At 39.7% G+C, this 144179-nt stretch overlaps 4 protein-coding genes and 3 non-coding genes across 9 annotated transcripts; 5 read left to right on the top strand and 2 right to left on the bottom strand.

The window, feature by feature from the left end:
- Positions 1–24527: 24527 nt before the first annotated feature.
- serpine3 (serpin peptidase inhibitor, clade E (nexin, plasminogen activator inhibitor type 1), member 3) lies at positions 24528–50762 on the top strand. Its single transcript, XM_061723068.1, has 9 exons — positions 24528–24637; positions 25796–26123; positions 38585–38796; positions 40864–41122; positions 47045–47243; positions 48168–48268; positions 48365–48451; positions 48542–48625; positions 50616–50762. The coding sequence occupies exons 2-9, from the start codon at positions 25859–25861 to the stop codon at positions 50666–50668; spliced, it is 1260 nt and encodes a 419-aa protein (XP_061579052.1). The 5' UTR covers positions 24528–24637; positions 25796–25858; the 3' UTR covers positions 50669–50762.
- On the bottom strand, positions 50679–91872 carry ints6 (integrator complex subunit 6). 3 transcript variants are annotated; one of them, XM_061723065.1, is made up of 18 exons: positions 91438–91872; positions 91281–91358; positions 88464–88613; positions 82163–82252; positions 78175–78358; positions 71499–71624; positions 71088–71239; positions 69103–69255; positions 64946–65078; positions 64553–64647; positions 64347–64457; positions 61718–61936; positions 60424–60550; positions 60194–60336; positions 59483–59669; positions 56418–56780; positions 53460–53553; positions 50679–52536 (listed from the first exon to the last, which is right to left on the bottom strand). In XM_061723065.1, the coding sequence occupies exons 1-18, from the start codon at positions 91546–91548 to the stop codon at positions 52443–52445; spliced, it is 2610 nt and encodes an 869-aa protein (XP_061579049.1). In that variant the 5' UTR covers positions 91549–91872; the 3' UTR covers positions 50679–52442. The 3 variants fall into 3 exon arrangements, 2 of the variants coding, with proteins under 2 accessions (XP_061579049.1, XP_061579051.1); XR_009782780.1 differs by having other exon boundaries at positions 52399–52536; positions 56473–56780; XM_061723067.1 differs by lacking the exons at positions 50679–52536; positions 53460–53553 and adding exons at positions 53572–55212; positions 55298–55371.
- A 4867-nt stretch (positions 91873–96739) lies between these two features.
- Positions 96740–121462, top strand: wdfy2 (WD repeat and FYVE domain containing 2). Its single transcript, XM_061723064.1, has 12 exons — positions 96740–97052; positions 101384–101451; positions 102889–102962; positions 105293–105347; positions 106927–107077; positions 110832–110944; positions 114148–114274; positions 116447–116552; positions 116682–116783; positions 118984–119114; positions 119195–119303; positions 120811–121462. Exons 1-12 carry the CDS (start codon positions 96871–96873, stop codon positions 120838–120840), a joined length of 1248 nt encoding a protein of 415 aa, XP_061579048.1. The 5' UTR covers positions 96740–96870; the 3' UTR covers positions 120841–121462.
- Positions 112762–112867, top strand: trnal-caa (transfer RNA leucine (anticodon CAA)). The gene is made up of 2 exons: positions 112762–112799; positions 112823–112867. It is a non-coding gene; the product is annotated as a tRNA-Leu (tRNA).
- A 4364-nt stretch (positions 121463–125826) lies between the features above and the next one.
- dhrs12 (dehydrogenase/reductase (SDR family) member 12) lies at positions 125827–136608 on the bottom strand. The gene is made up of 10 exons (XM_061724340.1): positions 136493–136608; positions 134529–134662; positions 132965–133047; positions 128990–129082; positions 128837–128918; positions 128575–128636; positions 128065–128169; positions 127890–127980; positions 126754–126891; positions 125827–126149 (listed from the first exon to the last, which is right to left on the bottom strand). The coding sequence occupies exons 1-10, from the start codon at positions 136546–136548 to the stop codon at positions 126037–126039; spliced, it is 957 nt and encodes a 318-aa protein (XP_061580324.1). The 5' UTR covers positions 136549–136608; the 3' UTR covers positions 125827–126036.
- A 417-nt stretch (positions 136609–137025) lies between these two features.
- trnal-caa (transfer RNA leucine (anticodon CAA)) lies at positions 137026–137134 on the top strand. Its single transcript has 2 exons — positions 137026–137063; positions 137089–137134. It is a non-coding gene; the product is annotated as a tRNA-Leu (tRNA).
- A 4420-nt stretch (positions 137135–141554) lies between these two features.
- Positions 141555–141660, top strand: trnal-caa (transfer RNA leucine (anticodon CAA)). The gene is made up of 2 exons: positions 141555–141592; positions 141616–141660. It is a non-coding gene; the product is annotated as a tRNA-Leu (tRNA).
- The last annotated feature ends 2519 nt before the right edge of the window (positions 141661–144179 follow it).

The raw sequence follows: 144179 nt of genomic DNA, 5'->3' as shown, positions 1-144179 counted from the left end.
GTTTAGCTCTTTACACTGACATCTGAGATCTGTTTAACAGTTATAATCAAATGATGTATTTGTTTTCAAATCTGAGCATGAGCTCAATCTGGATTTTTCACTCAGAAACAGATGGGCTGCTGAAATACTTTCTTTCTTTTTTTCCTTTTACTGCTCATAATTAGAATTAAATTGAGCTCCAGCTGCCTTTATAAATACCTCCAGTAGGATGATGACGGAGATCATGATAACGTCAAGCATTACACATCTAGACTGAAACATCTGCCAAGGTTGTTTTTATGATTAATGTTAATAAAGCATCTGTTGTTCATCTCTGTTGCAGCAAACTTGGTGAATCTCCAACAGTTCCAACAAGCCGAGCATCACTAACACATGAAGCCGGGGCTGAAGATGGTGTATTGTAATATTTGAATCTACAGTATTGTTTGGATGAAATGGACATAAAAGTGGCTTCACTTTGACTCTGAGCAGCGAGGCTTCAGATGTTCAGCAGTTTTACATGACAGCAGAGGGGGCTGTTGTCCAACCAGAGCAGACTGGGAACACATTTTATGTTTTAATGTCCATCCATCCATCCATCCATCTATCCATCCATCCATCCATCCATCCATCCATCCATCCATCCATCCATCCATCCATCCATCCATCCATCCATCCATCCATCCATCCATTATCTATACCCGCTGTATCCTGTGCAGGGTCACGGGGGTCTGCTGGAGCCTATCCCAGCTAATTTCCAGGTGAGAGGCGGGGGTTACACCCTGGACAGGTCACCAGTCCATCACAGGGCCACTGCTTTAATGTAATTCTTTCAAAATATTCACAAATAGATATTTAAGCTTCGACATCTGTGGTGTTTCTCTGTGTTTCCAGTTTCCTCTCCATATCCCAGGGTATCATTTCTCTCCACTTTCTTGTTCTTGTGCTTACTACTACTACTTCTACTACTACTGTCATTTAGCAGACGCTTTTATCCAAAGCGACTTACATATTGGAGAACAATACAAGCACAAATATAACATAGGAGGTGCAGCTGGATCAGAGCTGGTCAGTCTGCTGAGAGTCCAGTTGGTTCTGCCATGCTAGTGCTAGAATATATATATTTATATATTTTCTTTCTTTAAATAAGAAAGCTACGTCTAAGAAGTGACCATCTTGGCGTAAGTGCATGCATCTTACTAGATGCAGAAGTTCTCCTTAAAGAGCTGAGTCTTTATCTTGCTCTCAAAAGTAGGTCCAGACCTGCAGATGGGACAGAGTTTGGTAGGTCGTTCCACCATCGGGGAACTATGGAGGAGAAGAGTCTGATACTGATTTCACTGATTGCTTAAAGGGGACCTATTAATAAAAACAGTTTTTCTCTCTTTAACATATATAAAGTTGTCTCCCCTCAGCCTGCCAACTCAGAGAAGGAGGAAAGAAACCAAATTCTGCAGTGTCTGTACAGCCGCCCGGATGAGCCGTCCAGTGTGATGTGGATCTACGAGCCAATAAGATTCTGCTCCCGTCGTTACGGAACCAAAATGCAAACCACGCCCACAACTAAACACTGTGTAACTGCATGAGCGTCCGACTATCGTAGCACTGCGTGACATCGGACGCTCTCTGTCCATCTCCCTCCAGCAGCTGCCACTTTATTGAGGTTTTTGTAGTGAAATGAGGAGGAATCATAGAGATAACTTCTCATTTCAACTAACTGGATCAGCCGTTCCTCATCATGACTGTTTCCTACAGAACTTTCAACCGGCTTTCAAAGTGAGCGACAGGAAGAAAATAGAAGCAGGGCGTCCGACAAATGTTCAGCTCAAAACAGCGCCGCGTCGCTGCGTCCAGTTAGGACAGTCCAATAGAAAATAAAGCGATGGAATTGATTTTGTCGCTGACGCTCACTCGCGTCACATGCAGTTTGGACACGGTTATGACTCCGCCGGCCGGAGCTTCCGCCATTTTTTCGTATCGGTGTATCGTGTCATTCAGGCAGCCAATCAGCACAGAGCCTCATTATCATAGCCCCGCCCACTCAGAATCCTGCATAGATAATGAGGTTAGAGAATGGGAAGATAAAGACATGGCTCAGAGGCTGAATTTCTAATTTATTTAGCAAAAACAATCAAAAGCTTGTTTTTAAGACATTCAAGGCCTGTTTAAAATAGGGATTAGATGCCACAATAGGTCCCCTTTAAATGAAGGAGCAGCATTTTCCCATGGTTCTCCACAGCCATCCCTCCCTGCGACGTGCTGCCTGCGTGGGACACGTCCCCTCAGGCCGCCCCTCTCCCGGCCACAGTTCCCGGCTCTAATCTGCCCCGGCGTACCTGGCAGATCGCTCTGGCGACGCCGGCGTTGTTGCTGCCTGGCCCGGCCCTGGTCTAATCCCTCCCCGCCTCGGCCTCCCCCTGCTCTCCGCCCTGAGGGGAAGTAGGGCATGAGAGGTGAAGCAGAATGAGTCAGGCAAACCCGGCTCATGCATCTCTGGGCCTGCTCGCTCACTCACGCCTGTACAACTGAACCTCTCACTCACTTAACACATAATACACAGTATATTACAACAAAAATTAAAAGCAAACCTAAAGAGGTAGCATATAAAAAAAAAAAAAAAAAAAGGAAAAACAGAAAATAAAGAAAAAATAAAAAGTCATTCCGTTTAACATTTAGATATAAATAAAAACAATACATAGTCATACATTTTATAACATCAACAAATTCAAACAATGTATAGTTATCATAGTTTGCACCAATAACCATTTTTAATAAATATTTATTTATTTATATTTTGTGTGTGTATATATATATATATATATATATATATATATATATATATATATATATATATATATATATATATATATATATATATATATATATATATATATATATATATATATATATATATATATATATATATATATATATACATATATATATATATATATATATATATATATATATATATATATATATATATATATATATACAGTATATATATATATACATACATATATATATACGTACACATACCCATATACTATCTACTTACCGGTATTATAAAACTTAGAGATTTCTATGCATTGTCCACACATGTCCTTGCTATCTTTCTTTCTTTCTTATGTTGTGTGCATTTTGTTGCACACAACACAACACGTAACAGTCTTTTTTTCCTACTAATGCCATTTTTCATTAGCGGTAGTTTGTTGGGCGGAGGAGGAGCTGGGGCGAGGAGCCTCAATGGAGAGCCTGGGAACGGAAGCTGCTGGTCAGGGATTAAGTTGCTGCTCATGTGGCGAAGGGCCGAGGCGTCGCAGAGTCACACAGAAAATCATCAATGAGCAAATCTGCTTTCATGGGAAAAAAAAAGAAGAAAGAAAAGATGAATGTAAGCTCTGAGAAATGCATGTGTTACAAACCTGGCTCACAGTTTGTCTCCACAAACAATTTAAGGTACAAAAGGTGATTTATTTAACTAAACATACTCCAAATTAAGAAAGTAAAGTATGTTATAATGTTCTGAGTGGATGCAGTGTGTGTGTGTGTGTGTGTGTGTGTGTGTGTGTGTGTGTGTGTGTGTGTGTGTGTGTGTGTGTGTGTGTGTAGATGTGGGTAAAACAGAATAAACACAACAAAAGCAAATCCAAATTAAAGCTGCAAGCAGCAATGAACCCTCGCACGTGCAATTTTCACCAATAAAGGTCAAGGACTCAAAACCGAGTCCGATGACACCACCCACGAGTCTTTATGTCAAACCATTCAAAAGTTATGGCAGAAAATAGGATCTATCAAATATCGACCAATCAGAAGAAGGGGCGGGGCTAATTCATGCCAATGATGGTCAAGTAATCAAAACCGAGTCCGATGACACCACCCACGAGTCTTTATGTCAAACCATTCAAAAGTTATGGCGGAAAGTAGGAACTATCAAATATGGACCAATCAGGTGAAGGGGGAGCGCGTTTTTGGTGTCTAGCGTCGCCACGGTAATGCTTTTGAAAGAGAAAAGTAATGCGCGTCGTCGCAGGATGGAGACGCACATTTTGATGTATAACACACCTGGGTGCACGTTACGGTTCGGGCGAAGAAATGGCATAAATTGCGCCAAAATTACACGATTAATTCAAAATGGCCGATTTCCTGTTCGGTTTCGGCCATGGCTCCAAGAGACTTTTCTTTAAGTTGCAACATGATACAGGTGTGTACTGATTTTCATGCACGTCAAACCGTATTGTTCAATTCAATTCAATTCAATTTTATTTATATAGCATCTAATACAACAGATGTTGTCTCTAGACGCTTTCCAGAGATCCAGAACATGAACATAAACATAAACATAAACATAAACCCCCGAGCAATTATTACATAAACAATGGCAGGTAAAAACTCCCATAGTGGGAGAAAAACCTTAAGCCAAACAGTGGCAAGAAAAACTCCCCTTTAGGAGGGAAGAAACCTGGACCAGGACCTGGATCATAAGGGGGGACCCTCCTGCCGAAGGCCAGACTGGGGGAGTCAGGGACGTCAACAGCACACAGCAGGCAGGTGGAAGCAGCAACGGGATGACCAGAGGTGGGGGGGGGGGGGGGGGGGGGGCTTGAGGCAAGATTGGACGGCTGTGAAGACACACACAAATTAGTAAAGCTGTCACACGTGTAAATATGTTAGTCTGGTGTGACTGGGAAAAGGGAAAGGTACAAAAAAAAATGATTTTCTTTAATTAGCTGTATAAATTGGATGATTCCAGTATGTGTGGGTGTGTTTGGAGCTGTATTTGTGTAGGCTTGTACCTAATCCACAGCACAGTGCATGTTTAACGTGTCTATGGCCCGTGATTGGTGATTGTGCTGCCTTGAATTCACCATCTAAAAATAATTAAGCAGTGGATTGATCAATTTATTGATTGAAGAGATGGAAAACCAAGTCAAGGGTGAATCTCGTACATGTTTGCATCAAACGGTGGGTGAATGATGTTTCATAATCGTTTCTGAAGTTTCAAATACACTCAAGTTTTTTCACAATTAAAACCCAAGAAATGAATATTTTCACCAGAAATCTGAGTGGATCGGCAGAACTTAAGGAAAAATAAATAAATAAAATGTTTGTCATTTTCTCTTTAGACAAAAAAAAACATATAACTGATATTTATTCTTTTGATTAAAAAAAATGTATTCTTTTGATAAAAAAAATAAATGTAATATCTAATAAACTAACTGAGGTATTTCATAACGTACTGGGGACATTAAACAAAACAAAACACTGAAAGCATTGAATACCTGCAAACAACAATTCTAGACGACATTAAAACCAGCTAAATGTTTGGTTGTTCTCTCAGGAAAACAAAGCAGCTCGGAGCTGCACTGCAAAAACTCAAAATCTTAACAAGAATATTTGTCTTATTTCTAGTTAAACAAATCTCATTACACTTAAAACAAGACTCATCACTGGAAAAAACAACAATTTTCACCTGTTTCACATAGATTTTCACTTAAAATAAGTAGAAAAATCTGCCAGTGGAACAAGATTTTTTTCTTGTAAGAAGATAAATCTTGTCCCACTGGCAGATTTTTCTACTTATTTCAAGTGAAAATTTACTTGAAACAGGAGAAAATTGTCAAATAACAAGTTATTTTTCTGGTAATGACTCTTGCTTTAAGTGTAATGAGAGTTTTTGACTAAAAATGAGACATTTTAACTAGAAACAAAACAAATATTCTTGTTAAGATTTTGAGTTTTTGCAGAGCTGTCAGTCCCGTCTCCACAGATCTTCCTGGGACTAAGGCTCAACAATCCCAGGTCTGAACAATCCCAGGTCTGACATGGGAACATGGTTTTTAGAGCATCACTTTTTCCTGTCCAGTTGTTCTTGAGCCTGCCGTCCCTGCTGGAGGTAAACACCCCAACCTGCCAGGGTTTTCACCTGCCAGGACACGGCTCAGCGGTCCAGATCCTGCTCTCTACTACAGGCCCACGGGTCCAGGCCGGTCCTCTTTAGCCCCTTTTCTGCCACTGTCAGTGTTTGTTTGTTTGTTTGTTTGTTTTATTTAGGATCCCCATTAGCAACAGCGTTAGCTATTCTTCCTGGGTTCCGACATAAACACACAGCACACAAATTAACACTTAATACATAACAGAAATACATTATACATGACCAGGGGTCGACAAACCGCGGCTCTAGAGCCGCATGCGGCCCTTAAGCGCCGCCCTAGTGGCTCCTGGAGCTTTTTCAAAAATGTTTGACCTTTTTTTTTTCTCTTTTTTCTTTTTTCTTTTTTTTTCTTTTTTTTCTCTTTTTTTCTTCCTTTTTCCTTTCCAATCTCGACATTTCGACTTTTTTCACGAAATTTTGACTATTTCCTCGACATTTCGACTTTTTTCTCGAAATTTCGACTTTTTTCTCGAAGTGCATAATGAAAAAAAAAAATCTTCCCCCAGTTATAACTAATATAGTTTTATATATATATATATATATATATATATATATATATATATATATATATATATATATAGCATATAATATATGCAGCATGTGTTGCCTTCATTCTAAGGCTTATACAAGACTTTTCATTTTTTGCGGCTCCAGACATATTTGTTTTTTGTGTTTTTGGTCCAATATGGCTCTAAAACATTTTGGGTTGCCGACCCCTGTACATGACAAATAAAACAATAATAGACACAACTCCCTTAGTCACAACAACACAGAGGATAAAACTAAATCACCATCATTCTCAGACATAAATACATAGAAATGAAATCAAATAAAACACCTTCATAAACAACACCTGCCTGAAATGAACTTATCTTAGAATTCTTGACCACTTTTCACCTTTATTGTGAAAGGGTTTACACTACCTGTAATTCTATTCAAACTTCATTCTGTTCCTTCCAAATGTCAAATCATAATTCATTACATTTTAAAAGATATTGTTTCAACTGAATCTTAAACCAATCTTTGGTACCTACATGAGAAATATGAACTGGTATAGAGTTCCAGCCGACCATGGCTCTGTAAAAAACAGTTCTCTGTATCAAACCTGTTCTCACCCTCGGTATGAACCTCTTTTCTGATGTGATTCTTGTATTGTAACCATGGTGATAAAATGAGAGTATAATCTGTCATAAAGTTGTCTCGGAGATCGTGTCACCAGTTTATTCCTCAGAAAATGTAACAAAGTATAAGTGGACCTTTGTCTTCTAGATAACCAGCCTGGATTCTTCTGCTGCTGGATCATTAGATCTATAAGGACAATTAAGCACAGCGTGCAGATTTATTTTGTGCCACTTGTAATTTCTTCACATTCTTAATTGAAGTATTTGACCAAACTACAAAACAATAATCCAGTTGCGACAAAACCAAAGTATTCAAAGCCTGTCTCCTAACATCTAGAGATAAACATTTAGAAATTCTTCTCACTAGTGACACCAGCCTCTTCCCATTTTGCAAACTACAAGAGTTAAGAGTTCTTCTGTGGAATCTGATCAAAGGGACACCTTCTGCTGCTCAAGTCACCCGTGAGCCTCATGTGCACAATTTTTATGCTCCAAACACGTAAAACAAGACTTTCTTCGGGTTGAAACACGACAGAATGAGTAAAAAGGAAAAAAAAGGGATAAATTCACCATCAGAAGGATAGAGCGATCACGGTCTCTTCTTCTTCTCCTGTCATTGAGATGCACCTGACTTTGAAACTGCAAAGAAAACCCCGGCTTAAAACTGGGATCACAAAACCAAAGTGACTGGTTTGAGACTTCAAACAGATTTGAAATAGAATTGTTAAAGTAGCAGCTTTCTGTTGGTGAAAGGATCATTTAGGTGGTGCAGCTCGGCACCTGAGGAGGAGCCAAAAACTCAATCCCTGATTTTAGAGAACGTGATCAGAAAAACCCCTCAAGGCATCTTTCTGTCTTTACCAATGATTTACCAATGATACGTTCAAGGTTACAGCAAGGTAAGTTTATTTGTATAGCACAATTCAACACAATTAATTCAAAGTGCTTTACATCAACATTAAAAGATCAATAATAAAAAGTACAAGTTGTTAAAAAGTAAGGGCAGTAGAGTACAGCAGGTTCATATCATTCTTACAATGGCAAGAATTACGTTTCTATGCGGTCAAAAGACCGGGTCAAATACAGTATTACAAAAGTAATCTCTAACAATTCGTACGGTGAATTAAACCAATTTGACAATTCTATGCCACAATGCCTGTTTCCAGGTCTTATTTCACACAACTGAGGCGAATTATGTTTCTATACGGTCAAAACGTACAAAGACCGGGTCAATGCAGACAGGTTCTGTTTATTTTTATAGCTCCTGTTTATCTGTTTATCTTTATAAACACGGGTTGAAATAACTCAATGGGAAAATGTTTACAAGTTGTGTCACTTTAATGCTATCTTCATTGGATACTTTCATCTTCATTTTATGTTTGAGGGACATTTCAGTGGGTTTTTGTGAGCTCATTTTAGAACGCAGCAATTTCTTACATTATCATCTGCACAGACATGTGAAAAATCAATATGCTTAGTGATCAGGTCCTGCCAATCTGATGCCCCATTCGAGCTCTACTCCTCCGTACCAGGGCCGGTTGTATAAAATGATGACTACGGTGCATCTCAGATCAGAAGGGGTGCACATGCCTGGCACGTTATTCAACACTAAATTATGCATTTTCCCATAATTTCAAGCGGAATGATACTAGAAAACAAGAATATTTAAAGTGTATTTCAAATGCTTTATTGCAGCAATATTGCTGCAGAACAAAGAAAATGCTACATTTAGTCTGGGCTACCTCACCCATCAGACAATCTAGCAACAGATGTTTCTTACCCTGAAAATAAAACATAGAAATTCAAACTAATTTTATCTATACAGCTCAAAACCATCACTAAACATGGCAGTCATTTCAAGTGGAATGATACCAGTCAAACAATAATATTTAAAGTGTCTTTCAAGTGCTTTTTTGCAGCAATATCACTGCAGAACAAAGAAAATGCTACATTTAGTCTGGGCTACCTCACCCATCAGACAATCTAGCAACAGAAAATAAAACATAGAAAAATAAATAACAAAAATAAATATAACCATAAATATAAACTTGCTTGCGTCGTTGTGCTGGAACCACTTCCGAATATCATTACTTTGTGTTAACGGAGCAGCAGAGAGCATCGTCTTGCTGGTGCAGGAAACTGCTGGAAGCAGATGAGTGACGGACACTGGCTGATTTATGGTTCCGCGTTGCACCAACGTAGAGCTTACGGCGTAGGATACACGTCGCCGTGTACCCTATGCCGTAGGCAACGCCGTCGATTTAACGCGGAACCATAAATCAGCCTTAACTCGCGCGCACTTGTCAGTTTTCTTTTCGTCTTTTCAACTGAGCATGCAAACACATAAACTGAGGGTGCAATGCTGATGCACCCTCGTAGAACCGGGCCTGCTCCGTACAGAGCGACTCTGTGGAGTAATCTGACCTCCATCTTGACCTCTCGCCGCAGCGGCGTTCTCCTTTGCAGCGAGTCCAGGAGTTAGACGCAGGAAGAACAAATCATTATTTCTTCCTCAACACAGTGTTCCTCCGAAAAAAGGCCCCACAAAGATGAAAGCTGCCGTTTATGGCGGCGTCTTTCAAATAATTGTCTTTGGTCACTTACCGTGACTTCTCATCTCCTCCAACAAAGTCCTTCAAATTCCAAATTCCTGCCTTCGGAGTTGGAGCTTTGGGTTTTAAAGAATGTGGAAACTCTGTTTAATGAAGCCGAGCCACGGCTTCTCTAATTAGTCAAGTTCAGTAATGGCAGGAATCCGGCGTTAGACAAAGCAGCCAAATACCTGATGGCTACCAATCACGCTCTCTCCTTCATGGGAAAAATAGCCGCAATTTATTTTGCTGACTGCCACGGCCCCAATTAAGAAGGGCAGCTGAGGGGGAGATAGATTTTTAGGTGAAATAAAGGGCATACCTCTATCGGTTATTTGTAGTTCTTTTTTCCCCTTTTTTCATTAAGTTGTTGCTACAGTAATTCAGTCCAATCAAATGTTCTCTGTACCACAGAGCCAGTACTGTGAGGATGAACAATAATAATAATAATTAAAGGATCACCAGTCAGGCTCTTTCCCTAAAGTCAAATGATTAATTTGCTCTAACAGCAAGAAACAGGCCATTAGAAGAGCGGTTAAGAGCCCTGATAATAACACAGTTTGTGGCTTTACATCAGTGTTTGCAACTTACTATGAATGTGAAACGGTTTTTTAACTATTTGACTCGAACCTGAATTGAATTAGATGCATATTTTTGAATGCCATGAACACACGGAAAACAAATTATTATCCAGCAATTCACTTTAATACAAAATAACAAAATGAACTTTTCAATTCAATTCAATTTAATTTATATAGCGTCTAATACAACAGATGTTGTTTCTAGACGCTTTCCAGAGATCAAGAACATGAACATAAACATAAACATAAAGATAAACATAAACATAAACCACGAGCAATTATTATATAAACAATGGCAGGTAAAAACTCCCCTAGTGGGAGAAAAACCTTAAGCCAAACAGTGGCAAGAAAAACTCCCCTTTAGGAGGGAAGAAACCTTGAGCAGGACCAGGCTCATAAGGGGGGACCCTCCTGCCGAAGGCCAGACTGGGGGAGTCAGGGACGTCAGCAGCACAGCAGGCAGGTGGAAGCAGCAGCGGGATGACCGGGGATGGGGGGGGGGGGGGGGCGGGAACACAGGCCAGAACGCAGCTCCCGAGGCTCCAGCCTGCAAACATACACAAAAGAGAAAAAAGGGGGGCCGGCACAAGAAACTACAGGAACGATGGACAAAAATGATAGCTATGAGATAATTATAATAAATAATAACACTGAATAACTGAATAACATTGTATCTTTCTTAAACAGAAACCTGTCCTGCTTAACTTCAAATTGTATAAATTAATATTAAACCATAGAAAGAAAGCAGAACATCCATTCTGTAATAGTGTAATAACAAAAGTGCAAACAGAAAGTCTGTAGAAAACTTGTAAACATATTTGTGCCTCAAAGGCCATGACTGTAGCTACAGTTGTAGTAAAACAGAATAAAATAACTCATGAACTCAACAGCTCAATGCCATTTTCCATTGGCATTTTATGACTATTTTCTGACTCTCACAGTAAAACGGGACAAAGTGCGTCCCTTTTCAGCTCAATACGGGACGTACTTTAGTTTATAAATACGGGACGATTCCGTTTTTCAAGGGACGGTTGGCAACCCCAGACATGTAATTAACTTAGCTGAAGAGCACAGAACTACCACAGAACTGACAATCCTTTCTCAATGGTGGTACTGCTTTTGTCCTCGGAGATGCCTAAAGGCCTTCTCACTCTCCACCAATATGAGTTCAAACTGTACTGCACGTCTGTGATAGAGGGGTAAAGTGATCTGTAACACCAGGGGCTCTGGGACGTCTGTGCGTCGTCTACAAAACCCGACTGACAACTTTTGATAGATTGCTAATAACACAAGGTCCCGCCGCTCTGGTCTGAACATCAGTCAGAGTCAGTCTGAACAAAACCCACGGCTGCAAATCTGATGATAATCAAATCAGCAAGTACTCTCTGTTATGTTCCTGCTCAGTTACGATAATCATCACTTCAAAAATAACCATTAAAGAAACATAACTGGAACAGATCTCCAATGAATCTTCTGCCATTGATGTTCTATTATTTCATTAACATCGTCAGGTTTTGTTAATCCTGTACCAGGACCTGGATCTTAAGGGGGGTAGAAAAACCTGGACCAGGACCTGGATCATAAGGGGGGTAGAAACCTGGACCAGGACCTGGATCATAAGGGGGGTAGAAACCTGGACCAGGACCTGGATCATAAGGGGGGTAGAAACCTGGACCAGGACCTGGATCATAAGGGGGGGGACCTGGACCAGGACCTGGATCATAAGGGGGGTCCCTCCTGCCAAAGGCCAGACTGGGGGGTCAGGGACGTCAGCAGCACACAGCAGACATCCACACAGGCAGGTGGAAGCAGCAGTGGGACGCCCAGAGCTGTGGGGGGCGCGGGCATGTGGAAGCAGCAGCGAGATGACCAGAGGGGGGGGGGGGGGACCGCAGGCCAGCACGCAGCTCCTAAAGCTCCGTCCTGCAAACATGCACAAAAGAGAAAAAAGGGGGCCAGCACAAGAAACTACAGGAACGATGGACAACGATGATAGCTATGAGATATTTATAATAAATAAAAATGGAAATGGAGAAGAGAGAAAGGGAAGAGGAGAGGAGACGAAGGGTGAGAGGCACCGCCCAGTGGATCGATCAGCACTAACTAGTGATGCACCGAATATTCGGTAACCAAAATTGTTCGGCCGAAAATAGCAAAAAAACACTTTTGGTGTTTGGTGGAATAAGTGGGGGAAAAAACGAACAATTAATAATGGCGTGTGATGACGCAATCAAACAGCGAACAGCTGGACTGAGGGGCGTGCGGTGTTAAACGCAGCAAACATGTCAGCATGTCAGATAATTACTTGGATGTGGGGAAAAGCAGAGGACACAAGAAATGATCCAGGCTGAGTTGGATTTGGGAACCTGCTTGGTGATGGAGACGGTGACGGGACTCACAGCAGAGAAAAGGACCCGTACTACAGATGCCGTGGAGAACCCTCACTGTCTGATCCTCCAAGAAAATAACCATTTTTTACAATTACACAAGGCTTCAAATTGCGGAGATCAGCCCCGCGCGACCTGATTAACTGGATTTGAACGGGAGAAAATGAAAAAGGATTATGAGGAAAAACACAATAAGTACAGTAAGACAAATTGTGACTGGCCCGTATTTCACTGCACATTTATTTGATTTATGCAATGGTGAAAAAATAAATGAAAAACTGCGAAGAACCATTGTTCGGTATTATTCAGTATTCGGCCAAGTGTTTATTATTATATTCGGTTTCGGTTTCGGCCACAAATTTTCATTTCGGTGCATCACTAGCACTAACTTGTCATGTCAGTATGTCCGTAACCATTTCTAACCCGCTTGGATTAAACCTGCCGGGGTTAAAAGTGGGCTGTTTGGATACAGGGTAGGTTTGGGCAAATGGCTTTGGTCCCGTACGGTTTCAAATGAGAATCTCTTGTTGACCAAATCTATCGGGTCCATGAATGGGAAAAATGGAGGATATTGTGTGGGATGCCTGGTTTTAGTTACAAAGACCACAATATGGAACTCTAATCAGCAGGACCCCTCCCAAGAACTAGGGAGACCCAGTCAAAGGACATGTGGTAATGCAGCCAGAACCACCAGGGCACCGGGGACAAACCCCATTGGGACTCATAATTGCAGTCCACTTTAAGCTGTCCACGTATAAATGCTGGCTGGGTTAAAAACCTTCATTTCTATTATAAAGGTGAAATAGTTGTTAAGGAACTACAACTACAGTATGTATCTAATGGCACTTTTCCACTAGTACCTACTCAGCCTGACTCGACTCGTCTTGCCCTCGTTTCTTTTAGATACCCAGATGAGAAGTAGGAGGTTGGAGTGAAGCTGCTGTGACGTATTTTATTGTGTGATCTAAATGAAGAAGACAACAACACTAAAGATGTAGAACCTGGAGGAGATGATAGATGTGCTGCTGGGTCTGTGGCTTGTGTTCAATATCAAATTAAAAAATGAGAGTGACAGAAGCTTCAAGCGGCAACGCTTTTTTTTTTTAGTTTGTCTCGGCTGCTGAAAAGTCAGCTGGAGCCCTGAGCAGCTATGAAGTGACAGAGCTCCTGGTGGATCTGGTCGTTCCTTATCGCCGTCTAGATCCTTTTTTTATTCTCTCCTCAGCACCAGGTTTATGAACATCTGACCCTCAGAGTTGGATCATGAAACAGACTTTTGTGCTGCCATTGCCTGTTGAAGAAAATGAACAAGAATCCGTCAGAGTCTCTTTCTCTGATTTCCTCCTCCTGACTCAGACGTCTGACTCCAACCTCCCGACCAATCGGTGGCCTGTAGTGTGATGATGTCAGATACAGCCGACTCAGCAGCTTAGAACCTCAGCAGAATAGATACAGAAAAGTATCTACTCAGCACGTTAGACCCCTAGTGGAGAAGAACCAAACCGAGTGGAGGCGAGTCAGGCTGAGTAGGTTCTAGTGGAAAAGCACCATAAATGAAAAAAGTCTGTCCCCAAAGTACAACTACCAGAAGGACACATTATCCATACCAGCTACATGGTACTACACAAGATGTTAATGGTCATTGTTGTCCATCGTTCTTGTAGTTTGTTGTGCTGAGACATTTGTGTTCTCTTGATGGACAATCATTGGTCAAGCATGACATTTTTCCTCCACTGCTCCATCCACGACTAAACTCCAGCAAAGCTAACAATAGCGCCGGCATAACATGTGCTTCATTGTATTTTTGTTAGCTAAGTAATGGGTATCACTAAGGGGCAGTCCCAATCCCCCCCCGTCCTACTTTTCATCCCTACCCCTAAATTTTGCGCGTTCCCGTGAGGGTAGTGGTGTCCCAATTCCTCTTTGCATGTAGGGCTAGTGGGCATAACGAGGGGTAGGGGGTATCAATCTAACCCTTCACAGCGAGGGATTTCAGATGCTGACTAGCTGACCGAGGGCTGGAGTGTCAAGGTTTGACATTCCCCCCAGCCTTCAGTTTCTGTTTTGCCCCTCCTGTGTCCCATTTGCCCTGATTGTCTGCACCTGTGTCTCGTCATGTCTCGTTATCCCCTGTGTATATCTGGTCTTGTCATCTTTATGGAATAAATCCTTTTTGTTTTTGAGAACTCCTGCCTCCGGCCTCCCTCTCTCTCCTGCGTTTGGGTCCACACCTTACCCCCAGACCTGACACAGAGAAAATTTCCCAGAATGCTTTACGTCATCATTTGCAGACTGAATCAAACAAAAAAACATGGTGGACATTTCTAATTTTTTAGGGAATAAAATCAATATTTTGAGTTAGTTTCTGCATAAAAATGTGTTTTGATTAAATTTCTAGCGAAAAATATATATTTTACTTTCATAATATTCACTCAGTGAATGTACATAATCACTCGCTTGGTCGTTGTGTTGTATCTTCAAATCTCGCCAGAATGAAAGGCTGATTTATCCGCGTTACACCGACGCAGAGCCTACGCCGTAGGTTGCGCGGCGACGCGCACCGTACCCCGTACCCTACGCCGTAGGTCTGCGTCGATTTAACGCGGAACCATAAATCAGCTCCCGAGCCGGCGGCTCTTCTCATCCCCCAAAAACATCAGATCAAATTTCTTAACAGTCGTTATTTGGATAAACTGAGCCCAGGTTGGGGATCTTAACGGTTACTTTTACGCCTGAAAAAATATTAAAACTTAATAAAGTGGCATATTAACAGTGCTACAGCGGAAATTAAAACAGCTTTTATCTCTGGGCTTCCTGATATGGTGTGACGTATGTACAAACGTAACTACGCAGTCGCTTACGTACCCGAACGTAAACCACGCAGTGACGTAGCAAGTGGTGTCCCAATCCCTAGGGAACATTACAAGGGCCCTACGCCTGTGGCTTCATTTTTAGGGTGAAGTGGTATTGGATGAGGGCTAGTGGTAGAAAGTAGGGGGTGTATTGGTATTGGCCCTAAATCTGCAAAGTACCATTCAGCCGTGCAAGTGCCCTCATTCGGGTCCGTGCACGGCTCTGACTGTGTCTCCTGGTAATTGGGGTGCTGTTATTCATCAGGTGCTGACGCAGCAAGTGCCCATGAAAAAGTGAAACCACATTCCACTGAGTGACACCAGGAAGAAACTGTGACGTAGAGCTCTGAGCCGCTGAGCCGCTGAGCTAAATGTCTCTGGATCATCACAACAAAAGGCCCAGTGATTCATCTAACAGAACAAATGCCTCCATGTTAGTGGGGTATTTAGAAGATGGCACATCTTAAAAGGATCCTATCATTCTTATGTATTAGAAACATACTGCTGTAACGGTAAAGTGTTGATATTGATGTTGTATACATATATGTATCAATAAAGCTATGACCCATATGGATTTCACGGTAAAAACCTTTTTCCTAGTATGTTTTACACTTTGACTTTCTTTGCAGGAAGGAATCCTATTTTCCAGATAGCATCCATTAGAAATAGCAATGAATAGAACAGAGATATGTTTTTACTGTATGACCCACACATAAAAAAGGTTTTGGTCCCACTTCTACCTGTATAGTGGCTTCAATCCAATACGTTTGTACTTCATTTAAGAATATGCACACTTTAGGCAAGGCAAGGCAAGTTTATTTGTATAGCACAATTCAACACAAGGTAATTCAAAGTGCTTTACATCAATATTAAAAGCGGCAAGACACAATTAAAACATAAATAACAAATAAAATAAGAAAGAGGTAAAATAATAAAAAGCACCAGTTGTTAAAAGTAAGGGCAGTAGAGTACAGCAGGTACATCTCATTCTTAAAATGGCAAGAATTAAGTTTCTATACAGTCAAAACGTACAAAGACCGGGTCAAATACAGTATTACAAAAGTAATCTAGTATTTAAGTTAAGAGTACGCTTAAATAACAAATAAAATGAAATAAAATGATAAGAAAAGAGGTAAAATAATAAAAAGCACAAGTTGTTAAAAAGTAAGGGCAGTAGAGTACAGCAGGTAAGTATTTAACTAAAAAGTAATGTTTTAGGCCTGATTTAGGAGCTGACAGTTGGAGCAGACCTCAGGTCTACAGGAAGTTTGTTCCACCGGTGAGGAGCAGAATAACTGAACGCTGATCCGTCAGTGTGGATCTTGTCGTTCCACATTGTTGTTCTTCTTTTCCTCTTCTTTTTTAGTGGTCATCAAACAGCGAAAGTGGGGAACCACGGCTTCCCGGGAGGTGTGGAAGTGAGGTTTGCTACTGTACGTCAGTAGATGCAACGTCCTAACCCCTTCACTGCCGAAAAACAATGGCTGAAAGAGTTCTGCCCCAGTACAATTCCAGCCTCCTGGGTTTTACCCACAAACTATCTAAACAGAACAGAACAAATCCCCTGTGATGTCACCCATAGGTTTCCTTTTAAAGCCTCTTTCCCCCTCGTACTGCGTGGCACCGTGCTGCAAATGCGTGGAATGAGCCGTCTTGGAATCCAGCTTATTTCAGTCTCTGCAAGTTAGCTTTTTTAGCTTGAGCGGCTTAGCTTATAGTCAATTATGATGCTAATTAATACAACTGTACATTCAGGCCCACACGTAGCAAAAACGGTGGTGTTTTCATGCGTTTTGGCCGTTCGTTTACACGAAAACGAAGCTCAAAGTCACCAAAAACCATCATTTCTGACAACTCCGGCCAAAGTGGAGATTTGCAAAAACCCCATCTTCACGTTTGCTTGTAAACAGAGAGAAACAGAGATTTAGGCTTCAGAACGTCACATAATGCGACAGAAATGTCACTAGCGTCACCTCTGTTTACAATTTTTTTGGCCACCGTCAATATTTTCTTTTATTTTACCTGTTTTATATTCTAAAGTCACACTTAAAAGTAACTCTAGTTCATCTTAGAAGTAACTGGAAGTTACTTGTGTCATTTGTTGATGTTTTTTTCCAGGATTCTGATTGGCTAGCATGACTTTATCTTCTCGTTACACTGCCCCCTGTAGGTTTGGCTGCTCATAGCACCTTAACAGCGTATTTATGCGGGTTCGTGTATATGAAGAGATTTTTCAAAACGTAGAGGGGGAAATATCCGTTTTTGTAAATACCCGGCTATGTGTAAACGTGGGTTGTTCAAATAATGGTCCTTTGTGGTTCCGGACACACGTCGGTTTATGGCGTCCTCAGCTCTGAGGCTGAGAAGCTGGCGGGGTTAAGGCTGAATAATGGTTCTAAGTTAAACCTACGCCGTAGGGTACGCGGCTACGCAGGAGTCTCTCTGTAGCCTACGCCGTAGCCTGACGTGCACCTCCCAAAAAATGTAACTACGCGTCGAGGCGACGCAGACCGAGAGGGCTGTGATTGGTTTGCTTGGTAGCAACGCATTTCCGGTTCCGGTTCGTGAAGCAGTAGTGAACTTTCAGTGCTCTTTTCTTCGTGTGTGTGTGATTTTTGTTTTTGGGGTTGTTTTGTTTTTTTGCACAATAGTTGTCCTTATCTCTTTGATTCACTGTGACCGGAAAAAGCCGGAAGCTAAACAAAGTATCAACTAGCGCTCTGGGGGGGTATTGCACCGCAGAGAAATGGAGTGACGGAGAAGTCCGAAGGGTTCATGACGGCGTCACGGCAACGGCGTAGGCTCTGCATTGGTGTAACGCAGAACCTTAAAACATTTAGGTGTACCCTCGGAAACGAGTGATTAGCAGGGTCAACTCCACACGCAACCCTGCGTTGGTCAGTTTAAAAAAGACAGGAGACACGCTAGATCTGTGCGTTAAACACGGGATATCCGTGGGCGTGGGGGTCCCGCTCGAAGGGCCCGGCCCTGCCTGGGTGGGGGGTGGCTATCTGCGCTGGGGGGGCATTGCTGCCTTGGTCCTCCGTCGCTGGGCGGGGGCCGCGTGCCCCTGCATCTGTGGGGACTCCGTGACCTTTGGGGTGTCCGCTGGGGTGGCCCCGGGGGGGTGGGTGGGGCCGGGTCCGGGGATCGGGCTTCCCCTGGCCGGGGGGTGCGCGGGCGGGCGCGGCGGCGGGGTGGCACCATTCCCAGGTGTCTATGTCTTATGTTGTCAGTATGAATGGAGGAATGCTGGACCATTTCCCCCTCCGTCTGGGGGCTCTGGCGGCGCCGGGGGCGCCGTGGAGGTACGGTGGGGCCCTGGCCCAGCTCGGAGGGCCGGCCCCCGTCTACTGGATGGCCGGTGGGGGAACGTGGGAGTCTCACTTAATAAATACATTTAACAAGGACATTTAGTTCGGGAGGGGGGGTCGGTGTCAAATTGATACCTTGTCCTCCCCCTCCCTGTTTTTATGGCATTAATCACATGCACTCAACACCAGGGTCGGGAGGGGGGCCCACATCACCCGCGTTCCCTCGCCGGCCTGGGATAGGTGGGTCGTGATGCCCGGGCCTGGCGGGGCGCGCCGTGCAGCCTGGGGTGCCTTCTGGCGGTGCTGGATCCCCCCGGGGAGGGGGAAACGGTGTGTGATTGTGCGTCTGTGTCGGTGAGAATGCGGTATGGAAGGGTCCTGCCATGGAGGATTTGGGCCTCCATTGGCAGGACAACAAAATGTAATAATTTATTAATATTATGTTATACAAAGATGGTTATTAATATTATTATTACTATTACTATTATTATTTTTATTATTATTATTATTATTATTATTATTATTATTATTATTATTATTATTATTATTATTATTATTATTTTATATAGTATATCATATTATTATTAGTATAGGTATCGGATAGGTGAATGGATGAATGAATGGGATGCCTGGGTCTGGGGCCCTCCGTTGTCGGGCCCGCGAGGGTGTCGCCCTGTTGGGGGGTTCCCTCTCTCCGGGCCCGTCTCCGTTCCCCCCCGCGCCCTCCGCGGCGGGGTGCCCCTCTGGTCTCGGAGGGCCACTTTCGTGGGGGTGGGTGCTCCTGCCCGCGTCGGCGGCCGGGGCGGCTCTGTCTCTCAGGGCAGGCTGGCCCCCTGCCAGGTGGGGCTCATTGGCCTGGGTCGCGGTCCGCCGCCATGGGATCCCTGGCTGCTTCTTCCCGTGTCATGGGGGCCCCTGCCTCGCTGGCGGTGGGTTGCCTCCTTCCTACTTCTCCCCTCTGTGGTCTCCCGGGTGGCGGGGTTGCTCCCTCCCTCCCCCACTATAGATACACTTCAGGTGGAGCTTTGATAGGACTATTACACACACACACACACACACACACACACACACACACACACACACACACACACACACACACACACACACACACACACACACACACACACACACACACACACACTCACATACATACACATAGCCGCATAGACATATACACACTCACGCACACATATACATATTCATACATTCATGCATGCACACATACACACACATAGCCACACATATGCATACACACACAGACACATTTAGCCACACATACATATACACGGTCATACACACACACACACACACACACACACACACACACACACGCACACACACACACACACACACACACACACACACACACACACACACACACACACACACACACACACACACACACACACACACACTCACACATATATAGCCACTCAGTCACATACGTATACACACACATACACAGACATACACAGCCACACAAACATATACATACACACACTCACATACACACACACACATAGCCACAAAGACATGTACACACACGCACATACACACATGCATGATCATATACATACACGCACACACACACATAGACATACACACTGGCTTGTTCACCTGCACGCTTGCTCTGTAGTTTTGGGGTTAGTTAGCGGTAGCTTAGCTCAGACTGTGATCAGATCTCGAGATTTGGGTCGATTGCTGCTCGTGTTTTGGTTGGCTCTGTGTCGGTTTTGTCGGTTTTGTGTTTTGTTTGTGGTTTTTGTTGCAGATTTCCAGTGCTTGACGTGTGCCTCCGTGTGTTCCTGCTTCCTGGATTGGCAGTGGATGTCACCCACCCCCCCCCAAAAAAAATCACTGGGTTTGTATGTGTATATTTATGTATGTGTATGCATATGTATGCGTATATATATGTATATATATTAAACATAGTAATAATGCACATATATATGCCTTTGGTTTTTACCTGCATGGTATCAATCATTAATATGTGTGCAGACAAGGTAAAAAAAACACACAAAAAAACACGGGATATCCGACAATGGAAAGGGGCTTGTGTCTGCTGTCAATCAAGTTACAATCAGCTGCAAACCAAAGTTCCTTCAAGAGCAATGAAGCTTTTGTGACCTCACCCACAGGTTTTCTGACGAGCGGTTTTGAAGCCTTTTTCACTCCTACTACATTGCATCAAGATGCAAGAGGATGGGACTAACACACCTTGGAAGACAACTGAAACCCACCCCCCTTATGTCAATCACAGTTAGCTATGGCTTCTTGTGCCATTGGCAAATCCGTGCTAGAAGAGCACTGGAGCTGTCGGGGAACGTATGCAGTGGAATATCACACTTCAAATGTGGCATAACCAGAAATGACTGTGGTGTTAGGCTGCTGGGTTAGTACAAACTGCCATTTGCCTTTTTTAAAACTTCATAGAATGATAATGACTGATAAGGAAGTAATAATGGCTAGCTATTGGCTAAGCTTACTGCCATTCAGAAGTCTGCCCCCCATATTCATATCAATTCCCCAGGAGTAGTACGAGAAAAATGCAAAATACGTCTATTTCTTCTTTTTTTTGTCTGCATACATATTAATGGTTAATACTAAGTTGGTAAAAACCTAAAGCATATATATGCATTTTAATATATAATCAATTTAAAGGGGACCTATAATGAAAAACAGGTTTTTTCTCTTGCTTTAACATATATAAAGTGGTCTCCCCTCAGCCTGCCAACTCAGAGAAGGAGGAAAGCAACCAAATTCTGCAGTGTCTGTACAGCCGCCCGGATGATCCATCCAGTGTCTTAGAATAGAATAGAATAGAATAGAATAGAATGTCTTTATTGTCATTTGTACAGGTACAACAAAATTGGATGCAATCTTCTTTAAGGTGCATGGTTTAAGAAAATATATATATTAAAACACAACAACTATAAAAAATAAATAATCTCTAAAAGGACACAAACAGGAAGACAACATACAGTATTCACATTGGACAGGTATTGCACAATCTATGGCAGGTATTGCACGGTTCTATGGCAGGTATTGCATGATCCTATGGCAGGTATTGCTCGGTGCTATGGCAGGTATTGCACGATTCTATGGCAGGTATTGCTCGGTTCTATGGCAGGTATTACTCGGTTCTATGGCAGGTATTGCACGATTCTATGGCAGGTATTGCACGATTCTATGGCAGATATTGCTCGGTTCTATGGCAGGTATTGCACGATTCCATGGCAGGTATTGCACAATTCTATGGCAGGTATTGCACGGTTCTATGGCAGGTATTGCACGGTGCTATGGCAGGTATTGCACGATTCCATGGCAGGTATTGCATGATTCTATGGCAGGTATTGCACGGTTCTATGGCAGGTATTGCAGGATTCTATGGCAGGTATTGCAGGATTCTATGGCAGGTATTGCAGGATTCTATGGCAGGTATTGCTCGGTTCTATGGCAGGTATTGCAGGATTCTATGGCAGCTATTGCACGGTTCTATGGCAGCTATTGCACGGTTCTATGGCAGGTATTGCATGATTCTATGGCAGATATTGCTCGGTTCTATGGCAGGTATTGCACGGTTCTATGGCAGGTATTGCACGATTCTTTGGCAGGTATTGCACGGTTCTATGGCAGGTATTGCTCGGTTCGGTCAGTATTGCACATGGAAAAAGCTGATCCAGAATGGAGCAGCACGAGTGCTGACAGGAATCAGCAGGAGAGACCACGTCTCTCCAGTGTTAGGTCGCTTCATTGGCTACCTGTAAAATTCAGAATTCAATTTAAAATGTTATTATTTTTATAATCAAAACGGCTTAGCTCCGCAGTATTTACAAGATTTGATAGTGCCTTATGTTCCTGGCAGAGCTCTCCGCTCCCAGGGTGCAGGTTTACTCGTAGTTCCTAGAGTATCTAAATGTAGATTTGGAGGGCGGGCGTTCTGCTATCAGGCACCATTACTTTGGAACCAACTTCCAATCTGGGTTAAGGAGGCTGACACCACCTCCACCTTTAAAACTAAACTTAAAACCTTTCTGTTTAGTAAAGCCTATAGTTAGTGTTTAGTAAACCTCTAGCTGGTGTTGGTAAATCTCTAGGTAGTGTAAACTCTAGTGTGTTAGAGTCAGTAGTCATAGTTGCAGCTATATATATAGCTCAAATATAGCTTCGCGGTAGATATGCTGCTATAGGCTTATGCTGCAGGGGGGCACCGACATGATCCGCTGGGCGGTGCCTCTCACCCTTCTTCTCCTCTCCTTTTCCCTGCCTCTCTTCTCCATTACCATTTTTATTTATTAAAAATATCTCATAGCTATCATTTTTGTCCATCGTTCCTGTAGTTTCTTGTGCCGGCCCCCCTTTTTTCCCTTTTGTGCATGTTTGCAGGCCGGAGCCTCGGGAGCTACGTGCTGGCCTGTGTTCACGGCCCCCCCCCCCCCATCCCCGGTCATCCCGTTGCTGCTTCCACCTGCCTACGTGGATGTCTGCTGTTGCTGCTTCCGCCTGCCTGCACCCCCCCCCTCTGGTCATCCCGCTGCTGCTTCCACATGACTGCTGTGTGCTGCTGACGTCCCTGACTCCCCCAGTCTGGCCTTCGGCAGGAGGGTCCCCCCTTATGATCCAGGTCCTGCTCAAGGTTTCTTCCCTCCTAAAGGGGAGTTTTTCCTTGCCACTGTTTGGCTTAAGGTTTTTCTCCCACTATGGGAGTTTTTACCTGCCATTGTTTATATAATAATTGCTTGGGGGTTTATGTTTATGTTTATGTTTATGTTCATGTTCTGGATCTCTGGAAAGCGTCTAGAGACAACATCTGTTGTATTAGAGGCTATATAAATAGAATTGAAATTGAAATTGAAATTGAAATTGAAAAAGTCAGTTTGAGTATTTAGCAGTATTGAGTGTAGTTATGGCTCTGGCGTAGAAACTGTTCTTGAGTCTGTTTGTGCGTGATTTCAGTGTCATGTAATTTCTACGAGCCGTTCAGATCCTGCTCCCTTTCGTTACGTAACGACGGAGTGATTTACATAGGTTGGCCTCACGCCCACAACTAACTCCGCCAGCCGGAGCTTCCGCCATTTTTTCGTAGCGGTGTATCGCGTCATTCAGGCAGCCAATCAGCACAGAGCCTCATTATCATAGCCCCGCCCACTCAGAATCCTGCATAGATAATGAGGTTAGAGAATGGGAAGATAAAGACAGGGCTCAGAGGCTGAATTTCTAATTTATTTAGCAAAAACAATCAAAAGCTTGTTTTTAAGAGATTCAAGGCCTGTTTAAAATAGGGATTAGATGCCAAAATAGGTCCCCTTTAAGAGAGAAAGCCCAGAGAAAGGAAACAGGGGTATTTTGGAGCCAGAGTCTGGACAGTTGCTGGTTAGACTCCTGAGCAGTTGATTAATGCATAACCTTGTCCTTGTGACATCACAGCATGAACACTGAGATGTGATTCCTCGAAAAGCAGAAAGTAAAGTACCCCCCCCTAATGAGAAGTCCCCCCCCCTAATGAGTGCATATTCTCCTGGGAACATGCCCGCATGCATGTGAGCCGTGCACGGCCCTGGGGGTGGGGGGGATTTGCAGGCGGTGCCTGCCTCCCTCCGCCTGGTCCTCACAGCCCCAGGAGCAGGAGTCCGTGCAGGCTCAGTCCCGCACGGCTGGTACCGACGGCGCCGCCGGCGGCGCGCACACGCACACGCACACGCACACGCACGGCTGGCCCTTTAAACGCGCTCTGGGACTGATTCTGCAGAGACGCACGGAGCACTGACGCAGGACAGACCTGGACACACGGACACCCGGAGATCTGGAGATCTGGAGATCTGGAGACCCGGGGACTGCAGGACCGATCCAGACCCGGACTCTACCTCACCTGCACAGGTACCAGCTCTGGCTCTCAGACCTTCATGTCTTGATGTTTTGATGACTATTATTTCCAAGTGCTCAATTGCAGACGTGTATAATCCAGGTACCAAAAAGTAAAAATCCTGTCCAGCAGTTGTTCCAACTATCACTAAACCAGCTCCTCTGCAGGTGTGAAAACCCCTGTTCTAAATGTACAGGCTGATCCAGAAACACAGCAGAGTTTTTACTTTATGGCACCTGGATATACACCTCTGGAATATGCTTTAAAGTCGTTTTTTTTTTTTTTTTTACAAAATCAAAAATAGTTTTGAATCAATCTTAAATTAAGACCAATTTTGAAATGGGTTCAGTCTCAACGCACCATTAGTCAAATAATTGTCTTTACATTAAGCTGATATTTGCTCATTAAAACATATACCTGTGGATCAGTCAGTACATTTAAAACAGGTGTTTTCACTAACAACCATCTACCTGCAGAGGAGCTGGTTTAGTAACCGGTTCGAACAACTGATGGACAGGATTTTTACTTTATAACACCTGGATTATACACCTCTGCTCAATTGGTGCAGAAATATGTGCAGTGCATTGAAAAGTTCACTTGGAGCTTATAACATCAGTTTGAATATCATGCAAATAGTCAACTGCAATATAGTTTGCTTATCATTAATCTGAAATATTCACTCACAATGATTTTTGGTTGTCATTACATGTCTATGTCATGTTTGACTTTAATGGTGAAGTTTGTTTCACAAATGGGATTTTAATCAGTACACTCACAACTTACGTGGTTGTTTGTGTTCTGCTGCGAACTTTGCTGTTCTCTATTGTTTAAATTGTGTTTTTGTATTTTGATTGTTGTACAGCGACCTTGAGTGCCATGAAAGGCGCCTAACAAATTCAATGTATTATTATTATTATTATTATTATTATTATTATTATTATTATTATTATTGTTATTATTATTATTATTATTATTATTATTATTATTATTATTATTATTATTATTATTATTATTATATTTTGAGAATCATTCAACTGCTGCCAAATATGTACAAACTTACATGTATTTGCAAAATTGAACATGTTGTTTATAAATGTGATTTCAGACATGTCTGATTGAAAAGCAGATGCAGGCGTTGACCCCGCTGACCCCAGCTCTTCTGTTCTCCCCAGGCCTCGCAGGACTGCAGCGTGGTTCAGCGTGGTTCAGCGTGGGGACCGGTTCTCCTGCAGGACATGTGTCGCTGGCCCGTGGCCTCCCTCGTCCTCTGCTTCTGGCTGCTGGACCGCAGCCACTGCAACAGCAGCCTGCAGGACAGCATGAGAGCGCTGCACCGCAGCTTCGCCGTCAGCCTGTACCAGACGCTCACCGGGGTGGAGAACGACTCCAACCTCATCCTGTCCCCCGTCAGCGTGTCCTTCTCCCTGGCGCTGCTGCAGCTGGGGGCCCGGGGCAACACGCGCGCCCAGCTGGAGGGAGCGCTGGGCTACAACGTGCACGGTAAGATCCTGGTGCTCAGGTAGCATTAGTGGCTCCCCGGTGCCGTGAGAGCGCGGGCTGCAGAGCAGGGCCGTTGGTACCAGGTGGCGGGGAGCCGTGCTGCTGCTGCCGCTGCTGCAGAGCTCAGTGGTGTCTGGAGCCGTAATACCTGCCTCCACACCAGAGATAATCTCATTAACCACTCCTGTAGCCCGGCCCGGGGTCACGAGGTCACTGTGTTCATTACCAGCCCAAGCAGAGCTGGAGCTACTGTTTCTTTCACGTCAAAGAGATGAATTCACTTGTCAGTCAGGGATGAAAACTGAAGACTTTAGAACTTAACACAGGGGTCTTTAACCTTTTTTAGCCCAGGGATCCTTGGATGAGAGAAAAACAGAGCAGGGACCCCCGCTTGGAATTCTTATTTTTTCCCCCTTTTTTTTAATGTGTCAAGTTTTAAGCCTGGCTTATAATTCAATTCAATTCAATTCAATTCAATTCAATTCAATTCAATGTTATTTATATAGCGTCTAATACAACAAAAGTTGTCTCTAGACGCTTTCCAGAGACCCATACCCAGAACATGACCCCCGAGCAGTTATTACATAAACAATGGCAGGTAAAAACTCCCCTAGTGGGAGAAAAACCTTAAGCAAAATAGTGGCAAGAAAAACTCCCCTTTAGGAGGAAGAAACCTGGACCATAAGGCTCATAAGGGGGGACCCTCCTGCCGCGGGCCAGACTGGGGGTCAGGGACGGCAACAGCACAGCAGGCAGGTGGAAGCAACGGGATGACCGGGGGTGGGGACCGCAGGCCAGCACGCAGCTCCCGAAGCTCCGGCCCAATCATCAAGCCCCAGGTTAGGTTCAGGGTCGGGGAAAGGTTGAGGAGGGGCAGGGCCAGGGAGAGGATTCTTGACGGACAAACCTCTCCCCCGCCTGCCTGGGCTGTTACCCTGCCCCTCTCACTCCCACACTGCAGGTTCCGGTGTTGTGCATTCAGAGATGCTCTTCGCCACCAGCAGAGGATGCTGCACCATTTACAAAAGAGAAAAAAGAGAAGAAAAGGGGGGGCCAGCACAAGAAACTACAGGAGCGACTCTAACACACTGGAGTTTACACTACCTAGAGATTTACAAACACTAACTAGAGGTTTACTAACACTAACTAGAGGCTTTACTAAACAGAAAGGTTTTAAGTTTAGTTTTAAAGGTGGAGGTGGTGTCAGCCTCCTTAACCCAGATTGGAAGTTGGTTCCATAGTAATGGTGCCTGATAGCAGAACGCCCGCCCTCCAAATCTACATTTAGATACTTAGTGAGGGAAATTAAGTCAGGTTTTTAGGAGAATCGTTCACTTTGTGAGACAAGCACCAAATTTTGCATGAACATTGCCTAGTACCTACTTATGCAGAAAAGCCCGTTAGCCACCTGAAAATTCAAGATGGCGGCCGTTTTTCAAGATGGCTGTCTTATGAAAGCTAAAACAAGGTTGTCCGAGTAGAACTTGAATTGCTGAACATATTTTATCCATCCATCCATCCATCATCCGCCGCTTATCCGTTCCCGGGTCACGGGGGCAGCAGCCTCATCAGGGATGCCCAGACTTCCCTAACCCCAGACACTTCCTCCAGCTCTTCCGGGGGGAGTCCGAGGCGTTCCCAGGTCAGCCGAGAGACATAGTCTCTCCAGCGTGTCCTGGGTCTTCCCCGGGGTCTCCTCCCGGTGGGACATGCCTGGAACACCTCCCTAGGGAGGAGGGACATGCCTGGAACACCTCCCTAGGGAGGAGGGACATGCCTGGAACACCTCCCTAGGGAGGCGTCCAGGAGGCATCCGATACAGATGCTCAAGCCACCTCACCTGACTCCTCTCAATGTGAAGGAGCAGCGGCTCGACTCCGAGCTCCTCCCGGGTGACCGAACTCCTCACCCTATCTCTAAGGGAGCGTCCAGCCACTCTGCGGAGGAAACTCATCTCGCCCGCTTGTATCCGCGATCTTATCCTTTCGGTCACTACCCAAAGTTCATGACCATAGGTGAGGGTAGGTGCGTAGACTGACCGGTAAATCGAGAGCTTCGCCTTTCGACTCAGCTCCTTCTTCACCACGACAGTCAGGTACATCGACCGCATAACTGCGGACGCTGCGCCGATCCGTCTGTCAATCTCCCGCTCCGTCGTTCTCTCACTCGTGAACAAAACCCCCAAGATACTTGAACTCCTCCACTTGAGGCAGGACTTCTCCACCAGAAGGCACCCCACCCTTTCCCGGTGGAGAACCATGGCCTCGGTTTTGGAAGTGCTGATTCTCATCCCTGCCTTGTGGCACTCTGCCTCAAACCGCCCCAGCACATGCTGAAGGTCCCGGTCCGATGAAGCCAACAGGACAACATCATCCACAAAAAGCAGAGACGAAATCCTGTGGTTCCAAAACCGGATCCCCTCCGGCCCCTGGCTACGCCTAGAAATCCTGTCCATAAAAATTATGAACAGGACCGGTGACAAAGTGCAGCCCTGCCGGAGTCCAACATGCACCGGGAACAAGTCTGACTTACTGCCGGCAATGCGAACCAGACTCCTGCTCCGATCATACAGAACCCGGGCAGCCCTTAATAGAGGGCCCCGGACTCCATACTGACTGAGCCCCCCACAGAATGACACCAGGGACACAGTCAAATGCCTTCTCCAGATCCACAAAACACATGTAGACTGGTTGGGCAAATTCCCATGAACCCTCGAGCACCCTGCGGAGGGTATAGAGCTGGTCCAGTGTTCTGCGACTGGGGCGAAAACCGCATTGTTCCCCCTGAATCCGAGGTTCAAATATTGGCCTTATTCTTCTCTCCAGTACCCTGGTGTAGACTTTCCCGGGGAGGCTGAGAAGTGTGATCCCCCTGTAGTTGGAACACACTCTCCGGTCCCCCTTTTTAAAAAGAGGGACCATCACCCCGATTTGCCACTCCACCGGTACTGTCCCCTTCCTCCATGCAATGTCGCAGAGGCTTGTCAACCAAGACAGCCCTACGACATCCAGAGACTTGAGGTACCACTGAGGAGCTTACGAACCACCTCAGTGACCAAGTGGCAAAAAGGAATGTTGCGGAAGATGCAAGTGCTACCGTTTTGACCTCCAGTGCACACAGCCGTGTGCCTGCAATTGTAATGATTAGAAAAAATGTGTTACAGAAATGTGAGGAGGGGGGACTATAATTTGATGTCAAAACAATCAAAATCTAATTAGACCCTCCAGAAAAACGCGGGCAAAAATCCTTGATTCCGCGGACTAAAATCCTTGATTCCGCGGGCTAAAATCCTTGATTTTGCGGGCTAAAATCATTGATTATGCGATTAAATGTGCGGGTTTTTTATGTGCTTTTATGCGGTGAAATTGCGGAATATGCTGTAAGTTGCAGAATAGGGCGGAAAGTTGCAAAATATGCGAAATATGCAGGAAGTTGCGGAGTTGCAGCTCTCACCCCCGCGGGTGAGAGCTGCTGTTTGGGGGGTGGCGGTTTCTGCGAGCGGTGCGGAGGTCCCCGGGCGGGTCCCGCACGTCGCGACCGGGCGTCCCGATATGTCACTCACAACACTCCCCCCTTTTTCCAAACTTTATGCGAAAATGTCGGCGATGATGCGGTGAAATCAAGCGAGCCCCGCATAATTCGCATATTCAGCGCGGACATATGCAATATTAACCCCAGTAAAAGTGATTTTTCTGCACCAGACATTGAAATCCACGGAAGGTCTGTAAATCCACGGACAGCCGTGAAATCCGCGAAAAATTCCGCGATCACGGAATCGCGGATTCTAATTCTATCTAATTATATAATCACAATCCAGGTCAAAAACCATATAAACTGTCTTTTGCCTGCAGCCATTTTGGAAAATGGCAGCCATGTTGTTGTTTTATTTGCATTGCTAATGGGGGAGGGGGTCGGGGGTCCAAGCTTATAGTCTGATGTCAGAATAATCAAAATTGGATTTTCCAATCACATTCCAAGTCAAAAAACATATAAAAACGGCTTTTGTGGCAGCCATTTTGGAAAACGGCAGCCATATTGTTTTCTTTTGCGTGGCTAACGGGCTTTTTTGAAAAAGGAGACCTAGAACATACTTTGTGCAAAATTTGGCGCTTGTCTCACAAAGTGAACGATCGTTTCACTAATGTGCCTGGCTAACTCTAGGAACTACGAGTAAACCTGCACTCTGAGAACGGAGAGCTCTGCCAGGAACATAAGGCACTATCAGGTCTTGCAAATAATGCATAATAACTTTTGAATGTGTTTAATTCTGCTTATATCACCTTATTAACCAGTTCCTGACTGGGTTATTAGCTACATGTGTTTATGGTTGATGAAACTTTGTCCTCGTCAGACGTGGAAGGAGTAACGTTAGGCCGAGCTGCAACGTTACAATCTCCAGCTTTAGGCTTCGTTATTGTCACTAATTTATCCATCAGGTCTAACTAGCGTTAATTATGAGATAGCCACGTCAATTTCGCAATTAATTTTCTTTTTCTTAAACAGCTAGCTAGCTCGTTTTTCCGCTCTAAAGTTGACATTAGTCACATGACTCAAGTCATGGGAATCATTTATGTAGAGTTGTAGACGAAATAGTTATTGTCAAAAGTAGATTATTATCGCCTGTTAATGGAGTTTCCTCAATCATATATATATATATATATATATATATATATTTATATATATATATATATATATATATATATATATATATATATATATATATATATATATATATATATATATATATACATATACCCCTAGGGGTCGTGGACCCCCGGTTGAAGACCCCTGATTTAACAGGATAACAAAGTTTTTGAAAGAAGGGACTTTCCTGAACCCTGTATGACCTGTTGCTAAATATGCTTTTTACAACTGCACTTCTTTTTTTGGTTCTTGGAGACTTTTCAGCCGTCATTCAAAAGGCTTTCCCAGTTCTGCCTGACTGCTGGGAAGTTTCAAGGCTAGGAGCTGAAAACAGGCCCAGGTGCCTGCTGTTAAAGCTGTTTAGGATTGTGCTGGGAAGTCTCTATCGAGGGGCTGGAGATGATCAGATGAGCAGATCCCTGCGGTCTGCAGCCGGCACCAGACTCAGTGTGGACACAAATGCTCCAATTGACTCAAACAAGCATTTGTTTGTGGCGAGTGCTGCAGGGATCGACTGTTAAATCACTTAAGTTGCTACTGAAACTTGCCAGCAGCAGAGGAGGTTGAGTTTTATTGTATTTTTATGGATTGCACAATATATTTTATTAGTTTTTTAAGATGACGTAAATCATATTTAGTGTATTTTGTGTTTGATATTAATAGCATTGAGGATGCAGTCTCAGATTATAATTGTTTTTGGTTGCATGTGTTTGTATCACGGTTAAATTCATCTTGACTCTTGATCCTGATTCTTCATTATCAAACAACACAGAAAAAGTTTAAACTGAAGCCTTTTTTCCGACACAAACAGCATCTTACTAGTAACTAGGCCTGTGTTGAAAAAATAGATTTTCCGATTCTAAATCGATTCTCATATTAATTCCTAAAAATCGATTTGTATGTCTAAAGATCGATTTTTTTTCATCATTACATTACAACTTTTGGTATTTTTTTGTTTATGCCCAAAAAAGGAATGTTTTGTTGGACCCAAGAATAACTAATGCCATGTCTTTGCCTTTAAATACGGTATTTTCTGGACTATAAGCCGCTACTTCTTTCATAGGTTTTCAACCATGCAGCTTGTACAAAGGTTATTCTATTCTGAGGATTTTTCTTCCACCGCTCGGGGCGCTCTAACCGGAATTAGAATCAAAACTAAGACAAAATAAACGCAAAGAAGAATACGCTACTTCTTCTTTAGCAGATATGAGTAGGTAGAAGCAGATTTCAAACAGATAAATAGATAAATAAATAGCGGTTATTTTCTCTTGGTTCTGTCCCGTTTTTTTTTTTTTTTTTTTTTTTTTTTTTTTTGTTGATATTTTTATTAGGGGGTAAGGCACAGTTGAGCAGGAATAAACAAAAAAAAGATATACAGTCTACCTCCTTTTTTTTTTTTTTGGAATTAAGAACAGAACAAAAAATCCACACAAAACAATGACAAATACACGAAAATTATTATATTCTTATATACAAGTAATATTTAAGTATTTAAGCTAAACAGTATGAATTAAAAAAATAGATGAATAAAAAGGGGGAAAAAAAAAAAAAAAAAAAAAAAAAAAACCCAAAAACAAAAGAAAAGTAAATAAAAAGATAAATAAAAAGGAGGAAGAAAGAAAGGAAAGAGAGAAGAGAGGGAGGGGGGGGATCCGTCAATCAGGAGGCAGGGACTGGAGAGAGTGGAAGAATGTGAGAAAGGGAAGCCACTTATTATAAAATTTGTTGCAACTACCCTTCAGTGAATATTTAATCTTTTCCAGCTTCAGAAAAAACATGGTGTCGTTGAGCCACTGGGTACTAGAAGGAGCCTTAGTCGACTTCCAGTGGAGAAGAAGGTGGCGTCTTGCCAGTAAGGAAGTAAAAGCCAAAATGTCTTTTTGGTTTGAAGTAAACCGGCCATGGTCCTCTGGGAGCCCGAATATGGCAACATGGGGGGAGACTTTTATATTCACCGAGAGTATTTTTGACATGGTGTCAAAATAATTCGACCAAAAGCGAGAAAGTAGTGGGCAAGAGTAAAACATATGGGTTAAATTGCAGGACGAGGCATGACATTTGTCGCATTCGTCAGTGACACTGGGATAGATCTGTGAGAGTCGAGCTTTAGAAAAGTGGACTCTAAACAGTACTTTAAACTGTATAAGTGTAAGACGAGCGCAGGATGAACTTGTGTAAATTTTTTTAAGAGCAGCGTCCCACCAGTCATCCTCCAAATTTAGATCCAGTTCATCTTCCCAGGCAGCCCTAACTTTAATAACTGGAGAGAGATCGAAAGACAGAAGGTCATCGTAAACCTTAGAGATCAGTGATTTTTGAAGTGGATCATGGTTTAAAAGCACCTCCCACTGTAGAGTCGGCGGAGAGGATGGAAAAACTGGAAACAAAGCTTTAGCGCAGTGTCTAATCTGAAAGTATCGAAAGAGATGAGAAGGCGGGAGATTAAATTCACCTGAGAGATCTGCAAAGCTGCGAAAGATACCATCCTTGTAAAGATCTCCAAAACTTTTCAGGCCCTTATTATGCCATATGAGAAAGGTTGAATCTGTAAGCGGAGGTCGAAATAAATGATTGTTCAGTAATGGAGCTAAAGTAGATGCTGACTTAAATTTGAAGTGTTTCCTAAATTGATACCAAATTTTAAGTGTGGAGTGAACCACTTGATTATTTGTAAAGACAGAGAGGTTGGATGGAATAGATGAGGTAAGTAGAGCAGGTAAAGAGGATGAAATGCATGACTGTGCCTCCAATTTACACCATGGCATATTCACCGATTTGAACCAAAATGAAATTTTTTGAATATGTGCTGCCCAATAATACAGTTGGAAATTGGGAAGTGCCAGTCCGCCATTGAATTTACATCTCTGAAGTGTGGATTTGCGGATTCTAGGAGCCTTCCCACACCATAAGAAGTCAGAAATAGTTTGATCAATTATTTTAAAAAAGTGTTTTGGTAAGAAAAGTGGAAGACAATGGAACAGAAATAGAAATTTGGGCAAAATATTCATTTTAACTGCGTTAATTCTTCCAATTAATGAAAGAGGTAAGCTTTTCCATCTATGGAGGTCAGATTTAATTGTAGACATTAAAGGTGAGAGATTAGCAGAAAAAAGAGAGCTTAACGTTCTGGTTACGTTGATCCCAAGATACCTAAAGCCGGAAGGACTAATCTTAAAAGGGATATCTGACTGTACGAGCTGTGTTGCTGAGTCATTAATGGGATAGCATTCACTTTTAGATACGTTCACTTTATAGCCTGAGAAAGACCCGAATCTCTGGAAAGCAGATAAAATTGAAGGAATGGAGAGGACAGGATCCGAGACATATAACAGTAAGTCATCAGCGTAAAGTGACAGCTTATATTCTGTTCCCAATCGGGAGATCCCAGTAAAAGTGGGGGAGGACCTCAGAAAGATTGACAGGGGCTCTATAGCTAGTGCGAATAATAGTGGAGAGAGGGGACACCCCTGTCTGGTGCCACGGGCTAGAGTAAAAAAATTGGACTGAATGCCATTAGTGGAAACGCTTGCTTGTGGAGACGTGTAAAGGAGACGAATCAAAGAAATGAACCCATTCCCCAGCCCAAACTTCTTCAGTACAGTAAATAAATAGTCCCATTCAATCCTATCAAATGCCTTTTCAGCATCGACTGAGATTACGACTTCAGGTGTTGTGGTGATAGTTTTAGAGTGAATAATATTTAAAAGTGTCCGCACATTAAAGAATAACTGTCGCCCCTTAACAAATCCTGTCTGTTCATTTGAGACAATAGTTGGCACAATGTTCTCCAAGCGATAAGCCAAGGCTTTAGCAAGGATCTTAGCATCTACATTTATTAACGAAAGAGGTCTGTATGAGCCGCAGAGAGTTGGATCCTTATCTTTTTTTAAGAGGAGACTTATGGAGGCTTGCCTTAAAGTGGGAGGGAGAGTGCCATGTTCCAGTGATTCCTTATAAACAGCATGCAATAAAGGGGACAATTTATCCTGAAATTTCTTAAAAAATTCCACTGGAAATCCATCAGGGCCAGGAGCTTTGTTATTTTGCATACTTCTCACAGCGAGATTAATTTCTTCTACCGTTAATGGCGAGTCAAGATTTTTAGCAGCATCGGAGCCTATAACAGGAAAGTTGAGGCTATCTAAGAATGAATTCAATTCAGTGGAGCCAGATGGAGATTCAGACGTATATAAAGAGGAATAAAATGAGTGAAAGACAGAATTAATGGCGGTGGGATCCTGATGCAATGAGCCTGATGAATCTTTTATCTGAAGGATCATACGTGAGGCTGCCTGGCGACGTAGCTGATGAGCCATGAGCCGACTTGCCTTGTCTCCATGTTCATAATATACGGAGCGTGATCGTAAAAGAAGTCGCTCTGCGTCATTAGTGGTAAGGAGATCAAATTCAGTCTGTAAATCGACACGTTGCTTAAGAAAACTGGGAGAGGGGCAAGTAGCAAGTTGTTGGTCCAATTTTGTGATCTTAATAGAGAGTTCTTGTAATTTGGCTTTCCGGGACTTATTCAAGTGAGCAGAGAAGGAGATAATTTGTCCCCGCAAATATGCTTTTAATGATTCCCACAGCAGTGAAGATGAAATTGGTTCCATATCATTTTGATTTATAGAGATGTAATCATCAATTTTAGTTGTAATAAAATTGGTGAACTTATCATCTGAGAGAAGTAATGTATTGAACCTCCAAGATGTTGAGTAGCGTGGCTGTGAAGAGAACTGAATATCCAAAGAAAGAGGAGCGTGGTCGGAGATCACAATAGGATGATAATCAACAGACAGTACTTTGGGAATTAGTTTAGCATCAATAAAATAATAATCAATCCGAGAGAAAGATTGATGCATCTGAGAAAAGAAGGAATATTTTTTGGTACAAGGGTTATAAAATCTCCAAGGATCGGTGCAACCGTTCTTGGACACAAAATCTGAAAGAGACCTCGACATTGAAGAAGGAGTCAGATTTCGTGGGCTGGAGCGGTCTAGTTTGGGGTCAATTACGCAGTTCATATCCCCGCCAATTATAAGAAGACTGTCGTTCAATGAGGGGAGACATTCAAAAAGCTTGTTCATAAAGTGTGGGTTGTCAAAATTGGGGGCATATATATTAACTAATAATATGGGAATATGAAATAGCGTACCCGCCACAATTAAGTATCTGCCGTTTTTGTCTGAAATCACCTTAGATGCTGAAAACTGCATTGACTTACCAATTAATATAGCAACCCCCCTGGCCTTAGAGTTGAAATCAGAGTGAAACACCTCAGAAACCCAGGGACATTTAAGTCTGACCTGGTCTTTGGTGCGCATGTGGGTTTCCTGAAGGAACACTAAGTCAGCTTTAAGACGTCTCAGGTGAGCAAATATTCTCGATCTCTTAATTGGACTCCCCATGCCTTTAATATTCCAGCTCAACAACCTCACAGAAGTACCAGTATTAGTGGCCATATGTTAAATTCCTAAAGATAGAGATGTACCGAATGCGGATCCCCAAGGAAGGAAAGGAAAGAAAGGGATGGAGGGAGGAAAGAAAGAAAGAAAGAAAGAGGAAAGAAGAAGAAAAAAAAAAAAAGGGGGGAGAAAAAAAAAAAAAAAAAAAAAAAAAAAAAAAAAAAAAAAGGGGGAAAATTGAAAACAACAACAAACTTAACCTACTGAACCCCCCACCCCCCACCCCCCAACTGCACTTACAACGACCCCATCCCCAAACGATGGAGAACCCAGTGCAAACTCCAGAAGGAGTCAGATCCCTGAAAAGAACACTTACGGCTTTAAGCATAACTAACAAGATAATAACTAACAAGCTTCGTGTTGAGCTCCTGCAAGCCCAGCAACATTAACAGAGAGGTACAACCAATCACGACCAAGTTAAACTGAAAACCACATACCGTGTATATATGGGAGAGAAAAAAAAAAAAAGAAAAAAAAAAACCGACACTGATGAACTGAAAAAAGTTCAACTAGACTTTGAGCGACGTGATGAAAGCGCTGGCCTCCTCTGCCGACCTGAACTCCCTTTCTGCGCCGTTGTGGGTGATGCGGAGGCGGGCGGGGTACAGCAGACCGTATCGGATCCCCGGGATCTCGCGGAGCCGGCGGCGGACGTCATTAAAGGCGGCTCGGGCACGGGCCGTCTTCTGGGTGTGGTCGGGAAAGACAGAAAAAGTCAACTCTCCACACGTAATCCGTTGCTGAGCCCTGGCTCGGCGCAATATATCCACACAGTCTGTATGATAGTGCAGACGGGCGATGATGGGACGAGGGCGCTCTCCGGGCTTCGGCTTCGGCTGGAGGGTGCGGTGCGCCCGGTCCAGGAGAGGCTCCTTCTCCAGGCTGAAAGCCTCCTTGAGCAGAGAGGGAATATCCGTAACAGCAGAAGAGGTGGAAAAATCTTCAGGAATTCCCACGATCCGTATGTTATTGCGCCGGGATCTCGCCTCCAGATCCTCGCATTTACCATCCAGCCTCATCAGTTCAGCTGACAGATGCTCCACTTTAGCCTGTAAGGTTGTGATGTCATCGGTGCAGGATGAAAGAGATGTTTCCATTTCAACCACGGTGTTCTTCAGAGCGCGCACATCAGACTGGATGTTTGTAATGCTTTTTGATAATTCCGACTTCACCGCTTGCAGCTCAGTCTTGATGCTCGACAGGTTTTCATTTAAAGCAGTCTGAAGCTCCGATTTAAAAACAGCCGCCATCTCAACGCGGAGTGATGCGAGCAGCTCGGCCTTAAAGTCGTGTGAAGGAGCGGCCCCGGCGGCCTCGGCCAGGCTGGACGGGGGGTCACCACGAGGCGGGGATGCTGCGTGCGGAGAGGGCCGCGGGGGTGGTGCGGATGGTTTGAGTTTTGGAGGCATTTTGGTCGGCAAAAATACGGGGCCAAAGTAGAATAATGAAGGTCGGGAAAAATAAACCGAAGGAAGATGAAAAAGCTGTACCAAAAATAGATATTTTTAAAGGTTGTTGCAGGAGCTCAAAAAAACACGTCCTAGTCCATTAGTCGCTACACCGGAAGGTTCTGTCCCGTTTTAATCAGCAAAGTTGCTGCCGTGTTAAAAGACACTGTTAGGAAAGATCTATTTAGGAACAAACATGTACATCATTTACAGTTCAAAATCGTTCTGTACATGTAGTAAATATCTAATCTAACAACAGAAATATCTGCGGCTTGCATATCTTTTTTTTTAAATAGAGCAGGTGCGGCTTGTATATCTTGTATATTTTTATAATTAAAAAAAAATAGAGCGGATGCGGCTTATATGCAGGTGTGTCTTATAGTCCAGAAAATACAGTAGTATGTTTAAAGGTATGAAAATATTAAAGTTTTCAGTTATAATTGTATAAATTGTCTATATTAAATGCTAAAAACCAAATTCTCAAAAATTTTAAACCGAAAAACACTACAAAATGGAAAAAATTAAAATGGAATGTGGGAAAAAATAAAACAGATTTCATGCTTCCTCTGGCCCTGGATCTGTTTGGTAATTCTGCCCCATGATGTTTCTGAAAGCAGTTCTATCAGCATTCTGGGAGCTGATTGGTCCTTACAGCATCATTAGCTGCCAATACTTGCTGTTTAATCTCAATATAATACTAGTATTAATATGTTGCAGAACTACAGTCATATAATTCATGCAACAGCTCAAAAAAACTGTTTTAAAAACACCCAAATCAATATCGGATCGAATCGAATCAAATCTTGATAAACGATTCTGAATCTTAAGAATCGGCATCGGTTCTTGACATCTGAATGGATCCCCAGCCCTGCTAGTAACATCCCATTGTTGTGCATGTTTCCTGCAGACGCTCACGTGCGAGACTTCCTGCTGCGCTGGCAGGGGAACGTGAGCAGCAGCGGCCAGGGGACGTGGCTGCAGCAGACCTGCACCTTACTGGTCCAGTCCGGGGTCCAGCTCCTCACCGAGTTTACCCAGCATGCATCAGCGTGGGCCAACACCAGCGTGGTCCGAGCCAACTTCAGCCAACCCAGTCACGCTGGCAGCCGACCAGAGGGAGCAGCGCAGCGCCGCGGTAATCCAGACGGCTCCACTCACACTTATCCTTTCATTAATATTGAACACATCTGCACACTTGTCAACCTGCAGATAATGGGTAAACTCAAAATCTTAACAAGAATATTAGTCTTATTTCTAGTTAAAATGTCTAATTTTTAGTCAAAAACTCTCATTACACTTAAAACAAGAGTCATTACCAGAAAAATAACTTTATTATTTGGCAATTTTCCCCTGTTTCAAGTAAATTTTCACTTAAAATAAGTAGAAAAAATCTGCCAATGGAACAAGATTGTTTTGCTTGTAATGAGAAGATAAATCTTGTTCCATTGGCAGATTTTTTGACAAAAAAAAATGAGACATTTTAACTAGAAATTAAAGCTGCAAGCAGCGATGAACGGGCCCTCGCACTCAAAGTTTTCTAGGGGGCGCTGTTGAGCCATTAGGCCACGCCCATTAATGCAAACCATTTCATATCAAATTTTTCGCCAGGCCTGGCTTGGTGCAAAATTTGGTGACTTTTGGGGCACGTTTAGGGGGAAAAAAGGCCCTCATTTTGTCAGAAAAATAATACAAAAAATACGAAGAATTCCTACAGATACAAAAGGGCCTTCGCACTGTAAGTGCCTGGGCCCTAATAAGACAAATATTCTTGTTAAGATTTTGAGTTTTTGCAGTGTATTGGGCTTCTCAGCTTCAGCTTCAATTAAATTAAATTAAATTAAATTAAATTAAATTAAATTAAATTAAATTAAATTAAATTCAATTCAATTCAATTCAATTCAATTCAATTCAATTCAATTTTATTTGTATAGCGTCTAATACAGCAGATGTTGTCTCCAGAATCTTTCCAGAGACCCAGAACATAAACCCCCGAGCAATTATTACATAAACAATGTAAAAACTGCCCTAGTGGGAGAAAAGCCTTAAGCCAAACTTCAGCTTCAGGTTGTTTTTAGCCTTAAGGGCATTTACTGTGTGGTTTAGTCTGCAACAGGTAGATCTGCTGTGCAAACTCCAAGTGAGAGGATTTAGTGGAAAAGGATAAATCTCAACTTTGATCTTAAAGACGGGACAGGGACATGATGAGAACGGCTCTGTTCTGGCACTTAGTGGAACTACACGAGGACGTAGTTTCTTAAAATGCCTAACAAAGATCAACAGAGTCACATCTTTACAGAACACTTTATTTACATGGCCATTCACAGTGTAAAATAGAAACTTTATTCATGGAAATACTTACAAAAAGGCCATTTTGCACTTAACATTCTCTTTAAATAGTAACTCTAGGGTTATTTACAACTTTACAGTGTATTCAAAATACTCTTTTGGTAGCGACCTCTTCACAAACAAAAGACAAAGTTATGGCAGATTTTGGTCCCCGTCCAAGGAGGGAGGGAGTGGAAGAGGGCTGCCTTTAGAAATCACAAACCAACCTTTGACCTCGACAACTTAACGTGGCCTTATTTGTGTACATTTATGAACAATGAACCCTAAAAAAAAAAAAATCTTTTAAATTACATCAAATAAGAATTCTCAAATTCTGCGAGTGGGACAAGATTTATCTTCTTATTACAAGCAAAAAAATCTTGTTCCACTGGCAGATTTTTCTACTTATTTCAAGTGAAAATCTACTTGAAACAGGCGAAAATTGTTGTTTTTTCCAGTGATGAGTCTTGTTTTAAGTATAATGACATTTTTTTTACTAAAATGAGACATTTTAACTATAAATAAGACAAATATTCTTGTTAAGATTGTGAGTTTTTGCAGTGATCCATGTTACTTATCCTGTGAAGGACAGAGTCATATTGATAAGTTCAGAAAAGTGTTTTTTATTGTTGTGTTTTGATGTATTTGATGTAAGCCCAGTGGATATTTAAAGCTTACAGAAGGCTGCATTTAACTGCTGCTATGTCATTCCTGCAGTATTTCTGCAGCTGTTTTGGTCACTGCTATTATTTGTAATATATTATATTATTTGTAATCAACACAAATTATCTGTCCCATATGATAAAATCCACCATCCCCCCTGATTTGTTTTGTGTGTCCCCTTGTTGCCCCACAGAGGAGTGGGGGGCCGGCCCGTCGGGGGGCAGCAGCGGGGAGCCGTCCGGGTCGTCGGGGTCGGGGGAGGCCCAGGCGGAGGCCCAGGCGGAGGCTGGGTGGTGGGGCCACCGCCTGCAGGTGGCGCTGGTCAACACCGTGGCCTTCAGGGGCGTCTGGCAGAAGCAGTTCATGTCCAGCCACACCCAGAACCTGCCCTTCCTCCTGGCCGACGGGACTGCCGTCAAAGTTCCCATGATGTACCAGGTAGCAGAAGTCAGCTTTGGTGAGAATCCTTCAGTACAGTTTCACAAAGATTACACTCGTCATAGTTTAGTAAATGCTTACTGTGCTTATCACTGATATTTACGGAAGAGTATTAGGGCCATGCAGGAGAAAAATAAAAATAATATTTTAGAGGAGGAAGATTTTTTTTTCGTTATGCAAGAAATGATGAGAAAAAAGTCAAAATGTCAAGAATAAAGTTGGAATGTTAAGAAAAAAGGTGAAATTTAAACTTTATTTTTCAACATTAATCTTGACATTTCGACTTTTTTCTCGAAATTGTATTTCAACATTAATCTCGAACAAATTAGATTTTTTTCTCGACATTTCGACTTTTTCTTGAAGTGCACAATAAAAAAAAATCTCCTTTCAAATATTTTTTCTCCTGCATGGCCCTAATACTCTTCCGTAGATATTAGTATGTCTGTGGCTGCTGTTTAAATGTCTTAAACATTGCAAGAATTTACTAAAATCTTTTGGAAAATAACCCTACAATGACTGATCAAAGTATTTCCATCAAGATTTAGAAGTCCTGATTTTCAAAACTTATGTGAGGCATTTAACCAAGAAGGATAATGCTTAACTAATGTCTCCTTCATTGAGATTGTTAATGATGTTGTCCCTGTGATGGACCGGCACCCTGAGTCTGTGCAGAAACAGCTGGGACAGACTCCTTCCCTCAGGATCCTGAGTGGAAGCAAGCATGGAAGAAAATCGATGAAAAATCCCTTTTCCTACTTTACAAAGTGATTTTCAATATTTGAAAATCACTTTGTGGTTAGAAAGGATACTTTTCTTGACAAAGTCATTCATGAACGTCTTTCTGCTGCAGCTCCCGGCTTGTAGACTTTAACATCAACCGTTCATTTTTACATGAATCTTAGAAACAAAAACTGGCCATGTAATACCATGCTGCTTTCAATTCAATTCAATTCAATTAAATTTTATTTATATAGCGTCTATTACAACAGAAGTTGTCTCTAGGATCTTTCCAGAGACCAGAACATAAACCCCCGAACAATTATTACATAAACATAACATAAACAATGGCAGGTAAAAACTCCCCTAGTGGGAGAAAAACCTTAAGCCAATGAGTTTGATGAATGTAGAATCGTTGGCTCTGTTTTTCTAGTTATATCTCCTTTTTTTATACAAGCTTGTAAATGAACTTTTAAAGACTCTAAACCAGGGGTCTGCGACCCAAAATGTTGAAAGAGCCATGTTGGACCAAAAATGCAAAAAACAAATATGTCTGGAGCCGCAAAAAATGAAAAGTCTTGTATCAGCCTTAGAATGAAGGCAACACATGCTGCATGTTTCTATATTAGTTATAACTGGGGGAATATTTCTTTTTTCATTATGCACTTCGAGAAAAATGTCAAAAAGGCGAGAAAAAGTAGAAATGTCAAGATTAATGTCCCTCCACGCACGTAATGGGATTAATGTCCCTCCACGAACCACAGTCTCCCAAGCCAAGCAGAGTAGTTCCACAGCAGTGGATTAAGTGGCCCCCAGCAAGCAGACGGAGTGAGTGGCTGCAGTTTGACGAGGACGTGTCCAACATCAGTCGAGCCACAGCCAAAGGGGATGCTGACAGCAGACTCCTAGCAATGACCACCATCATTGTTAGTTATGGTTCCGAAAGATTTGGCCGGATGGAGAAGGGCAACACCAAGCCCACTGGCTACACCATGAACCCCAGAGCCGCCAAGATCCATCAGCTGCGACAGGAGCTCCGAACCCTCAAGAAGCAGTTCAAGAGCGCTGCTGAGGAGGAGAAGCAACCATTGGCAGAACTGCGCAACATCCTGCGGAAGAAACTGACAACCCTCCGCAGAGCAGAGTGGCACAGGAGGTGGGGAAGAGAGAGAGCGAGGAAGCGAGCGGCCTTCATTGCCAACCCCTTCCGGTTCACAAAACAACTGCTTGGGGACAAGCGCAGCGGCCGACTCGAGTGCTCAAGGGAGGAAGTGAATCGCTTCCTCGAAAACACCTTGAGCGACCCACTGAGGGAAGAAGATCTGGGACCCAACAAAGCTCTCATCAGCCCTGCCCTACCAACAGCAGAGTTCAAGCTGACGGAGCCTAGCCTAAAGGAAGTTGAAGAGGTTGTCAAGGCAGCCCGCTCAGCATCTTCCCCAGGCCCAAGTGGTGTACCCTACCTCGTCTACAAGCGCTGTCCAGAGCTCCTCCGGCACCTGTGGAAGACGTTGAAGGTAATCTGGCGAAGGGGGAAAGTGGCCGATCAGTGGAGGTGTGCAGAGGGGGTTTGGATTCCCAAGGAGGAGGACTCGAAAAACATCAACCAGTTTCGGACAATTTCACTATTGAGTGTGGAAGGGAAGGTGTTCTTCAGCATCATCTCCAGAAGACTGAATGAGTTTCTCCTCAGGAACAACTACATCGACACCTCAGGGCAGAAGGGTGGGATTCCTGGAGCTCCCGGCTGCTTAGAGCACACTGGTGTAGTTGCACAACTCATCAGAGAGGCCCGTGAGAACAGAGGCGACCTAGCTGTGTTGTGGTTGGACCTGACTAATGCCTACGGGTCCATCCCACACAAACTAGTTGAGATCACATTACACCTCCACCATGTTCCCAGCAAGATCAAAGACCTGATCCTGGATTATTACAACAATTTCAGGCTCAGGTTCACTTCAGGGTCAGCAACATCAGACTGGCACCGCCTTGGGAAAGGAATAATAACAGGGTGTACCATCTCTGTTACCCTTTTCGCACTGGTGATGAACATGTTGTTCAAGGCAGCTAAGGTGGAATGCAGAGGGCCCCTATCCAGATCAGGTGTTCGACAGCCGCCGATAAGGGCCTACATGGATGATCTTACCATCACAACTACATCAGTGCCAGGGAGCAGGTGGATCTTGCAAGGACTGGAGAGACTCATCACATGGGCTAGAATGAGTTTCAAGCCCTCCAAGTCAAGGTCCAAGGTACTGAAAAGGGGGAAGGTGATTGACAAGTTCCGGTTCTCAATCTCAGGAACTGCATTCCCAACCATCATGGAGCAACCAGTCAAGAGCTTGGGGAAACTCTTTGACTCTAGCCTAAGAGACTCCGCTGCCATCCAGAAGTCTGGCGAAGACCTTGGAACGTGGCTCACCAAGGTGACAAGTCCGGCCTGCCAGGTAGATTTAAAGCCTGGATCTACCAGCATTCCATCCTGCCAAGAGTCCTGTGGCCTCTCCTCGTCTATGCAGTCCCAGTATCAACTGTGGAATCCCTGGAAAGGAAGATCAGCAGCTTTCTCCGGAAGTGGCTAGGCCTTCCACGCAGCCTCAACAGCGCTGCCCTGTACGGGTCTAGTAACACCCTGCCGCTACCTTTCAGTGGGCTCACTGAGGAATTCAAGGTAGCACGCACCAGAGAAGCCCTACAGTACAGGGATTCCAGGGACTGCAAGGTAGCATCAGCTGGGATTGAAGTGAGGACGGGTAGGAAGTGGAGGGCGGAGAAGGCAGAGGTGGCAGAGTCTCGCCTAAGGCAGAAGGCACTGGTGGGGGTCTTGGCAACAGGAAGAGCAGGCTTGGGCTACTTCCCAAAGTCCCAAGTCAGCCAGGCCCGAGGCAAGGAGAGACACCATCTACTCCGGGAAGAGGTCCGAGCAGGTGTGGAGGAAGAGCGACTGAGCAGGGCGGTGGGACAGCAGCAGGGAGCAGGGAGCATGGACAAGGTGGGAGAGCACGTTACAGCGCAAAGTCACCTGGTCAAACATCATGCAGGCAGACTTCCATCGGGTTCGGTTCCTTGTGCAGGCAGTCTACGATGCTCTCCCAAGTCCACCAAACCTCCATGTGGGGGGAAACAGCGAGACACCTTCCTGCCCCATTTGCTCTGGAAGAGGCTCCCTAGAACACCTCCTCAGCCGCTGTCCAAGGGCCCTGGCCGATGGCCGCTATCGATGGCGCCACGATCAGGTGCTCAAAGCAGTTGCGGAGAGCATAGCCTCAGCTACCAGCACCAGCAAACAACACCGTGCTCCAAAGAAGGCAATCCCCTTTGTCAAAGCTGGAGAGAGACCGGTGAAAGGCCCACAGATAGCATCAGGACTCCTACACACAGCCCCTGATTGGCAGCTGCACGTCAATTCAATTCAATTCAATTCAATTCAATTCAATTTTATTTATATAGCGTCTAATACAACAGAGTTGTCTCTAGACGCTTTACAGAGACCCATACCCAGAACATGACCCCCGAGCAGTTATTACATAAACAATGGCAGGTAAAAACTCCCCTAGTGGGAGAAAAACCTTAAGCCAAACAGTGGCAAGGAAAAACTCCCCTTTAGGAGGGAAGAAACCTTGAGCAGGACCAGGCTCATAAGGGGGGACCCTCCTGCCGAGGGCCAGACTGGTGGGTCAGGGACGGCAACAGCACAGCAGGCAGGTGGAAGCAGCAACGGGATGACCAGGGGTGGGGACCGCAGGCCGGCACGCAGCTCCCGAAGCTCCGGCCCAATCAGCAAGTCCCAGGTTTGGGTGCAGGGTCGGGGAAAGACTTGTGCTCCGTAATGCAAGCTACAAGCCACCCACGACCACCTGCAGGACAAAAGAGAGAAAGGGGAGGAGAAGGGGGGGCCAGCAACGAGATGACCAGGGGTGGGGACCGCAGGCCAGCACGCAGCTCCCGAAGCTCCGGCCCAATCAGCAAGTCCCAGGTTGGGGTGCAGGGTCAGGGAAAGACTTGTGCTCCGTAATGCAAGCTACAAGCCACCCACGACCACCTGTAGGACAAAAGAGAGAAAAGGGAGGAGAAGGGGGGGGCCAGCAACGGGATGACCAGGGGTGGGGACCGCAGGCCAGCATGCAGCTCCCGAAGCTCCGGCCCAATCAGCAAGTCCCAGTTTGGGGTGCAGGGTCAGGGAAAGACTTGTGCTCCGTAATGCAAGCTACAAGCCACCCACGACCACCTGCAGGTTCCGGTGTCACGTCGACCTCTGGAAACAGCTGAGGTTCCCCCAGCACATTGCTACAACATCTCTCCGGCCAGACATGATCATCACCTCCGAGGCATCAAAACACCTGATCATGCTGGAGCTGACAGTGCCCTGGGAAGAGCGGATCGAGGAAGCCAACGAGAGGAAACGAGCCAAATACCAGGAGTTGGTGGAGGAGTGTAGGGGCAGGGGCTGGAGAACATTCTATGAGCCCATAGAAGTCGGCTGTCGAGGCTTCGCGGGACGCTCGCTCTGCAAAGCCCTAGGTCGCTTGGGCATTACAGGAGCAGCAAAGAAGAGGGCCATTAAATCTGCAAGTGAAGCTGCAGAGAAAGCCACAAGGTGGTTGTGGCTAAAGAGGGCAGATCCGTGGGTTGCTGCTGGGATGCAAGCCGGGAGCTGATCACCCCCGGCTGGGTCACCTAGGAGAGGGTGTCTGATGTTGCGAGACCCGAAACACCCGATGACCCTAGGATACATCACTGAAGATGCGTCCCAGTGGATCCAGGAGATGCTTCTTTGAAGTTGAAGTACAATCTTGAGAAAAAAGTTGAAATGTCCAGAAAAAAGTCGAAATGTCGAGATTGGAAAGGAAAAAGAAAAAAAGAGAAAAAAGGAAAAAAGAGAAAAAAAGAGAAAAAAGAAAAAAAGAAGAAGAAAAAAGGAAAAAAAACCAGAAACTCAAAATACAACGTTTTTCCATCCAAAAATGTAAGCGATGCATATATGAGCAGGCAGAACTGAAGAAAGCATTGTGAGTAACTCTTACAAGCCTTACCAAGTGCAGATAATTAAGTTAATGACCCTGATGAAGCCTCTATGGCTCAAAGTGTCATGCACTGCCACTGCAAATGCATAGGAGCATGTCCTGTATGTTCAAGGCAAAAAAGTGTCTTTTATGAATTTAAGCTGCTTTGTAGAAGTTACCAGCTTGAACAGAGTTGTTGACGGAGGTGTGGCCCCTGGCAGGTCAGTTCCGGACGGCCGGGGACCTGCGCTACACGGTGCTGGAGCTGCCGTACCTGGGCCGGGCCCTGAGCCTGCAGCTGGTGCTGCCCAGCGACAGGAAGGCCCGGCTGGCGGCGCTGGAGGCCCAGCTCTCTGCACGCCAGCTGGCGTCCTGGGACACCGGCCTGCGCAGGACCAAGATGGACATCTTCCTACCCAGGTGAGCGTCCCCTGCTGCTCCCACCGGTCTGTGTGGACGTCTGGTGGATGCTGCTGATATCCTGACCCCCCCCCCCCCCCCCAAACACACACACACACCTCCCACTCTGACCACCTCAGTGTCTGCTGTCTACATCTGCTTTTATAGTCATCCCTGTAGGCCAGGGGTCGGCAACCCAAAATGTTTTAGAGCCATATTGGACCAAAAACACAAAAAACAAATATGTCTGGAGCCGCAAACAATGAAAAGTCTTGTATCAGCCTTAGAATGAAGTCAAGCTGGGGAAGATTTTATTTTTCATTGTGCACTTCGAGAAAAAAGTCGAAATGTTGAGAAAAAAGTCAAAATTTTGAGAAAAAAGTCAAAATTTCGAGAAAAAAGTCGAATTGTCGAGATTAAAAAGGAAAGGAAAAAGAAAGAAAAAAACTGAAAAAAAGGAAATAAGGTCAAACATTTTTGAAAAAGCTCCAGGGAGCAACCAGGGCAACCCACAGCTCTAGAGCCGCGGGTTGCCGACCCCTGCTGTAGTGCACCAGTTAGCCATTGTGTCTGTGTCTCTCCATTCTCTGTTATTCATACTCGCTGTTCTCTCTTTTCCTGCTCTGTCCAGCTGGTCTTCAGCAGGAACCCCCCCCCCCCTTATGATCCAGGTCCTGGTCCAGGTTTCTTCCCTCTTAAAGGGGAGTTTTTACCTGCCATTGTTGTTTATGTAATAATTGCTCAGGGGTTTATGTTCTGGGTCTCTGGAAAGATCCTAGAGACAACTTCTGTTGTCATAGACGCTATATAAATAAAATTGAATTGAATTGAATTGAATCATGCACTTGGATTACAGATTTGGAACTTGGAAGATTGTTTTCTTTTCCAGTTTTGCTCAGAAAAGTTGGAGATGCAGCATAATTCTGTTATGTCTGGCATTTGCAGATTCAGAATGCAGAACAAGTTCAACCTGAGGTCAGTGCTTCCTGCGATGGGCATCAGCGACGCTTTCAACCCCACTGCAGCCGACTTCAACGGAATATCAGGTGAGTTAATCAGCTGTATGGCAGACAACACAGCAGCTTCCAGATCTACCATCTGTTGAGCATCTTCACTAACAGATGCTTTATTCCGTCTTGCAGTGGAGGAGGGTCTTTATGTGTCCGACGCCTTCCATGAAGTAAGAATAGAAGTGACAGAGGATGGGACAAAGGCCGGCGCTGCAACAGGTGAGCCAGGTCACGTGCAGTTTCCAAACGGTACTGAGTGAAATGCTTATGGTGGAGGATTGTTAAAAACTAACTATTTAATCCTTGCAGCTATGGTGCTGCTCAAACGATCCCGTGCTCCTGTTTTCAAGGCGGACCGGCCCTTCTTATTTCTCCTTCGACAGCTTGACACAGGTATTTATTCTACACCGTAAACACTTTGGTCCAGCAGAACATGTTTGATATGATTTTTGTAAATCTAGTTTAATCAATTTCAGAAAAGCATAAGTTGCATAATGTAATCTGTTACAGTAAACATTAGGATTTTACAGACTTCATTCAGTGTACTGGCAGAAACACCAGCGGGCAAATGTTTTAATGCTAGATTTGATCATAAATCTGCAGCAATTGCTTGTTATTGTAGATCCCATTAAGAAGTTACTTTAAAAATGCTTCAACAAATGCAATGAGAAGGATAGTTGTCAGTAGGGTTGCCAACTCCCTGAAAAATAAATAAGGGACACCTCATCAGCAGCCTTCAATGGTACTGAACTGGGCAAAAGAGCCTTTGTTTATTCTGCTCCTTCAGCCTGGAACATATTACAATATGACTGGAGGCTAACAGGGTTAATTTCTCTGAAAAAATTTAAAATCTAAATTGAAAATACTGGAGGCTGACTCCATTACATGTACCTGTTTTTTGTGATTTGCTTGCTTTTTTATGCTATTTTATTTGTTGGTGTTTTCCATCATTTCTAACTATGTGTTGTAATTTCTGCTGCCTATCTTGGCCAGGTCTCCCTGGGAAAAGAGGTTTTTAATCCCAATGGGATTTTACTGGTTAAATAAAGGTTAAATAAAAAATAAAAAATAAAAAATTCACCTTTCGTGGTGAATTTTTTTAGCCCCTTTTTTTTACGATTTTGTAACTATTTGACTCAAACCTGAATTGAATTAGATGCCTATTTTTGAATGCCATGAACACATGGAAAACTAAATTATCCAGCAAATCACTTTAATACAAAATAACAAAATGAACTGAATAAAATAAGTATATTTCTTAAACAGAAACCTGTCCTGCTTAACTTAAAATTGTATAAATTAATATAAAACAATAGAAAGAAAGCAGAACATCCATTCTGTAATAGTGCACATTTTTAGTGCAATAACAAAAGTGCAAACAGAAAGTCTGTAGAAAACTTGTAAACATATTTGTGTCTCAAAGGCCATGACTGTAGCTACAGTTGGAATAAAACAGAAAAATTATGAGCTCAGCAGCTCAATGCCATTTTACATTGGTATTTTCTGACTATTTTCTGACTCTCACAGTAATACGGGACAAAGTGCGTCCCTTTTCAGCTCAATACGGGACTTTAGTTTATAAATACGGGACGATTCAGTTTTTCAAGTGACGGTTGGCAGCACTAGTTGTCGGGAATTTAAACTGATGCAGAATGAACATCCCGAATCTCTCTATGCTGCATTTACAATGGTCCGATCTGGCGACCTCTGGTGGTCATGTGGGGAATAACTCAAATTAAACACATTTACTTACACAATCAGAATCATTTAAATGTTAGACGATTTACACACTGGATGACTCTGATTTATAAGGCTCTTCTTGGCTTGGTTTTTGATTATTTATGTTTATTTCTTCAGAGAACTAAAACCCATTATGCTTTAAAGTCGAATGACACTTTGCACCTGGCTGTTCCTCGTGTTCGGACTTGGGGGAAAAAGCTTTGTTTCTCTGCACCTTCTGCTCGGAATATCCTCCAATTTGAACTGAAAATGCCTGAACTTGTTTCACTTGAAGCCTTTCGCTCATTTCTAAAAAAACGACGAGAATCCTTTCTGCAGTGCCTGTGTTTTTAAACTACATGCGGCCGTGTTTTTAAATTAGTTTTTTTTTTTTTTTTTTTTACATATTACTGAAGTCACCACTATTGCACTTTATTTGCTAAACAGTTTGCACTCTCATTTTAATGTTTATTTCGTGATTGCTGTTATTTGTGTTTTATTTGTGGACGTGTGCTGCCTCCCTTGGCCAGGTCACCCTTGTGAAAGAGTTCTTGACCGCAATGGTTTTTTTTTATCTGGTTAAATAAAGGTGAAATAAATCATTTCAAGACTGCAGAAAAGCACTGATCTTTTTTTAATCTTGTATTTATATTCTCCATTTCAGGATCCATCTTATTTATGGGCCGAGTAATGAACCCTGCAGACCAGGCACCGTAAAGCTTCAACCCAACGCCACACCACGCTCTGTACTGTATGAGCTACTTTCACTACCGGTATTTATTTGTGGAGGCTCCACGACACTTCAGAAAGAGGGACATTATTTTTGTACATAAATGTAAATAAAATTTTACTATGTTTTTACACATTGGATTCTTTCTCTTCTATCAATGCCTCTTTTTTTTTTTTAATCCTCTTTCATCTTAATGCCGAAACAAAGATCAACAGAGTCACATCTTTACAGAACACTTTATTTACATGGCCATTCACAGTGTAAAATAGAAACTTTATTCATGGAAATACTTACAAAAAGGCCATTTTGCACTTAACATTCTCTTTAAATAGTAACTCTAGGGTTATTTACAACTTTACAGTGTATTCAAAATACTCTTTTGGTAGCGACCTCTTCACAAACAAAAGACAAAGTTATGGCAGATTTTGGTCCCCGTCCAAGGAGGGAGGGAGTGGAAGAGGGCTGCCTTTAGAAATCACAAACCAACCTTTGACCTCGACAACTTAACGTGGCCTTATTTGTGTACATTTGAGAACAATGAACCCTAAAAAAAAAAATCTTTTAAATTACATTAAATAAGAATTCTCAAATTTACACAAGTGCATTGAAGGTTGTGCGTTAAGAAGTTGTTTTGAGATTCCGGGCGTAGAAGGGGGTTGGGGTGGAGTGGTTTGGCAGCACCAGCTCCCTGGGACGAGCTGGAAATCCACAATCCCGCTTCACTTCAGCAGACGACGGCGCGCGTTTCCCATCAGCCACTTAAGGCTAAAATATAGTCCAAATGGGGAGGAGGCTCAAACGTTATTATTGCTGATATTGATGCATTTATATCAGTTCCTGAGCTTTTTGTCCCTGTAATTCATCATCCATCACTATTGATGCTGCATCATTCAAGGTGGTTTAACTTTGCATTGAGCTTACTGACTTTAGGATTACAGTGTTCAAATGGAAAGAAAACTGCAGATCCTTTTCCCCTCCCAAAGAGGGGGAACTCAAACTCTTTGTCTAATTCTTAAATTATTACTCAATAACATTAATTTCATTTGTAACAGGGTAGACGACAATTGACAAATTCAATGCTGGAGCCAAATCCTACCCGTTAATGATTGAGAGTATTGAAGAGCTCCTGTTACTGGACTGTCGGAAGTCAGTTTGAACAAAACGATTCTGACAACAGTTATATCCTCCCACAAATCAAAACACAAGAAACAGTAAGACTTTTCATGAAGGGGAAAGTGGATGAATGAAAAGGCTTGAGGGGAAACTCATCAGCATCTCCACCGGATCCTTTTGACCCTGAGTTCTCAGGAAACAAACACACATACCAAACCCTTCCTGCACTGCTGGTCACAAAACACTGCTCTTTAATGCTGCCTCTCATTGGAGGAGTAATGTCCAATTTGTTGGCAAAAAAAAAGAAAATTATTTGTCGTGGCAAATGTTCCAGAAAAGGATCTGAAAGCAGCTGTAACCAAACCTCCGAAAGGCATCTCGTTGCATAGGGAAACACTTAACACGCAGCAATAACTGCTCCATCAGTCATTCTTTAAGATACCGGCAAACTTCACTTGCATCGTCCCGGGTCCAAACTGCTTCACTTCCTAACAACCAGCACGGATGTGAATGACACGGAGAGAGAACTGAAGAGGTGATGGGGGGCTGGGGGCCGTCGTGGGTCAGGGAGGGGGGGGGGGGGGGGGTATCAGGAGGGGTCAGGGGGGGTAGGAACGGTGGCTGGGGCAGTTCAGAGTCTGGTTGGTCTCAGAGTGTGTCCACGTGGTTCATGTTGTTGGATCTGTTGTGGATTTCCTCCAGGAAGTTTTCCAGCTGCTCGATGAGAACGCGCTTCTTGAACCTTGGCAGAGAGGAAACGACAACAAAGCCAAGATTTAACACTAAAAACACTTTCTTTAATTACAAAATCTAAACATTTAGATGCATTTATACTAGGGCTCGATTCAAATGTCAAGAACCGATTCCGATTCTTAAGATTCAGAATAGATTATCAAGATTTGATTCGATTCAATTCCAATATTGATTTGGGTTAGTGTTATTAAAACTGTTTCTTGAGTTGTTGCATGAATTATGTGACTGTAGTTCTGCAACATATGAATACTAGTATTATATTGATATTCAACAGCAAGTATTGGCAACTAATGATGCTGTAAGGACCAATCACCTCCCAGAATGCTGATAGAACTGCAAATAGACCGAAAATGGAAAAAATTTAAAAGGTTTCTATTTCTGTTTTTAATTTTTGAGAATTTGGTTTCTAGCATTTATGCAAATGTAACCCCAAGACAGTATATCAAGTAATGAAATATAGACAATTTATGCAATTATAACTGAAAACATTAATGTTTTCATACCTTTAAACATATTTAAAGGCAAAAACATAGAACTAGTTATTCTCTTGTCCAACAAAACATTCCTTTTTTGGGCATAAACAAAAAAATACCAGAAGTTGTAATGTAATGATGAAAAAAAAAAAGAAAAAGATCTTTAGACATGAGAATCGATTTTTAGGAATTAATATGAGAATCGATTTAGAATGGGAAAATTGATTTTTTCAACACAGGCCTGATTTAGAGCATGTTTTTTTTAAATGTAATATGTAGTATGTAATAAATTAGATTGAACGTTCTCATCAAGACTGGGCAGAGACAGCTCAGCTGAGCAGAACCTGTTGGTTTAAGCGCCAGCAGCAGCTGGTTCTGTTTACAGCTTGCTGGAGAAGCAGCAGAGTAATCAGAGTACTGGGACATCACATCTTTGTACCTGGCGGCCTCTTTGATGATGTTCTGCAGGAAGATGAGCCGCGTGTCCAGCGTGCCCTGGATCTGCTTCAGGAGGTGGAAGATCTTGTCGTAGTCTGAGCAGGAAGAGCAGAGAACGAGATCAGTGGAGCAGCCAGGACACCCACGGTCCTTTCATTAACAACTACAGCTCAGCAGAAACATCCTGATTATTACTGAAAATAATCATCAACTTCAAACTGGAAAGTGGTTAAAACATTTCAGATCAACCTTAAAACATTCAATACTTCGGGATGTTTTCCTTCAATCATTTGATATTACTTGTTTATTGTTAGTAGGTCGGTTAACAGAAGCCCGGTTGATAATAATATGCAGTTGCAAGGTTTTATTGACACATTGCAAATTATTGGAGTATTTGAGGCATAGACAGTAAAGCTTGAACATTTGTGTAATATTTTATACCCATATATACGGCCCTTTTGAATCAATCTTGAGCAATAATAGATGTGGCAATTAAAACATTATCTGAGTTGAATTGTAGTATAATAAAAGTTAGGGCAGCCACTAACCATCTTGTCAATTAATATAACAATTTCTCTTTTATAAATTAATCCTATGATGAATTTTATCCACTTTTTGATACATATTTCTGTTCAATGCCAATAAATACATTTTATCATTCTCACAATTTCTTACTTTTGAAAGAAATCATTGGGTTTATTCAGAATAATCTCCATAAATCTTAAAGCAGCGCAACGTAACTTTCAGCTTTTCTGGGTTTGGCGGCATCTTTTGGACAAAAGCGGTAGTGCTGTTTCCCATGAGCACCAGCGCGTACTGCCGGAAAACTCCTGTCCCGTCGCGTGCATTTGTTTTGATAGTGAATGAAGACGGGACGCTTTTCTGTTTCACCAAGTGAACAGACGGAACGCAAAAAAAAAGATGTTAAACTGCTGGAAAGGAACTGGAATTTACGGGGATACCTTAAACAAGGAAGCCAGGGAGCGGTATATGGAGAAATAATGATTAACGGTCTGGATTCATATGAAATCACTACTGAAGAATGGAGCTCCTCGTCGGAGCGCCACTCTTTAGAAAGATTTACTGCCGCAGTTCTGCAGAACCACCGTCTCCGGCTACCTTGTTTAGGAGTGTTTGGCAGCTGCTTTGGTAAATGTTTGACTCGCCGTGTGTTTCAATAAATTTGTATAATAGTACAACATACAGTGCATGTTTTGTATTACTCTTACTTCTCTTTTCTTTTTTTTTGACTGCTATATTATGGTGAAGAGGCTCCGAGGCGTGAGCAATATTTTTGTTTTCCTCGTGTGATTATTTTTTTCCTCTGCAGCTACAAATAAGAGTTAATATTTTTTCCTCAACAAACTAGTTGTATCTGAAGATTGGGGTTAATCGCACCGCAGAGAGCTGGCCAGCAACTGCGTTTAGCTGGCGAAGTGGGGAATAAAACCCGTGTTTTGATCCGCCCCGGTCTGTGTGAGTGTTTGTGGTTTACTGTGTGGAACGTTATGGTTGTAGTTACAGCCGCGATCCAACCGAGCCGATTACTTTTTCACTCTTTTACTTTGTTATGTCAGATACTTGGTCTCCGTGGTTCTGCCTCCGAGCAGGAAAGCGGTGAAAAGTTAAACCATTAGGATCTTTTCCCCACGTCTGTTATGTGGAGCTGCTGCAGCCACAACTCAGCAACGGGTTACCAGCTTCTGCTGAGCTCTGCGCTCCACGCCCCGCCCATTTTCGTCTCGACTGCGAATCTGGGAAGGAGGGGGAAGTGACGTATGCCGTAAAGCAGTCAAAGCCGTAAAAATGTGTAGTTTTTTAGTGTGGAAGGGTTCCTACCATGCTCCTCAAAGTTACATAGTGCCAGTGAAGGCGATACAGACCCCTCAGACCATGACAGAGGTTCATTAAACCTGTTGGAAGTTGATGTACCATCACAATAATGATGATGAAATATTACATTAAGCTGGAAAAGTTACATAGTGCCGTTTTAAATAACTTATTCAAAGCCCAAAAGGTGCAAACACTGTTTAAGACATCACTTTGTGTAAAAGTCCTAACATAAATTCTGCCCAAAGTTGTGAGTCTGAATGGTTTTCCATCACAAGCGTTAATCACTGCACAATTCACGTTGAATATATAATTTTTTTAATCTTAACTGACCTTTTACCAGCACAAACAGGGATGTATATTTGCCAACTGTTATATTGACAAAAATTCTCAAAACTAGCAAAATAGTCAAAAATAAAGCTTCTTGGGGCGCTTTCTTTTTTTCTAGTTTTTCCAATTTTATTTTATTTCTTTTGGGGCAAATATTGTCTATTGCAGTTTCTTTTTTTTTTTTTTTAAACTTTATAATATATTATTGTAATATGTTACTATTTTATATATGTATGTATGTATGTATGTATGTATGTATGTATGTATGTATATATATATATATATATATATATATATATATATATATATATATATATATATATATATATATATATATATATATATATATATATATATATATATATATATATATATATATATATATATATTTGTGTTTGGGTGTTTTGTGGGGTTACAAAAAAAGAAAAGATATTTTATATTGTACTCTACTGTGAGCAATGCTGTACAGGATTTCTTTTTGAATAAACAAATCTTTTAAGAATACTTTTTATTTTTGATACTTAAAAAAGAGTGTAACCGTTATCATATCTGCAGGTGTGTTTGGGACCCATCTTGTTGCTTTTAGAAAGAAATGGACAAAACCAGAAAAGCCAAGTGAGAGCTTGCAACAGTATCATCCCCCTGCAACGGCGTGTAATAAATACAAAAGCCTCCTCTGAAGTGGTGAAGCTTCACCTGACTGAGCGTCAGATGTAGGAACCACGTGCATCAATCCCAACCCCTGCTTATAAACTGCTGTGTCTATTACTCCACCCCACGGTCATGTTTGAATACATACGTCTGCCGGGTTTTCTGATCTCCTTGGTGATGAGCGCTCGCAGCTCGTTGTTCACCTTTGTTGTCTCTGTGTGAATGTGTTTCTTCAGCGCTGTGGGAGACAGGAAGCGTGTTGCCGGGTCCTCCAGCAGGACCATGTGGGGCCCGTCCTCTCCGCCCAGCGGGGGTTCACCTGGCCGGGGCGTCCCGTTCTGCTCCTCCTCCCCCGGGTCGTCACCCGTGTGGTTCTCCTGGGGGTCGGCGGGCCCCGACGGGTCATCCACCTCCAGATCACAGCTGCTGTCTGAGCTGTAGTGGTTCAGGTCCAGGTCCAGGTGGTTGATGATCAGCTCCGGCTCTGCTGCGTCATCGTTCATGTCCATGTCTGCAGGGAGGAGGTGCAAGAAACATCAGCATTGGTTTGGTTGATGAGGGAAACTTTCATCCTGTTTAGATGGCTCAATCTTAGAACATCTTAGAATAATGGAAACTTTCACTTTTTCTCACTGGGGAACCTTCAAGGCTTCTACGCCTTCAGAGAAGGCCTAAAAAAAAAAGAAATAATAATAAATATAATAATAATGATAATAATAATAAAGTATTCAATAACTTTTTTTATTTATTTCTATCTAATTTAATGTAATATATTTAACAGATTTTCTCATCTATGTTCTAAAATTAAGTTTACTGTCAAGTTCATGTCCTGAAAACCTGTTATCCAATCAGAATGGTCTGTATCTATTAGGGGTGTAACAATATATTGTGCCACAAAATTTCGTGATACAAAAACGTCACAATACGTGTCGTGGAGGTAACAAAGTGTATCGCGATATTGGGTTATTAATATTAATCTATTGTGTTGACTAGTAACGTGCATCCGAAAAAAGTCAAATCATACATGAGAGAAACTATTCAGTTTGTGGCAAAATATTTGTACTTGTATGAAACTGAAGATGCTTAATGCAAACCTGACATTTACTTTTAGTTCAGTTTGTGGAAAATGGTTGGCCTGGCTTTCTCTTTAAAACTTAAACAGTTATAAAGCATTACAAACTGTAACAATAGGGCTAAATAGGGCTAAATGGTTAAATGGCATTTGCACTTCATTGCAACTTTAAAAAATAGTCTTTGTATTACCAGCTTTGTGCAACTTTTGAATAGAGATGCAGCGATCGATCTGCAACTGGTCGGTATTGGCCCGATAATGCCCCGGTTTTGATCATAGATCGGAAAATAATACTTCAAAGCGGACCGATCAGTTTACAACAGTTTACAACAACAAACCGCCACAGGAAAGCTTAAGCTAGTAAGCTACACTTACTCTTTGTAAGCCGAGTCCAAGTCGTCTCTAAAGGGTGAAATATTGCACATTGCCTCAGCCTGCAATAAAACAGTCAATTCATGATACTTTCGCATCTCCTAATTTTTATACCTAATAATACAATGTCAGTGTTTTGTACATGAGACAACACTTGACGGATTTCACGCTGTGATCGGTGATCGCCAACATCAGGATCGGCAGATACTGATTTTGGAGATCCGTTATCGGCCCTAAAAATCCTGATCGGTGCATCTCTACTTTTGAAATTGTATTGTAGATTGATGATGATGTGAATGTATTTGTCAATGTGTGAATGATTTCATAGCGCTGTCCGTGGTGACGACGTGACCCTCGGTGTTTGTTTCTGCAGTGTCACTCTAACATTCTGGGTGACCTAATTTTATATTTCCAGATTTCGGCTTTAGAGTATGTTTATTTAATTTCAACTATGGAGCCTAAATGGTCTCCAGTTTTGCGAAGTTAATGTTGAGAATGTTTCTTGTTGCGGAGAATGTTATTGACGTCTATTTGTTTACATTCTTGTCATCGTAAATTAAATGTGCACTTCTTAAACCTCACTTCATTGTACAGTTGCTTTTTTCCGCGGTGTTTTCTTGTCTCTGTGATGAGGTGAAGGCCCAGCAGTCGTGCTCACGGTTCACCACTGCTTTTTCTAGAGAAATTCGATTTGTGAAAAATGACACTGCCGGTTTTGAGAAAACACATTTAGTTGAGACTACGCTGACCTTATTAAGGATGCACCAGTACTGAGAGTAACACTGAACATTTAGGCCCAGTCCCAATCCCCCCCTAGTCCTACTTTTCAGTCCTACCCCTAAATTTTGTGCGTTCCCGTGAGGGTAGTGGTGTCCCAATTCCTCTTTGCATGTAGGGCTAGTGGACATAACGAGGGCTAGTGGACATAACGAGGGCTAGTGTGTATGAATCTAGCCCTTCACAGCGAGGGATTTCAGATACTGACTCACCGACCGAGGGCTAGAGAAAATTCCCAGAATGCTTTTCGTCATCATTTGCAGACTGAATCAAACAAAAAAACATGGCGGACATTTCTAATTTTTTGTGAATAAAATGTATATTTTGAGTTAGTTTCTGCATAAAAATCTGTTTTGATTACATTTCTAGTGAGAAATATATATTTTACTTTCATAATATTCACTCAGTGAATGTACATAACATAACGAGTCTTTTTAGATCTCGCCAGAATAAAGGCTGATTTACGGTTCTGCGTTACACCAACGCAGAGCCTACGCCGTAGGCTCTGCGTTGGTGTAACGCGGAACCATAAATCAGCTCCCGAGCCGGCGGCTCTTCTCATCTCCGAAAACGTCGGAGCAAATTTCTTACCAGGCGTTATTTGGATAAACTGAGCCCAGGTTGGGGATCTTAACGGTTACTTTTATGCCTGAAAAAATATTAAAACTTAATAAAGTGGCATATTAACAGCGCTACAGCTGAAATTAAAACAGCTTTTATCTCTGGGCTTCCTGATATGGTGTGACGTTTGTGCAAACGTAACTACACAGTCGCTTACGTACCCGAACGTAAACCACGCAGTGACATAGCAAGTGGTGTCCCAATCCCTAAAGAACATTACAAGGGCCCTACCCAAGTGGCTTCATTTTTAGGGTGAAGTGGTAGTGGGTGAGGGCTAGTGGTAGAAAGTAGGGTGAAGTGGCCCTTAGAAGCTAATTGCATTAAAAGAATATGTGTGATGAAGTTTGTCTGTATTCTTGACTCATTCCTACCTGTTGAGGGGCGTGGGCTGGCAGGGGGGGTTACGGGGGGAGTGTAGGCCCGGCCCAGCCGCAGCAGAGGGGACATGCAGCGCCGCCTCTTGGGGCCTCCCCCCTGCATGTTGCTGCTGTCTCCGGGTCTTTTTCCCTTGTTCTGGGGACCAGTCACAAACTCGTCCGCCTCGTCGATCATCATGCCCTGCAAGCACAGTCCAAAAGTTACAGTTATAGCTTCACAAGCAACACTTTTCACATGCGTGTCTCTGCGGAGGCTGGATCTAGGTTGGGGTTGACATTACACTGCAAAAACTCTAAATCTTAACAAGAATATTTGTCTTATTTCTAGTTAAAATGTCTCATTTTTAGTCAAAAAATCTCATTACACTTAAATCAAGACAGAAAAATAACTTATTTGACAATTTTCACCTTTTTCAAGTACCGTACATTTTCACTTGAAATAAGTAGAAAAATCTGCCAGTGGGACAAGATTTATCTTCATTATAAGCAAAAAAATCTTGTTCCACTTACAGATTTTTTTAAAAACTTCTTTTAAGTGAAAATCTACTTGAAACAGGTGAAAATTGTTGTTTTTTTCCAATGATGAGTGTTGTTTTAAGTGTAATGAGATTTTTTTTGGACTAAAAATGAGACATTTTAACTAGAAATAAGACAAATATTCTTGTTAAGATTTTGAGTTTTTGTAGTGTAGTCGGTGAGAATTACCTTCTTGTCCAGTTTGAAGGGGTTACCGAACGTGTGCAAACGCTTGGGCTGTTCAGGATCTGCGTCTCGGAGAGGCTGGGGAGCAGCTTTGAGGAAGTCTTGGTAGTTTCCCATCTGGGCGATTGGCACGCTGTGGAGCTGGTCTGGACGGGAGACATAGAGAGTCAGATTGATGCAGCACATGTTTTGCATCCACTGTTAGAAACCAAACGTGTTGGATAATGACGTACCGGAGTCCTGCCCTCGGAGAGTGCAGACGCTGGTGTTAAGCAGGTTCCTCCTCATCCGGCTGAGCTGGTCCAGCAGATGGCTGCGCGGGACGTCGTAGGGATTCCTAAAGGTCTGGGGTTTCAGGCCCTGGGGAGGAAAACCATTTTCTTCTGTCAATTATCAGCGCATTTTGCCAGTGGGGTATGGACACATAAACCTTTGTTTTTGTTTTTTTAAATAATAAAGCACTCAAAGATTCAACATTTTATACAGGAAATATCTCAGATTTTTCTTTTTTTTTTGACAAACCAGATGATTGAGTGCATTTACATGGGAAGTTTAATTCCTCTTTAATGCAGAATTAAAATTAAATCAGATTTAAAATGATTAATTCAGAATGACCATTTTCATTCGGAATTAGAAAACCAGATTTTTACAAATTTTACAAACGTGGTTTCCAATCGACAAATGTTTTTCTGAATGGAGATTAGTGGAAAATTACATTTAAAAACCAAGACTTTGTGTGTAATGGTAGAATACTGACATGGTCATTTTTAGACTTAATTCCGAAGTAAGTGGCTGGTTTATTCTGATTTCAAATCCAAATAAAATAATTCCGTGATCATGTGTACACTCATTCCTCTTTAAATTAATTCCGGTCTCTCTTTCTGCTCGTTCCCTCGCCCGTCTGTCTCCATGACGCTTATATTCCGCGCTGGGCTTGTTTTCCAAACAAACGCTGCACTCTCTGCATTGGTCGCGTTTGGATGCAAGTGAGACTCGACGTACTTTGATGGTAATTCATTTCAAATGGACATGCTCTAGTCTTGTCCAGCGAACCATCTGGGCATTTTTTGACTTTTTGAAAGTGAACTAGCGGTTCAAAATTCACTTTTCATTCTCCATCTTTTAGTTCACCAGACTTTCCCTCCAGCTACGGGTGCCGTCGACGGCCAGAACTTATAGAATGCGCTTTTTTTCCTTTCCATCCTGCGCGTTAATCGCGCGATAAAAAAATTGTCAGCATTAAGAGGACGTTAGTGTGTGTATGTTTATGTGTATGTGTATATATGTGTATATATATATATATATATATATATATATATATATATATATATATATATATATATATATATATATATATATATATATATATATATATATATATATATATATAAAAAATAAATATACGTGACATATTAAAAAAATATATCATATGTATTTTATATCAAAAATGCACATATATATGCTTTAGGTTCTTACCATCATGGTATTAACCATTAATGTATGTGCAGACTACGGGAACAGCCGTACCTTGTTGAGCAGGGCCAGGTGGAAGCCCTGGAACTCTTTGGGGTTGAGCTCCAGCGGCAGGACCGGCGTGTCTCCCGTGAGCGTCTGCAGCTGCTGGATGAAGTCCCGGCGCTGGGCCAGAGAGATTCCTCCTCCCCTCCAGCGGACTTTGATACCCGGCTCCGGGGGAGGAGGCTTCTTACCAATCGAGGCGATCAGACGGTCGTACTCGATTTTTGTCTGGCAAAAAGGGGAAATTAGCTGTTACAACTACATACAGACGAGACTGCAACACTAAACATTTAAGCTCCCCAGTCAGAATTAAAAGCAGTAATAATACTCAGAGAAAGGACTCCCAAATACTAGTACTAGACCTGTGAGTGGAGGTAACTGATCATTAATGAGCTAATCCCCCCGCCCCCACACAACACAAAAATCCAGCAAAAATAAAGAACTAAATATAATTTATAAAAAGAGTTTTCACCTCCTTTCCTTTTCCAAATAAATAAATAAATAAATAAATAAATAAATAAATAGGTCAAATGGAAATCCAGATAGAACATCAATGGAAAGAGGGGGATTGATTCTCAGGCAAAAAAGAAATGGAAATTCAAAATAAATAAATAAAAATGAACACGGGCGACAAAAAGGTGTGTAGAAAGTTGTTGAGTGGCGACCAGATGGAGAGTGTTGGGTGTGATAATCCATGGGGATGTGGTCAATGAGTACGGTTTCCATTCTGCTATTTCTTTCTTGTATTTCCAGCTCATGGATAGTTTTCTTGGCGATAGTTAGGGCTACAAGGATTCATTTATTGTTTGAATTTGTCAGATTTATTGTTGATGAGTAAGCAAAGGGATGGTTTGATTATATATATCCATGTTATCATTATATGTTGTATTTTCTAAAAGATCAATAAAAATAAAAAATAAAAATAAAAAGCAGAGGGATGGAGATAAGGGGATGTGACAGTGACTTCGTGAGCTCAGACCAGCAGCACCAAGCTGCGTGGATGGAAGTGGCTGGTTGTTTTCTGGTGCAGTTGGTACATATTTCAGATGAGAATCCCATTTTAAACATTTTCTGTCCTGTGTAGTGTGTCCTGTGAAGTATCTTGTATTGTATTAACTGTAGGTTTGCGTTTTTTGTCATGAGATACATGTTTTGACAGATTCGATTCCAGAAGTTGGCATCAGCAGTAATTGATAGGTTCTGTTTCCATTTTATTGTGTGTTTTTTCTGAATGTGAGGTCATTCTGTATATTTTGGAGAGAAGCTTTTTTGTTGATTTAATGTTAATTCAATCTGAGCATGATGAGGGGAAGATTCGGGTTACTGGTTTGTATTAGGGGTGCAACGGTTCAGGTAGCTCATGGTTCGGTTTCGGTTTTTGGGCCACGGTTTCGGTCCAGTTTCAGTTTGTGTTATGTACATAAAGAGAGCTTTTTTTCCAAAATTATCCGTTTATTTCTCTTTTCACTTTTCAAAATGTAAATTACTATAATTCTTTATAGTCGACAGTCTCTTAATCTTGACAACTCAGTACAGTAAGTACAGTATACTAAATACGTAAGGGATAATGCCCGACAAGGTGTACATTATCATAAACATATGGACGACGCGGGGGCGTGAACCGTCCGACGGGAAGCGGAGGACGTTTCCCTCCGTGAAAATATTGTAAATTATTATAATTATTACAATATTACAAAATATTGTAGCTTGATCCTGATATGGGAGAGTTACAAAGTGGGGAGATCAGCCTGAATTCTCTCGTCTCTCTGCCTGTCACTGGAATGCATGTGATGTCATGAAGGAGATGGTGGTGGCGGAGGGAGGGGGGGGCTCAACCCCGAGGTTTCTTCAGGTGTTTTAATTTAATTGTTGGGGGAGTTTGCCCGAGACGTTAGAGTTGGAGTCTGCCTTTGTTTATGACTGTAAAGCTGTTCGTTTCCTTCCTGTAAATAAACTGGCCCGATCAGAGCCGTCTCCGCCTGCTCAGTGTAACGTTTCCCTCACCAGGCAGAGACTCTGATCTTCCACTAGCCGGTCTCAAGCAATGATTACAGAAGCTGTAAAAGCTCTGTAACTATTTTCACTCCATCGTCGTCGTAACCAACAGCGAAACCGAAATGATGCCACACCAGAGATTTGAATGAAGCCGGTGCTTCTTCAAACTTTTTTCTCTCAACTCCCCCGGTTGTGCTCGCCATGACTCTGTTTTCCGTGTCTGTTGTGTGTGAGGGCGGAGTGGGCGGAGCTACAACACTGACTACGACTCGCGAGGAGCGCCTTTCTGCAGCGGCTGACAGGCACACAAAAACGCGGATTGTAAAGCATTAATGCAAAATTAATGGCAAAACCGAAGATCCGTGGCACACAAGGGCGTATTGAACCGTGGAGGGCGAACCGAACGGTTCAGTTTTATACAGAGAACCGTTGCATCCCTAGTTTGTATGTCAAATGAAGCTTGAATTGCTGATTGCAGATTGATGAAGTTGTAAGTATTCAAGAATTGATTACTCCTGATGCCAAACTTGTGGACCAGGTGAGTGAATGAGACTAGTGTGTTATTCTGAATGATGTGCTGGAAGTGGGTGATCCCTTTTTTTGACCATGTGTGTAGGTGAACTGGTTTCTCCCAGTAACGCACCTGCTGGCTGAGCTTCTTCAGGTAGGAGACCACGCTGTAGCTCAGACCGTACTCCATGTTGTCAGCCAGCAGGTTCGGTGCTCCCATGATCCTCAGAGCTTTTCTCAGGGACTGTACGGGGAAAACAAGACGTTATAGTTCGTTTATGAGCTCTGTCACTTAATGAAATAAAAAGATGGCTGAAGTTTTAGGCTGAGTCTACTGACCCCGATGTAATAGGGAGGCATCGTCTTCAGGTAGTTCTCAAAGGACTGCCGCCATTTGATGGTTGGCTTGAACTTGTGCACTTTGATCAAGTCGTCTGCAGCATTGTAAAGGTGACACGCATCAAAGGAACGTTCATCTGTGACATGTGCTTATCGAGCAAATGCTTGAAAACCTCCTGTGACTAAATGCTGTTATGCAAAAGCTAAATCATATTAAACCTGTTCCCTCTGACAGTGAATTAAATTACAGAAATGTTTATGTCTATGCTGATCCATTTAACTTTTATTTGCTAGAACTACACAACATGGGAAAAAAGAAAGCTGTAAAGAAGACTTGATTGTTACACTGCTATAAAAAGAAAGTGATGTTCCAGCAGGAGTGAGGGTTCTTACCCAGCAGTGGCAGCAGCACGGGGTAGTTGTAGGGCATTACAAACAGGTTCACGCAGTTCAACGCTGTGCTGGCCTTTAGGTAGCCAAAGGGCTGGCCCAGGTCACTGTACTTGGCACTGTTACTCACAAACACCTGGAAGAACAAAAGAAGAAAAAAAAAAAAATCAGTGACATTCAAACTCATCAAAATGAATTAAGCTGTTGAAGGTGTGTGTCCTGCATCACTACCACCTGCAGAAAGGACAGACATATACCCAAAAAATAGTCACTATTGCCATTAAAGTGTTCACCTTGATACATCAGACAACACTTTTTATATTAAAAACCAAATGGGAGCTGGAGTTGATTAGAATTGAAGATGGGGAGTGGGAAACGATGTGCATTGGATGTCATAAAGGTATAGTAGCAATATGTGGAAGGAGTTTGACTGGAAGATGAAGACTACGTTCTTCAAGACCCTCTGTGGTCTCTCTGTGAATTTGCAAATAACCCAGCGGTTAATATACTGCTGGAGACAATGTGGAGGGATTGGCCACCACCTAGGGCTGCACGATTAATCGTTAAAAAATCGCGATCTCGATTCATGCTTGAACGCGATCTCATTTCCAAATGACGACGATTTAAAAAAAAAATTTTTTTTTTTTTTTTTTTTAAAGATGGCTGCATAAAAAAAGGACTAGGCCTATGTTCTAGGTTGTTGTAGTCCTGTCATGGTCAACTATCATGTTGTCATGTTTGTTATATTTTGTTAATGATTGTGGATTACGTTTGGAGAAACATCTTCCTTTCTCATCACCTGACACATATTGCACATAAATATTGTTAAAATTGTTATTGTTAAAATTATTTAAAGACAAGAGAGATGTTTATTGTTTATATGTTCAATGTCAGCTGTTACAAATTTGATGCCAGTCTTTTATCAGGCACCATCATATTTTTTGTAACGTTTACCTTTTGTATCGGCAGCTTCTTAATAGCAGCAAAAGGAAATGGGGGGTTCATCCCAGCCAGAGGAATAATTTGTTACCTCAGAACTACAGGATCTGTTACAAGTCCTCTTTCTGAAAGGGTGTTCAACTCAGGGAGGAACAAATATTGTTCAAAATTGTTATTATTGTTTAAATTATTCAAAGGTTTGTGTAAAGAAGACAATAGATGTTTATTGTTATTATATTTTTGTTCAGCTGTTGCAAAGTTAAAGTAATAAGTGCAATACATTTAATATTGGAAAAAAATCGTGAGAGAATCGTGATCTCAATTCTAAGCAAAAAAATCGTGATTCTCATTTTGTCCAGAATCGTGCAGCCCTACCACCACCCACATATATTTTGGGATAATCAATGATATTGCCTTTTTGGAAGGGGTTAAAGAGTGAGATAGATAGTTATGGGAATTAATATACTATTCACCCCACGTCAGTGTCTTGATCTGACTCCTGAACGCATGTTCATACTTGCTACATACACTCTTGATGACTGCTAGGAGAATGGGGACAATAAAGTGGTTGAATACACAGTGGAAACAGAAGCTAAGGGAGGCGTATGGAATGGAGGCTTTAACTGCTCCATTACAATGAAGGTCTGATGTGTTTGAGAGGAGATGTTACCTATTGCAAGGTACCTCTCCCACTGAGGAGAATCCGGGGTTCACGGAATGTCTCAACTATCCATTTATTTATGTATTATTTTTCATTTATCAGTTTTATTCAAATTTTAGACCCCACTGGCCCCATTTTGTTACCGTCTTTAACACCTTCTACGTACGCTAAAAACTCCAGACACTAGGACAGTTTCTTCCCCCAAGCTGTTGCTCTGATGAACTCTCACAATAGTCTCAGAGAAACCAATCACGTGCAATAACAATAATAGCAGTAATTATAATAACTATCACATGCTGTAACAATGCACCTTCCGGCATTAATCATGTCTGCCTCATTCTGCGGCACCTTTCACTTTTAAAAAAAGAATTGTATATATGTTATTTTATTTAGAGCCATCATTTTTGTACCTCATACTGCTGCACCTTCAGTTCTTTAATTGTATATATGTCAATAAGTGCCACATTTGTTTATTTACTGTTTGCTATTTTTAAATCTGGGAACAGCGAGCGAAATAACCAGAGTCAAATTCCTTGTTGGACAATGTTCAAACCTGGCCAATAAAGATTATTCTGATTCATATATATTCTGTGATGTTGTCAAGGAATGTCTGTTTTTCTTCAATAAAAATAAAGTTATGGTAAGGTACGGTATGTGCCGGCTCGCCACGTGGGCTGGGAGTGGAGAAAAACGCACACAATGGAACCTCAAGCCCTGGTGCCGGTGGCCAGGCAACCAAAAAGCTTTCCAGGAAGTGCTTAGCTGATATCAACTAGTTTTTTCAGGTACAGACTTGAAGGTACGCTATCTTTTCACCAGCCAGCGAAAAGCTCTGCCTTTATTCGCTTTAACAAAGAAGAGGCGAGCTGCTACAGCAGCCCAGTGCTCAAAATGAACCCTTTACTATGAAAATAGAGAAATAAATCATATTTTTAGTTCTTCTAAATGTACCCGTCGTTGGAGATGTCTTTGCACAATAAAGTTTTCCTCTTTGTGTCACAGTGTGTCTTTAACCTCCTTTTGCAGGCTACAGCTCTGGAAATGGGACATCACTAAAGCGGGCTTCCTACTTTTATCTTTGCCATCTATCAGATCTTCTGCAGTTAAACCCGTCAGGGCATCAATACCGAGGTGAACATTTTTTGAACTTCAACAAAGGACACGGGGCAGCGCGTGCGTCCTAGCGCTGCTCTCATCTGGCCACAGCGCTGAGTTGTTCTGGAGCCGCACAACACAAAAGAAACGGAAAGAAAGGCCTTCAGGCATTCAGTTTAGCTGAGCTGACTCTGTGAGGACGGTGCCCCGGGCCCAGTATTCTCATGCATCTAATCCAAAAACCTGTTAATGCATCCATAAATTGTATGAACAACCCACCCCAAAAAGATGCACAATAAGTTAGAAAATGCAGGAAAAATAAAGAGAGACATCTTTTTGGTTTTTTGAACAACAGGCAAAAGTTGGGTAAGTTTTAATCAAAATCAAAGGGATTTCATCTTTGTTAACATTTATTTTAGTTATTATATTAACGTGCTTGTGAAACCAACGGGTATTAATAACACAGCTGCCCCGGGGCACATGTAGTTTACCACCACCAGGAATGAATGAGGGGGGGGATGAATAACATACGACCATTGTAAGCTTTGAGTGTCCAAGAAAAGTGCAAAATAAATCACATCCATCATCATTATTATTATTATTATTATTATTAGTGGAAATTCAGATATCAGCTGAACCACAAACAAGAAGGAGCAGTAACTTCCGCTGAGCTCCTTACCTCCTTGGTCAAAATGCAGATTTAATTTCCAATTACCATGAACAGAGGAGTGTAATAAAAGTTTTTACGTAGCATTTAACAACAGGGATGTTTTGAAGCTATGTGTCAGTTTAAAGTGATACGAACTTAAATATTATATAAAACATTTTAGAGGATCTAAATTATAATTCAGGGTTCATACACATTTTAACCAACAAATTTCCATGACTTTTCCATGACTTGGCAGCAAGTTTCCATGGCTATACATGACCTCTAAAACATCAATGTATGAATGAAATATAGGAATAAAACTATGTAAAAAGTCCCCACAGTGGAGATCTAATGACAATTATGGTTTTATACAAAATAAACATTTGTTTAAACTAACACTGATGTACTAGCACTATGTTGTAGTATATGTTGTATAGTAATCTAATTTAACTGTAATAACTGTAATAATAACCAATCTGCATGATGCGCAAGATGCTCGGCACGTCACACATGAGAACGCGCAAGACTTTTCTATACGAAATATATATTGATCAATTTTAAATCTACCTTATAGGCTGTTATTACTAAATGTTATCATTAAGTTAGAAAAATAAATTCCATGACTTTTCCAAAACTTTTGGGGTGAACTTATGTTTCCAAAACTTTTCCAGGCCTTGAAAATGACATTTTCAATGACTTTTCCAGGTTTTTTCAAAACATATGAACCCTGATAATTATGTAACTGCTGTGACATTTCTTAGCTTAGAAGTGCCTCCATTCCTGCTTCAGTGTGTTTGTGTGTTGTCTGGGCTGTACCTGCCAGCAGGTGTGCGGGGACTTCCTCTCCAGAATATACTGCGTGAGCGGCGACGGCTCCAGCTCGTACTTGTCGAAGGGAACCTTGTCTATCACCATGGGCTCAGCGTCCACGCAGGAGAACCGCACGTGGGGGTGGGCCGAGCGCGGGGGCTGGGGGTGGAGAGGATACACATTACAGCACATAAATAACACTGCACACCATCAACCTTCAACTCATTTAAGAAATTCATTCTTAAAAATCTTCCACACAATTTAACAAGAAGCGAAAAAAAATAAATAAATAAAAAAAACATTTGCTAAATCCTTTTTGTTTGCATTTACAGATTCTACGTCTGTTAGAAACAATCCCACCTTTAAATTTGAGTATAGTCTAGTGCAGCTGTTCCACTACCTGTCCAATCCAGATTTCTATTCCGCTTCCGATTTCTATATACTGCTATTTACCCTGATGAAGGTCTTCTGACTGAAAGCTTGGTTTATTAAAGATACTTGCATTGATCCAAGTGTGCAGATCCTCTTTTTTTACATAGTCTACACATGGTTTTCTGGCACCTTGGCATATTTTGGTCGTGAGTGCGGTGACTGGCTCCTGGTTTTATATACTGCTAAAGCAAATTTGACTATTTATGCGTTTTATTCTCCCCACAACTTTCCATTTTGCAACATTTATTACAGCAGTGATTGTTTACTTCCTGTCCAAGTAAACAAAGAAGAAGAGAAGAAGAGTTATGTTCCTTTCTATTTCCTTGTTGCAATTGCTTGAGGAAACATTAAGCCCCGTTTTATGAAATTGTGAACAGCTGTGAAATGCCACTGAGATGCAGCACAGAAGCCCACTACTTTTCCACCACATCTTTCCAGCTGTGTTGATACACAGCTACAGTTTGGGGAGGAATTTCCTTCTCTTGCTGTGTTGTCTCTCACAGACCTGCACCACCTACTGCAGAGCTGCATCTAATGCACCAACATGTGAAGCTGGAGAACTCTACTCAGATCTGGGTCTGTGACATCAAAGTACCCTGCAAATCTAAAAGAAAGCTCCTCCCATTACATATCTTTAGATTTAGTTGGCGCTAAAGTGACAAAGTTGGGGTTTTTAATAAAAAGTTAATTTAGACACTCAAAAATATGCTTTCAAGCTCAAAATAATACTAATATTTATAATTATTAATAATAATCATCATCATCATCAGGAAATATACAGGCCTGTGTTGAAAAGATCGATTTTCCGATTCTAAATCGATTCTCATATTAATTCCTAAAAATCGATTCATATGTCTAAAGATCGATTTTTTCTTTTCATCATTATATTACAACTTTCGGTATTTTTTTGTTTATGCCCAAAAAATAATGTTTTGTTGGACACAAGAATAACTGGTGCCATGTTTTTGCCTTTAAATATGTTTAAAAAGGTATGAAAACATTAAAGTTTTCAGTTATAATTGCATAAATTGTCTATATTTCTTTGCTTTATATACTGTCTTGGGGTTACATTTGCATAAAATGCTAAAAACCTAATTGTCATAAATGGGGAAATGAATGAAAACTGATTCCTCCCTGGATCTGTTTGGTAATTCTGCCCCACGATGTTTCTGAAAGCAGTTCTATCAGCATTCTGGGAGCTGATTGGTCCTTACAGCATCATTAGCTGCAATACTTGCTGTTTAATCTCAATATAATACTAGTATTAATATGTTGCAGAACTACAGTCATATAATTCATGCAACAGCTCAAAAAACAGTTTTAATAACACTAACCCAAATCAATATCGGAATTGAATCGGATCGAATCAAAGCGTGATAATCGATTCTGAATCTTAAGAATCGGAATCGAATCTTGACATTTGAACCGATCCCCAGCCCTAGAAATAGAATGGGACATAAATAGCTGCTTCTATTATTTGCAACTAGTCCAAATCATTCAGATTATTTTGTTAGTCCCATTATATAAAAATCACACCAATGTCCAGTGAAGTTTCCTACCAGCGTTGGGGAGTTCTGATCTGGCCAGAAGGCCTCGGGGATGGGCCAGTGACCAATAGGAACACCAGTTTTTGGGTTGGGCCGCACGTAGATCAGCTTGTGACAGCAATGCCAAGGCTGCAGCCCAGACTTCAGCGCCTCGGCCGGAGCATCTGTGCAGGAACATACAGAGAAGACGCAACAAAACCTTTTCATAAATGTGTTGTCGCAGTTAAATATGAAGGTGGGAGTTTTCCACAATGACAAGCGCCAGTGTTTTATGAGCCACAGTAAAGCAAAGCCCAGAGAGGATTCAGGAAAAATGAGTGGGAGTCTTGTCTTATCAAATAAACGCAGAGCAGCAGATGTCAAGGAGGTCTTCCCAGCAGTCGTAAATAAATTGGAGTGAAGCACAGCGGAAGTGTTTGTTACCTTCTAGTGGAGGAGGGTCAGGCCCCGTCTTCTCAAAGTTTATCACCACTCCACTTTGAATTTTCTGCACCAGAGACTCCAGACACTGATTCAACATGCGCTGGGAGAACACGCTGTAGGAACGCCCTGCAACACAAAGACACAAATAGAAATATGAAACAACTTCAGTTTAAGGTTGTTGATAAAAGTAGTATTTATGCAGTAGTTACTAGGGGTGTAACGATACACTAATCTCACGATACACAATATTGAGGTCACGATAACGATACGATATAATAGCAGTATTTTTTTAACAACCTTGAATGAGGAACATATGACTGGAAAAATTGTCTTTTATTTGAAAGACACAAAATACAAAACAATGCTGTGCGTTTGCCCTATTGTTACAGTTTGTAATGCTTTAAGTTGTGCTGTAATGCTGTTTTAAGTTTTAAAGAGAAAGCCAGGCCAACCATTTTCCACAAACTGAACTAAAAGTAAATGTCAGGTTTGCATTAAGCATCTTCAGTTTCATACAAGTACAAATATCTTGCCACAAACTGAATAGTTTCTCTCATGTATGATTTGACTTTTTTCTTTTCCAGAAATTTAACGACTAAAATTAAATAAATAAATAAAAGTAAATAAAAACATACAATTTTACATCATAAAAAAAGATTGATTCACGCTCACCTTATAAATGTAAGAGGAGATTTATTTTTGTTAAGGTTATTTTGGTAATTCAGGGTTGATTATTTTATAAATATATTCTTTATATTCTGATGTAAATCAGGGACTATAATGACACTAGTCAGTTTATCTGTAGTGATTAGTCTGTTTTAGATTGGGCGGAGTGATACGCCACAGTACGGCACTAGCTGCTGTGTTGATGTTCTAAAATCCTACACTGTTGAGGGACATTAAAGTACACTGGAACTCAGCAGGAGTTGTCCCCGTGTTTATCCTACTCACGACCAGAAAAAGGTTTAATTTAATAAGGTAAGGCTTAACTCTACACCAGCCTTACATAAGTAAAAGTTCAGAGCTCAAAACCCTGCAAGAGTCCCGTGATCTGGACCAAAACGGTACTAGTTTCTTCTGAGCAGAGGAAGATTTTGGTCCGCGGGTCGAGGCGCGGTCGGCATGCGTGGTCAGATGCGCGTTACTAGTCAACACAATAGATTAATATTAATAACACAATATCTCGGTACAGTTTGTCACCTCCACGACACGTATCGTGACGTTTTTGTATCGCAAAATTTCGTGGCACGATATATTGTTACACCCCTAGTAGTTACATGTGAATTCTTTAACCTGCATTTGTATTCTTAGTGTAGTGAAAACTTTCTTAGAACAGCTGCGGGCAGCAGAAAGAACACCACATTTTAACTGTACATCCATCTTCTGTTTGCCAAACATGCCGGCAAAAACTGCCCATTCAGATAACCATTAAACCTGCAGGATACTATCATTCATTTTGAGTTGCGTTTGTGCCCACCGGATTAATGCAAATCCAATATTTGCTTTCTTTTTAGCCCTATTTATCTCCTCCTGCAGATGCTGGAATCACACAGGAAATGAGCCGCAAACAATGGTAAGTGATGGACGACCAGAAGAGGTGCTTTTTAAAAGTATTATTTAGTTGATGAACATAGTGTTTAGTATCAGAAGTTATAAATATCTTTCAAATTAACTAAACTCAGTGATTAACACTGCAAGCATTGAAACTCTGGTTTTGAAAAACCTCATATCCTCACTTCTGTATCAAAAGTTGACATTCTCAGTTGAATAGTTTGTTGATTTATGTGAACAAGCGTTTTTAATGCAGCATTCTAGCAGTTACACGTAGAGTATGGTGTTTATGGGTAAATGTGTATTTTTGGAAATGAATTTGCAACGAAAGATTAAAAACAGACAATTTCATAATAATGGCCACGGTTACATGATGTTTTTTAAGTCGGAATTAATTATTCCGAATTAAATAACTATTTTCCTTCGAGTTTACATGGAAATATTAATTCTGAATTGAGGTTTACATGGAAAACACGTTTGATCGGCTTTCTCCAATTCCTCTACAGGTCTGGGGGTTGGGAAGGTTCTGATTGGATAGGGGGTGGCCCGGAAGTTAAACTACCGGAAGAAAAAGAAACTTTGCTACAACTTTGAAAAGCTCACAATTTTGATGTTTCCTGTTTCCATCTGTTCTTTTAATTATTTCTATTTATTAAATAAATGGTCTCTGCTCTTGACCAGCGTTTACTGCTGCTGCATCTTGAAACTTTGTTTGGAAAACCAGCCCAGCGTGGAATATAAGCGTCATGGAGACAGACGGGCGAGGGAACGAGCAGAAAGAAAGACCGGAATTAATTTAAAGAGGAATGAGTGTATACATGATCTGGAATTATTCTATTCAGATTTAAAATCGGAATAAACCAGCCACTTACTTCGGAATTAAGTTTAATTCGGAATGGACATTTTCGGAATTAGGTGTTTACATGGTAATCTTAAACTGTACGCCATAATCAGCAATATTAAAATAATAAAAGGCTTGCAATATTTCAGTTGATTTTTTTTTTTTTTTTTTTTTTTTTTTTTTTTTAAATTGGATTACAGAAAATAAAGAACTTTATCACAATATTCTAATTTTCTGAGACAGTCCTGTATGTAACACACTTGGGGGGAGTTTACTCATCAATTCCTTGCGCAGGTGACAATAGCACAGGTAAATAGTAGTCAGAAACCCTGGATCTGTTAAATCTGTTATTTGTCACAGCATCAATCACATGGAGAAAAAAACTGCCGTCTACCAGAGCTGCAACAGATTAATCTAATTTAGCTTTTCAAGCACAAAGTGCCTCTCACTTCACCTCTAGTGACCCCGATATGCACCCATTCACACCCCGTTTGAAAAGGCAGTGGCTTTGTGTCAGGACTGCCATCAGCAGTAATGTACTGTAGACCGTCAGTGACAATGGAGCGGTGCGGCGTTCTGTATTCAGCACCACGACTGCCACGCCGAGCTTGGGTGTGCTCTGCTCGGCTGTCTATGTGTGTGAGTGCCGGTGGCATGTTCTAATCTTAACGTGCCATCAGCATCGCTCCGGTGCCTTCTCCTTCCCAGCTGCCGGAGGCACGGAGCAACAGGAGGAAGGAGGGGAGGATGTCTATTTCTATGAATGCACGTTCTTCAAAAGTGACTGCAGAGCGGCGGGGGTTTTCAGCTCCTTCGACAGCAGAGGGGGATTATACATCAAAATCACTGGCCAGGAAGTCTCTTGACAGACCTTTAAAAGCAGGAGAAATACCATCCTGTTTCTGAGCCAGATGGCCAAAATCTTTCTAACCTTAATCAACAGTTACTGCTCGGTAATACTTTAACAAAGCCCTTAACCCTTTGACAACAGCCCCGGCAGAGTCACTCAGTGCTTAAAATACTGCAAGAGCAGTAGGTATTTTTACTTGCTTTAGGTCCCACAGGCAAAACCTGTAAACACAACACTGGTTGTTGAGACAACGCTTAATGCTATTCCTCACTGAAGAGGAAAACAGCTGCAGACACGAGGATTTTCTCCAGATTATTTTCCAAAAAACAGATTCATGACTGTTCCTTCCTGTCATCACCCAATATGATTACTGCATGTGCAAGCACATCCAAGCAGGTCAGAATAACAAAAAGGTAGAAATGCAAAAGTCACAATTTTTCAAAATATATGGCTGCAAAAATGTTCCTGCTCTTTCTGTGCCAGTTATTCCCGGCATAATCCAGACAAGAGTAAAATGTATTTAAAGGAAATGCGTGATAAACAACAGGGACACTACAGGACTGTCTCAGAAAATTAGAAAAATATTGTGATTTTCTGTAATGCAATTACAAAAAAGAAAAATGTCATACATTCTGGATTCATTACAAATCAACTGAAATATTGCAAGCCTTTTATTATTTTAATATTGCTGATCATGGTTTACAGCTTAATAAAACTCAAATATCCTATCTCAAAAAATTAGAATATTCTGGGAATCTTAAACTGTAAGCCATAATCAGCAATATTAAAATAATAAAAGGCTTGCAATATTTCAGTTGATTTGTAATGAATCCAGAATGTATGACATTTATGTTTTTTTAAAATTGCATTACAGAAAATAAAGAACTTTATCACAATATTGTAATTTTCTGAGACAGTCCTGTATATACGTCCATCTATGGTGAGGGGATGGGTGTACTGTCCCCACTCACCTCTGGCGGGGACTGGCGATGGATGGTGACATCCCCAACTCACACCAAGAGATGATTCATGTGATCTACTATGGAATGTGTTTAACAAACCGCTATTTTGATCCGATGTTATAAATACATGGAGCCTGTCCCAGCATGTTCCACCAGGCTCAGCTGCACAATTGAGGCTTGTTACTCTTTAGAGGAATATGTCTAATGTTGTCCCACGCAAGTAAAAATGGCATTCAGCAACAAACCCTTTTAGTATAAGATAAACACTTTTTAAGCAATATAAAACTGTATTTTTTTTTTTATACTGATGTTAAAATATCAGTTTGATTAATTTCGTCTCGCTCTTGCGGTCTCCCATCCTTACTATTAGCAAAACCAGCCAGTGTCGTCTCTGGCAAAAACTGAGTATGACTTTCCGACACGATGTAACAGCAACAACAAAGAGACTGAAAGCAGTAACGATGGAAGAGAAAACAAGAAAATGACTGAGCACAAGATCAAACAAGACCCATTGGTTTCTGAAAACCTCCACAAGTAAGCAAATACAGCTTTGGTCTGAGCCCCACCAAGATATACACAGAGAGACAATTACAGCCAATATACTGTTTAATATGTCGACTGCTGTGAAATAAGAACTGACTGTTGCATTTAGCCGGCGCTGGGTTAATACAAGCAGCTGGTTGCTTCGGTAAGCGTGGCCTCTGGCTGAGCCGACTGTCAATCAATCATTTTAGAAATACATTTATCACTTTACATCAACTCTACTGGTGTTGTACAAAAAAAAAAAAAAATTCACTCCCTGCAGAGTTTTCACTGGTGTGAAATTAAACCATTGAGATCAAAATGTTTTTTTGGACCGGGCTGTAAACATGTTTATTTCTGCTCCAAAGTTGGACATTTTAACACCAGAGTCAATGGAGACTGACTCACTTTTGCAGCCATCCCCCTAGTGGTCAGTTAAGGACCTGCAACACATCTTAGTTCAGAAAGAGCCTCAACCCAAAAGTTAGATGCTTAGCGCTTCTCTGAGACCAATATCTATGCACTTAATCTAAAAAGAAGGCAACTCAATCAGCACCCACAAATATATATAAAAAAAGAAGCTATGTCAAGTAGTGTTGTCCCGATCAATCGGGCCCGATCACAGCGTTTTCAAAACATTGGTATCGGCCAAAAACGTATCGGGACATACCTAGTTATTAATGTTTTTAATATATATTAAATCGTTTTACATATTGTTGCATTTAACGTCACTTCCGGTTTACATGTTTGAATTGTGAAATGTTCTATCTGTTCATGTTCATTAAGCTGCTGTTATTCATTTCATCCATTCAGAATGTTGCACTAAGCTTAATCCAAAAAGTATTTTAATTTTCTTGTGTTTGTGAGTTCGACTGGATGTCATTCAACTACCTCTTTTGAAGTTAAATTTATTTATTTTTGTTATTGCACTATTCTGCACTTTTTGTTTTAGTTTACAATTTCATTTCATTTTTTTTTACATTTTGTTGCACCAGTGCTGATAAGCTTTGGTGAAATATGTCCATGTTGTTCTCCAATGGACAATAAAAGAAACTTGGGATAATTTAGTTTTAGTTTTTTTTCATTGGCAAAATGCATCTGATCGGGAAAAAGTATCGGAAATGTATAGGAAGCCAAAAATAGTGATCGGATCGGGAAAAATCGGGATCGGCAGAAACTCAAACTCAAGTGATCGGGAGCTAAAAAATCCTGATTGGGACAACCCTAATGTCAAGCGCTTAAATAAAATAACTTTAGCCTATAACAAGGCTGCTTCTTGTGAAGATAAGTTGACCAGATAACATCAATTAATGCCAAAACTGTGAAATTGTTGCTCCATGTAGCAATTAAGAGGCCAAATAAGTCAGCAAGAAAAATCAGAAGTCTATTGTTTATTAAAACAGTGATGAACTGATTTATGACGGTGCCTCCATCAATCTGTAGATTTGAGGAACCACAAACTGAGTCATTTGTGAAGCATCAAAACCACAAAACTCCAGTCTTCTTAATGTGCTTTGGCATCATTCATTAAATCCTCTCATCAAGTTTAAGATCCTTTTTTTCTCCTCATTCCATTCCTACAGTGTATAAAGCAGGATGTTTATCTGCAGAAGACATTAAAGTGTCCCCAGGCTGAGAGGTTTGCTTCAGAGCAGATAAAAGTGTTTTTATGGTGGAGTGACATTCTAAGCCAGGGCTGGGCAACTCCAGGCCTCAATGTCCTGCATGTTTTAGATGTTTCCTGCTTCAACACACCCTGATGGAAATGACTGTGTCATTAACAGATGTGTGCAGATCTTGATTAAGCTGCTGATCCATTCATTTGAATCAGGTGAAACAGAGAAACATGCAGGACACCAGCCGTCGGGGACCGGAGCTGCCCATCCCTGTTAGGAGCAAAGCTGCAGAGATATTAATGCAGGAATGAAAACAGCGACTTGGTTCACCCACCTCCGGTGACCTCACACATGGGTGTGATGGGAGAGTCATCAGATGGGACGCCGCCGAGGGGTTCTGGCTCCACCGAAGCGTTGCCAGGGATACGCAGCACCAGCGCGAACAGACGCTGGTCCCAGCGGAACGGCTCCTTGGTCAGTTCGCTACCTGGCAGCGGCGTGGTCAAGGGCAGATGGAGCTGGACAGAGAAACAGGATTATTTTGAAAATTTGAGAGTACTTCCAAAGGACTGAGTTGATGTCTTTGTTTTTCGTTGTTTGTCTATCCCTAAGAATAGTAACAGCCTAATTACTAATACATTGGTATATAACTTCTGGGGGTGGTATATGACAACACTCCGACTCAAGTATTTACTAGTATAACTTGTGACTATTACTGGAATTGCTAATCATTAATCTAAGAACTAATTATTAATCTCTAGATAACCCATTTCGCTTTAATTTTATTTTCTTATTTAAGTTTACATTCATTGCACTACTACTACTACTTTTTTGTTATGTCACTATATATATTTTTTAAAAACTATTATAACTGTGGGGGGAGGGATGGGGTGAGGGAGAAAAAAAAAAGGTATGTTCATCTGTTTTGCTCTGTATTGTGGAAACAGTCTACCAATAAAAACATGTATAAAAAAAATGAAAAAGGAGAGAACCACATTCTTAAACTACAAGATTTTAAAATATTGAAATAATATAATCTGGTGTGTACTGTAAGCTCAAAGATGACTGTTTTTTAATGATCTGCAGATCTAAAGTGTGTAACTGAGAAATTAAATTCTATTTAAAGCATCAAACCTTGACAACAGCAAGCTTCACTTTGTTGCAACACTCTTAAATAAAGATCAGATTATCTGTGCATTTTACTTTCAGACTTTCCATGAGCTCAAATACATAAACAATGTTGCTCTTAGAGGAGCTGCCTTTCAAGTCAAACTTCCTTTTGCAAACTTGTGTGACATTCACAAGCCTGGAATCGCGGAAGCTTTAAGCAGGTGTGGCTGCAACAACTCTGAGTTTGAGCGGCACATTTTTTATGCTCGGGCTTAAAAAAACTAAACTGTTGAAGTCTTCGGTCCTCGGATAAAAATCATTCTCAAGACATCCTAACGTTTGGGGATTTTTTATCAATATACTCGATATATTTAATGATTCCTGCTTCTCAAACAATACTACATTTTGTTTTTCTATGCATCAAAGTTTAATTGAAGATTTAAAAAGAAAATATATTTCAATTCTATGTTCCAACATTTCAAGATCATTTTAAGAGAACTCATAAGTTCAAAACCCAAAGGGAATGATCATCCATACTTTGTTTATGACTTTCTGGCTATTTAAAGCCGAACTGAAAAATGACCCTCTGTATAATAACAATAAACTTCTCTGCCACAGATAACATTGACAAAGAAATGGTGCTACTGTAGTGCGAGTGTACACTAACTCAATTTATCATTCCCCATAAGAAAATTATCCTTTTATCGTTTATAGTAGATTAACAAACCTGCAAAAACCCTGGATTTGTAGACTGCAGTTTTGATGTCTAAAGCTTGACTTTTAACTGTTAGCTTGATTGGTCGCTACATATTCAGCTGCTTTGAGACCAAGTTCATTTTCAGAGTTGGCAGATTTCTGGTGTGTTCAGATTACATGACAAGCTGTTATAAGTGGGAGTCTTAAAGTCATTTCCCTGTTCACACTGTGTGAACAATCAAGTTCAACAGTGAGTTCGTTGCCCAACTGGTCCCTAACCCCATATTTTACCAACTAAACAGATGTGGAAAATGAGGCTCAAAATAAAGCTGTTTTTTTTAATGGTCCAAGGAAAAAAACATGTTGCAAACTGTTCCTGTTATGATTCGTTCAAAACACAAGCATAACAAGAAAGATAAGGAACACGGGTAGAGAAATGGATTAGTTCAGCAGGTAGGAGTGATTATTTTGACGGTCTTTCTATTTAAATGGTAGATGCCCGCTGTACTGCGTTATGGCTATTCTATATGTCCCCCCTGGCTTCACTAATATCCCCTTCACGGCTTAAAATCACTACTCTGAAAGAGCCCTAATAAATGTTTCTGACCTAAGGCCCAATTATGCTGGATGCAGAAGTTGGATACGAAGACAGACGGAGCGTTTCTATGGAGGACCAAAACTGACATCATTCAGAATAAAAGCAGAGATGTTTTTGTTTTGCTTTTCCTTTTACATGCATTGTTTCCTGACCAGTAATGGAGGAGCTGGACCAATAAGGGCTTTTATTTTTTACTTATGACTGCTTTGGTCCTCCGTAACTTTCGCCAGTCTCCTGTGCCGTTGATGCACATAATTTGGTCCGTTTGGGGGATGTGTAGCTTGACGCAGCAAACCGTGGGGCCAGTGTTAAGCAGTACAACTAACATGCGAGCAGCCAAAGGAACAAACCACAGAAGAGGAATTCGCCGGCCACATGCTGCAGTGTATTAAGGGCCAATCCCATTACACCCCCTACTTTCTACCACTACCCCTAAAAATCAAGCCACAAATTTTTAGGGCCCTTGTAATCTTCCCAGGGCCCAGTCCCAATATTCCCACTACCCCTACTTTTCAGCACTACCCCTAAATTTTGCGTGCTACGTCACTGCGTGGTTTACGTTGGGGTACGTAAGCGACTGCGTAGTTACGTTTGCACATACGTCACACCATATCAGGAAGCCCAGAGATAAAAGCTGTTTTAATTTCAGCTGTAGCGCTGTTTATATGACACTTTATTAAGTTTTAATATTTTTTCAGGCGTAAAAGTAACCGTTAAGATCCCCAACCTGGGCTCAGTTTATCCAAATAACGCCTGGTAAGAAATTTGCTCCGATGTTTTCAGAGATGAGAAGAGCCGCCGGCTCGGGAGCTGATTTATGGTTCCGCGTTACACCAACGCAGAGCTTACGCTGTAGAGTACGGCGTAGGGTACAGCGTAGTTTACGCAGCCATAGGCTCTGCGTTGGTGTAAAGCGGAACCATAAATCAGCCTTTATTCTGGCAAGATCTGAAGATACAACGCAACAACGAGCAAGCGAGTGATTATGTACATTCACTGTGTGAATATTATGAAAGTAAAATATATATTTCTCGCTAGAAATGTAATCAAAACGCATTTTTATGCAGAAACTAACTCAAAATATCGATTTTATTCACTAAAAATAAGAAATGTCCGCCATGTTTTTTTGTTTGATTCAGTCTGCAAATGATGACGTAAAGCATTCTGGGAAATGTTTCTGGCCCTCGGTCAGCGAGTCAGCATCTGAAATCCCTCGCTGTGAAGGGCTAGATTCATACACACTAGCCCTCGTTATGTCCACTGGCCCTACATGCAAAGAAGAATTGGGACACCACTACCCTCACGGGAACACGCAAAATTTAGGGGTAGGACTGAAAAGTAGGACTAGGGGGGGATTGGGACTGGCCCTTAATGGTCAAACTGACCACCGCCGTCTACTTTGCTGCCTCTTTTTATGTCTAAAAACGTGCACCATCATGATTTCCTCCACCGTCGCCATGTTTGCTGAAACTGCTTTCTTTTGTCTCGTTCTTCTTCTGGTGTTTTTGGGTGGTTGCAAACAACTTTGTATTGGTGCATAAGCGGATGTGAACTCTGAACTCGGCACTGCCCACTAGTGGAATAGCTGACTTACCGAGGAACGTGAATGACTCCTGGAAGTATGAACAACAGACCTGCCTATTTACTTGCGTATGGGAACATAAATGGGCCTTTAGGGCCCACACACAAACCCATATAGACCCAGCTTGGTTTTCACGATAAGCACCGCCCTACAGCTATATCTGCTTGATACTGTATTTGCTTTTAATTGAAATAGTTCACTTCTTAAAAAAGTACATAACATAACTAAATAAGGCATTGTAAGGGAGGGATTCTCTGCATGTATAAGACATGTATGACTTCGTTAATCCGGCTATTAATTTAAATACATTTTATCTGACTGGAAATGTGGGCTCACCTCATCTTGGACTCCGCTACTGCTGGTCAACTTGTTGCCGTCGGAGATTGCGATTATGATGGCAGGCTCGAGGAAAAAAGGGTTTCTTCCCTGCAAAGACAAAATAGATATTCATGATCAATTTCACAAGAATGCAGTGCCTGATGAAATGCTAAAAAAGAAAGTGAGTTATTGCAAAACTAAAAATGGGCTGATTATTAACAGCAATAGTGAAGGAATACGTATCTTTTAAAATCTGATTGAAAAATCATAGAATACAGTACAAAAAAACAAAACACAGGAGCAATTATTATTTAGTGTATACAGGACTGTCTCAGAAAATTAGAATATTGTGATTTTCTGTAATCCAATTAGGAAAACAAAAATGTCATACATTCTGGATTCATTACAAATCAACTGAAATATTGCAAGCCTTTTATTATTTTAATATTGCTGATCATGGCTTACAGCTTAAGAAAACTCAAATATCCTATCTCAAAAGATTTGAATATTCTGGGAATCTTACGGTAATCTTAAGCTGTAAAGTTTAAACCATAATCAGCAATATTAAAATAATAAAAGGCTTGCAATATTTCAGTTGATTTGTAATGAATCCAGAATGTATGACATTTTTTTTTTTTTTTTTAATAAATTGTATTACAGAAAATAAAGAACTTTATCACAATATTCAAATTTTCTGAGACAGTCCTATACGTATCTTTTAAAATCTGATTGAAAATCATAGAATACAGTACAAAAAAACAATACAACACAGGAACAAAATTATTATTATGTGTGTGTGTATGTATTTATAACACTTTGGCATTTGAGACAAACGTAGATGATGCATCTGAATACAGATAACATACTAAGGATCTATTTGAGTGGGTGTGAAACGGACTCTCAAAGGTCTAATAAAGAGAAACTTTGTCATAAGTACAATGGCGGGATCTTTGCCTCCGAGACCCATTTCATTTGTTAACGTCACCCACTTATTTTGACTCCATCCTCTGCGCTGGCATTAATGCATTACCTGAGGAGATATGAAAGCCCCTTCCTGCTAAACTCCAGAACATTTCATGACATTGGCACTCCACACTGGTATAATGAAAGTGGCGTAAGCTGCATTTATGGCTACGCATCAGCCTGGCGGGATCTCCACAGAGACCCCGGAGTGACTTGGTGAGTTAACTGCAAAAAATCTCAATGCACCCTGACAACTTGTGTCAGCAAACAGCAGCTCACCGGCGCTCACCGCAGAGTCACACGGACTTCATAAAGGCCATCCTGTTCCGACTGCGGCGCGAGTATTAATGGAAGTGGGCCCGCTCTGTTTGGACTCTACCTGCAGGCTGTGTTTCTGCTGAATGATGGATCTGTCCGGTAACACACACAGTCCAAAGTAAACAACAGCATACGACTGAAATCGCCTCAACTGTAGGTATCCATGACGACCTGGCTCTTATTTTCCCCCTCCGTCTCCAAAATCCTTTCATAAAAACAGCACTTTTCTGGCTTTCTGATGAGTTGGTGATCAGAGTTAACTCTCGAGATGAGCTATGATCTCAACCACGTCACGTCTGCTCTCTTATTGCCGTTATAAATATATGCGTTGGTCAGAGACTATATTAAAAACAGAACAGGAGCCCACATACTTTCTCTTGCTATTCATTTTCAAGTGAGAAAATGAAAAGCTTACTTTTGATGTCATTTCACAGATTAAACAAGTTGTCTGCTGACATCATCTTTTGCTTTAGGAAACTTTAAAGGATATATTTCATCATTTCAAAGAACAAGTGATTTACTAGTTAATGAACATCCATCCATCCATCCATTATCTATACCCGCTTTATCCTTTGCAGGGTCACGGGGGTCTGCTGGAGCCTATCCCAGCTATTTTCAGGTGAGAGGCAGGGGTAGTTAATGAACATGACTAATTAATTAGTAATAGCAATTGAAATGACACCTGATTGCGGTCTTGATCATGTGGGGCTTTGTCTATGACTCTGTTTCCATGCAGTCAATAACCCTTTTAAAACCCGAATATTGGCAATAACCCGGTTTTGCACGGCCATGTAAACACCAATAACCCCTTTGAATAACCCGAATTTACTCATATTCGGGTTTTTAAAAACCCGAATATGAGCCCTGGGTTACTCCTTTTAAAACCTGAATATTGAGTCATGTAAACGCCAAACGGAATATCCCCATCAAACGGAACAGGAATTAGTTTTCTGCACATGTTCTGTTCACAAGGAATCCTGGTCTTTTGAGTCCAGGAAGTTCTTATAAACACGGAGAAACACAAGACCAGGAGGAGACTAATCACTTCATAAATGTAATGAAGGATATGAACATTTCTGCATTTGTAGACGGTAGAAAGTACCGGGATAGAGAGAGTTACAAAAAGGTGAGAGAAAAGTTGCGCGAAGCAGAATTTGTTTTGAATTTGGATACAGGAAGAAGAAGCAGAAATGACAGTAATTGTGTCATGATGTTCTCCGTGCGTCGCTGGTTTGATCCAGATATCCCGAATGATTAATTACCATGTAAACGGAATATTCCCAATGTTTCAGTTACCGGAATATTAGCAATAACCCGAATTTTGACTGCATGTAAACGTAGTCATTGATTGAGACAGCAGGACATCTGAACTGCTACGATACTGCCATGGTGGAGATCCACAAAATCCACATTTATCACCCCCACTGAGTAACAGCTGGAAGCAAACCTGTATCCATATAATTCTATATTCTTCCTTTCCTCTGGCCTTTCATAGCAGTCTTATAAAAACTGACCAGGATCACCCACTGGCTCTTCCAGTCCCGGGGGAGTCATCTCAGACGCCTGGCAACCTGGAGGGCTCTTTGTTACAGAACAGTCACTCCAGGGTGATATTAACTCCCCCACATTCTTATTCCCCTGTCTTCTCCCTCTCTCTAGCTCTTTAGGACACATTTTACACCTAGAAGACTTGGGAACAAAAAAAATTAGGGAAAAAACAAATCCTAGCAGGCTTTTAAACTTATCAATTGAAAAAGATTTGGGATTGGAAAACAAAACTCTTCATACACAGAGCCAGTGCAGGTTCCTGTGTTCCTTCAAATTTAGATTTATAGTTGTTACAGGATATAAAGCTTCAAAAACAGTGTAGTCAGAGCGCTGATGCAACCTGTCCGTTTTGCCTGATCAGAAGAGAGTCTGAAAAGCTTGAGCTTGTAAACGCTGCTGAATCTGAAACAATCGACTTTTTTAACTTGTTTCATTTTGTTCAAGTTCAAAAGAGACGTCTCCAGCCAACGCAGGATTCTGTCTCCATTAGTTTGATGACTCTGGCTCCAAGTTAATGGCCAACTCTGTTGGTCTTTTTATTTAAAAAAAAAAAAAACAAAAAAAAAAAACACTTATTCTGGTTCAGATTGATCTGTCAAGTAAAAGTAGTGAACATTAACCAACAAGTAGGTTGTTAAATAATTTGCTGGTCCAGTTCAATAATTCTAAGAGTGTCAGCGGGTGCTGGCCAAAAGAAATAATCAGTGTGCAGCCACTGCAGTGACCAATGGCAACATTATTTCAATTAACTACAGTTTTAACTAATTAAAAGAATAGAAGTTTTTTTTTTAAATCATTTCCTGTAGAAAAGACTTGATTACAGTCTACACAATGAATACTCACTTTATTTCTGAAGGACATAACGGACACTAGTTACTAGTGATTACAATACGGGTTAAGGAGTTAAGGAACTTCTAATTGAATGATAATTATTGTCAGAGCGACCTGTCACTGGTCCACACTAACCCTGACCTTGCTCGGCTGTTTGTGTTCACTGGCATGTGTGTCAACATCAGACCAGACTGACGGCTTTGCAGGTATTTGACATTCAAACTCAGACGTGTCTGACATGCATTATGCATGAGTGCATTAAGCTAAGTGGTGGGAATCTGTCATTTATTATAAGAGGGAGATGGCTTGATATTAATCTTTTCCACTTACCTCTCAAAAAGGATAACAGAAGTCCAAATTCTGTATCAACACCAAGTGGGCGGATTTATCAGTTACTAAGAACTTGACTTATTGATCAACATTAATAACGGCCTCTCTGTTCCTCAAAACTGAACCTGAATTCCAACACCTGGGAGCAGATTTCTGCTGTTTTGCTAATAAGATCATATCAGATCAGAGGCTCTGGTCATTTTGTTCGACTCTGCATAGCAGAGGTGGGTAGTAACAAGTTACATTTACTCCATTACATTTATAGGAGTAGTTTTGAAGCACTATAGTTTTTACTTTTACTTGAGTAGATTTGTGAAGAAGAAACTGTTCCTCTTACTCCGCTACATTAGGCTACGTTGAGCTTGTTACTTTTCTTTTATCCCTTTTATCCACGTACGCGTCAATCTCATGACATCACTGGCTGATTCTTTGGTAAAAATGTTTGTTTTTGCATGTTTTGTCACATTTACACAGACTCAAAAACACACAGAGTTTCTATGAGTTCATGGGCTTGTTCTAGTTCTGCCTGGTTAAAAAAGAAAAGTACAAAGGCTTGAAATTTTGTGCTACTTGTGCTTAATTTATTTTTTTATTCTGTTATTTTATTTATTTTATTATTTAAGTACTTGAATTTACTTTAAGATTATTTTAATTTAAGCTATGTTTTTATTATTTTTTATTTATTTTATTGATTTAATTTGCCTGAAAATGATTATTTTGTACTTTTGTCTGTTTGAATGGTTGTGTTAAAAAAATAAATCAGACATTACTCAATGGTTACTCAGTACTTGAGTAGTTTTTTCACCAAGTACTTTTTTACTTTTACTCAAGTAATTATTTGGATGACTACTTTTTACTTCTACTTGAGTCACATTATTCTGAAGTAAGAGTACTTTTACTAGAGTACAATTTTTGGCTACTCTACCCGGCTCTGCATAGTAAACAGCGTGGTGAAACGAGACTTTACATCATGCGCATCAGTCATTAGTGAGAAGAGGAGCAGCAGTCTAAAACTGTAAACATAATCCCCCAATTTATTATTGTCCTCTCACGCTGCTTTCTTTACTTGGAGTGACTACAACTGAAGTTAAACGGGTGATGTCATTCGACAACACTTCCTGGAACCCGGCCTGTAACGCTGAATTACTTCCAGATTTTGTTGACTGGATATGTGGAATGTAATTAACATGAACGTATGCTGAAAGCTACGGACCAGGCCGGCTATGCCCCTTCTCTGACATTTGCTTCAAATTCAAAAGTGAAAACTTAACTGGGAAAACATCTCATTTCCCTTTTAATGGAGTCATCACAATAACATGTTTAAGGCCCTCTGGCTTATGAAATATATTTGGTTTGAACTACCAAAACAGTACTAAAATGTATTTTACCTAGTATAAAATCATTTAAAATTTGTTCAGACTTTTTTTAATGGAGCACTGATTCTTCTAAATAAGGAATTCCAAATAAATAAATATATATATATATATCCATGAGGATGGAGTAAAAGTTGAAAATACCTTTAAGATAATAAAATACGGTTAATTAATCTGAACATCCACATAATGTATATCGTAAAGTTGAAATAGCACTCTATCGACAACTTCAAACACTTAAAAATAATATTAAAAAATAAAGTCCATGTTGATGTGTTATCTAGATTTGTGGTGCTTTCACACCAGCTGTTTCCATGAGAATTCTCGCTCGTTTCTTCAGCAGGTCCGGTTAGTTTGGGGAGGGGTGAATGTGCGATTGAACTGGAAATCGCACCATGTGCAAGAAGCAGGTAATTGTGGAAAACAGAAACCTATGTTTTCCTGCATTACGCACTAGATGAGCGAGGTTTCTTGCTCACCGTTTCATCTTCTCCTTCAGTAATTCTTGATGCAGCACCAATTTTGAGAATTCAAAAGGTTTGGTTGTTTGGCAGTGAAGTGCGACCTTAGTTTTAGGTGCATTTCACTTGCTGTACATCTGGCCAACGGTAACCCCTTTCCCACCCCCAGCTCCAATCTCTATAGAATTAAATATTTTAGCACAAGTCTATCAGTAATTATAGAGCACAATCACCTGATCAATGGGGAAATCAATGCCAGTTTTGATCTGTAATCACCAAGTTGTTCCTCTTGTTCTTTGTGTTACTTTGTTCATGTTTGTGTCATATATGAGTGGAGATGTGTGGGTTCACAGTATACTGGTTTATACTGGTGGTTTATGCTTGTAAAACTGGGGAGAGGGTGAGGGGAATGACAGGTGGGTGAGTGGGAATTGTCAGTGCACGTAGCACTTTATACAACTCTGATTTCCTTTCTACCCCTTCAGTGCTACATACCTGTCCATAGTTGTCTATCCCAGTCACTAATCTATTGAGATTGAGTAAATCAAAAGCTGTCCTCAAGGACTGGCCAATAGATGTGAGTCCGGTTGCTTGGAGGTTCCTCAGCTCGGTCATGAAAGTGGCGTGGCTCTCTTTCCATCCAGCCTGCAGAGACAAAACAAAAACAGGTTTGGTTAATAAAATGCATGAAACTACATACCTACTGCAATACTATGAAGAATGGACAAATGGTTAAAAATAGAATAGAATATAGAATAAAATGGGTGGTTTCCTCCTCCTGCAGAGCAACAGTTTAAAGCCCTGCAGAGACCTTGATCCGTGTCTGACGGTCTTGTGCAACCGGCTGCTTCATCATTTACAAAGTCGCAAAGTGTGTCGTCAGAAAAGTGGTAATTTGCTCTAAACAAGTAAAGTAGGCTAATTTGTTGATGTTGATTGCACCTTTTGTAAGATTGAGTCTGAAACTCCCATACATTTGTTCTTTCACTGCTCACTCTCATCTGCGTTTTGGACTGATTTTGAGAATTTTATACATAGTAAAACTAACTTTTCGATAACAATTATGGCTAAAGATGTTATCACTCAGTTAGAATCTGACAATAAACCATTAAGTTACATAGTAAATCTTACTATTACTACTACTACTACTACTACTACTACTACCGCAATTGGTAAATTTCATATAGACAAAGCAAAATTCTCAAAATGACTCCCAAATTTTAATGCTTTCCTTGGAGATTTTAATTTATATATAGTCTCCCTTAAACTTATGTCAAACCAAAAGAGCGAACACACATATTATAGAGAACTTTTTTCTGTCTTGCTTGATTAATTTTATAGATATTTTTATTTTATTCATTTATACATATATATAATTTTATACACATTAGGCCCATTTTAAAATCCTTACACTGGCTACCTGTTAGTTTTCGTGTTGATTTTAAAGTTATTTTATTAGTTTATAAAGCGCAACATGGGCCAGGACCAGAGTATATTTCAGAGATGTTTTTATTCTATGAACCAGGAAGGAACTCAGATCCTCTGGCTCTTCCTTTTTAGCTGTTTCAGAGTAGAACTAAACTTGGTGATGCTGCTTTTAGCCACGATGCTCGAAAACTGTGGAACAGCCTGTACTTCAGTACTACAGTACTACAGCCTGCCGGAGGATCTGAGAGGAACTGCAAATGTGGACATTTTTAAACGTAGACAAAAACGCATCTCTTTGGTCTAGCTTTTATGTAGCATCAAATTTGATAGTTTTATTTTTTAAGAGGTATTTGTTTTATTTATTAATCTATTTCTTGTAATGTTTTTATTATTGTTATATTTTATTGTTGTGGACTGATTATTTTTTAGCCTTAATTCTTGAATTTATATCATTATTTCATTAACTATATTGTATGTCAGTGTGCATTGGTCTCCCAGTTTTTATTTTAGTCCAAATATTAAGCACTTTGTATTTCATGTACCTGGATGAAAGTTGCTATATAAATAAAATTTGATTGATTGATATATTGTATACTGTATTGCATAAGTTTTTTTGTGTATAAATGTTTGGCTGAACGCCTGTATGTTCTAAATCTCTAAAATGCTCAATAAAAAAAAAAAAACAAGTAGGCTAGTTATAGAGACCTTTTTTCTGTCTTGCTTGATTAAGCTAAATTAATTTTATAGATATTTTTATTATTATTTTATTCATTTATACATATATATATAATTTTATATTGTATACTGTATTGCAAGTTTTTGTGTATTGCATAAGTTTTTTGTGTATAAATGTTTGGCTGAATGCCTGTATGTTCTAAATCTCTAAAATGCTCAATAAAAAAAAAATAAAAAAAACCTGCTGTTACTCACCTGAAAAAAAAGAAAAAAGTAAAGTAGGCTACAGTGCCCCCCCACCCCCCTAATTTTGTAGTTTTTTTTTTTTTTTTTAAATTGTATTCATTTATACATATATATAATTTTATATTGTATACTGTATTGCAAGTTTTTGTGTATTGCATAAGTTGTTTTGTGTATAAATGTTTGGCTGAATGTCTGTTAAAAAAAAAATAAAAAATAAAAAATAAACCTGCTGTTACTCACCTGAAAAAGAGAAAAAAAAAACTAAAGTAAAGTAGCCCCCCCCTCTAATTTTATAGATATTTTTATTTTATTAATTTATACATATACATATAACTTTATATTGTATACTGTATTGCACACGTTTTTTGTGTATAAATGTTTGGCTCAATGTGTATGTTCTAAATCTCTAAAATGCTAAAAAAATAAAAATAAATAAATAAATAAAAAATAAACCTGATGTTACTCACCTGAAAAAAAAGAAAAAAGTAAAGTAGTCCCCCCCCCCCCCTCTAATTGTATTCATTTATACATATATAATTTTATATTGTATACTGTATTGCACAAGTTTTTGTGTATTGCACAAGTTTTTTGTGTATAAATGTTTGGCTGAATGTCTATGTTCTAAATCTCTAAAATGCTCAATTTAAAAAAAAAATAAATAAAATAAAAGATAACCCTGCTGCTCCTCACCTGAACCAACCCAGTAAAGTAGGCTACAGCCCCCCCACCACATATATCACCTCGCTGTATAAATAACTCCCAGAGTTCCTTGCTGCTCACATTGAAACAAAATGTCGGCCATGTTTTAAAAGGGGTACGAAAGCTCCTCCTGAAGATTTCCTCTACACAATTGATGTAGTGATCCCAACGTGGTGGAGATCGCGATGGGGACATGAGGACAAGTCAATCTGCGCAACACACAGCTGTGGACATGAGCCCTGAAGAAAGCACTAAAAACTCTACCTTTATCCCGAACGGAACGTCTTCAAAATTTACCAACATGTACCGGTCCCCGCGGCTCGCCGGGTCTCTCCCTCTGAGCTGTGGACAGAGGAGAGAAATGTTGACGCTTTCTGACAGTAACAGATGCAGATCTGAGCTCGCCCCGTGGTTACAGTACCTTCATAAAAGTCTCAACAGCGCCCTTTGCTATGTCCAGATAGGTAGTGCCCAGATGGGTGCGCTGGTTCATTGAAGCGGACGTGTCTATCAGGAAAAGTAAGACGGGCATTGTGATGGCAATGACACGTTCTGCATGGACTTGGTGTCAGTACAACCGGTCAAAACGCAAAAAAGAGGATTCTTTTGTTCTGCTGCCGCCTGTCTCACCTCCCAGATCCTAGCTAGCCGCTAACTGCCTGTCTCACACATTCTTTCAAAAAAAAAAGTGTCAGAATAGTGAGTGGAGAGGCCCATTCCGGGCGAACTAAGCTAAAAATCTTAAACCCTTGGGGGACGTTGTTGATTCACGAGGGGGTTTGGTAATTTTTACAATATTTTGCAAATCTTCCTAAGTTTCATAGTGATAAAGTTCCCCTCATAGTGAGTCGCTGCTTCTCCCGACACTGACTGCGCTCCGCTTCCTCCGCTGGTTTTGATGCGAGCCCCAAGCCTGGCCCCGCCCCCTCAGCGCGCTTCCCGCGTCACGTGAGCACAACGCCCGGTTCCCATTGGCCGGCGGATACCGCTCATTAACATATCCAAATAAGGGCCAAAGCCGAGCCTCTCGTGCGCATGCTCGAATTTGCCCGAGAGGCAGGAATGTGAGGAAAATATTCAGTACATACGGTTGTTGTCTGCTAACGAGCACGTATATCTGGCGATGTAGTCTTCGCCGCAGTTATTTGATATAATATTAGTAAAAGAATGCAACTGTGTTTTGCCCCATTGGCCCATTACGTAATGAACATTTACTTCATCCCGTGCACGGGCGTGGGCTGCTGTGACATGCATCCCTTCAAGACACTGGGATAGTGTCAGTCAAATTAAACCGTAAACTAGGATATATAGAAATAACACACTGGTATCAAGGCGTTTAATTTTAATATGAGGCCAAATAAAGAGATCCCTTTGTGCAAAACGAGCGAAAGTCGAAAGGAAAACATGTTTAGGCGGGTATAGTCACTAGAAGGGACTGATTTCAGCTCGAAGGGGCTTATGTTTTTCCTTTCTTTCATAGTCTCATAGTCTGTGAACAGTTATGTACAATATGTTGTGTCTGCTTAATCTACAGACGTCTGGCATATGGTCTTACACAAACATGATCTTTAGTAATACGAGATAATGTCTCTCAACTATTGCACTAGCCGGAGAAGGAATGAAGAAAACCGGGCACAACAATGTTCGACATCACCCTGGCTGTTTATGGTCCACTCTCGATGCCACATGACACCTAGATAGGCGTGCACGATTGAGCAATAGGATTTACATAATACAGCTCGTTGGGAAAACATCTTGACTTCCGCAGAGAGCCAGGACGGAGCGGTCCGGCTGCTGCTCCGCTCAGACACTGACGTCTGCTTCTCCTCCGCTGCTCCATGCGGCGGCAAGCACTCCCGCTTCCGGCCAGACTCACCCTCCTTTCACAATAAAAGAGCTGTTGTGTACGGAAGAGTGTTTACGGAAGAGTATCAGGGAGAAAAATAAAAATAATATTTTAGAGGAGGAAGATTTTTTTTTCATTATGCAAAAGTACAATTTCGAGAAAAAAGTCAAAATGTCGAGAATAATGTTGAAGTACAATTTTGAGAAAAAAACCGAAATGTATTTCAACTTTATTCTTGAAATTTCGACTTTATTCACGAAATTTCGACTTCATTCTTGAAATTGTATTTCAACATTAATCTCGACATTTTTACTTTTTTCCTCAACATTTCGACTTTTTTCTCGAGGTGCATTATAAAAAGATAAATTTTCCCCTCTCAAATATTTTATCTCCTGCATGGGCCTAATATACTCTTCCGTACGTATTGCATTCACTTGAGAAAAAAATCTGCTTCTGCTGGGTTTTTCTGAATTAACAAGATAATTTTCTCAGATTTCCGAGAAAAATATAAAAAAAAAAATATGCTCTGTTTTTCTGAATTAACGAGATAATTATCTGAGAATTACGAGAAAAGTTTTAATGAAAAAAAAAAAATAAATCTGCTCATAATTCAGAAAAACAGCAATTTTTTTTTCTCAAGTGAATGCAATACGCCTCCGTAGTTGTGCTTCGGGGAAATAAAAAACTCAAAACTGTGCTGTGACGTTATCTGGGAGGCTATTGCAGTAATAATGTTAGGGCCAAATTATTGAACTTGGAAAAAGGAGCTCAAGATAATTGAAAAAATGTACCCACATTCACACGCTCTTTGCTATTTCTTCTTAATGACTTCTTAAAAGTTTGCTGTCCATCCAAATAAAAGCTATATGTAAAACTTTATTGAACTTGACTGATATACTTAACTACCAAGTGTAACAAGCTATTGGATTTATTGTTAGAGATTTTAATAATTAAATTCACATTTATTTGTACAGCACTAATTCCAAACAAAGGTAATCTTTACACATAAAACAACTTCAATACAGTCCAATCAAGGACAATCAAATCCAGTTAAATTATATTCCAGTTTAGTTCTATACATAAGACATAATGCAGTCTGATAAAATTTAATCCAATTTGTTCCAAAAGAGTCATAATGATGTAAAAATGATGATGATTCAATGCAACAGCACCGAATCATCACTTCAATGAGATCCCCTGTGTCCATGTAGGCCATGTTTTTGATGGAGACTGTTTAAACACACACACACACACACACACACACACACACACACACACACACACACACACACACACACACACACACACACACACACACACACACACACACACACACACACACACACACACACACACACACTTTTATTCTGAAGTTCTGGGATGCTATGACCGGTCATAACTGCTCTGGCTCGCTCCAGGTTTTCTTTCTTTTTTTTGTGGAGTGCTATAAGAATTTGTTAGAATTATTTGTGTTTTTAGAATATACTACGTAGATGGGTTTATTGAGATTAACACAATGCCTGATACTGATGTAGCATCCTTGAACAATATGCACATAATTGACAATTTATCATTCAAAAACCCACTCGAGGCTCAAGGTTTTACCATGAAAAAAGAACTGTGGGAAGTGGAACCTTGCTTACTGTCTGCTGAGTTTGGAAATGTGTTCAGTTCGCTGTAATTACTAAATACAGGGTTAAGCACGACAAACTGTTTGGAAGATGGAGTCTGTGACAGTGATACAGCTCAAAGACTCGCTCACTAATACTTTTAAAGAGTTGCCAAAAGAATGATAAATCCACAAGCATCAGTTTAAATATTACATTTAATACATTTATTTATTTACTTAATATTTATTTACATTTTTTGCAATACAAAACAATCAATACAACATACATTCCAAACACTTAAATAAAAAGGAGCAGAAAGAATAAAATCTAATATCACTATAACTATCCATAAAATAATGCGGCGTCTCATTTTTATCATGTCTTCAGTTATACATTTAAATAAACTGATGATAAATTAACTGCAGTAAAGAAAGATGACCTGCAAGCCTTTCATATAAGCAAATTGGTACATTTAAAATAGGAGAAATACAAGATAGTTATCTATTTAGAAAAAGGAAGTACCCTGCTGGAGGATTTTAAATTACTTGGTAACCTGAAAACAGTTGTTGTAAATAGTTTAACATCAATTAATATCCGCTGATTGATGATATTTAGCCAGTAAGAGAATGACATTTACCAAGAGGGACACTGATTTGTCAATTGTATCTATGTAAAAAATAATATTAGCGATTTCTAATTTTGGAATATCATTCATTTTTAAAGATAGCCAATTTCTAATTTCATGCAAAAAAGTTTGTGAACTTCAAATTTAAATCTTTGTCTCAAAAATTCAGCGGTTGGATACATTTTATTGATCAATTTAAAATGAGTTTCCTTGACTTTGGGGGGAATGGGCCATTTGATATAGTTTGAGTGGGCTTTTTCCAGTGCAGACAAACTTAAAGACTGTGAAGTGTCAGAATAACCTCTGTGATAGTCATTAAATGATCTCGACTTAAAGACAGCACTTCAATAACCCATAATCCTCAATAACTAACACAGGAAATGCTGTCTCAATATCTCCATACATTAGAGCACTTTTAATCAAATTAATAAGTGGCATTAGCAGGGGATAAAAGCCATAGACATGTATCCGTATCCTCCCATGGAGCTGCTGTGATACGTCAACGTCGCCGCCATATTGGATGTGGCAAGACTGCGCTGTAAACTAATACAAGTAAATGGACTTATAAAGCGCCTTTCTACAAAGAAATGTACGTTTTACGTCTGATTTATTCATTCACACACGCACGAATATACTTGGGAAACAGTAGGCATCAAACATAATACATTACATTTTCTCAGATGGCAAAAATAAGAACTTTATTGATCCCACATACTGTAGGAGTAATTCATGTTATATCAGCTATAGAGAACAAGGTAGTGCCGAAAAACAATATACCCCCTCACAAAAATAAGAATGTTATTTGTTGTCTGACAAATGGTTCAAATGTTACTTGAAAATTTTAAAATATGTTTTGTTGATGAGAAAATATGTTTCTCTATTTTTCTTATTTTTGTGAGGGGGGATATATATTGTTTTTCGGCACTACCTTGTTCTCTATAGCTGATATAACATGAATTACTCCTATGTGGGATCAATAAAGTTCTTATTTTTGCCATCTGAGAAAATTAAATATATTATATTTGGTGATATAATACAACATTTGAACCATTATTCAGACAATAAAATAACTGAAAAAATCTGAAAAATGGTTCAAATATGATTTTGTTACTTGAACATTTTTAAAAATATTTATGTAAAATATGCTTTGTTGATGACAAAATTCTGAGAATTACTCCTATGTGGGATCAATAAAGTTCTTATTTTTGCCATCTGAGAAAATTAAATATATTATATTTGGTGCCTAACTGTTTCCCAAGTATATTAGTGCGTGTGTGAATGAATAAATGAGACGTAAAACGTAAATTTCTTTGTAGATAGGCGCTTTATGAAAATAAGTCCATTTACTTATATTAGTTTACAGCGCAGTCTTGCCACATCCAATATGGCGGCGACGTTGACGCAGCTCCATGGGGCGGATACGTTTAAAAGCTGTTTGAAAACGCGTGCTTTTATTTGTGTAAAAGTGGGCGGGGCGCCAATCGGATAACGCGTTTGACGTGGACGGGAGGAAAGCCTGATTTATGGTTCCGCGTTAAATCGACGGCGTAGCCTACGGCGTAGTATACGCGGTTACGCTGTAGGCTCTGCGTCGGTGCAACGCGGAAGCATAAATCAGCGTGTGTTTGCGCCGCTGTCAGCTGACCGCCCGGACCCCTGACCTGCACGTAGCAGCACAATGCGCCGCTTTCTTGTCGGCTGCTTGTAACCGGCGGCTCCAGCCCCGAGGCGGGGTATGTGTGTCGGACCGGGAGGGTTGTTGCAGTGCGACTCATGGCGGCCGAACCCCAGCCCCAGCCCAGCGGGCTCCAGCCCCGGCTCCAGCCCGGGCTCCAGCCGCAGCCGCAGGCTCGCAAGCCCGGGCTGCTCAGCTCCATCCAGCCCTTCCAGGAGGTCGTGAGCTCCGCGGTCATCATCCCCAGAGAGGACGGAGTCATCAGCCTGTCCGAGGACAGGTGAGAGCCCAAACTAACCTTTACTTGCAAATGTCTTCTCTTATGTAAGGGCTATTTGTGGGATCCTGAGTGACATCCAGCCAAGGGTCATTATTCATGATGAATGTACAGAAACAGCCGAGGTCAGCTGACAGTGCGGAAGGAAAAGAAATCCCTTCTCTTGTTTTACCCATGATGATTCTATTCTATTCTATTCTATTCTATTCAATTGTATTTATATAGTTGATTACATTACAATACAAACCATGTACAAAGCCAGCCAAACTTCTGCATCCACATGTCCAGAATCTGTTTAAAATGAGATACAACATGAGAGGAAATACAAATACAAATGTTCATAAATTGTGAATGAAAAGGGAGCAAAAAGAAGAAGAATCTTATCTAATCTGCCCCCTATTCCAAGAAATAAATTCACAAATAACATAAATTAAAAAAAAAAAGAAGGAAATAAAAAACTAAAATAAAATAACCACTGTCTATGGTATGTCAATCAAACTTAACTAACATTTCATTATATTTACTTAACATACAGGCTTTAATTGTTCTTTTGAATGTAATGTTTGATTTGGATTCTTTGTTTTCTTTATTCAGATTGTTCCATAAACTGATTCTTTTCACAGAAACACAACGTTTTACTATTCTTTATAAAGGAACTTTATTATTTGAAAAACCGAAGACCCGAACCCAATGTAAAAAATCACTGTGTATCTGTCAAAGTGGTGAACATCTGGAACAACTGTCCTATAAATATCAAATCATGTACACTATTCAGCCTTAAAAGACTTTTAAAAATGATGTAATTTGCCATTATGGTATGGAAAATTAAGTTATATTTTGGGTTTTGGGCAATGCACTACCTTTTATTTTTGCTATGATGGGTAATTTAAGTTTATTTTTGGGGTTTTTGAGCTATGCGCTATTTTTTATTTTTTGCTATAATGGGAAATTTAAGTTATTTTTGAGTTTTGAGCTCTGTCCCTTTCCTTATTTTGCTATGATAGGATATTTGAGTTTACTGATAATTAATTTCAAAGTCTTGAGCTTTGCTCTTTTGTATTTGCTGTAACCAATGTACGGTACCAGTAAAAGGGGTAGGTATATATAAACCTTGCTTCTACCTACACCCTTTTCAGTTACAAATGTACCGAAATAAATAAACATTAATTCATTCATATAGCGTCTATTAGAAGTTGTCTCCAGGAACTTTCCAGAGACCAGAACATAAACCCCCGAGCAATTATTACATAAACAATGGTAGGTAAAAACTCCCCTAGTGGGAGAAAAACCTTTGATTTATTTATTTGCACATTTTTGAAAGAAGAAGAGAAAAAAACACAATGGAATTTGATTAGAGAAAATTAAAAATAAATAAAAAAAAACTAAAATGACAACATAAAAGAAAATGTAGAGGTCAGAAACGTGAGAGGGCTTATGGAGTGGCCTCCCCCTCTATGATACCCTTAATCCAAACGTTATGTTTCCGGTTAACGGGGTATTTTAGAAAGATTATTACCATTCAAACAGCGATTTGCACACCGACCAGAAGGTCTGGGCTTGGATGTGTTTCCCCCTGCATGTGGGGGTTATGTTGTTATCAGAGGATTTGCATGAGGATCAGGAAAGTGTTCATCCAGCCTTCTGTTGTGTCATACACACATTTCTGCAGACTGGATTTCCTTCTCTTTGGAGTTGGATAATACCTACAACTGATGAAAAACATGATGTTGGGGCAGTGAACTTTCTAATTTAAGAGTTTGAAATCATATATACCTGATGACTCATTCCTGAAGGGACTCAAGGCAAGTTTATTTGTACAGCACAATTCAACACAAGGTAATTCAAAGTGCCTTACATCCACATTAAAAGCGGCAAGACACAATAACAAATAAAATGAAATAAAATGATAAGAAAAAGAGGTCAAATAATAAAAAGCACAAGTTGTTAAAAGTAAGGGCAGTAGAGTACAGCAGGTTCATCTCATTCTTACAATGGCAAGAATTACGTTTCTATAGATGATGGATGGATGATAGATGACCTGATGACCTGATAGGGTCAAAACGTACAAAGACCGGGTCAAATACAGTCAAATACAGTCAGAGGTTTATAATCCAGGTGCCATTAAGTAAAAATCCTGTCCAGCAGTTGTTCCAACCAAATACTAAACCAGCTCCTCTGCAGGGAGATGGTTGTTAGTGAAAACACCTGTTCTAAATGTACAGGCTGATGCAGAAACACAGCTTTTTCACTTAATGGCATCTGGATTAAACACCACTAGAAAACACAACCAATTCCCATGTTGCAAACAGCAGAAATTGCTGTAGCATTGTCTTCACATGCTTCTTCAGAGGGTTGGAACAACTGCTGGACAGGATTTTACTTTATGGCACCTGGATTATACACCTCTGAATACAGCATTACAGAAGTAATCTGTAACAATTCATAGGGTGAATTAAACCAATTTGACAATTCTACGCCACAATGCCTGTTTCCAGTTCTTATTTCACACAACTGAGGAGAATTACATTTCTATACGGTCACAACGTACAAAGACCGGGTCAAATACAGTATTACAAAAGTAATCTGTGCCGATTCGTCGATACGTCACAATGCCTGCATTCAGGGCAAATCATAAGTAATAAGGCTCAAAATGCTATCAGGATGTATTAAGTCTTGTAGTAAGCATCCAAAGAATATAAAAAAAGAATACTAGTCATCTTCTGAGTCCAGGTTGTGCTGTAACATTAGGACGCTCTGCAGATGGAATGGAAAAGGCCGTGATAAGGTGGAAGATGAACTGATGCACTGCAAAAACTCAAAATCTTAACAAGAATATTTGTCTTATTTCTAGTTAAAATGTCTAATCTTTGGTAAAAAAAAAATCTCATTACACCTAAAACAAGACTCATCACTGGAAAAAAAACAACAATTCTCACCTGTTTTCAAGTAGATTTTCACATAAAATAAGTAGAAAAATCTGCCAAGATTTTTTTGCTTGTAATAAGAAAATAAATCTTGTCCCACTGGCAGATTTTTCTACTTATTTAAAGTGAAAATTTACTTGAAACAGGTGAAAATTGTCAAATAATAAGTTATTTTTCTGGGAATTACTCTTGTTTTAAGTGTAATGAGATTCTGTGACTAAAAATGAGACATTTTAACTAGAAATAAGACAAATATTCATAGTAAGATTTTGAGTTTTTGCAGTGTGGTGGGATGTTGTCGGTGTGTTGGTTGCTGCAGATGTGGGCAGGTAAAGACCTAACAGGGGATGGTAAGCTCCAGATGTGGGTGGGTTTGAATGATGTGGTTTTACTACTTATTCCTTGGGGAGGAGTGGCAAACCCCCAATGAGCAACTTCCCAGATGGTTTTACTGCTAAAGCTGCTGTCGTGTGGTGCATCCTTGTGGCAGGATGTCCCATCAGGAGCAACCTGACTCCCCCAGACACCTGAGCTGCTGCTGACGGCTGCTGTTGTCTCCATGTGTGCATTAATCTGTGTTTCTGCCACCTCATTATTTCATGTGATCGTTAGCTGCTTACAGTGTTTTCAAAAGTGACTCACATCGTGACTGTAGATCTTCTTTCCTTTAGTCATAAATGTGTGGAATTGTAATCTAAATGGAACAGCAAAAACCATTGTTGAATTTATTTTACCTAGGACAGGGGTCCGCAACTCTCTTTACCGCCGCCCTAGTGGCTCCCGGGAGCTTTTTCAAAAATGTTTGACCTTTTTTTTTCTTCTTATTTTTTTCCTTTTTTCTCCTTTTTCTCTTCTCTTTTCCTTTTTTTCTCTTTCTTTCTCTTTTTATTTCTTCTTTTTTTTCTTTTTTTCCTTTTTCTTATCTTTTTCCTTTTTTTCTCTTTTTTCTTCCTTTCCTTTTTAATCTCATTTTTCAACTTTTTTCACAAAATTTTGACTTTTTTCTCGACATTTCGACTTTTTTCTCAACACATCGACTTTTTTCTCGACTTTTTTCTCAACACATCGACTTTTTTCTCGACATTTCGACTTTTTTTTCGACATTTCGACTTTTTTCTCAAGATTGTACTTCAAAATTAATCTTGACATTTCGACTTTTTTCTCGAAATTTCAACTTTTTTCTCGAAGTGCATCATGATAAAAAAATCTTCCCCCAGTTCTAACTAATATAGAAACATGCAGAATGTGTTTCCTTCATTCTAAGGCTGATACAAGACTTTTCATTTTTTGCGGCTCCAGACATATTTGTTTTTTGTGTTTTGGGTCCAATATGGCTCTAAAACATTTTGGGTTGCCGACCCCTGATATAGGATGTAACAAAAGCTAAACTCTTGTGCCTCCGCTCCACAGGACGATCCGGGTATGGATGAAGAGAGACAGCGGCCAGTACTGGCCCAGCGTCTACCACACAATGCCATGTGAGTGCTCCCACCTTTCTGTTTCAAGTGTATTTGCTATTTCTTTATTTATTTGTATAAAATGATTGCTCCTGACATGGGACTGACTGAGCTTGTGGAAGATGTAACAACCTGGTTTTTACAGTGCACGTCTGTGATGGTTGGTCTCAGCTTCAGTTTTACAACTGAAGGAAATTCCATGCTATGATCAGCACGATGTGCTGCTAAGAATAGCAGACGCAGACGCCCAACATCGGAGCTGACTGATACTGAAATCAGTACCCACAATGAAAACGGGGCACTTTTAATTCAATCCCTGATTGAAATGATGCAAAACTTGATAAAATGCAGGCAGAATACAATGATTGTAGATTGTCTGCTAATAACACGTCTCTGTGTCGCTTCTCAAACTTTTTATATTTGCTGTGATCTGTGGAAACTAACCATGAATCAGATTGTGCATTATTCTTAATTTTTCACTTCAAAACCACAGGCAGCGCAACGAGAAAATTGCAACAGCATACTTATTTTGAAGTGTGGAAACCTTAAAAAGCTTCTACACTTCTTACACATTTTGTGTTTAGTTGAGGAAACGCATTATTACCGCTCATAAATAGTTACATCAGATGTGTTTATTTTCCGTCAACAACATGGTGTGTACAGGACTGTCTCAGAAAATTAGAATATTGTGATAAAGCCCTTTATTTTCTGTAATGCAAAAATGTCATACATTCTGGATTCATTACAAATCAACTGAAATATTGCAAGCCTTTTATTATTTTAATATTGCTGATTATGGTTTACAGCTTAAGAAAACTCAAATATCCTATCTCAAAAAATTAGAATATTCTGGGAATCTTAATCTTAAACTGTAAGCCATAATCAGCAATATTGAAATAATAAAAGGCTTGCAATATTTCAGTTGATTTGTAATTAATCCAGAATGTATTACATTTTTTTTTTTTATTGCATTACAGAAAATAAAGAACTTTATCACAATATTCTAATTTTCTGAGACAGTCCTGTATGTGCGTGGGTGGGTGGAATTAAAATGTATTTTGTCACAATAAAAGAGGTATGGTCAAGTATTCCAGTTGGCATCAGCATAAAAAACTTAAAGCTGGTAAATTTTAATTTTTTTTTAATAACTTCTTTTGGGGAAATGTTATTTAACTTCAGCCTTTTCTGGAGTAATCTACTGCATCTTATGTTCTTGTTAGTGGATGGAGTTTGTTTACATGTAACATGTCTCAAACCACTGCAAAATACCAGCTGAACGTGTTAAAAAACCAACAAAATCAGCTGATTTGACCATTTACTTTATTGACCATCTCCATAGTTACAAAGTCCGACTTTGGTACCATGTTTTATGTTGTTTGTACGTTCACTACTGTATGTGTGTGTGTGAGTATTACTACATCGAGTGACGGGGTGTTGACTGTATTCTTGTGTCCGCAGCGTCGTGTTCCTGCATGTCCTTTAACCCCGAGACCAGGAGACTGTCCCTGGGGCTGGACACTGGAAGTATCTGTGTACGTCTGGACGCCCTCTGGCTTTTCTTTCCTTCCTAAACCCAGACCTCATTCAGCTCACAATTGATTTCCTGGTTTTGGCCGTAATTCCTTGAATAAATACAAGTTTTAGTCGAAAGAACTGTATTTTTTTGTAAGTTCACTGCAAAAACTCAAAATCTTACCAAGAATATTTGTCTTATTTCTAGTTAAAATGTCTCATTTTTAGTCAAACAACAAGAGTCATTACCAGAAAAATAACTTATTTGACTATTTTCACCTGTTTCTAGTAAATTTTCTAGAAAAATCTGCCAGAAGATTTATCTTCTTATTACAAGCAAAAAAATCTTGTTCCCCTGGCAGATTTTTTCTACTTATTTTAAGTGAAAATCTACTTGAAACAGGTGAAAATTGTCAAATAACAAGTTATTTTACTGGTAATGACACTTCTTTTAAGTCTAATGAGATTTGTTTGACTAAAAATGAGACATTTTAACTAGAAATAAGACAAATATTCTTGTTAAGATTTTGAGTTTTTGCAGTGTTGATGGGAAGATTGGGTATTATATTTGACATAGATATTGAAGCTAAGTGGTCATGCTGTATTTTCTGGACTATAAGCTGCTACTTTTTTCATAGGTTTTCAACCGTGCAGCTTATACAAAGGGTTTTATTCTGTGGATTTTTCTTCCACCTCTCGGGGCGCTCTAACCGGAATTAGAATCAAAACTAAGGCAAAATAAATGCAAAGAACAATACACTACTTCTTCTTTAGCAGATAGAAGTAGGTAGAAGCAGATTTCAAATAGATAAATAAATACCGGTTATTTTCTCTTGGTTCTGTCCCGTTTTAATCAGCAAAGTGGCTGCCGTGTTAAAAGACACTGTTAGGAAAGATCTATTTAGGTACAAACATGTACATCATTTACAGTTCAAAATCCTTCTGTACATGTAGTAAATATCTAATCTAACAGAAATATCTGCGGCTTGCATATCTTTTTTTTTTTTTTTTTTAAATAGAGCGGATGCGGCTTGTATGCAGGTGCGGTTTATAGTCCAGAAAATACGGTACTTTAATGAAAATGTTGGACCATTCTCTGAGCTGGAGTTAATATTTTCTCTCCTCAAGGCTGCAGCGCTCTTGACTGCTCAGTGTAAAGTTTGCCATAAAAGTCACATTCTCGTGTCACACAGACAATGATTCAGAAATGTGTCGATGATCTTTTGACCTTTCTTCTCTCTGACTAAATACACCCTGGCAACTCTTGCAGTTCAGTAAAGTTACCTAATGAATGAATCTGCACGTTTTTCCACAGCATGTCATGGTACAACTCTAAGTTCAAAGTAATTAGGAGGATAGGTATATGTTTTTACCAGAAATACAATTTAAGTGAGCCTCACAGGCAGAAATGACATTTGCCAGTTAAATAGTTGAACATTTAGTGACACATCAGAGTTGCTGCAAATCAATTGCAATTTGAGTTAAGTTAAAGGATTTTGAAGCTCAGTGTCTGCCTTCTCTTTTTTCTTTTTAATATTGTTTAATGTAATGAGTTTTTTTTCTTTCTCGCTTAGAATTTTGAATTTAGTGTGGACATTTTTGCATTTCTAGTAGTTGTATATTACCAAGACTTTCAGAAATGCAGCTAGGATTGGAAACATAGCAAAGATTTGCAGTAAAGTAAATTTCAATTGTGTTTTCATATTATAAGCCGGCGCTCTTTGAATTTTTATCCCAGCGTTACCAGTGGAACAAGTTATTCTGGAGCGCTGCACTAATGCCTCCCTCAGTTACAACATGAGACAACATTGAGAAAATAGACCTCACTGCGAAACCTCTTTGACCTTAAAATTGCATATTTTCTTTCCCCATCTACTGTAGACCAGCAAAACAATCACATCTTGGTTAGATTGTGGTTCCACAGTAGCATAATGTACGCTGCATTTTAGATCATAATCTGAGAAAAACCTAAAAACCAATGGTTCTCACAAGTATTTTAGTCAGAGTGCTGATACCAGAGAAAAAAGACTTATTATTTTTGTTTACTGGCTTATGAATATGGCAGGCAAGTTGTTTTCTTTTTGTCATTTTGAAGTCATGTTTCAGTGAAAATACATTTCAAATCGAAGGCTTGTACTGCAGATATTTAAGAAGGAAACAAAAATCCAACATCTGTCATTGTTTGGAAAAAAAAAAGAAGAAGAAAATCATAGTTTCCTTTTCAGAGAAGGCTGATCGAGTTGAAAACCTCCAAAGTCTAATTTAAACACAGCAGCGTATTCCACATTTTATGGACATATTTGGTCATTCTTTCTCGTGCGAACATTTATCTGCATTTCCTGTCTTTTAGGAGTTCATCCTTTCGGAGGACTACAACAAGATGAGCCCGGCCCTCACTTACCAGGGTGAGACAGGAAGTGCAGTTGCATCTGTGCGTCAGAAACACCCTGTTACACATTTCTGGAAGTGAAACAAATAAGTCCTGAAGAAGTATCAAATAAAAAAGGCCCAGTTTTGCAATATGAAACAAACTGTTTCATCCACTTTTCTCTTTTGCCTGAAGGATCTTTAAACCTCAAGGCTGGGCTTTGTGGCGTTACAATCAGTGTGTTGTATATTTCCAGCTAAGCAGTTTCAGGGCTCTGATAAAGTCAGCTTGGCTCTGTTTACGTCAGGCCGTGAAAGCTGCAGCCAGATCGATGTTTACTCTCTGGCTGGGTTCACCATCCTTTTTTTTTCTGTGGAGTAATGCATAAATAAAAGGGCCAGAGAACCACTGACTGATCTCTGCAGACTGCATACTGAATGTTCTGCCTGCTTTTTTTCTTTTTTAGTTAATTGAGTTTGCGTGACAATTTTTAGGGACATTGATTCTTAAAGAGTCCATATTATGGATACAGTCCTGCAGAAATCAGACTTTCCTGGTTGCTATTGCAACCAGACGAGAACATTTGACATTTCCATCACTGACATGCACTATATCGTCTTTGCACGAGTGTTTAATTGACCAAACCTTCCCTGCAAACGTTGCATTCGTGTTGTGATTTCTGAGCGGGAACGATGAGGTACACTGTGGGTACAAGCCATTATATTATTCAAATGAGTTAAACAGGCACAGTAAAATTTAACGACCTGGTGTCTGGAACAAGGAAATATTTTTGAGATCCATTTCCTGGGACAGTGATTCTACGGAAGATTATTAGGCCCATGCAGGAGAAAAAATATTTGAGAGGGGAAGATTTTTTTTATTGTGCACTTCGAGAAAAAAGTCGAAATGTCAAGAATAATGTTGAAATACAATTTCGAGAATAAAGTCGAAATTTCGCCTTTTTTCTCAACATTTCAACTTTATTCACGAAATTTTGACTTTTTTCTCGACATTTCGACTTTTTACTCGACATTTTGACTTATTTCTCGACATTTTGACTTTTTTCTCGACATTTTGACTTTTTTCTCGACATTTTGGCTTATTTCTCGACATTTTGACTTTTTTCTCGACATTTCGACTTTTTTCTTGAAATTGTACTTCAACATTAATCTCCACATTTAGACTTTTTTCTCGAGATTTCGACTTTTTTTTTTCGACATTTCAACTTTTTTCTCGACATTTTGTCTTTTTTCTCGAAGTGCATAATGAAAAAAAAAATCTTCCTCCTCTAAAATATTATTTTTACTTTTCTCCTGCCTGGCCCTAATTCTCTTCCGTAGTGATCCACCTCTGGTTCATATCAATATTCTCTGCTGGGTTCCTGGTTTCTCCAGCTTTAAACCTGTTGTTTCCCTTGGGCTCCTCTTGCCCAAACTGTGGGGATCTCTGGGAAATGTAGTGTGTGCGTTGGGGGCGGTTTAGAACCGTGGCAGCAGAGGGGCTGGACCTCTGATGAGCTCACAGTGGTTGATACGTTTCACCTGCATGCTTCCTGCACTGTGATTAAAGTGGAAATGAAAGTGGTTCTAATGTGCTTTATCTGTGTGTATGTGCAGCCCACCAGGGCAAGGTGACGGTGGTGCTGTTCGTGTTGGAGATGGAGTGGATTCTGAGCACCGGCCAGGATAAGAACTTCACCTGGCACTGTTCGGAGAGCGGCCAGCAGCTGGGGACGTACCGCACCGCGGCCTGGGTGTCTGGGCTGCAGTATCCTTCACTTCTGCTCTGTTTCTTATTCCTTTACAGGTGTTTTAAGGAGCGGAGTGTTAGTGTGTAACAAGTGACATGCCATATTTACAGAACAGTATTAGGGCCAGGCAGGAGAAAAATAAAAATAATATTTTAGAGGAGGAAGACTTTTTTTTTTCATTATGCATTTCGAGAAAAAGTCGAAATGTCGAGATTAATGTTGAAATACAATTTCAAGAATAAAGTCAAAATTTAGTGAATAAAGTTGAAATGTTGAAGAAAAAAGGCGAAATTTCGATTTTATTCACGAAATTACGACTTTATTCTTGAAATTGTATTTCAACATTAATCTAGACCAGGGGTCGGCAACCCAAAATGTTGAAAGAGCCATATTGGACCAAAAACACAAAAAACAAATATGTCTAGAACCGCAAAAAATGAAAACTCTTGTATTAGAATGAAGGCAAATGGCGAAAGGCTAAATGTCGAGAAAAAAGGCAAAATGTTGAGAAAAAAAAGTCAAAATTCCTAGAAAAAAGTCGAAATGTTGAGAAAAAAGTCGAAATATCGAGATAAAAGTCGAAATGTCGAGATTAAAAAGGAAAGGAAAAGGAATAAAAAGAAGAAAAAAGAGAAAGAAAGAGGAAGAAAAAAAGGAAAAAAAAGGTCAAACATTCTTGAAAAAGCTCCAGGAGCCACTAGGGCGGCGCTAAAGATCTGCATGCGGCTCTAGAGCCGCGGGTTGCCGACCCCCGGTCTAGACATTTCGACTTTTTTCTCGAAATTGTATTTAAAAAATTATCTCGTCATTTCGACTTTTTTCTTGAAGTGCACAATTAAAAAAAAAAAATCTTCCCCTCTCAAATATGTTTTCTCTTGCATGGCCCTGATACTCTTCCGTACATTTTTGCTATGGATTTGGGGCAAAAAAAAAAAAAAAATCTTTTCTTTTTCTTGCAAGAAGAGCAAGCAACTCCAGAGTGGGCAGCTGAGATTAGCTTTCAGTGAGTTTGTTCTAATGAGGACTAACAATAGACATCCGTCATGCTGTTGTCAAGGAAACGGATTGAGTAGGCCTGTAATGGGCAGATGAAAGGCTGAGAGTGCTCAGCGCTGACACTGATCCATACCAATGAGCTGCCGTGAGGTCATCACAGTGATGGTATCCTGCTGGCCTGCACAGGGGGAGAACATGGCCCGCACGGCCCTGAGATCCCTGCAAAAACACACTCCAGTCACTGCCACTTCTTCTGTTTTGTTCTGTCACTGTAGATGAGATTAAAAGGCTAGGGTCACTCTGTACTGATACTATTTCACGAGCCGCCGCATTAGATAATAATTGACGTGGTAAGTGGGTAAAAAGCCTTTACTGTGTGAATGTTAAACTGAGGCTAAACGTGTTTTGGATGGTTCGATTGATGCTCATTTTAGAGAGTTTCAAACAGCTACTGCAGTTCCACCCTGCAAAAACTCAAAATCTTACCAGGAATATTTGTCTTATTTCTAGTTAAAATGTCTAATTTTTAGTCAAAAAAATCTCATTACATTTAAAACAAGAGTCATTACCAGAAAAAAAACTTATTTGACAATTTTCACCTGTTTCAAGTAAATTTTCACTTGAAATAAGTAGAAAAATCTGCCAGTGGAACAAGATTTATCTTCTTATGACAAGCAAAAAAATCTTGTTCCAATGGCAGATTTTTTTTACTTATTTTAAGTGAAAATCTACTTGAAACAGGTGAGAATTGTTGTTTTTTTCCAGTGATGAGTCTTGTTTTAAGTGTAATGAGATTTTTATGACTAAAAATGAGACATTTTTACTAGAAATAAGACAAATATTCTTAAGATTTTGAGTTTTTGCAGTGCAATAAAAGCGGTTTGAATCCTGTATGTTTAAAGTCTTTTGTCAAATAATTTCAGTCATTTGAATCGAGACAGCTACAGTGGAAATAATCAAACACATTTGGAAATGAAAGACTAGTGAGGTCTCAAGTTATCCACAATGTCTAAAGTTGTTAAAAATGTGGCTGTTTAGATGAATAAGATTATATTTGGAGCTCACGCCGTCAGGCCTGACACCTAAAGAAACCTTGGGTACACTATGCAGCTCTCAGGGTTCACTGCAAAAACTCATAATCTTAACAAGAATATTTGTCTTATTTCTAGTTAAAATGTCTCATTTTTAGCCAAAGAAAATGTCATTACACTTAAAACAAGACTCGTAACTGGAAAAAACTACAATTTTCACTTGTTTCAAGAAGATTTTCACTTAAAATAAGTAGAAAAATTTGATTTTTTTGCTTGTAATGAGAAGATAAATCTTGTTCCACTGGCAGATTTTTCTACTTATTTCAAGTGAAAATCTACTTGAAACAGGTGAAAATTGTCAAATAACACGTTATTTTACTGGTAATGACTCTTGTTTTAAGTGTAATGAGATTTTTTTTCTAAAAATGAGACATTTTAACTAGAAATAAGACAAATATTCTTGGTAAGATTTTGAGTTTTTGCAGTGTTGTTGTTATTGTGGATTTGGTTGGATATGAAGTGCTGTCTAGTGTTTTGAAAAGAAAAGAAAAAACTCTTTTTACTCAGTATGTAGTTAACATCAGTGTTTGATGATCATTTGATTGGTTTATAGCAGGACTGGGACACGCTCACCTTGATCTTTAAATGTCTTGTTTCGTCAGTCACCTCACCTACGCTCAATAACTGCAGCAGTATACATCCTTTCCCCTGACAGAGAGAGTTACACCTCTGTCGGGCTTTAGAGGGAAGATTTGGACCAGATAGAATATAAATGCCACTGTTTCCTCTGTGCTGACATGTTATAATTATTCTAGGGGTGTAGTGACACATCCAGGTCAGACGAGAGGGCTAACTACAGTCAATGAAACACACAACAATGTCATTCCACATCTTGTTTAAATGCCACGTGATCATTTATACATGATCCAATTAATTTAGTGTGGGGTTTTCCTACTTTATTAATAATATACTGCAGGGGTCTTTAACCTTTTTTAGCCTAGGGACCTTGGATGAGAGAAAAACAGAGCAGGGACCCCCGCTTGTAATTCTTATTTTTTCCCCTTTTTTTTAATGTGTCAAGTTTTAAGCCTGGCTTACAATAACTTTTGAATGTGTTTTATTCTGCTTATATCATCTTATTAACCAATTCCTGACTGGGTTATTAGCTACATGTGTTAATGGTGATGAAACTTTGGCCTCGTCAGACGTGGAAGGAGTAACGTTAGGCCGAGCTGGAACGTTACAATCTCCAGCTTTAGGAGTCGCTATTGTCACTAATTTATCCATCAGGTCTAACTAGCGTTAAATAGGAAATAGCCAAGTTAATTTTGCAACAAATTTTCTTTTCTTAAACAGCTAGCTAGCTCGTTTTTCCGCTCTAAAGTTGACATTAGTCACATGACTCACGTCATGGGAATCATTTATGTAGAGTTGTAGACTAAATAGTTATTGTCAAAAGTAGATTATTATCGCCTGTTAATGGAGTTTTCTCAATCATATATATATATATATATATATATATATATATTTATTTTTTATTTTTTTTCCTCTCAAATTATTTAGGCTAAAATTGCCTTTATTTCTTTTTAAGTTGGAGGACCCTGCAGTACCACTGCGACCCCTAGGGGGGGCTGCGGACCCCTGGTTGAAGACCCCTGATCTACTGTGTACAAACCTGGCTAACTGCATCAGTTGTCCACCTGTAGGACAGGAGTTGTTCTACCTTGACCTTAACCCTCCCCAGGTTTGACGTGGAGACGCGGCACGCGTTCGTGGGGGACCAGTCTGGGCAGGTGACCATCCTGAAGCTGGAGCAGGACAGCTGCAGCCTGGTCACCACCTTCAAGGGACACACCGGTAACTCAAACACATGTCCCAGCACTAATATGTCCCAGCTCAACATAGTTTGCTTGCTGATTGACGGTGTTGAATGTACGGCTGGGGATTGATTCAAATGTCAAGAATTGATTCGATTCAGATTCTTACACTGCAAAATCTCAAAATCTTAACAAGAATATTTGTCTTATTCCTAGTTAAAATTTTAAAACAACAATTTTCACCTGTTTCAAGTAGATTTTCACTTAAAATAAGTAGAAAAATCTGCCAGTGGAACAAGATTGTTTTGCTTGTAATGAGAAGTTAAATCTTGTTCCACTGGCAGATTTTTCTACTTATTGAAAATTGTCAAATAAGTTATTTTTCTGGTAATGACTCTTGTTTTAAGTGTAATGAGATTTTCTGACTAAAAATGAGACATTTTAACTAGAAATAAGACAAATATTCTTGGTAAGATTTTGAGTTTTTGCCGTGTAAGATTCAGAATCGATTATCAAGATTTGATTCGATTCTGTTATTGATTTGGGTTAGTATTATTAAAACTGTTTTTTCAGCTGTTGCCTGAATTATATGACTGTAGTTCTGCAACATATTACTACTAGTATTATATTGAGATTAAACAGCAAGTATTGCAGCTAATGATGCTGTAAGGACCAATCAGCTCCCAGAATGCTGATAGAACTGCTTTCAGAAACATCGTGGGTCAGAATTACCAAACAGATCCAGGGCAGCAAATCGGTTTTATTTTTTCCCACATTCCAATTTAATATTTTCTATTTTTGGCCTATTTCATTTTTAAATTTTTGAGAATTAGATTTTTAGCATTTTATGCAATGACCCCCATGACAGTATATAAAGTAATGAAATATAGACAATTTATGCAATTATAACTGAAAACTTTAATGTTTTCATACCTTTTAAACATATTTAAAGGCAAAAACATGGCAGTAGTTATTCTTGTGTCCAACAAAACATTCCTTTTTTTTGGGCATAAACAAAGAAAAAATATCAAAAGTTGTAATGTAATGATGAAAAAAAATCTATCTTTAGACATACGAATGGATTTTTAGGAATTAATATGAGAATCGATTTAGAATCGGAAAATTGTTTTTTTTTCAACACAGGCCTAGTTGAATGCAGCCTCTGTGTTTCAACATTATTTAAACATTTGGCATCAATTTTGTAGAACACCAAAGTTGAGAAGGAAAAAAAAAACCCTGAAATAATGAATTACTCTGATTGACTTCTACTGTAGGAACCTTTTCAATACTTTTTTCAAAGGGTACTAAGTGATTTGTATGTGTATAATGTTTTCAGATTAAATTAGTTTTTATTGATTATAAGAAAAGCAGTAAAATGAGAGACAGAAAATCCCCAACAGGAAGGCTGCAGTTCCTACTCTAAATGAAAGTGATCTAATGAGCACGAGTACATGATCGCCCCCCGGCGTCCCACATCTAGATGAATGGGTTTGGACAGCATGAGCAACACATCAGAACTTATTTCAAAGAGCAGTCGTCCTTAAAGCTCTCAGGACATTTAGATCCCTTTTTCTTGGCGTGCCTGGCCTGCAATTCCATATGTGTGAGCAGTACTCCAGTTGTAAAAAGAATCAGGGGGGATGGTGGATTTGATCATATGGTGACAGATAATTTGTGCTGATTACAAATAGCTGAACCTCCACCACAACACTGCAGATAAGAGCAAAACTAATATCTCAAGAATATTCTTTTCCAAAACACTCTGTCAGGCGCTTTAATATCAAATATAAAAACTAAGACTCGACACGGTCTATGACAGTGATTAAATAACGTCCCCGCGGTTGTGATGGCGCAGTTGTCAGGATGGCCGAGCGGTCTAAGGCGCCAGACTCAAGGTTCAATCCTTCCTGTACGGGCATTCTGGTCTCCCATGGAGGCGTGGGTTCGAATCCCACTTCTGACAATACTTTTGCAAAGCCTTCCCACGGCTCGACCATTTATTTTCACTCTAGACCAGAGGTTTTCAACTGGTTTTGTCCCGGGAACCACCGTTATAAGTTATAACCAGTACTCGAGTTGTAAAAAGAAATCGGGGGATGGTGGATTTGATCATATGGGGACAGATAATTTGTGCTGATTACAGATAATATAATATATTACAAATAATAGCAGTGACCAAAACACCTGCAGAAATACTGCAGGAATGACATAGCAGCAGTTAAATGCAGCCTTCTGTAAGCTTTAAATATCCACTGGGCTTACATCAAATACATCAAAACACAACAATAAAAAACACTTTTCTGAACTTATCAATATAACTCTGTCCTTCACAGGATAAGTAACATGGATCACTGCAAAAACTCAAAATCTTAACAAGAATATTTGTCCTATTTCTAGTTAAAATGTCTCATTTTAGTAAACACTTGGAAAAAACAACAATTTTTTCGCCTGTTTCAAGTAAACAGGTGAAATACTTGAAATAAGTAGAAAAATCTGCCAGTGGAACAAGATTTTCTTGCTTGTAATGAGAAGATAAATCTTGGCAGATTTTTCTTACTTATTTCAAGTGAAAATTTACTTGAAACAGGTGAAAATTGTACTAATAAAAAACACTTTTCTGAACTTATCAATATGACTCTGTCCTTCACAGGATAAGTAACATGGATCACTGCAAAAACTCAAAATCTTAACAAGAATATTTGTCCTTTTTCTAGTTAAAATGTCTCATTTTAGTAAAAAAAATCTCATTACACTTAAAACAAGACTTATCACTGGAAAAAACAACAATTTTCACCTGTTTCAAGTAGATTTTCACTTGAAATAAGTAGAAAAATCTGCCAGTGGAACAAGATTTTTTTGCTTGTAATAACAAGATAAATCTTGTCCCACTGGCAGATTTTTCTACTTATTTCAAGTGAAAATGTACTTGAAACAAGTTTCTCGAGTTATTTTTCTGGTGATGACTCTAAATGTTGAAATATCAGTAAAACCACATTCATTGATGAAATTACATAAGGGATGGAAAGGGGGGATGGCAGTTTTACTGGGGGGATGATTTGGACCATTTTTATTTCAGGGGGGGATGATTTGGACCGTTTTTTTTTCAGGGGGGGATGATTTGGACCGTTTTTATTTCAGGGGGGGTGCCATCCCCCCTCATCCCCCCTCAACTCCAGTACTGTGTGTGAGCAGCGTTGCTTTGCGTCGGCATGTTTCATTCACATATTGGTTTTTCTCCTCCAGGTAATGTGACAGCGCTGTGCTGGGACCCGGTCCAGAGGGTGCTGTTCTCCGGCAGCTCGGACCACTCCATCATCATGTGGGACATCGGAGGACGCAAAGGCACTGCCATCGAACTGCAAGGACACAAGTAAAACTCCCACGCTGTCAGCCAAACTGACAATAATCTGTGATTGTACCCTGTAACCGGGGGTCGATTTAGCTTGATGGATTTCAGCGGAGTTGAATGAAGCTGAATGAAAACCTAAGTTACCTGAGAGATTTGTAGCATAACCATCCATATTCTGTCTAGTGCAGGGATGAGCAACCCGCGGCTTTAGAGCCGCATGTGGCTCTTTAGCGCCACCCTAGTGGCTCCTGGAGCTTTTTCAAAAAATTTTGACCTTTTTTTTTCCCCCTTTTTTCATCTTTTTTTTCATTTTTTCTATTCTTTTCCTCTCTTTTTTCTCTGTTTTTCTCTTTTTTTCCTTTTTTTCTTTTTTTCTTCCTTTTTCCTTTCCAATCTCGACATTTCGACTTTTTTCACGAAATTTTTGATTATTTCCTCTACATTTCGACTTTTTTCTCAACATTTCCACTTTTTTCTCGAGATTTTGACTTTTTTCTCAACATTTCCACTTTTTTCTCTCGATAATTTCGACTTTTTTCTCAAGATTGTACTTCAACATTAATCTTGACATTTCAATTTTTTTCTTGAAATTTCGACTTTTTTCTCGACATTGCGACTTTTTTCTCGAAGTGCATAATGAAAAAAAAAATCTTCCCCCAGTTATAACTAATATAGAAACATGCAGCAGGTGTTGCCTTCATTCTAAGGCTGATACAAGACTTTTCATTTTTTGCGGCTCCAGACATATTTGTTTTTTGTGTTTTTGGTCCAATACGACTCTTTCAACATTTTGGGTTGCCGACCCCTGGTCTAATACAAGCCATTTTCTAAAAGATGTTCTGAGAATGTATAAAACACAAAATAGAGGGTTTGCATTGACGTCACATCCCCACTGGTCCAGCCCCCTTACTCACACTGAGTGGTAAAAACAGCTGTAACTAGTGGAGAAGACGGGATAACAGCTGATTATCAGCTTAAATTAAAGTCAGTTGGACTTGACAGTGACCCATACAGTTACCCCAAGAACCAGTGGTCCATGGACATTAATATTTGGTACAGTTACCAAGAACCAGTGGTCCATGGACATTAATATTTGGTACAGTTACCAAGAACCAGTGGTCCATGGACATTAATATTTGGTACAGTTACCAAGAACCAGTGGTCCATGGACATTAATATTTGGTACAGTTACCAAGAACCAGTGGTCCATGGACATTAATATTTGGTACAGTTGCCAAGAACCAGTGGTCCATGGACATTAATATTTGGTACAGTTACCAAGAACCAGTGGTCCATGGACATTAATATTTGACCACGAATCCAGTTTCCTGATATTTATATGTACTTAATTTCTACGCTGGGGAAATACACGAAGCAAAGCTTGAAGGCTTACAAAAGTCTTGACGCTTGGTCCGACTTCAAGGCAGGATTTGTTGGTGAAATTAAAGTGATGAGGACACCAAACTTTATGATTTGACCGTTTAACGTTAGCTACCCAAAAATCCAACATTACCTGATACAAAATGGGAACCACAAATCCACATTTCGGTGTCTGGAATCCAGTTGTTTCTGTGAATTGCAGAGATCCATTTGTCTTTCTTAAAGGGGACCTATTATGAAAAACAGGTTTTTTCTTTCTTTAACATATATAAAGTGCCAACTCAGAGAAGGAGGAAAGCAACCAGATTCTGCAGTGTCTGTACAGCCGCCCGGATGAGCCGTCCAGTGTGATGTGGATCTACGAGCCAATAAGATTCTGCTCCTGTTGTTACGTAACCAAAATGCGATTTACATAGTTTGGTCTCCGATACGTGAAACCACGCCCACAACTAACTCCACCGGCCGGAGTCATTTTTTCGTAGCTGTGTATCGCGTCATTCAGGCAGCCAATCAGCACAGAGCCTCATTATCATAGCCCCGCCCACTCAGAATCCTGCATAGATAATGAGGTTAGAGAATGGGAAGATAAAGACATGGCTCAGAGGCTGAATTTCTAATTTATTTAGCAAAAACAATCAAAAGGTTGTTTTTAAGACATTCAAGGCCTGTTTAAAATAGACATTAAATGCCATGATAGGTCACCTTTAAGTGTCAGAATATTTGAGGGTGGCTGCAAAAGGAAGTGTTTGTGTCATCATAGCAGGACGTGGAGCTTACTGCTAGGTAAACATGTTTTGTATTTGTGCTGCTCAGTGACAAGATCCAGGGCTTGTGTTACGCCTCACACACCCGTCAGCTCATCTCCTGCAGCTCAGACGGGAGCATCGTCATCTGGAACATGGACGTAACACGACAAGAGGTGAGTGAGGGCAGATGAGGCAGCAGGAGACTGTTGAAGGAGGAGGTCCAGCTGATGCACACACCGTTATTATTCAGGGATTATAAGTTGAAAAAAGGAAATGTCCAATTTAAAATTGTGTGCACGCAGACTCCTGAGTGGCTGGACAGCGACTCTTGTCAGAGGTGCGAGCAGCCTTTCTTCTGGAACTTCAAACAGATGTGGGACAGTAAGAAGATCGGCCTGCGGCAGGTACGTAACAATCTCTTATTCGTATCGCTAACGATCAGGGCTGGGGATCCATTCAAATGTCAAGAATTGATTCGAGTCAGATTCTCAAGATTCAGAATCGATGATCAGGATTTGATTCGATCCGATTCAATTCCGGTATTGATTTGGGTTAGTGTTATTAAAACTGTTTTTGAGCTGTTGCATGAATGATATGACTGTGTAGTTATCCAACATATTAATACTAGTATTATATTGAGATTCAACAGCAAGTATTGGCAGCTAATGATGCTGTAAGGACCAATCAGCTCCCAGAATGCTGATATAAGAATTATCAAACAGATCCAGGGCAGCAAACAGAGACGTATGAAATCGGTTTTATTTTTTCCCAGATTCCAGTTTTATTTTCTTCCATTTTCAGTGTTTTTCGGGTTTTTAATTTTTGAGAATTTGATTTTTAGCATTTTATGCAAATGTAACCCCAAGACAGTATATAAAGTAAAGATATATAGACAATTTATGCAATTATAACTGAAAACTTTAATGTTTTCATACCTTTTAAACATATTTAAAGGCAAAAACATTGTGTCCAACAAAACATTCCTTTTTTGGACATAAACAAAACAATACCAAAAGTTGTAATGATGAAAAAAAAATCAATCTTTAGACATACGAATCAATTTTTAGGAATTAATATGAGAATCGATTTAGAATCGCAAAATCGATTTTTTTCAAAACACGCCTACTCAAGATAAGATGTTTTGTATTGAACAGTAACTACATCAGCAGACAACAAGCACCTAACACCATCCTTTAGATTTCTCTACTGAAACAGATTCAGACATCTGCAACTTCTGCAAACACCAACCCTTTTCCAAACAAAGAGAACTTTTCAATTCCGGTCCCAGCTACATGATACTATATCTGTGAATGTAAAACGTCCCTGTACAATCCAGGCCTGAAAACGCAGTAGTGTGGAGGCTTTGCAACACATTTAGTATCGTAACACACACTACTATCATAGATAGACCACAGTTTCAGGAGACGCGCAGTAGTCGTACGTGATACTGGAGGACTCTTGGCACACGGGTTGCACTTCATAAATACTGACCTGTTGTGAACAAATCTATGAGAATGTATTCATTAAAAGTTGTTTAGATTTCTCTAAATCAATAGTTCTTTGCAGCACAGAAACGCCTCTGCGCTCCAACGCGCTGCATCTGAATCTTTTTGCATAAGATTTGCACCATTGATGACCTACTTTGACTGGGTGGACATGTGGCCCCAGGTGGAACCTCCATCCAAGATACTTCCTCATGTTAAAATACTTTAGTTTTTATCCTCTGAATGTCAATTAGATCATTTCTGCAAGTTGTTTATATGTTTTCCAAAACAGAAAAAGCTGTTGTGTGTATATATATATATGAAATTTTTTCTAGGTTGAATGATAATGAATCACACATTATCTTATGAAATCAAATATTAATAAATAATATTATCAATCAAATATTAGTGTTGCATATATTTTCCAAACTTCTTTCCAAGTTCCTTAATTTTCCTTACAGGGATTGTAGCACCCTATAATGTAATAATTTCCTGAAAATGTGATAAAATTTGCACTTAACTCAATTGAAAATTTAATAAAATCCAATAATGTAATAACTTCACTAATAATGTAATAAAATATCCTGACTGATATTGTAATAAAATTTTTACCGATAATGTAATACCTTATTACATTATTGCGAATTTATTACATTTTCAGGTGGGTCTTTTTTTTTTTTTCCAAAACTGATAATGTAATGTAAATTTTCACTTGAAATAATTAGAAAAAATCTGCCAGTGGGACAAGATTTATATTCTCATTACAAGCAAAAAAATCAAGAAAAAACAACAATTTTCACCTGTTTCAAGTAAATTTTCACTTAAAATAAGTAGAAAAATCTGCCAGTGGAACATGATTGTTTTGCTTGTAATGAGAAGATAAATCTTGTCCCATTGGCAGATTTTTCTACTTATTTTAAGTGAAAATCTACATGAAACAGGTGAAAATGGTCAAATAACAAGTTATTTTTCTGTTAATGACACTTGTTTTAAGTGTAATGAGATTTGTTTGACTAAAAATGAGACATTTTTGCAGTGCAAAACTATGCTTCTCTGGTAAGAAATGGAGCTTTTTGCAAGTGAAAAGTGTAAAGTGTTGAAGTGGTCGTGTGTTCATCAGCACCACTGCAGGAAGTGCGGCCAGGCCGTGTGCGGCAAATGTTCGTCCAAACGCTCCACCATCCCCCTCATGGGCTTCGAGTTCGAGGTGCGCGTGTGCGACAGCTGCCACGAGTCCATCAGCGACGACGAGTGAGTAACAGTCTCTCTGTTGTTGGATCTTTCTTGTGCACACGTGCTCTGAAACCTGTGTCGATGCTTGTGTTTTCCAGCCGGGCGCCCACAGCCACCTTCCACGACAGCAAGCACAACATTGTTTACATGCACTATGAGCCCACCACTGGAAACCTGCTCACTTCTGGATCCGACAAGGTTCTCAAGGTCTGGATGGAACTCTCTGTTCTGTTGTATTCACAAGTCTCACACATTCATGGCGCTTTTCCACTAGAACCTACTCAGCCCGAATCGCCTCGGTTTTGCACTTTTCCACCAGGGGTCTAACGTGCCGAGTAGATACTTTTCTGTAACTATTCTGCTGAGGTTCTAAGCTGCTGAGTCGGCTGTATCTGACATCATCACACTACAGGCCACCGATTGGTCGGGGGGTTGGAGTCAGACGTCTGAGTCAGGAGGAGGAAATCAGAGAAAGAGACTCTGACGGATTCTGGTTCATTTTATTCAACCAGCAATGGCAGCAAAAGTCTGTTTCATGATCCAACTCTGAGGGTCAGATGTTCATAAACCTGGTGCTGAGGAGAGAATTAAAAAGGGATCTAGACGGAGATAAGGAACGACCAGATCTACCAGGATCTCTGTCTCTTCATAGCTGCTCACGGCTCCAGCTGACTTTTCAGCAGCGCGACGGAGTATTAGGGCCAAACTAAGACAAATTTTTTTTGGGAAATTACGAGAATAAAGTTGTAATATTACGAGAATAAAGTCGTAATAGTACGACTTTATTCTCGCAACATTATGACTTTATTCTCGTAATTTCCAATTTTTTTTTTGTCTTAGTTTGGCCTAATACTTGTACAGCAGCGCCGAGACAAACAAACAAAAAAAAAATTGTCGCCGCTTGAAGTTTCTCTCACTCTCATTTTTTAACTTGATATCAAACACAAGCCACAGACCCAGCAGCACATTTATCATCTCCTCCAGGTTCTACATCTTTAGTGTTGTTGTCTTCTTCGTTTAGATCACACAATCAAATACGTCACAGCAGCTTCACTCCAACTTCCTACTACTGATCTGGTTATTGAAAAGAAACGAGGGCGAGTGGAGTCGGGCTGAGTAGATACTAGTGGAAAAGCAACATTTATCAGCTCATTTAGCTGAACCCTAGAAAATGATCATTTAAAATAAAAAAATGTTGACGTACAGGACTGTCTCAGAAAATTTTAATATTGTGACAAAGTTCTTTATTTTCTGTAATGCAATTTAAAAAAAAAAAAAAAAAAAAAAAAAAAAAAAATGTCATACATTCTGGATTCATTACAAATCAACTGAAATATTGCAAGCCTTTTGTTATTTTAATATTGCTGATTATGGCTTACAGTTTAAGATTAAGATTCCCAGACTATTCATATTTTTTGACATAGGATATTTGAGTTTTCTTAAGCTGTAAGCCATGATCAGCAATATTAAAATAATAAAAGGCTTGCAATATTTCAGTTGATTTGTAATGAATCCAGAATGTATGACATTTTTGTTTTTGTAATTGCATTACAGAAAATCACAATATTCTAATTTTCTGAGACAGTCCTGTAGTTTAGTCTGGGGGGAAAACTAGGGCCCGATGAACCACATCAGTTCAGTAAACTGCGACTGTAACTTCTAGTTTGTGCGCATTGTTCCTCCCCCAGCAGCTGAATGTGTTGTGTCTCTGCAGCTGTGGGACATGACCCCCGTGGTGTCCTGAGAGGACGACAGACGACAGACGGCTGGCGGCAGGAAACTCTGGTAAACTGTGACGGTTGGGCATCTGTTGCACGGAGAAAAAGGGAAGGATGCAGCAACACTCTCATCTGGATCATATTTAACAGCCGTTTGTCACAACAGTGGCTGCTGCACGTTCACCGTTGGAACACTGCAGGCCAGTGAAGCCCAGAGCAGCAACGGCCTCAGTACGATGGAACACAGACTTGGTAGTGATGCTCGTGTGCAGGAAGTGATGTTTTGAAGATCTCTCTCTCTCTACTTGTGAATGCTTGGAGACATTTTGATTTATGAGTTATTTACACACCTTATTTTCTACATTTCCATGCATTCCTGTCCAGTTTTACACTGGAAACTGAAGAAAATAGCAGCTGAAAGCGTTCTGCAGTGTAGTCTGGTGTCATGTAAGCTCCAGCATCTCAGCACTAAAACGGAGCCTAATTCAATGATAAACTCTCCACATGAAGGACTTGCACTGCAAAAACTCTAAATGTTACCAGGAATATTTGTCTTATTTCTAGTTAAAATGTCTAATTTTTAGTCAAAAAAATCTCTATACACTTAAAACAAGAGTCTTTACCAGAAAAATAACTTGTTATTTGACAATTCTCACCTGTTTCAAGTAAATTTTCACTTGAAATAAGTAGAAAAATCTGCCAGTGGAACAAGATTTATCTTCTCATTACAAGCAAAATAAATCCTGTTCCACTGGCAGATTTTTCTACTTATTTCAAATGAAAATCTACTTGAAACAGGTGAGAATTGTTGTTTTTTTCCAGTGATGAGTCTTGTTTTAAGTGTAATGAGATTTTTTTTTTACTAAAAAATTTTAACTAGAAATAAGACAAATATTCTTGCTAAGATTTTGAGTTTTTGCAGTGTGCTTGATTATTTTCTGATGGAATCTACTTGTATCTGTTGGTGTCATTACTGTTGCTCTCTGCAGGCCAGGAAAGGAAAGATTAACTCTTGAATAACCTGGTAATGTTTCAGCTGCATTTTAAGCAATCTTTGTTATTTTCTTTTTGATGCATTTCGTTTAATATTTACATTTAACATACCAGGTTGCTAGTAGAGCAATATATCAAGTTACATTGTCACACTGAGTTGCAGTGGCTACAACAAATCTGAACTTTTGGGGTTTTTCTAAATGAATTACTTTAGCTTCCATAATGAATTTAAATTAAATGTAACATAAAATAATTTGGGCATTTGACCCACAAACAGATTCCAGGCTCTCTTGTTCTTCTTCTTCTTCTTCCTATTATTGCAGCCGTGCCGTCCCATCTTGGTTCACATCTCTAATTGTGTTTTGTCCCATATTTATCTTTATCTCAATAATGAGAAAATCCCTCACACAGTTCCATGGAAGTGAACCTTTGTGAGCCCGTTTTTAAGCTGTTTAACCTCACATTGACCACTAGAGGGAAGAGTTGGAAGTAAACAAACCTTTAGCTTACTTTATAGTATGCTCTCTCCATGGCATCATCTTAATAAAATTGTGCAATCTCAATACAGGACTGTCTCAGAAAATTAGAATATTATGATAAAGTTCTTTATTTTCTGTAATGCAATTAAAAAAACAAAAATGTCATACATTCTGGATTTATTACAAATCAACTGAAATATTGCAAGCCTTTTATTATTTTAATATTGCTGATTATGGCTTACAGTTTAAGATTAAGATTCCCAGAATATTCAAATTTTTTATCCTATCCTATCTCAAAAAATTAGAATATTCTGGGAATCTTAAACTGTAAGCCATAATCGGCAATATTAAAATAATAAAAGGCTTGCAATATTTCAGTTGATTTGTAATGAATCCAGAATGTATGACATTTTTGCATTACAGAAAATAAAGGACTTTATCACAATATTCTAATGTTCTGAGACAGTCCTGTACATTAATTCCAGACCAATATGGATTTGTTTTTCCCCCAATATCTCTTATTGATTATAATGCACAAGATTTTCACCATCCCAAAGATTCTCAGTGGCGTTAAGGTCTGGACTTAGTCCCTGAATCGTTCTTTCATCATTTGAGACAAATGAAGATAATATTATTATCCCAACAGGCTCACATGGTTACACTGGAACAGAGCCAAGCCGTTGCTTTACTCCCCAAGCTTTCTCTTCCATCGCATTTTCTTTTGTGTAGCTTATTTACAGATACTTTTTAAGGTAATAAACATTTTTGACTCTTCTGAAACAGAAAACTGCAGGATGTGACAAGGTTGTTTAACACTTTAATGCCCGACTCATAGAATAATACACAGATAATCCTGTTTTTTTTTTATGTTCTTTATTATATGTTGAAATTCAAAATACCCCCCAATTTTTCAAATTATTTTTATGATATTATTTATTAATATATTATTCTGAGATTGGTACAGAGGTCTCAGACATTTCTGTATCAAATATGAACTATCTGACATTAAAGGGTTAAGGAATGAGACGCTACTCACTGTATTAGGGTTGAAGAACCAACTGAAAGGTGAAACATGAACTGCACTGCAAAAACTCCAAATCTTAAGAATATTTGTCTTATTTCTAGTTAAAATGTCTCATTTCTAGTCGAATAAGTCTCATTACACTTAAAACAAGACTCATCACTGGAAAAAACAACAATTTTCACCTGTTTCAAGTAGATTTTCACTTGAAATAAGTAGAAAAATCTGCCAGTTGAACAAGATTCTTTTGCCTTGTAATGAGAAGATAAATCTTTTCCCACTGGCAGATTTTTCTACTTATTTCAATAGAAAATTTACTTAAAACAGGTGAAAATTGTCAAATATCATAAAAAAAATATTTATTTTTCTGGTGATGAGTCTTGTTTTAAGTGTAATGAGATTTTTTGACTAAAAATTAGACATTTTAACTAGAAATAAGACAAATATTCCTGGTAAGATTTTGAGTTTGTTGCAGTGTATTTTCCAGATTTGGCCCGGCGGTGCACATCACTGTTATTGTTTGACAATGGCTCTGCATTTCAAGAGGACTCAAGCCAAAAAACCTTAAAAACAACACTGTGTGTGTTTATTTCATCCAACATAGGTACATTCTTATGAGGTTATCTGTTATTTAAAAAAAAGCAAAAGCACATATCACTAAGCAGTGCGTATATATCTGCACTCGGACAAAGGTGAACGGTTTATATTGTTACTGCTTTTAAAATACATTTTATTCTGTCTTTACTGTTGATGCACTGGAATCAAGAAGCTAAAATATCTGAAAAACAAACCAACACTGCTGTGTAAAGACAATATTGCCTTTATTTCATTACCACGTATGCTTTACTGATGAGATAACCAAGTTTAATGTTGTTCAAACTCCAGTGAGTCTTTTTCCAAAGATTTTATTTTCCTTTTTTTACTTTGTGAGTAAATACCTTAAACATACTGTAACTCAAACATTAATAGAAAATGGTAAACTGTACATTTTTCTATGCTTCAAAAAGTCTCACATTTGCTCTAAACCTTTAGTGTTGTCATTAATGTGAGTCTTCGGGTACTGAGACCTCCACGTGGCCTCTGGGTTTTTCTCAAGTTTAAACTTCGTCATTAGGTTACATGCATGGTAAACAAATGTTTCTGTAACGTTTTATTGAAATTAATATGAGATGAATCTGCCTTGACCAATGGATAAAAAAAAGTGAACATCCAAAGAACTGAAAGTTATCTGGCTGTTGTGAAAAGTAGATCCAAGAGTATATGAAGTGGAGTGTGTGGTGCAACTGTTGAGACACAGCGGTAGAGAAACACCAGCAAACGCTTCAGTTAACTAACGGGAACAGCACTAGAGAAATACTTTAGTGATTGTTGCTTTCAAACTGAATTTCAGATTAAATCCATGGCCAGTAGTTTAAATTTCTGTTGCAGGAAAGAGAACAGACGTTATTGTTGTGTTTCAGTCCATCTATGTAACTGTGTGTGTGTAAATGACATAATAAAAGAGGAGAAAGTTGTGTGTATCGTGTGTTTTTGATTGGATCTCTAACCAAACAGGAGCCACGTTTTTAATAGTATCTTATTTGCTTTCTTTTCTCAGAGTTACAATGACCTGGATAACTCTGTTTTTTCCTCTTGTCTCTTGTAAGATGTTTTGTAACTCCTGCAAATGTGGCTCAATGTTTAAGCTTGAGTTACATCAGTATCGTTCTTGGTATTGTGTTCAGAAAAACCGTAGAAACCTGGTGACTACGTAGTAACAAGTTAAGTCATTTTCCTCAAAACTGGCATTCAAATACGCAGAAATCCTCCTAAACTGTAAACCAATGATAGAAACATGAGTCAGTCGTCAACTGGGCAGTTTTATCCCCTCCCATTGTTCTGTTCTAAACTTCAAACATGTTGTGAAATATTTTTAGCATTAAATCAAAACAGTTTTCCATGAAAATACAGGACTGTCTCAGGAAATTAGAATATTGTGATAAATTCCTTTATTTTCTGTAATGCAAAAATGTCATACATTCTGGATTCATTACAAATCAACTGAAATATTGCAAGCCTTTTATTATTTTTATATTGCTGATCATGGCTTACATTTTAAGAAAACTCAAATATCCTATCTCAAAAAATTTGAATATTCTGGGAATCTTAATCTTAAACTTTAAACCATAATCAGCAATATTAAAATAATAAAAGGCTTGCAATATTTCAGTTGATTTGTAATGAATCCAGAATATATGAGACAGTCCTGTATATTGTTTTAGTAGAAATATAAAAGTGGAAATTCCCTGATGTTTAATTTGGTAATATACAGTATGTATAGATTTAAAGAAAAACCTACAAGCTTAAACACAACCAGCCAGATCTGGAATACAGATTAAACATTTATCTGTTTATTGAAATCAAAAAATACATTCTACAAAATTAATTTACAATTTTTACTTTCTGTGCATATATATATATATATATATATATATATATATATATATATATATATATATATATATATATATATTACACAATACAAATCTTAATATGCATCACAAGCTTGATTTAATGTAATAGAAAACATTATGTGTTAGTGTATTTTAAAAGAAACTTCCTGAAAGCAACTTCAATATACCTGAATAGATTTGTTTTGCTTCAGCTTGAGGTAATTGTTCAACAAGGTTTGGTTTCATATGATGTAAACAGGAATATTTGATAGTTTATCAGTGCTAAGTGTCCAGACTTCAGGGTTTGAACTTGAGGGCCAGCTCCTCCAGAGCTGCCAGCAGCCTCTCCTCCTCTTGTGGCGTGGAGCGGGAGAACGCCAGAGGGAGGTGAGTCGCCACCGGCTTACGGTCTGGGAGGAAACAGAAGAGACATGAAACCACTGCAGTGTCACCTTCATGAACCTGTTTGGAGAAACAATAACTGTTCATTTAAGAGTGTTGCTATAAGCTCATGTTGCTTTCTGAATTCCAACGGGAGCAGTTGAAAGTTTAGCTTTCTGAACACACCGCTGGTTGTTATATATAAATAAATAATGACAGTGTCATATGTTGTGCTCCTTTTTCATTTGATCTCGATTTCATCTAGTTCTACGACCATTAATTTATTTATGTATTTTTTTGTCCTTTTTTCTATTGATTTATTTTATTTATTTTTTTTTTCTTTTCTCTCTGTTATGTTGTATTTATCTCATTGTTTCAGATATTCAATTAGTCTACTTTGTAACTAGACGTATGTGTGTAGGGGTTGTGTGTGGGAGGGTGAGCAAGATGTCTGTGTGTGTTTTATGTCATGTATGTCTGTACTGTAATGTAATATTTTGTAATGTATGTTTTATGGGACCCCCTTGAAAATGAGATGTTACATCTCATAGGGCTATCCTTTAATAAATTCTACTAAATATCTAAAGAGTTTGTGTCCATCTCCTCTTGGTTGAACTAACAGCTCTCTCTGACCTTGGAAGAAGAGTCCGCTGGGCTGCTTGACGGCGGCGGCGGCCACCGCCAGCCACACCACCGTGTCTGCACCCATGGCCTCCGTCCGCAGCTTGGACTGCATCTTTGCATGGAATGAGGGCATGGAGGACTGAACCGCTGCAGGAGAAACACCCACGTTCAGGTCGCAGGAGCAACATTCCCCCAGTGCTTGGTTATCAAACAAAGCAAATCCTTCTTTTCTTGTCACTGATAATTGAATTTACATTTTAAAAAAAGAGAACAGGATCAGAGAACACTTTGTTCAAAAGTTTTGACTAGGAAATTTGGTCCAACTCCAACTACACAACAAAATGAAGCAATTAAAAGATTTTCAGTGACTGGCTATTTTCAGCTATTACAAAGATTCAATCTGTGTCCTTGAATCTTAAACAACCATGTCAGTTAGTCATTTAAATTAAGACAAACTGCTTCCTACAGAAGCGTATTGCATTCACTTGAGAGAAAAAAATCTGCTCTGTTTTTCTGAATTAACAAGATAATTATCTCAGAATTCTGAGAAAAGTTTTAATGAAAAAATAAATCTGCTCTGTTTTTCTGAATTAACGAGATAATTATCTCAGAATTCTGAGAAAAGTTTTAATGAAAAAATAAATCTGCTCTGTTTTTCTGAATTAACCAGATACCTCACAACTTGCAAGAAGCTGTCATTCACTTGAGAGCTGGATTTCATGGAAGCAAACATGTTCCTGTCCAGTTTAATCCAGGTTTATTTTGCTTTTGGTTTGAAACATTGGGAGATACTCTTGTCTCTAAGTTATATAGATGGTATTGTTATTAGTTTGTCGACTTTGGGCAGGTCACGTGAGAGCTTCTCGCAGGTTGTAAACAGAGCAGATTTATTTTTTTTCATTAAAACTTTTCTTGTAATTCTGAGATAATTATCTCGTTAATTCAGAAAAACAGAGGATATTTTAATTTTTTTTTAATTAAAACTTTTCTCTGAATTCTGAGATAATTATCTCGTTAATTCAGAAAAACAAAGCAGATTTTTTTTCTCAAGTGAATGCAATACGCTTCCGTAGCTTCCAGCAGACATGGAGTATTGTGAAAACTAAAGTTCAGCAGAGTGAGGAAGACATTCGTTCCTGCAGTACCTGGCGTGTCGGCCCAGCCGGGGTGCATGGAGGAGAAGTGGATGTCCCGGTGCTGAGCAGCCCACCGCTCCGTCAGGATCACCTGCTGTCTCTGCCGGCCAGAGGAAACACACGTTCTCAACATGGACACATGTCACAGATCTGTGCACGGCTGCTGCACATCACTGTCTCTTACTTTATTCTGAGCATAAGCCATGGTGCCGTCAAACGTGCCCTTTTCAAACTGAAGGTCCTCCACATTCAGCTTCTGAGTGAGCATGCCGCCAGAGGACACCGTGATCTGGGAGGTAAAACGTTGTACATTGTGCATTTGTGTCGTAATGTACGGAAGAGTATCAGGCCCATGCAGGAGAATAAATATTTGAGTGGGGAAGATTTTTTTTTTATTGTGCACTTTGAGAAAAAAGTTGAAATGTCGAGATTAATGTTGAAATACAATTTCAAGAATAAAGTCGAAATTTCGCCTTTTTTCTCAACATTTCAACTTTATTCGTGAAATTTCAACTTTTTCTTGAAATTGTATTTCAACATTAATCTCGACATTTCAATTTTTTGACTTTTTTCTCGACGAAGTGCATAATGGAAAAAAAATCTTCCTCCTCTAAAATATAATTTTTCTCCTGCCTGGCCCTACTCTTCTGTAATAATGTCATCCAGCATGTGTTTCTATTGAAAGTAAACCCACCACTCTGGCGTCGTCAGCCTTCTTCAGGGCAGGAATCAGTGCGCTGGTGAGAATGTAAGTACCTGGACGTGAAGGTAAACACACATTAACAACATCCATGGTGACAACTGAAACATGCCTGCACCCCAGAATGTTTCAAATTAAAATTTGAGATAAATGTCATTTCTGAAAAACGTCCAAAGCAAAAAATACAGAGAGATATCTTATGGTCACATTTCTAGAAGAAGTTTTTCTGTGGTGTATATGAAGCGCTTGTGGTTACCGAGTGTGTTTGTGGCAAAGTTCTTCTCCAGGCCGTCGTCGGTCAGCTCTCTCTGGTTCACCATGCAGCCAGCGTTGTTGATCTGAGGACAACATTCAGTTCAGCTACAGTAACACCTGGGTGAAGCGCTGATGAAGATCTGCCCACGCCTACCAGCACGTGCAGCGCGTTGTTCTGCGAGAAGCTCAGCCCAAACTCCCACACCTGCCTGGCACTGGACATGTCCACGATGTGGACGTGAATGTTCTGGAAAGAGAAGAAGAAATCCTTCCATTTGTTTCATTTTTGATAAAACCTTTTTATGAGTTTGCCGCAGATATGAACAATGATGTAAAGGTATTCTTGTGTAACAGTATTTGATTGATTTGATTAATTAATTTGATTTATTTCAATTAAAAGAGAATTAAAAGAGAAGATAAGAAAACAAAAAAAAAATACAAAGAACTTCATCCTTTAACACTTAATATCTTAATTTACATGTACAAAAAGGAGTAGGAAGATTTCCAATTATTTAATCCTACCCCCATTCACTAATCATTCATAGTAAGTAAATATTAGTATTTATAATAACTAACTATACTATAATTATACTCACACACATACCTATACATACATACACATACCGGTAGTTGAATATTTCTATATATTTGTACACACATGCCCAATAAATATTTATATAAATATTCTTATTTACACCATACTATCTCTATATTAACTCCATCTGCTCTATATCTATATATATCTACATACACACATATCTGTACATAATTTAACTTCATATTTAATATGAAGTGTACTGTCTTGTCACACCTTTACACCCTGATTAAGATTCAGCTTCCGTTAAAGGTTTGGATGATTTTATTCATCAGAAAGGGAAACTAGTGGGATCATTTCAAGAGCCTGGAGCTCCAAGGCGTTAAAACCTGTAAGAACCCCACTGGAACAAAACTGCAGAGGCTTTGACTGTTATTTTTAAATTTAACCACATTCCACCCGTTTATGCACAAACAAAACAGAGTTTGATGAGTAATTACCCATTTCTGAATTTTCCTTACACTCAAAATTTACAATTTTAGCAGAAAGTCGAGTTATCTGCTTCATAGGACCTGTTTTATAGGATTTTACAGTTTAAGAGCTACATAACTATATACACGATGACAGAGAAACGCGCCCATCGATGGCATGTGCATGTGTGTGCTGTAAAACTAATCCTTGAACTTGTTCACCATTGCTACAAAAGTTTCAAAATGAAATACTGAGGAAAACACTGAGAAGCCAGGTGGTTAAGTTAAATACTTGATCAGTTAATTTGATTTAAACCGTTGCACGTCTAGGAGACGAGCACACCAGACTAGAGCTCCAGCATGCCTGTGTCAATTTGACGCAGGAGCATAAATCACTGATAACTTGTATCAATGGATCCTTTCACTCTATGATCACCAGGTCCTGACCATGTGACTCCAGGATCTCCCGTTTCCTCCTTATGATCCAGGTCCTGGTCCAGGTTTCTCCTTATGATCCAGGTCCTGGTCCAGGTTTCTCCTTATGATCCAGGTCCTGGTCCAGGTTTCTCCTTATGATCCAGGTCCTGGTCCAGGTTTCTCCTTATGATCCAGGTCCTGGTCCAGGTTTCTCCTTATGATCCAGGTCCTGGTCCAGGTTTCTCCTTATGATCCAGGTCCTGGTCCAGGTTTCTCCTTATGATCCAGGTCCTGGTCCAGGTTTCTACCCCCTTATGATCCAGGTCCTGGTCCAGGTTTCTACCCCCTTATGATCCAGGTCCTGGTCCAGGTTTCTACCCTACTAAAGGGGAGTTTTTCTTGCCACTGTTTAGCTTAAACATTGAGCTGTTACTTTTCTTTTATCCCTTTTATCCGCGTACGCGTCAATCTCATGACATCACTGGGTGATTCTTTGGGAATAATGTTTGTTTTTGCATGTTTTGTCACATTTACACAGACTCAAACACACACAGAGTTTCTATGAGTTCAAATTTTGGGCTACTTGTGCTTAATTTATTTTCTTATTCTGTTATTATTTTATTATTTATTAAAGTACTTGAATTTACTTTGATTATTTTAATTTAAGCTATTTTTTATTAGTTTTATTTATTGTATTATTTTATTGATTTTAATTTGCCTGAAGATGATTATTTTGTACTTTTGTCTGTTTGAATGGTTGTGTTAAAAAATAAATCACACGTTACTCAACAGTTACTCAGTACTTGAGTAGTTTTTTCACCAAGTACTTTTTTACTTTTACTCAAGTAATTATTTGGATGACTACCTTTTACTTCTACTTGAGTCATATTATTCTGAAGTAACAGTACTTTTACTTGAGTACAATTTTAGGCTACTCTACCCACCTCAGATCCTGCTTTTAACTTATTTACTTGTATTTATTAGAAACCCTGACTATGGTTCTACCTCTATTTATTGTTCTTTGCCTTGTGGGCAACATCTACTTTTATCCTGTTCAGTGAGCATTGTGAGAACCGGCCATGTCTGTCTTGTGCTGTCGTAAACCTGTTCTCTGTATTTTGTATCAAATTAATGTCTGTAAAGATTGTGTGTGAGATTCCTTCTTCCATCTACTGCAAAACTAATCTACCTACGGGTACTAATAAGGGCCGGGTTTCCCAGATCAGTTAAGTAGTTCTTAAGAGCGAAAGACTTCTTTCAAACCTTCTTAAGGAGCCTGTGAAAGAAAATCGCGTTTCCCAGAGTCGCTCTTAGCTTAAGTATCTCTTTCATTAAGAAGGAAATGAAAGATGCTGCTGACCCAGTCTTTACAACCATCTTAGTGAACAAAGACTCACAGATCCAGCCGCGTCAGGCAAATCAATATCACACCAAGCAATGAGATATTAAAACAATGCACCCCGCACAAATGTTTTATCTATTTTATACTTTAGATTTATATTGTTTAGCATTTATTGGTGACAGCAAAGGGGGGAAAAAAAGAAAAATAAGGAATAACAAGTGTGTTCCTGTATATATTTGCTTATGCTTTACGCACAAATAAAACGATCATCATGAATATCATTTATTTGATAATTTGGCTGCTATACAGCATGTTCTCGCTGCAAATCAACCGCGTCGCCGTGCGCGAAGCAGAACTGTTTATATGAACGCATTCGTGCGTCAGCACTTCAATCCCCTGGACGTGCTGTCGGACCGGGCTGTCAGGCAGCCGTGACACCTGCCCAAGCCCGAGCCCGAGCCCGAGCACCTACATGTGTGATGACAGGGAAGCAGCAGCTGAAAGAACGGGATCCTTTGATGAATCGTTCATTACAGTCTCAAATATAATCAATGGTGTCGGTTTATATTAAAGAATCTTTTTGCCCAGAAGAGAAAAGAGCGAAGACAACGACCCATAACTATTTTCTTCTCTTGAAAAAACCCACCTGCCGACTCGCGCTGTATACAGCGCGAGTCGGGATGCATTCAGAAGAGGAGGAATACGTGCGTGGCGGGGATGATCTCTGCAATCTGAAGCCCTCTATAATTGTAAAAAGAATTTCACTTATCACGGGTTCTTTTTGGAACATAACCCCTGCGAAAAACCAGGGTTTGCTGTAATTCCACGTTGCGATTTGCGAAACTCGCCTTCTCTTGGCTCATGTTTTTGAACGCACACACACGCCCACCCCGTTTACTCTCGGTCTCCGTGTGTGGGGAAAAAAAGCCTCACTGTAGCCAGAAATAACGGAGTAACGCACCGTTTAGATGAAAAAGGGTCATTGAATTATATTTATCATCTTAATTTTTCATTATAACGCACAGGCAGCAGTGAATTAGTGCGTTAGGCAGCAGTGCTGCGTGTGAAAATGCGCTGATAGTGATCGGTGATCGATTTGCCTGGCATCGATTCATTTGGTTTCAGAACCGTACAGCTGCTCCAAAGAGCGTCTGAAAGAGCGAAACTAAAGGACGGTGTTAAGAAGTCATCTGGGAAACACCCATATCTTAGGGTTCTCTCTTAGTTCAAACCTTCTTTGAACCTCTCTTAAATCCTTAAGAGAGGTTGGATCTGGGAAACCCGGCCAAGGTCAACTAGTGGTGAAAACTGTGAAAGAGAATGATGGGAATCCCTATGCTACAGCAAACAGATATCAAAGCTCACCTGATTTTTACTCCGCTCCACAATTTCCTGTTTGGCTGCTTCTGCTCGTCCCTTGTTTCGACAAAGCATGTGTACAGTTCCTCCTGGAGGTTAAAACAACAAGTCTTCAGTACTGGAAACACGGGAAGAGTAACGTTCATTACCTCAAGGATTTCACCTTGCTTTGCAAGAAACACACAACCAAAATGTTCTGATGATGCATTCATAAATGATGATCAAATAACAATTAAAATTAGTGGTATAGAAATAGAAAGAGTATATGAAAATAAGTTCCTGGGGGTAATAATTGATGATAAACTTAGCTGGAAATCACATATAAATAGTGTAAAATCAAAAATGTCTAAAACCCTAGCAATATTAAATAAAACAAATTATTTTTTCTGTTAAAGAGGACAGTTTTTGATGTATAATGACACATACAGATACATGACTTATTGTGTGGAGGTTTGGGGTAACACCTATAAAACAAATACAAACCCTATTTTCCTGTTACAGAAAATAGCTTTAAGGATAATTAATAGATCTGACTATTATAAACTAAACTAATATAAAATAATCTCTTTATTAAATATAATACTCGCATAATACGAATATAATATATAAAAAATATAATATGAGCAGAAAACTGTTCTATTTGCCTTTAAAGCCCAGCAGAAACTGCTTCCAAACTGCATTCAGGATTTGTTCCAGATAAAAGAAACCTGCTATGACCTGAGGGGAAACTCATGTTTGAGACGACGACAGCAAGAACTAATATTAAAAAGAGATGGACATCAATTAAGGCTAGAGAAATATGGAATAGTTGTGACAACAACCTAAAAATGTGCAGTTCCATCTTCAAGTTTAAGGAAATGTTTAAAGAAACTACTGTAAATAAATATAAAACACTATAATTATAAAGTATATTATCAAAAACATTCTAGAATGTGAAACGTCAATTTTATATTTTGTCTTACTTATTTTTGTCTTCTTTATTCATTGTTTGTTTCCACGGAGTAATGCTAATGTCTCATATTTAAGCTGATCTTAAGATAAAAAGAGAAGGCACTATAAGCTACGGCTTCAGCTACACCTTTTCGGCAAAAGAAATGTTTATTTTACCTTTTCATCTTGTTTTGTAAAAAAAGTGTGTACAAGCCGAAATAAAGATTCATTCATTCATTCATTCATTCATTCATTCATAAAGAAAATATAAAGAAATTTTTGCCCAAAAAAGGGGGAAACAACCCTCATATAGAGGCTAAAAGTTCCTGTTCTTCAACTCCAATTATTTCTGGTAAATTAGGTAAAATCCCCAAACGTTATGAGCAGGATGGTCAGCACATGTCAGTATTAAAAAAACAAAACAAACCGAGAATGGAAGTACACTGGTAGTATGTAGTATCGTGATCCAGGAAACCCAAGTATTGTGTACTTTAAAACACCCTCATCAGCAGACCTGGGACATCCTGATTTTAATGATTCACCGCATGTTTGACCATGCTTTTGTCATCTCTTTAACCCCTCCAGTCATGCTGACGTCGTCTCCCACGAGGGGAAATGGGAAGAGCGTTTAAAGCCTCACCTCTGATGGCGATCTCCGTGGCTGCAGCTTTCCCTATCCCACTGTTGGCCCCGGTCACGATGAAGGACCGTCCACTCAGGTTCACCTCCAGGTCTGCTGCTACGAAATGCTTGGCTGCAGCTTCATAGCCACTCCTGTTGGGACCAGAAGGAACAACAATGTCCACCAGACATGCAAACACACCCATAGACAGCAGGTACTGATGTCACACAGGCCTGGGTAAAATTACCTGATGTCAATTTTAATTTTTCTGTGTTGAACTGTTTGATTTCATGATTCTACTTAGTAATGGAGTAAACAGAGACATAACCAAATTCAGAATACATTAAATAATTCTGGGATATTGTACAGTTGGAGCCACAGCACGTTTACATTATGCCAAAACACAAAAAATTATTTGTTGGTCGAATTTACTGAAGAAAATCAGTGTATTATTATAACCATCCTTCGTCAACTTTCTTTTACTTATGGTGTTTTTTTTATTTTGCTTGTATGTTTGGAATACTTCATATATACATTATATACGTATACATTATGTGTACTCTTTGTGCAATCTCTAGTGGATACATATACTTTCTCTGGATAACATGGTGAATGATGGAGGAAATTAGCATTGTTGTGTGTATGGATATCATATTTGTTTAATTGACTGTTCTTTTGTTTTTTACTTTTGTATTTGCTCGACGTCATCGACATCTTCTGTTTTGTTTGGTCTCTGCTGTTTGTTCAGTTTTATTATTGTTGCTGTAGTTTTTTGTTGTCTTGTTTTGATTTTATTTCTCTTTTTTTTCGTTTAGCATAAGAAAAAGAGAGAATCTCTGACCGTACTGCTTCCATTCTCCATGCCATTTATGACAGTACTATGATCATCTTGTTACCATGAGATTCTATGGAGGTAGATTTGTGTCTTAATTATTCAATAAAAAAAAAAGATTGCTTCAATCAAAAAATATATTTTCAATTAAAAAAACATTACCTTCAATCAAAAGAAACTATTTCAATCAAAGAAAAAAAGTGTTTTAATGCAAAAAAATATTTGAGACAAAAAAAAATGCATTTGAACACTGTTTTTATTTGATTGTAAATGTTTTCTTTGATAGAAGTGAAGTTTTTTTGTTTGAAGCAACTTTTTTGATTGAAGTAGTGTTTTTTTGTGTTTGGGCCATATTATGGGTAGGACATTTGTGTCTTTATCATTTAATTAAAAAAGAAATTGCCTCAAAAAGAAAAAAATATTTTCAATGAAAAAAAAATCACTTCAATACAAAAAAAAACTTTTTCAATAAAAGAAAAAAAGTGTTTGAATGCAAAAAAATATTTGAGACCCAAAGAAATTGCATTGAACACTTTCTTTTGATTGAAAATATTTTTTTCGATTTGAAGTGATTTTTTTTTGACTGAAGTGAAAAAAGTTTTGAAGCCTTTTTTTATTGAATAATTAAGACACAAATCTAACTCCATCTAAGATAATTAATAAAAAAATGATCACAAAAAAAAAGAATACATTGAATGTGTTTTTTGCTGTGACTGATCACGTTGCTATGGTAACATCCAGATTGTGAGGTCAGCTTGTCGCTTGTGCAACAAGTCCATTTATCAGCCGGTTGTGCCTCGAGGTAAAGCTGCTTTTCAAACTGCTATTTGCTCCTTTGCAGATTCAAACTTTTAAACTACTACTTTTGTCTTAAGTTTAGTCTCAGATATGTTTATAATCGTCAAAAGCATTATTATCGTAGATCGGTGTAAATCTTTTCATACTAACTTCTGTTTTCCTTGTTTCTACACTAGATTATTCTCTCTCATAAGTAAAACAATATGTGAAGCTTCAGATAAACTCATTTTTACGTGTATAACCACTCAGTTTAACCTGGGGATGTCTGAAGGCTTCTATGGGGAAAGTTACGTACAGCAAAAACAAGCAGGACAGTTTCCGACTTATAGTCAAAATAATGTAAGCCACTTACTTTGTGTACTCCTGGAGTCCTTTCACGAACCAGACTGCGTTCCTAAAGAAGCTCATTTTCCCCCTAAACCCTCGCTGCTGCTGCTGTAGTGCGGGGATGGTGAAGGTAGTGGGTGTGCTCGATGCTTCACTGTTGTGTTTATAAGCTGATTTATGGTTCCGCGTACACCGACGCAGAACCTACGGCGTACGTACGTGGCGACGCGCGCTGTACGCCGTACGATCTGCGTCGATTTAACGCGGAACCATAAATCAGGCTTTAGGTTTCATAAGAGTGAATCTGGGCGGGGAGCCACGTGACCCGGAAGTGGGCGTGGTAATGAGAGGAAGCAGCGCCTCTCTCCGTTCACCGTTACTACACAGATACGTCATTATAATTCTGGTTATACAAATAAATATACGCTCTCAGAATATTTAGGAGTGGGGAGCCGCGAACAAACACGTATCAGACATCTATCAATGATATTCACAACGGTTTTCCCCGTTGGGAGGTGATAGTATTTATACCGGTACTTCGCACGGCTGAGTATGTTTGTCAGGATGGCCGAGTGGTCTAAGGCGCCAGACTCAAGGTTCACACCTTCCTGGTAACGGGATTTCTGGTCTCCGAATGGAGGCGTGGGTTCGAATCCCACTTCTGACACTACTTTTTTTTGGACGATAAAAGCTTTACATTGTTGTATTTAGCATTTTATTATGTTACTGGAGGCTGTGCACTTTATCAGAACGAGTAATGGCACACTAATACATGCGGAGAGTCAGTATGTGGACGTAACATTAACACATTAACAGGACCTTGCTTTAATATTTAGGTCAAATGAATGTTTAAGAATATTTTTCTTTGGATCGGGATTATTTTTAGTTTATGGGTAAAAAATGATCTCAAACGTTTATAACGGATTAAGCTAAAACTTCTTTATAATAATAATAATAATAATAACAGCAACAATAATAATAATAATAATAATAATAATAATAATAATAATAATAATAATAATAATAATAATAATAATAATAATACATTTTATTTAAAGGCGCCTTTCTTGGTTGCCGTACACAACACATTAAAAAAAAATAGACATCATGATTCATGACATTGATGAGTTTTGTGTCGGTTCAGTCGGCGCAGTGTCTGTCCTGTTTTCTACGACTTTTGTTGGTTTATAATTCGAGATACATTTAAAACCGGGTTGTTCACTGCTTTTTATTATTCTTATTTTTTTTTATTTCTTTTTTTTTTCATCTAGACCACCTTGGACCAGATTCTGGTTGAAAATGACAGAACCTAGACAAGTACAACCTCTTTTTCTATTTCTATTTAATTCTATTATTTTTCAGTAATGACATGGCAGTAAAGACTACATAAAAACCCATAATCTACACTCGTTTATTCCAAGGAAGGGTTGGTGGGGATTTGTGGAAACTTTGTTGTATTTGTGAAAATGCAAAAAGGGCCAACTCTGCTTCAACACCTGTATCAGCTTCAAATCCCAAACCATTACTTAAACAACTCTAGATGACATTAACTCCTAGGTAGTACAGATGATTAGTTACAACTGTTATAATGCAAAAAGAAAAACAAATATTTCATTTTATTTATCCATGTTTGGGCTGTTTTTTTGTGTGTGAAAGTCTGCAGAAGTCCCCATCTGTGTCAGTTGTCATGTACATCGAGATACTCAGAAAAAAAGCTAATAAACAAACATACAAGAGGGAGTGGAGACCCTTCATGTCTGTGCCAATATACCTGCTCATGTATGTATGTAACAGCAACTTCTATAGTTAAAAAAAACTCATATCTAGCTGATATAAATGTAGCCTCTAGTTTTGATTACAACATCTTGAATTCTTAATATGAATTTCAAGTTTACCTCATTTAAAGGCTATGAGGGCATTTTACGGCCCTCATATTTTTGGAGGCTTACTGGTTCACCTAAAATCTCTAAAAGTTCTTGATATGTATCCAAGTCAACAACACATGTTAAAACAAGACACTCGTTTGGTGTAAATATCGAAACATTATTGAGTTTTTTATTGTTACATCCTGCTTGTAATGTTTGCACAGCTCTGAAATAATGTTCCACTCTCTGGCTCTAATGGGAAACTACTCTGCACTCTGGTTTCAGCGCGCATAGCTGTGTCTTTGCCTTCTAACAGTTTTCCTGGCCTACAGTATCAACCCAGAGCTGCAGGAAACATCTGGCCTCCGTACTGACTCCAGTGAAATCAGAGCCTGTCAATAACAGGACGGAGTTCCTTCAGCAGGATTCCAACCAGGGACTCGGATGAAGAGACGCTTGTGGTTTTGTGGCGTAGATAAACTGGAGACACTCCCTGGCCACACCTGTCCTCTGTTCAGGTCCATAAAAAAGAGCATAAAGGTGGTATACAAGGAAAACCAATAAAAAGTTAGATAGGTACAAAGTAAAGGTCAAGGATCACTACTGAAGGAGACAATATGTTTTCTGTGTATATGATGGATATTAAATCTCTAGAGCAGGGGTCGGCAACCCGTGGCTCTAGAGCCGCATGTGGCTCTTTAGCACCGCCCTAGTGGCTCCTGGAGCTTTCTCAAAAATGTATGACCTTTTTTTTCCTTTTTTTCTTCTTTTCTTTTTCTTTTTTTCCTTTTTTCTTCTTTTTTCTCTTTTTTTCATTTTTTTCTTATTTTTTTTTTCCTTTTTTCCCTCTTTTTTTTCTTTTTTCCTCCTTTTTCCTTTCCTTTTTAATCTCGACATTTCAACTTTTTTCTCCACATTTTGACTTTTTTCTCCACATTTTGACTTTTTTCTCCACATTTCAACTTTTTTCTCAAAGTGCATAATGAAAAAAAAAACTTCCCCCAGTTATAACTAATATAGATACATGCCTTCATTCTTAGGCTTATACAAGACTTTTCAGTTTTTAAGGCTTCAGACATATTTTTTTTTTGTGTTTTTGGTCCAATATGGCTCTAAAACATTTTGGATTGCCAATTTTGGATTGCCAAGCTACGTAATTATCAGCTGAATGTACTTGTTATGCAGCAGAAGAGCTCTTGTCAGGGCAGAAGATACACGCTTCACACAGTTTAATCTCGTGAGATTTCATACACTGATACTGGTTTTATATGTCATCTGCAAAATAACATGAAAGTATGTTTGTCTACAGAAGTGTTTGGATTAAAAATATAAAACACATCTATTCAAGTTACACACAATTGTATTCACCTGTAACCCACATGTGTAGCAGAGGGCTCAATTCTATCTGCAAGCTCTACTAAAATGTCATTACTTGTCAAGTTGATCATTTGTGTAACAATTTGAAATAAAGCTGTGAGTACGGAAGAGTATTAGGGCCAGGCAGGAGAAAAATAAAAATAATATTTTAGAGGAGGAAGATTTTTTTTCATTATGCACTTCGAGAAAAAAGTGGAAATGTGGAGAGCAGAGCACTGGACCTTTGCATTCCCAGGGATGGAGACTTACTGACCAGAGATGGGACAGTATGCAGGACTGCTAGTACAACTACTATCATCAATAGGTGCAAAAGCAGACGAGTTCATGGATGTTGCTTTATATGTTTTATTTACACATAAAAATATAAATTGATTCAGTTACATTTGTGCAGAGTCCATTAACTCAATAGTAGACTCACATCACTAAACTCAAAGTCCAGTCCAGTCTCCAGTCCAACGTTCTGAACAATGTTCTGGACTGTTTCAGGAGTGTTCATGCCCAGTCTCTACTTCAGTCACTGATTCATTTGAATGTTTTTTGGGAGAAGAGCTTTCAACCGAAGCAGTATGAAGTGTTTTGTCTTGGAATACACTACCCAACTTACCTGGATCTCCTCATCATTCACTAATTGTCTGTAGAAGTGGTCGTAATGGCAGCTTGTACCTGATAAGGCCCTCTGCCGACCAACTCAGTCCCTGCATGTGTTGCAGAGGATGGGCTGTCCTCAGACTGCTGGGTAGAAGAGTTCATGCTCTGCTGCTTCCTTCACCTGAAAGCAAATCAAAAAGAAATGCAAATATTAATCCTTCAGTAAGAATACACAATGATTCACAAATTGCATCACATCAAGTAATAAACACATGTAAAGCATACATTATGAATGATAGTAGTAGAGTTCAATTGCATGAGGAAAAGTTAAAAATCTAGTTGTAAATCATATTTTCATGTGGATAAGCTTTTCTAGCTAATCTCCCATGCGATTCTTAGAAACTGCTAACTAAAGGAACCTTATATCAAACAATACTGACACATCTCACTTCCTTTGTTTCTTTGACGGTGAGCCTTCGCAGGGGTTTCTATCAGGACTCCTCCCTCATGTTCTCTTAAAGATCCTGTATCATCTTCTACTTGTTCATTTATCTTTAAAAACAGGTTTTCAAGCACCGGAGCCTTTCTGAGGAGTCTTGACATGTTCCTTCACAGCTCATATTTTTGCATATTTTTGAATGCCATGAACACATGGAAAACAAATGATTTTCCAGCAATTCACCTTAATACAAAATAACAAAATGAACTGAATAAAATAAGTATCTTTCTTAAACAGAAACCTGTCCTGCTTAACTTCAAATTGTATAAATTAAAATAAAACAATAGAAAGATAGCAGAACATCCATTCTGTAATAGTGCACATTTTTAGTGCAATGACAAAAGTGCAAACAGAAAGTCTGTAGAAAACTTGTAAACATATTTGTGCATTAAAGGCCATGACTGTAGCTACAGTTGTAGTAAAACAGAAAAACAATAACTTATGAACTCAACAGCTCAATGCCATTTTTCATTGGCATTTTAGGACTATGTTCTGACTCTCACAGTAATACGGGACAAAGTGCGTCCCTTTTCAGTTCAATACGGGACTTTAGTTTATAAATACGGGACGATTCCGTTTCCGAGCTGAACCTCCACCACAACAACACTGCAGATAAGAGCAAAACTAATATCTCAAGAATATTCCTCTCCGAAACACTCTGTCACAAGCTTTAATATAAAATATAATACATCTCCAGAACTGAAACTCCGACATGGACAGTGAATAAATAACGTTCCCGCGGTTGTGATGGCGCAGTTGTCAGGATGGCCGAGCGGTCTAAGGCGCCAGACTCAAGGTTCAAACCTTCCTGTACGGGCATTCTGGTCTCCCATGGAGGCGTGGGTTCGAATCCCACTTCTGACAATACTTTTGCAAAGCGTTCCCAAGGCTCAACCATTTATTTTCGCTCTAGAGTCTAGATCAGAGGTTTTCAACTGGTTTTGTCCCGGGAACCACCGTTATAACCAAGAAGCAACTTGGGGACCAACTGCTTTTGGGGATGTTTGTTTTATTTTTCACCTTGCTTTTAAATAAGAGTATGGGCATATATATAGGCATATTTTTATTTTATTTTATTTTTATTTATTTTTTACTGTTGGCTTTGTCTCGAAAACAACAAAACCCATCAAATTAAAAGCATCAAAATATAAAAAAAAAAGCAAAACAATTTAACAGTCTCATCCAAAAATAAAACACAACAGCAAAACAATGTGTTGGAGAGGGAACAGGAGGAAGCAGGACACTTATTTAGTCCTGTCCCTTCCTCACAATATCATATCATATATGCCATATACAAATTAAAAAAATATTTGCACCTTTTGTTATAAAAATGAATGAAAAATTAACAATAGGAAGGCATGAGGGCTTATAATATTACAAAGTTCACTCCCACTCATTTGACATAATTAATAATCTAGATATTACATCTGGTTGTACTTTTGTATAAAATGTGCTTGCCATAATTTTTTGCATGATGAGAAAGCTTTTCTCTTTTTGCATTAACCCTTGTGTGGTGTTCATATTATTGTTACTCAGCCAGTGTTTGTGGGTCTGGTGGACCCGTTGCATGTTTTTAATGCCTAACAATCAAATACTTTTATGTTCAAATACTCAACAGATGTTTACTTCATCCCAATTACAAGCAGTATAAACAGTATGTATGGTTAATATTTGCCCTTTATCTTCGTTAGATCACATGTATAACTAAATTAATAATAATAATAATAATAATAATAATAATAATAATAATAATAATAATAATAATAATAATAATAATAATAACAACCTTTAGTTAGTGTTAGTACACCTCTAGTTAGTAAACCTCTAGTTAGTGTTAGTAAACCTCTAGTTAGTGTTAGTAAACCTGTAGTTAGTGTAACTCTATAATAGTTAGTCTCAAACAGCTTGGTGGTAGATATGCTGCTATAGGCCTCTGCTGCAGGGGGGCACCAACATGATCCACTGAGCCTCTCACCCTTCTTCTCTTTCCTTTCTCAGTTATTAATTACAAGTATCTCATAACCATCAATGTTCTCCATTGTTCTTGTAGTTGTTTCTTATTTGTTGAAAGATGAGAAGATGGATACTGTCTACTGTTCACCAGGCGATATCAGGACCTGCAGTTTCCCAGCTTGTCCAGCAGAGGGCAATGCCCGCTTACTTTCACTCGGTCTTCAACTCCAAATTAAAACTGTCAACCAACTTTTGATTTTTTTCCCCTTTTGGATATTAGGGGCATTGAACTGAACTGAAGCAAAAGGAAAAACTAACATAAGTATAGAGTGAAAGAGACAGATGTAACATGGACAGAATTGTAATACTGTACCAATAAGTCTGCTAATCAGAGATAAATTATCAGTCATATGACCATTTTAATGTTTACTCACTTCCCTGAGTAAGGCAGGTTGTAAGTGTTGCAACTACGCCCTTACAAAAAACTAACAATCATTATTTAATACGATTAATTCAGTTCAATTTAATTCAGCTTCATATTTTATAGTGCCAAATTATGAAAAATGTCACAATTCAGTTCAACTCAGTTTGAGTAACAGAGAACAGGGTGAGGAGATGTGTATTACAGGAGGTCTAGGCCTATAGCACCCTAACTCACTAAGATTGATCAAAAAGGAGAGTTTTAAGCTTAATTTTAAAGGTAGAGAGGGTGTCTGCTTCCCGAACACAAACTGGCTGCTGGTTCCAGAACAGAGGGGTCTGAGAACTGAAGTCTCTACCTCCCTTTCTTTGGGAAACGGTCAGAACCACAAGTAAACCTGCCGTCTGACAGTGAAGTGATCTGCTGGGAAAATATAGACCAATTAGCTCCATAGGAATTACAGTGTTCAGTATCTTTTCAATCTCCTCCTTTACATCTCGCCAAAACCTTTCCAGTACTGGACAGTCCCAGAAGACGTGTGAACGATCACCAATCAACCCACAGTTCCTCCAACAAAGTGGAGACACTGAATGTTTATAAAATGTTGGGACTACTAGTGGGGTCCTAAAAAATCTGACTTTTGTTTTCCAGTCGAATTTTTTTGATACGTTACTGTTGATACCTGAATGGCAATTCAAACACATTCCGTCCTCTATTATCACATTAATTTCAAGCTCCCATTTCTCCTTTACATCAGACAGATCACATGATATATTACCATAAATATGTGAGACATGATTCTTAATTGGTAGGCATTTCTCAATTACCATAATAAAATCATTTTCAATATTTGTGGGGTCTCTTCTAATCTTGTCCCACTCTGTGTGAGACAAACCTCCGCCATTAAAATACTTGTGAGGAGAAGAATTTTAATTCTACTCTGAATTTTATAGGGAGCCAATGAAGAGACACTTAAAGGAGACCTATTATGAAAAACACGTTTTTTCTT

Source organism: Cololabis saira, chromosome 6 (assembly GCF_033807715.1).
Source record: "Cololabis saira isolate AMF1-May2022 chromosome 6, fColSai1.1, whole genome shotgun sequence".
NCBI classification, from domain to species: domain Eukaryota; kingdom Metazoa; phylum Chordata; class Actinopteri; order Beloniformes; family Belonidae; genus Cololabis; species Cololabis saira.
The sequence above is the reverse complement of the archived record's forward strand: the minus strand, read 5'-3'. Positions and strand labels throughout refer to the sequence as shown.

Bases quoted from the DNA above. Each gene is read 5' to 3' on its own strand.
- serpine3 (XM_061723068.1), top strand. From the start codon at position 25,859: ATGTGTCGCTGGCCCGTGGCCTCCCTCGTCCTCTGCTTCTGGCTGCTG. The intron at 47,244-48,167 runs GTGAGCGTCCCC...TGGCATTTGCAG, and splicing joins ATGGACATCTTCCTACCCAG to ATTCAGAATGCAGAACAAGT. The intron at 48,626-50,615 runs GTATTTATTCTA...TCTCCATTTCAG, and splicing joins CCTTCGACAGCTTGACACAG to GATCCATCTTATTTATGGGC.
- ints6 (XM_061723065.1), bottom strand. From the start codon at position 91,548: ATGCCCGTCTTACTTTTCCTGATAGACACGTCCGCTTCAATGAACCAG. The intron at 56,781-59,482 runs GTAGGAATGAGT...TCCTCCCTGCAG, and splicing joins CAGCCCACGCCCCTCAACAG to ACATGGACATGAACGATGAC. The intron at 52,537-53,459 runs GTACAAAGATGT...CTCTCTGCCAAG, and splicing joins ATCATCAAAGAGGCCGCCAG to GTTCAAGAAGCGCGTTCTCA.
- wdfy2 (XM_061723064.1), top strand. From the start codon at position 96,871: ATGGCGGCCGAACCCCAGCCCCAGCCCAGCGGGCTCCAGCCCCGGCTC. The intron at 116,553-116,681 runs GTGAGTGAGGGC...GTGTGCACGCAG, and splicing joins TGGACGTAACACGACAAGAG to ACTCCTGAGTGGCTGGACAG. The intron at 116,784-118,983 runs GTACGTAACAAT...TGTGTTCATCAG, and splicing joins AGAAGATCGGCCTGCGGCAG to CACCACTGCAGGAAGTGCGG.
- dhrs12 (XM_061724340.1), bottom strand. From the start codon at position 136,548: ATGAGCTTCTTTAGGAACGCAGTCTGGTTCGTGAAAGGACTCCAGGAG. The intron at 134,663-136,492 runs GTAAGTGGCTTA...TGGTCCCAACAG, and splicing joins GGACTCCAGGAGTACACAAA to GAGTGGCTATGAAGCTGCAG. The intron at 133,048-134,528 runs GTGAGGCTTTAA...TTTAACCTCCAG, and splicing joins CACGGAGATCGCCATCAGAG to GAGGAACTGTACACATGCTT.